Below are 125,592 nucleotides of genomic sequence, written 5' to 3' on the forward strand. Positions count from 1 at the left end.
GTTACTGCTGTGATAATCCTAATCAGCTATCTACTTAAGTTGACATTTTCTACACACATTCACACATAGATTGGTTAAAAGAGCGATTCTTCTTTTGGTTCGACTATTATTTAAAAAATATCAGTTTTGAAAACGGATCATTAAATTTCTTGGAGATTTTTATAGCCACTTCTTTCTCATTAAACATAAAATGGGTTATACTTTTCTAGAAAATGGTCATCAGAAAAATTCAAGTTAGAAATGTCTTGGATTCTTTTCCCAAGCATAACTTTCGTTAACTTTTGTTAACTTTTTTTTTGCTTGCGATTTCTGACAATCAAGGAAATAAATGCTGTTTGCTTGATTCAGAGACTTCAACTTCAGAACGACAATGGTCACACTCACTTGGGTTTGTCATTTTATCGAATCTAATTCCAATGTTGATGGAGCAATTTATTTTTGGGTAAAATGAAAGAATCTGGTTCAAAGGATTTTTTTGCAGCTTTTGTCCTAAAATACAAACTTACTTTTAAAAACTTTACGTAGAATTCTAAAAAATTTTCATTCAAATTTAAAAAAAAAAGAAGGGGGATGTCATATCCAATATCAGTTTTTAATCATCACGCAGACTTTCCTGTTTTTATCATTATTTTATTTTCTCCTTTACCTCTTCTGTATATAACTGTATCAATACATAATACAAAAACATCACCAATATCAGAAATAAAAAAAAAAGAGGAGGATATAACTAGCAGGAATAACCATGTAAGAGTTATTACATTTCGTTTTGGTGACGACATCTTTTGTTGTGATGTTCACTGCATCCCGACGACTTATGTGTTGCTCTGAATGGTACAACTCGCGTAAAAAAAAACTCTTTAAAAATATAAAACTTTTGTAATGGAAGTTTATATCATATTACAAAATATTATATTGTATCAAAATATTTCATTATACTAAAAAGTTTATATTTACTTCAAAAATTTTATAATGGAGTTTTATAGGAGCAAACAACTTTTTTCTGTAAAACTTTTTAAATGAAATTAATTTAGTGAATTGCACTTCGAAATTTTTTTAAACATTTGTAATAAAATAGTTTATGAAGAAATTATATTTGAAATTACAAATAAAATGCTATAAAAAAATGATGTTTCCTCTTTCCATCCTGAAATGTGTTCTTGTTGCAGTTTCTTGCTAAGTGTAAATTCTTCATCTTTTTGAATGAAATTAGTTTACGAGAAAACTGCATGTCTGCAGTTTCATAAAAATTGGTAAGTACAGTTCGTTAAATTATGGCGGGTAATTAACTGCTCTTAAATAGTGTAATTAATGAAAGTTTTAACACTGTTAATTTCAAATTAAGGAATTTAATTTACTCAAAAGAACTAACGAACTTTTACTATTTCAAGAAATGCCAATTTAATTAGAAATCTTTACGAAAGTGTTGCCAAATACAAGCATTGAATTGAAATTTATTGTTGTAATAAAACAGAAGATAAGTCTAGTTCCCAACGACCAACAATAGGAAAAGCAATTATTTCTGGAATCAATATATTTCACCTATCGAAATATTCGTTGGCATGTTTTTAAAACTTTGAGTTTTCGTGGCATTAAAATGAATTTAGGTAATAGAAAAGATTTAGATCAGCTGAATTTTTTTTTTTAAATTTTAAGTGTGATCCACGAAAAAAGTTCGAATTCAAACTTGACTTTTAATTTTACTTTAAAAATACATCCAAACATATCTGCTCGAGTTTTTAACTTGGTTTATTTTCTTGAAAAACATTTTTGTCCCGGTTTTCTCTTTTGCGGCTGTTACACTTCTATAGAATAAAAAAAATATTTCTGTACCTGAGACCTATTCGTCTTAAGTGTCATCTTGTGCCAAAATGACTAAATATAATCATCACCTGTTGCATTATGTTTAATACTACACAGTCTTTATATTTAAGAATTTTATAAATAAGTGATGAAATGTCTTAAATGTAGACATTTGTGTATCAAAGCATTTTTATTTGACAGTTCTGTAAAATATCACCTTCATTTGACAGTTTTTGGAGATATGACGTTCTGGCTCTCAGGTACCGATGCACAATGGGCCAGAGTTGTCCAAAAATAGCAAAAATAATTTTGACTTGAATATAGACATATGATGCATGTTTATAGGGGTTTTTGGGGCCAAGGAATTTATTTCCGGGCTCATTTTTAAGTTTGGAGTGGTCATGACCACACAGGTGGTTAATTTAGGGGTGGTCAAGGGTAGTCATGTTATGTTCCGATGGTTTTTCAATTAGATGGGGCATGTTATATGTCTAAGTATTGGTAATTGAGGTTGAAGAATTGATATCTGGGAATACTTGGTCTCTAGGAGTGGTCATTACCGCACAGATGGTTATTTCAGGGGTGGTCATGGGATGTCTTAGCAGTTTTATAATAAAAAGGGACATTTGAATGTTTATACAGGTAAATGAGGTCGGAATTTTGAAATCTGGGCTTATTCAGATGCTGCAACTAGTAGTTGCGTCAATCACTTCATTAAGAATGATGGTAACTTTTCCATCAACCATGGTCTCCTCCAGCTCGTGGTAGATCATAAGTTCATCCAACCTTGTAAGGACAGCCTGGAACTCTTTGAAAAAGTTACTCTCCTCCACCACAAAATCTTTGCTCTCCTCTATGTGTTGAAACCTGATTGGCTTACAATAGAGTGTGGAGGAGGGTTTTGGGTTTGTCCAGACATCTGTCTCCTTGTTCTGGATCTGTAGAGGAGCCAGGCACGTGAGGAACAAGGATTCTTCTATGGAACAAGGTTGGTGGTGAGCCAGGCAGGTGAGGAACAAGGATTCTTCTACTACTATGCTGGCTAGCTCAACATCCTCAGATACCATCTATTTATATACAGACTGTCCAGTGCAACCATCATACCTGACTTTAGAGATCTTGATGAAATTTTTAGCCCTCATCTCTAAGACAACAGACTCTATTATACGCTTAGCTGTATAATTGAGAAGCTCTTGCAAGTCAACTGAGGCATTATAATCCCCTGCTGTAACTCCATATAACTCTTCTCATGTTGGTGAGTCTGGTATACACTTCTTTTTCTCCTCTTGGGCATGGTTGTAGGAGGGGTACAGCTTCCTGCCCTTCCTCATGGCAACATTTCTTATAGTGTGGTAATCCAACTTTGAAAGCCTGAATATAAAAGAATCATTAAAAAAAACTAATTGAAATATCTATATTTTTTGTGCACCCTAATGCTAATGTCCACAAAAAATACTTGAATTTAAGAGGATATCAGCATGAGATTTAATATATATTTAATTTAATAATTGTTCTAATAATCGCGGGGCTTAGTTAACTGTATAATGTTCTTTCTATTTGTGTATCATTTTACACAAATAAAAAACTGTGTCCAACCTATCTACTTACCCACCGCCCAGAAGATGCGCCAAAGCTTCAATGTCAGTGAAGCAATTATGCTTAGTTGTTGAGCCATCAATCTAGAAGATTCTTATCTTCTTCAGAACTTAAGCGTTATGCTCCCTCCACCCCACCCCCCACCCCCCCACCCCCTTCCTCTTTTAATTTTTAGTAGCAGCCCATGAGGACCTTCTCCTGATTTTTTTTTGAATTGTCCTCCTCTACCCTCCTTTTTTTATTCCTGAATTTTGCCTCCCGAAATGACCTTCTCGACCTTCTTCCCTAACTCTTACCAGCATCACCTTAAGTGATTTGTCAAATATCAATTAATAGTTTAAATGATTTGTTGCAGAAATTTCTCTTAATTCCTCCTTCCCTGTGCTATATTCACAATACTTGCTATATACAGTTTTTTTAGCCAAAATTTATGATTGGTGTCATTTATAATAAAAGGCTTTGCACCTACTGCGCATAAGTGAACTTAGAAAATTTAGTATTAAAGTTTTATACATATATATGGGAGTGTTATTTAAAGTTGATCAAATATGCGCCCTAGTGCGGCCTAGTGTTTTTCTGCTTGTGTAAAGTTGAGTGTTAAAAAAAGGTTGGGGATATTAAGGAATTTTATTGAAAAACACTTTGAAAAAATGCAAGTATAAAAAATAATTTTTCATTTTTCGTCAGGTTAGAATTATTTTGTTCTATCTCCCATTTTAAACGTTGAAAGAAAGTTTTTGATTTTTTTCTATAAGTAAAAATTATTTAAAATTTTACTATTACTTTTTTAAGAAATAATAACTTATTCTTTAAATAATTTATATTTAAAAAAACTATTTAGAAAAAAAATTTTTTAAAATAAAATGTGTTTTAAAAGTAATCATTACTTAGTAAAATTAACAACTCATTTTCTCCCAGCGTTTAAAATTGGAGATAGAACAAAATAATTCTAACCTGACGATTTCTTATTATTATTTTAATATATGGTGTCTATGGACTAATATATCCCTTTATAGTATTAAAATGTTCTAAAATTGTGATTCTGGCTACATTTTTCTTTATTATATGATTTTTTCATTTTAACCAATATTTGAAAATTAACATATTGACATTTCCGTGGTAAAATTTGCATACTGAGCTTCAAAATCATAGTAGGGAAAAATTTAAATTAGTTTTAGAAAGCTAGGGGTCTCTAGATTTCATTTCAAAAAAGGAAAATACCCCAATATAGATGGTTTTGGGGGGTTTTGCTCACCCTTGGCCCATTGTGCGATGCAAATATTTAAATTCACCATTTACAAATACTAGATATTTCACAGTGTTTGTTCCTTTTACATTGTATTCCGCATATTAGGCGCACAAATGTTTAGCCTTCAATAAAAATTAATGTTCCATGACATCATTAATTTGTTTTGATATATCTGTGAATTTTTTTAAGTTGACTTTAATATTTCAAAATATCAGTTAATCAAAATCAATTGCTTTATTTCAAATCATCCCATTGTAAAAGTAAGATGAAGAAAAAAGATTTTTCACGCAAATATAAAATTGCGATTTTACAATCCATCAAACGAAAAGTTGCTGAAAGGTGTAATTTGGCTGCAAAACAATTCAAGTGCAACAAATGGATTAGATCAAGAATTTGGAAGCGTGTTTTCAAAAATAACTCTCAAAGTGAATCTTATGCCAAATTTGATTCTGTAAAAGAACAAAACACTGAACGTAAATGCAAAGCAAATGTAGAAAAACCTGAAAAGATTAGATGTTCCACTTAGCATATGAGACACCATAAGATCGGTAACACACAGCATTTTAAAATCCAAATATTTAAAAAAAGGAAAATTCATAAAAAGAGTTTCAACCATTAAACCAATTATTATAAAAAGAAAAAAAGAAATGAATAAGAAAGATAGCATAGAACTGCCAAAAGTACACTCGTAAGGAAAAGTTAAAATGCAATAACGAAGAAACCACCAGCAATATAAAATAGGGGTATTCTTTAAGAAAAGCTGAATTTTTGGCACCTGTGAGGCTGAAAGCGAAAGAGGATTTCTCCTTTCTAATATTCATAAATTTGCATTTCTGATTAAAACTAGCATTTCTCTTAACATACTCTATATTGGCTATCTTGTTACCGTATAATACATTCAGTTGAAATTAGTTGACTTATTAATAAATACTTAGAGGTAAAAGTTAAATTTCTATTGGTTAAAACAAAAAAATGAATTACTTTCTACTAGTCAGAACCTTTATAACGAAATTGCACAAAGGATACAAATTCTTTTTTGATGGAACTCGCAACGGACACTTTAAGCACAAAATGCCAATGGCATTTTGTGCATTAACTATTAAATTATACTTCTTTATGAATTCAACTTATCTTTGTGAGGAATGTAAATATTTTCTCTCCATACATAGTTTATTTGCGTGACTGAAGTTTATTTATTTGTTCATTTTTGACCGGAGCCGAAATTAAGTCTTTTACAACTTAAAAACGCTTTTTCAACAGATTCATGTTGAAGCAATTTCAATTTTTAAGCGTAGAAAGTTTTTTAAATAAGGAAATTACCTTAGTTACATTAAAGTACCTTAAATTGTGTTAAGAAACAAGATTTTGCGGTCTGGTGGTCATTTTGTCATAGTTAGGCAGATATACGAATTAATAACACAATTTATCATCCAGTAATCTTGTAAATGAAAAAAGAGTTTCTTGTTTTAAATGAAAAATTGTATTTTTCGAAACTTGTTTACGTAGTTTAAATCCTTATACAATCGAAGCCAAAAATGGAACAATTTTAGTTTGTAAAGCTCAGTTCTAAAAAATTATTTGATGATTTGAGCGCACATACCAACAATCCATATATATCTGCATGTATTAAGACCGCCATTATTACGTGAGAAGAAAAGTTTTTCACCCTCCGTTAGAGTTAACCATAATATTTAAAAATTATGTAAAAGATCACCGTTCTTTATGCGGGGTTGAACCCTTTAGCTTACATGGGAAATTGAGTCTAAAGTTGAGCTTCCACTCATCCGTTTTTGCTACGGGAAAGGGATGGGAAAATTAATCACTTGAGCATACGCAGTGATTAATTTTCAAAATAAATTACAAACTGCGCACGCTCAGGTGATTAACTTTCCCTTCCCTTTCCCTTTCCCGTAGCAGCGGATGAGTGGAAACTCACCTTAATTTATCGCCAGAATAATGTATATTGTACATGAAGAGAGGCGTTTGTTTTGCAGTAATATATTTAAGAAAGAATAAAAACATCTTTTTAGGTGGATAGAGAGAAAAAGAATTCCATTTAAAAGTAATAACGGAATCAAATTGCGCAGTAAAGAACAACTAGGTTTAGCTTCTGCATAAGAAAGTGGACCTTATTTCTATTCTAAGAAACTAACCCTTCTTCTAGTACTGAGTGATATCAAATAAGGCTGACTCCAGTGCTGGGCAGTGAGATTATTTTTTACTCACAAGAGAATCATGAAAAAAAAATGGCGCTTTATACACAAAAATGTGTTTATCAATATTTATAAACTTTTCTTTGAAATCCTAAAAAGCCAAAAAAACATGACAACATTCGTTAATTAAGCAGCTGGTGGACCATCTGTTCTTTTGTGATCAAGTGAGTAGTCTTATTCAGCAGGTCCATTAATTCAGAAACATCACGTGACCATTCGTTTAATGTGTCTGCCGCATCTTTTGGTGGTCTAAACACAACAATACCGGCAGGACGATCGATTTTTGCGAACACTGTTTTAGAGGTTACCAAATCAGATATGAACTTTTCCGACTCCTAAAGATAAATTTTAAAATTCTCATAAACGCAAGAATTAAAAAGTTCCAGTTTTTTTGTTAACATCGGTATTTGCAGTTTTGAGATTTTAAACAAGATAAAGAGGAATAAAGAGGTAGCAAAGAGGAGTAAGATAGCGAAGAGGAATAAGATAGCAAAGAGGAAGAAGATAGTAAAGAGGATTAAATCAAAGACCAATCGATCCCAAATTTTCCTAAAAAGAATTGCGCTAAAACGAGAAGGAAAATCACTGGAAACGTGTCAAAGTTGAACCGAGTAAAAGTAAAACACATGCAAGAAGTTTTAAAAAATTAAAAGTAAAACACATGCAAAGAAGTTTTAAAAAATTAAAAGTAAAACACATGCAAGAAGTTTTAAAGAATTTAGAGTCGAATTTCTTTTTTGTTACAATTCAAATTTGTTAAAATGTTCACTTTTCAAAGGTCCTTTCCTAGCCTTTAATTGACGTGAATTTTGAACGGTTCAATATGTAAAATTCTACAGATGCATAAAACAAACTAGCGAGTTTATTCTATAGGTCTATACGCAGCAATATAATTCGATCGGAGTGTCAATTTGTAGATCTTGTAACTGTTCGATTTAAAACAATAGTTAAATTATTCGAATGTAATAATTCTTAACTATATTCGATCACGTTTTCAAACTTTTCAATTTTTGTAAAGGAATTCGGTTCTATCATTCGTCGCCATAATAAAAAAATAAGTAACTTTCTGTGTTTAAAAGTAACTTGTGTATATAATAGAAATTACCAGATAAAAAGATAAAAAAGATTGCTTTTAAAAACAATTATACATACGTATTTATTATTAAAATTTGATTAAAAAAAAACAACAACAAAAAAACAACAACAAAAAAAAACACCACATTTTTGTAAAAAGATGTGGAATATTTGAAACCTACTTGAATGGTTAAGTCCAACAGTTCAGACATTCTGGTCATTGTGATTCGTGAATAATATTTCTCCATAACACGAATATTCTAGAAAAGAGCGATTATTTATTCTCCAACAAGATATTTAGAACTGGATAAAGAGGATTCGTTTAAATAGCTAATATAAACAACCAGTCATATAACTGCCAAATAAAACGGCCTCCATCGTTAGTGGATTTGTTTTTTCTCCGTGATATTCATTTATCGCCACTAGATTTATTTTAGTACATTGTTGTGTAAACACGTTAATATAAAAGTTAGAATTTTAAACCCAGCAAATTTTTTGATTAAAAAATAACATTCAATCCTGTGAACACAAAAAATTACATTCAAGCCTGTGAACACATAAACAGAAAATCATTGAGATAATTTCAACCAATTAACATTGACTTTCATGGAGGAGTTGGAAATTAAATCTTTACTCATTTGGAGATTCACATTAAACAGTATAAAAACGTAAGCAAATCTTTTACTCAACACACAAATGAGAAATTGAATGAGCTATTTTAGTAAAACCCCATAAGTTACAATTTTCAGAAATTTACTTGAAATGCACAAATCTTTTTGCAAGAGGTAGAAGTCAATTCTTCAGATACACAACTTTAACTATGCACAGCATCAGTGAGGAATGTAGATATTGGCTAAATTGATCCTTTAAGAGAGACTTTTGTTTGAAACCCCAAAAGTCAGTGTGTTTTGGGGTTTCTGCCAAAAACTTTTCGATTTTTGGAATTTTTATGTCATTTACTTTGTCGTTTGAAAACATAAAAACAAAAAGAGCTTTCAAACATCTGTTCATCTACACAGAGAATAAAAAGAGAAAAAAAAGATAAAGCATCTATTAAACCATTTCTAAATTGCAACTTTATTTGTGATTTTTTTTATTCCTTCTAGGGAATTAAATGTGCTACAGGTTGGAGACTTTGCACACTTGTTGCTGCATGTAAATCACCAGAGAAAAATCTACACCAAGAAATGCTGTATAGGGTACGTGACAGACATTATGAAATAGCATATTTCAATTTTCTAGTCTTTTAAAGCTTGATATCACTGCAATGATAAAAACTACAATGCAAAAACTTTGTTCATTTCTAAGTTTTCAGGAGTGAGAGTTTCTTCATAGAAAAAATAAACAACAGTTTAAAAAACACTAAATCTTCTTTTTATAAATTATAGAAAAATTTATAAAAAGAAGTTTTACTGTTTCCTTTGGACACCTTAGGTTGATACATGTTATACTTCTAAGAAATATGCAGTTAAAATAATTAGCAAAATTATAAATAATGTTGTTAAGTATATATTTATAGCTTGAAAAAATAGTACACTTAAAACAAGCAAAGAAGAACAAGAAATTTCTATTGAAATGACAGAAAATTCCAATAAAGTTAAAACTAATGAGACTGTTAGAGCATTAATCTTTGATTACATGCAAAGCTTGCAGCTTTAGCAAGTTCATATTCAGGAAGTATTTTATGCCAAACCAATGTGAGTGTCTTAAGAACAATAATGCTTGTTTAAACATCTACCATGAAGGAAATGAAACAAAACCACTAAATGTTATTTATTGGACCTCATTGTGGACCTTAATGGTCATTTATTTGGACCTCAAGAAAAATATCTGTCACAAAATAAAAGCAATACTTTAATTAGATTGATATCAACCTATCAACATAACAATTTTAGAGAATCAACTTAAATTTATTTTTCAAGATCCATTAAAATTCTTACCTTGCAACAGCAATTTTGGTGTTTTGAAAAGAAAATAAAAAAGAATTGAATTTATACAACTGGACAATATTCTGAACAAATAAAATGTTCCTTGGAAAGTCAAAAGTTTGCCGTATTTATAGTTGAAACTAATGCCATTAAAGACTAAAAGAACTACTAGCCTCAACATCATAAAAAAAAGGTCTTTATAGAAACTTCTGGAATTTTTATAGAAATTCTTTATAGAAATACCTCAAAAGATTAAAAAAAAAATGTGTTCAAATTTTCTCAGTTTATCAAAAGTCTATCAATAAGTTAATTTTGACTCAATGACCCATAACATGAAGCCTACTGAGGTCTCAAGTGAATTGGGTTAACCTAGTTGCTTACAATAAACAAAAATAAAACATAAAAATTGATGCACCCAGAAGTTGTTTGACTTCAGTTCAGATAAACTAAGTTATTTTTATAACAGCCTTTTAAGACATGCAATGAATTAGAAGTTGCAATATTTAGAAGTTTGATTTAAAACTTTGTAATTGACACTAATAATTTCATATTTATCTTAAAAATAAACAAAGAACCTGGGTTTTGGGTTTTGGTTGTTTTACAATTTTGACCTTACTTTTATTTTTTTTATCTTATCTTTATCTTATTGAAATAGTTATTTAAGAATTCCCATATATTCCATAAAGGTAAAGGAGTTCTGCTAAAAATAAATGAAAACATTTTGGAAGGGAAAAAGAAACTAGGTGCCCACTTTTTTAAAAAAAAACTTTTTTTTTTACAGCATTTAAAAACTTTTTTCACTCATTTGTTTGTTAAACATATTAATTGGTATTATTACATCAATGTGGTAAAGTGAGTTTGAATTCACTGATAAGAATAATTAAACCATGTTTCTCTGACATCTGCTAAATTTTCAGGGGGGTTTAATAAGAAAATAAAAAATGAAATGCTGAAGGTTTTCATCATTTAATTCTTACTATAACTCTAAAAGAAAAAAAATAGGTAGATACAGCCATCGCTGGTTGATTCAAATTTGTTAAGAATTCTTTTGAAATGGTTTTTGTAGGAAAGTTGGACCAAAGGCTTAATTACTTTTAGGGGTGTGGTGGGGGTAAGAAGTAGAGTATGTTGGAAAGTTTGTCTAGAAATAGATGGGAGAGGATGGTTTTTACAGATTGTGTGCTTTTTGCAAGATAATAAATGGGTATGCTGTTTACAATAAGGCACTTACATGTTCTACAACTCTCTTTTTCAGTTCATCCCACCTCCTTGCCCCAGCATCTATATTTCTATTAAAAACACCAGTCACAGGATTTTCTAATGTTCCAGTGCATAAGTCTTGCTCATAAAGTTGCTGAAACTTGCTCCACTGAATAAGTTCTTTAGTAGTAAAATTTTTTAAGATTTGTCTAAAAAAAATAATACAAACACATAAGTACCAACACATAAATATATATATGCATAACAAAAAAGACTATAAAGATTCATATCCACAGAAATCCACGAACTTGTACAAAGGTATAGTTTCAAGGTTTGTCTCCTCTGATATTCTTGCTAAAAAATCAGCTTGTTCATTGTTGAAAGGAGAGAGCAAAATATACAGTACCACATTGCGTAAAGCCTAAAAAAGTTCTAAAATTTTATAGTAAATATTTGTAAACCAATCATAGTGTGTTAAAGAAGATTAAATAAAAAATACAAAAAAATGACAAAAATAAATATGAAAGAAATTATGAGGAATATTAAAAAGCTTTATTTACCTCCTTCATTTTAAGGGAATCTTCTAAAATACACGGAGTCTTGTAAACTGCGTAGTAGTGTCTACATATAGACAGGTATTGAGAATCATTATGGCAAAGTTCAATCATTAATTGGTAGTACTTTAATTTAAGAGCCTGAAAAAATTTTAAAGAAAAATGTAAAACTATTACATATATGCATATCATATCAGAATATGCATATATATATATATATATATATATATATATATATATATATATACTACTGTAATCAAAAAGTAAGGTGAATTTTTTTATAAAATGAAAAATCTTTATTTATTCTTCCAAATCTGTATCGTCCCCCTCAAAATAATCCCCCCCGGCCCCAATGCACTTTTGCCAACGTTTTTTCCAGTCTTCGAAGCATGCCAAGAAGTCCTCGGTAGGGATAGCCTTCAATGCGCCTGCCGATTCACATTGGATCTCTTCAATGGACTCAAAACGATTTCCCCGGAGTGGTCTCTTGAGCTTTTGGAACAGCCAGAAGTCACACGGTGCTAAGTCGGGCGAATACGGTGGTTGTGGAGCAACATGGGTAGAGTTTTTGGCGAAAAACTCACGAAGAACCAGTGCTGTGTGCGAAGGCGCATTATCGTGGTGCAAAATCCAAGAGTTATTGGCCCATAATTCCGGTCTCTTTTTGCGAATAGCTTCACGCAAACGTCGTATAACGCTTAAATAATATTCCTTGTTGACAGTTTGGCCAGTTGGAAGGAATTCGTAGTGCACGACACCACAATAATCAAAGAAAACAGCCAACATGACCTTGATTTTTGAGCGACTTTGACGTGGTTGCTTCGGTCTCGGCTCGCCTTTTTCACGGTATTCACTCGATTGGTCGGTTGTTTCAGGGTCTTATGCGTAGACCCAAGTCTCATCACCAGTAATAATTTGTTTGTAGACGTCTTGATAGTCAGAAAGCATTGCTTCACACATTTTAACGCGACGCTCTTTTTCAAAGAAATTGAGAAATTTCGGCACCAAACGTGATTTGAGTCTTCTGAGGCCCAAATGATCCTTCAAAATCGCTTGCACCAACCCAAATGATATTCCAACCATGTCAACAAGGTCTCGAATGGTTAACCGACGATTTGCAAGCACCAATTCTTTGATTTTGTTGATGTGGCGATCATCAATCGAAGTCGATGGTCGTCTGGAGCGTTTCAAGTCATCAACACGTTCTCGGTCTTCTTTGAAGTCTTTGTACCACTTGTAAACATTTTTTTGAGACATAGTCTCTTCACCAAAGGTCTTTTGCAACATTCGAAACGTTTCAGCAGCAGAAATATCATTCCGCAAACAAAATTTATTAGCACTTCTTTGCTCAAAAAAATTAGACATCGTGAAAATCGCCGAATGCACTTTTGGTACTTCAGAAACAAGCGTAAACAAAAAAAAATAATTATGAGTTTGACATGTAATTTGGCGCAAATGTTAATGACATTCCTACCAACTTAAAAATAAAAAAGATTGGATGACTCGAATAAGGCGGGAAGTTTAAATCAAAAATTCACCTTACTTTTTGATCACAGTAGTATATATATATATATATATATATATATATATATATATATATATATATATATATATATATATATATATATATATATATATATATATAATTTAGAGAGTTAAGTGCCATACTTAACCCCCTCCCTCCCAACACAAATAAAAAACTTTTATAAAGTAAAAATGAACACACACCCAATGGTTTTCTGAATCATGCTCTGTTTTTTCCTGAAATACACCTAAGTTTTTCATGTCATGTGATTGCCCTTTGGTTTTATGTTATAGCTTATGTTGAAAGAGCAGTTAAAAATAACTGCTTAGTCAAGGCAATGGAGAAAAATACTTCATCAAAATAATACAATGTGCTCCATTTCTTGGTCAAACTACAATAAAAGTATTTTTATAATTTTTTGAATTATCATTTAACCACTAAGGTGATCAGACATGGAGCAAGCAGCATATTAGGTAAATGTCAGGCGCTGCTGTGTGGTTTAACCAAAAGCAGCTAATCATCATTAAATATTCTTAGTAAGCTTGTCAGTTAAAGAGTTTACAAACAACTACAAACTTTTAAGGTTCATAACTGTTGCCTAAATTTTTGTGCTCATAAAGTTCAATGCTAAAAGAGAGCAAACCGGATTCTTGGTTCAATAATGCAAAATAATGAGTGCTACCTTATGTAATCAAATCTTATGAAAAAGATAAAGTAAAAATTATGTGCTACGATTTTAAAATTTTGAATGTATTGATTATTCAGCAGCTTCAACTCTGGAAGAAATTTTAAATGTTGTCTTTGCAAGTTCTGTCGAAAAAGATATATAGCCAAAATAACAATAAAATTTAAAAAACAAGAAATCAAAAAAGAGAGATAATATAAATGAAAAACGTGATGACATCCAAAACAGCATTAAGATTAAGATTTAACATCAAATACCATAAAACCTTAAACTCTTTTACTATTTCTCTTTGAGTCAAAAACTTCATTCGCAAAGAGATTTTTTAAATTAATTTGTTGCCTGAAAACCTGTTTATGTTTATGAAAACCTGTTTACTATAAATTAAAAAAACAGCATCCAGATTGCAGTGCTCTCACAAAAATGTTACAAGTGTTAATGATAATGTTGAGACAGGAGAAAAGCTATGTAATACTAACGACAAAACATTTTTGGAAAATCAGTTCACTTAGGCCTTTTAAAGAAATTTGAATGAGTAAATGAGAAAAGTTTTTACATTTGTTGAAATTATAAATTTTGGAATAATGAAAAAGAATTCTAAGTCAAATTCTTAAGGTAACATTACTCTTTTTGAAACATTTTTGTTTAAAGTGGTTGCTTTGGTCTCTCTTGTTAAATTTTGTGTGGTTAATCCTGTAAATATAATAAATATAAAATTTTTTCTATCATTTATATTTACCTGTTCTTTATTATCATCAAAGAACTTTGTATTGATTTTTTTACAAATGATTTGTGTTCGAATAAAGTCTTTCTTCGCCAAGCACAGCCGCATCTGCTCCAAAATAAATTCAACTTTTTCTTGCTTTTCCATTGAGCCGTACGTTTCCACTTGTAACTCTTGAAGAATGCTGGCAGCTTCTACAATAGAAATTTGACAAAGGAAATGCAAAAAATATTTAAAAACTGCATTAAGAACATTAAACAATACTTACCTGATATATCTCCTTCAGCCTCTTTTATTTCAGACAACTTTCGGGTAATTCGCGCTCTTTCAAGCTCCAAATAAATCTTAAGATAAATGGAAAAATAAAAGAAAACAATCCACAAAATACATCAAATAAAAAACCAATAAAAAAAACAAACCTTGCCAGCTGTCACTGTTCTTAAGGTATCAATTAATTTTAATTGTTCAACTTTTGAATCTATCTGATCAACATATGTGCATGCTTCTTGAACCATTTTTGTAACAGACTTTAAAACAGCAAAATAGAAAGAAAATAATTCAAAGAAACATATATTTAAATTTATGTTCACATACAATTCAATTTATTTACAAATTATTTTAAAAAGCTGTGTTTGCTAATGATTTTTTAAAAATACCTGTTTTAACTGCCCTCTTCTCTTTGTAAGATTAATTAATTGCTCATTGAGGAGATCAAAATTTTTATTAGAAAAACAAATTTGTATAATAGCCACAAGAATTCTACTAGTTGAAAACATATCTGCAGCCTAAAAATTACAAATTACAAATGAGAAAAAATGGAAAAGTGAATAGAGCTTGACAAAAAACGATCATTTGAAAATCAAAGTTTTTCAATTTTTTTTTTTAAAAAAATAATTTAGAAATCTACCAACCGTTCTGGTTAGTTTTTCCAAAGCCATCAATGACTCTAAAGCTTCTAGCAGATTACCAGACTAAAAAACCAGGGAAAAATTTCTCATACTGACAATTCAAAGTTTAAAGTTAATTTAAACCCATACTTAAGTAAAAACACTGTATGTATGTATGTATGTATGTATGTATGTATGTATGTATGTATGTATGTATGTATGTATGTATGTATGTATGTATGTATGTATGTATGTATGTATGTATGTATGTATGTATGCATGTATGTATGTATGTAGAGTGCTGTGAATAAGTTTATTTTTGATTTTATCGTAAAAATATGAAGGACTTATGAAGTAAAAAGAAATCATGTTTACAGACACATATATAACAAACAAAAATATCTAGAAATAATTTAATAAAATATGATACAAAAAGAAATAACAATTAACAGTTTGTATGTCCGCCTTTTGCATTGATCACAGAAGCGAATCTCCTGGGAATTGATTCATATAAATTTGTAATGAAATTTTGTGGAATATTGTCCCACTCTTTTAAATATTCGGAAACATTCTTCGATATTTTTGGGGTTATATTCAGCCTTTTTTATCCAAATAATCCCAAACATGTTCAATAATGTTTAAATCTGGACTTTGAGGAGGCCAGTTCATTACTTTGAGAACTCCCTCCTCACACATGTCCTGTAAATATTTTTTGGTCACTCGGGAACAATGTTTGGGATTATTGTCTTGCTGTAGAATGAAATTATTACCAATTAGTCTCATTCCAGTTGGTATTGCATGATGTCTTAAAATTTCTATAAGTGTTCTCTATATAGTTTGCCATCAACTTGATTAAATTACTTACTCCAGATGATGAAATACAACCCCAAAATAAAACAGAACCTCCTCCATGCTTGATTGTTGGATGTAGGCAGTCAGGGGGATAAGCCTCTCCTCCCCCTTCTTCTTACATATTGTTGTCTTCTGCTACTGAACAATTCAAATTTTGATTCATCTGTGTATAGTACACGGTTTAACATTTCTTTTTAAAAATTTTTATGCTGTTTTTCATATTTAAGTCATTTTTCTTTATTACCACGATGTAATAAAGGCTTTCAAACTGCAACACACCCTCTTAACCCAGCTTTTTGCAAATGTCATCAAATGCAAGATGAGGAAACACTTGTCCCAGTTGCAGCCTGAATGTCTAGGGCTAGTTCACTGGAGGTTTTTTTCTGATTTCTTAGAGACATAATTTTTAAATACTATTATGTTTTGTAAGCTTTTTATATCATGTTTTTTGTATATCATGTTTTGTAAGCTTTGGAGGTCTTCCACTTCGAGTTTTATCCTCATGAGATCCCATATTTTAAAATTTTTTCATAACTTCTCTAATGGCTGTCCTTGAATATTTTGTTTTTTGGACAATTTGTCATTGAGAATTGCCTTCTTTATGAAGGAAATATCTTTGTAAACTGTACTATCATCTAATATACAGCCTTCACAGCAATAAATAAACAAAAATGCAAGAGCAAACTAAAAACAAACGAGCTGATACAAATTGGGTTCAGATCAGCATGTAGTAAAAATAAACACATTAGATATCTAAATACAAAAATCTATTTAAAATTTTGATAAATATTGCTTTTGTTTGTTGAAATAGTGTTTAGTATTGTTTAAAGTTAGGCATTATTTTATATAAAAAAATATTGCAGCCAAAATACTATCCAGATAATTAATATTATCAATGTATAGTATGTCCAAAAACATGGAAATATTTTTCTCCCAGAATATATTTTTCCTGCTTATAAAACAAAATTACGTTTGAGATCATTTAACCAAAATGGCAGACATGTTTGTTTAGCACTGACTTTTACAATTTTGAGTCAAACAATCAAAATTATAAAAATCAATACTATTATTATATTAGCATTATCTAAGCAAATTTTGCAAATAAATTAATAAATTGACTGTGCAATAAAAATTGTGAAATTTATTTTTTATCCACTAGTATGGTTGCATAAAATGTATCCATAAAATTCTGATTGGTTAGTTGCGGTAACAAATGGACAAAATCACAGTTCTGTCTGAAAAGTCACGTTTCAAAGTACTTACATTGAAGAAAAAACAAACAACTAAGAGGAAAATAGCAGCTGAAAATTATGTGGTGAAGTTAAATTCAACAGCAGCAGCAACAAAAATACTTTAATTGCTGACACTAATAACTGTTTCTACTGACAAAAGGAATGTTTAATTTTCTAACTGCTTCTCTTAATAGAGCAGCAACAGAAATTCTTTTAATTATTATTCAGCATATTCTCCCATTTGATGTGGCTTGGTGAAACAATAACTCAGTAGAAATTTCAGAATGATTCAGTAACAGGAAGATTCCCTCAGAGTTTTTTAAAAATTTATTCCTGTAATTTGTAATAATATAAATACTTCATTGTAATATTAAAAACTTTCCTTAAATAAAATGTTGACAAATTTTTTTAATCATAACTTTAATAATAATGTTAAACTGATGTCTAAAAATTGGATAGCTCATTTTATAAAACTGTTTACAACCCTCAATGCTGAAGTAAACTGAATCATCTCTTGTAATTGTCATTAGTGACAGAGTTCTTCTTCCTAATTTTGTTTTAGATGCTTTTTAATAGAATAGTAAAAAAAATTATGTCTTTAGATGTAATAGACATTTGCCACAGGCCGTACTGGTCAATTAATATGTTTTGCAAATAATAAAAAGGTAAAAAAAAAAAAAAAATTTAAAAATTCATAATTTACTAATTTGTTATAAAAAAGCAAATTTTTGCCTTTTCCCTGTTATCACTTACTGTTTACTATGCTTAAATTGCTTATATTATACCACTATCATCTCTCATTATTATAGCTATGCCACTGATAAATTTTGATGAAAGATTGAGTTCAGATTATCACAACGATGTTTCAGTCAACTTTAATTACTTTTAATACTTAAACTTGAAAAAAAAAGTTTTTTTTAATAATCTTAATTTTATATGAAGGTTCAAACATATGTAAACATTTAAAAATAATATTAATATTAGTTCTATGAAATAGTTTTACTAAAAAGAAACTGTGGTATTCTTTGTTATTAATAACTGTGGTATATTTTTACTCTAATAGGTAAATTACATAAAAATATGAACAACTAAATTTTTCTAACAATAAAATATAATCATGTAAACATAAAAGTATTCTATAAATACAATAGGTAACCCTTCAGTTAAGCAGTATACGATAAATTAATTTTTTCACATTTTATAGTTAAGAAATAAACTTAGTTATTTAAAAACCATCTAATAACACATAAGAACAAAAGCCTTTTTAAAGTTCAATTTTACAATCATTTATTCAGGATTAAGTTTACTTAATTTAGCACATTTTATGCTACTTAATTGAAGGATTTCCAAACAAAATATATAAATGCAAATATACAAGCATGAATAAAAATATGTAAAATGAAATGCATACCTTTGCTAATTCAAGACACTCTGGGATTTTTTTGTCACAGGTGTCACTATAATTAGCTTCCATTTTTACAATGTTTCCCTTCATATCTGTAACAGTTTCGGTAGCCATTTTATCTTTATTAGAGGGTATCTTCAGTATGTTCAACTTAGAATATATTTACTTTGGCTGGGATATCTAATTTTGTTAAAAATTTAATATACGATAAATGTATCATTTATAGCCCTAGCATGATAACATTCTAATGTTCTAATTACATCAATTTACTCTAACTTATACACGCATATTAGACAATAAAACATCAAAAGTAAAAGTTTCTCTTATTCAAAAATTATCTGAGGCAGCAGCACGTTCATTAGAGTTTAATGAGTACAGATATACATTTAATGTACCCGCCGAATAAAATAAAGTTAACCTTTTCGTTGCGACAAATTCGTGACAACATAATTCCAATAGATATAATTTCGACGGCTTTTTGCGTATATTACCTACCTCGTTTCCAAGTCTTAATATTCAAATCTTACCTTGACTGATGTTACCGTTTTTTCGAGAAATAAGATGATGGTGGCTATTTGTATGGAATTTAGGTAAAAACCACTATAAATGTTTATGGAATGAGCTGGATTAGCAAAAAATACTAAAAAGATATGTTTTTTTTGGGGGCAAACGAAGTTCATAGCAAAATAGCTGAAAAAAAATTCTCAATCTTTACTACATGCGCATACCATCGTCTTTTATCTTGCAAAAAAAGACAGTGGATGTGTCACTGATAATATTTTTAGCCGCACAAACATAACTGAAGGTTGGGTATGATTTTGGGCACCTTTTACATAACCGCTACACTGTTACCATATTCGGTTTATAGGAAGTTCCATGGCGATCCAGCAAAGTCTGTGCCGCGCAGTTTAAAATGATACTTTCTCCAGAAGAATTCGAAATAGATACCAAGTGAGCTCAACTGATCATGAGACATTCTCATGTAGACTTTATGCAGAGTTTATAAGTCTATTCAAAAGTGCACAGGTTTTAAAAGACACTATTTAGTCAGGTAATTCAAGATGGAACAACCGCGTTTTGTCGCCATTTCCCGTTTTCTTCAATTTGTCGTCTCAAGTTTATTCATTTTATGATTTCTCACGGAAGTATCACGGAGTATTGCTGATCGATAAACGACGAATTGAGACACGGCACAACGAGAAACATTGAAACGTAAATGAACTTTCAAAAATGAATTAATAACAATTTTGAAAACAAAAAAAATCACTTTTTTTTTCGAAAACTCAAATTTTCTTTATGCCGAAACTTTATTTTTTGAACCACTTGATATTGTGTGGACTCTCTTGAGCTTATTCCTAATCAACTGATAATTTACATCCATCGGTACTGAGAAGGATAAATTATAATTTAGTCGTTTTTAATTACGAACTTTTGTAAAATAAGTCGATTATAATTCAGTACCACTAATGAATAATCGGTCCTGTATGTCACTGATCATTTTAGATTATCTTAGTAAAAAGTAACAAAGAGCGAGGTTAAGCGATTGATGGTTCCTATTCGCCAACTAATAGATGGTATTCCATCCTTCTAATTACTTATGGTAATTTATCTGTGGCTCGGTAAATTACCTGTGGCTCTCGCTAAGCAATAAACGAAAGTGAAAACGAAAAATTTTACACAAAAGATAATTCGCAATACAAGCGTATTTATTACAAGATATCAGCTGGATTATTAATAATGGCCTGGAATCAACAAGTGAGTTTTTTTTTGCTTTTTTTCTTAGCGTAGTTTTTTTTGACTTTATTTACGAATGATTTTGGTTGAGTTTCTCAATTAGTTAAGATTACAATCTCCTTTAGTCAACTCCCAATTTTATTTAATAAAAGAAAAGTTTAAAAGCCATATGCTTAGACGATAACTTGGATTTAAATTTAACTTTTACAGTTAAAATTTAATTGGGAGCTTCTGCAGAGTTGTAACTAACTGTGATACTTTTTAATATTTGGAGAATACTTCTTATATTTATCCAGAATTTATTTTGAAATATTTTATCAAAACATCTGACTGAGAACAGTAGTCTTAATCATTTGTTGCTTTTTTGATTTTCAAGCTGATTAAAAGATTTTCTCAAAAAGATAATTCTCTGCTTCATCTATCATTAAGATTGTACAGATTGTTAATTCTTAATATGTGTTTTGATATATGATTTAAGATATCAATAGACTGAAGCAAAAAAGTCTATGTATAAACTTTCAGATTTCAGGAGTCTATATATAAACTTTCACATTTCAGCAGAGGCTGTAAGATCTATTTAATATCAAATGATAATAAAGTATTGATTACCATAACGTAAAAGTATTCAAACCGTTAAAATTTTAAAGAGCAATTAGAGAATGAACTTTCATAAGTTAAGTTTTTATAATTTTAATATATTTATGACTAAATGAAAATTTAATTCAAATTATTATTTATTCATAAATATATTTTTTAAAAAATATAAAAAATTGTTGAGATCATATTAAGTTTAACATTTTCATAATTACTTTAAAAAGTTTTCAAGTTTGCTCTTTCAATGCAAATAAACTGATGTTTTAATGAAATCTTTTTTCTCAAAATATTCATTTTAACGCTGATAGTTTAACATTTAAAACATCTCATCATAAAAGTATAAAAATTGTAGTTGTGCTCAAGGTATCGTGTTTCAAGAACATTCTAAGTAAAGCTGATTTTTTAATAAATTCAGGCCCCAAAATAATCTTTAATCACTGATCAAGTAATTTCCAATATTAAGAAATTAATAATTTAATGTAAATATATAAAGATAGTATGAGGTTATTGACATATTGAAATTTTTTTTGAAAGTTATATGATAATATTTGAATATTGGATTATATTTGATTGGTGGTTATATATTATTTTGAACCCTGCAAATGTAGGTATTGGTAAATAATGTATAAACTATAAAAAGATTCATTATTGGTACTAAGAGAAAACTTAATTATGGCATGTATATTTGCCTGTCTTTGTACAGATCAAATTTCAAGTGATTCTAAATTGAATCCAGTTATTTAAAATTTTGTTTCTTTTTAAATTTTTGTAAATCATCTTTTAAAAAATGTTTAGTCTAATCAATATTTACGTTTAATGACTTTATGAAACTAGTTGGTAATGAAATTATCTTTAAATTAGACTTCATATGTTGGCTACCAACAGCAGCCTCCTATCAGCTACCAGCAATCATCTTCAGGTAGTTACCAGCAACCATCTTCAGGAAGTTACCAGCAACCACCTCCAGGAGGTTACCAGCAACCACCTCCAGGAGGTTACCAGCAACCACCTCCTGGAGGTTACCAGCAACCACCTCCTGGTGGTTACCAACAGCCACCTCCTGGTAGTTACCAGCAACCACCTCCTGGTAGTTACCAACAGCCACCTCCTGGTAGTTACCAACAGCAACCTCCTGGTGGTTACCAGCAAAATTCAACAGCAAATTATCAACAACAATCTGGAGGAGGTTATCAAAGACCTAATAACCAGCAACAACCACAGCAAATGCAATATCAGCCAGGAATGGCTGGTCCAATTCAAGGGCAAAGACCTCCTCCTGTTGGAATTGATTCAAATCTTTGGGGTTGGTTTTTAGTAAGTATGTTTATTATAAGAATTTGTTTTATGCTTGAATTCAGATATGCAAACTTCAGATCTTTCAAATTTTTTACATTTTGAAGATTAAGGCTGTCCCCTCCCTTTAATTTATTTAGGGTTTATTTGTTAAGAATTTTAGAGGTTCTGTAAATTAAAGGTAATTCATCACACAATTTTGGTGGGGAGCAGTTCTATGAAATTATCTAATGCTTAAATCTCCTACCTAAAAATGTACAGACCTTGACAGATTTGTATTTGAATTCAGCCTGGTAGACGTATTTACATTCCAATCTGTATCACACTTTTTTCCTTTCTCATTTAAACTTCTTCAAGCTTTTCCCCTCTTTTTCCCTATACAGATGTTTTTTTATGTGTATAACATAAGTTAATGTACTCTTATAAAATGAAAAAAAACCTCTTAAGATTGACTAATTAGTTCAGAGGTGTGTATGTGTATGTGTGTACACTTGTGTGTAAGGCAAATGTGAAAAGAGCATGAGTATGGTTTACATTTCTTATATTTTTTACTATAGGCAGTTGATAGAGATAACTCAGGTGCAATAACTTCTGATGAGTTACAACAAGCATTACTTAATAACAATTGGTCACATTTTAATGCAGAGACATGTAGGTTAATGATTGGGATGTTTGACAAGGACCGGTGAATCTTTTCTTTTCAATTAATAATATACTTAAAAATGTGAAATTGTAAAAGTTAAGATTGATAAGTGATAATTTTAATTTTTAGATCTGGTACTATTAATGTTTATGAGTTTGCAGCATTATGGAAATACATACAAGAGTGGAAGCAGTGTTTTGACAAGTAATGTTTGCACATATTATATTTTAATATAATGGTACATATCACATACTGTATTATATTATAATATGATGCATTTTATTATATTATGTTATATTACATTAAATAATTTAAAACTACACAATATATATACACTGTTATTAAGCAATATGTGATTGTAGAACAACATGTATTTGTAAAAGATGCAAAGATGCATTTTTTTTTTTTTTTTAAATCTTTGATTTTTTTCATATTTATAGATGAGAGACTTTGTTCATATTTTCTTACTTAGACTTTAGTTTATTCGATAGTTTGGTTTTAGTTTTGATCGTGATCGCTCTGGAACAATTGATCAAAATGAATTGAATCAAGCTTTTACAACTTTTGGATATAGACTGTAAGTCCACACAGGATCCACATTCTTCCTAAAGGAAATAAATTAGAAAAAAGTAAAACACAAGTTTTATCATTTTAGGATAAAAGGACAATTCCCATAGGAAGCACTTTGCATACTAAATTCTATAAAAATCTCCGCGTTTTTTTTTATGTTTTAGCGATTTCTAGTTAAGTTTGTGTTTGCTCTGTTGATAACTTTCAACAAAAGTTAACATGTTCATATTGGTGTATATTTAGAACTCCCGGCTTTTGCCAGTTATGTATTCGTACGTTTGATCGAAGTGCTTCGAAAACAATGAAGTTCGACGACTTTATCCAGTGCTGTGTCATGTTAAAAACACTGACTGATGCTTTTCGGAAACATGATCTTCAGCAACGAGGTGTCGTTAATGTGAGCTATGAACAGGTATGGGTGTTGTATGATGCATAAAAGAAAAAGTCGTTTATTTAATATTTTCGTTTTATTCATCGCGGCTTCGACAGCACAATATTTTTTTATTTTTTTATACTTGTAGTTTTTAGAGATGGTTCTTGACAACACTTTGACTGGGATTTAATATGGCTTCAGAATTCTTGCCATGTTGTTTTTGGTTCTAAAGGTGTTGGAGTCTTCTACATTTAGATCAAAACAAATCTTTTTAATTTTGAAGTAAAATTGATGTGTTAAATATTAAAGAAAATTAATTTTGATAAATACTGTTGAAGTTTTTTAACAAATAGTTGAAGTTTTAGAGTTTGACTCGATTATAAAATAACTATAATCGAAGATTTTGGTTTCTTTGATGAGGAACACAAAATATGAATTAATCCATAAAATTTTAGGAAGGTCTTAAATAAATTATTAACAGTCCTACTATTTACGAGAAATTAAACCATGAAACAAGGTTGATGAGGAGTTGCCTTAATTGTAACAAATTACCGCTATAAAATAACTTATATTTTTACCCAACTGATACAGCAGTATATCCTGAGAACGAAGTAGTATGACCTGAGAACGAAGGACTATAGAGACTCATTTAGAATGAAATTTAATGTGTGTTACTTAAAAATATAAAAATAAAAACTCTGAGTGTTTCATGTAAAAGCATTTAAAAAAAGGTTGAAGATTATTGAAGGAAATATTTTCCCGGCTTTATTCATAGTACGGCAAGGAACAGGAACATTAATTAACTCGAAGCATGATAAGGGAGATTTGCGTTAGGAATAGGAGATTAGGAGAGGAAAAAAATTAAGCCTAATGCTTCAGTTTTTGCAGCGTTAAACTTGTCGAGCACTTCAATTTGTGTATCAAATAACTTACTAAATATTATTTTTTTTAAAAACATTTAATGCGAAGAACACAAGAGAAACAAAATAGGAAGGTTATAGGATGCGTAAAAACCTATAAGAAATTTTGTTCAAAATGCTCTATTATGATAAATCTTAGAGCTAACCGAACGAAAATTGGTGAATATCGGTTCAATCACCGCTTTTTATTTTTTTGTTTTTAATATTTTTTAAAACTTTTCTAAAAGAGTCAAAAATAATCAACAAAAAAGCAATCAAAGAACTGCTTTCCGCGATGTCAACTCAAAAGTAAAAAGCAATTCCATAAGTTTTACGAGAAAAATGACCAGGGAAGCTGAGTTAAAATGACCAGGGAAGCTGGAGTTCGTTCTCAAAATGGAAGGAATCCAAAGATCTTATTTCAGATGAGAATCTTCTTAACCTTGATTCTGTTTACAACAGTGGAAATAATCGTTATATAACCCTAAAAAGCCTAATGATGTCACAAAAAACATCAGGAATATTTTTCAAATAAAACATCTTACAGCATTTACAATTTTTGGCCTTATTGCCTCAAATGGAAAGAAAAAAAAATCCCCCCTGTGTTTTTTCATGGTGGCTTAAAATTTACAGCAGATGTCTATGAAAAAGAAGGTTTAATTCCAGGTGAAATACAACTTCAGTCCAGACACAAAGATTGTATTCCATGGCTATCAGCTAATATCTAGGTTTTAGTCAAAGGAAAATGGGCTTTTTAGCAACCCTGACCTAAATCCCTTAGATTAAGCCATTTCGGACAAAATTGAGTCCAAGGTTTGTGCTACTTCTTATTCATATTTGAAATCTCTGGAAGTTACTATATATATAACCAGTGGTCAAAAATGAACGACCACTTACATACAGAAAGTTTGCTTAAGGTTCAAAACTCACCTGGAGGCATTTGTTGCTGTTAAAGGAGGATATTAAATTATTGCCTTGCTAAAGGATAAATAAAGATATTTTATTTAAAAAAATTTGCAATTATTATGTTTAGAATCATTTATTATGTTTAGAACAGTTGGCTTTTATAAAAAAATCACACTTTTTTTACTAATGAGTTTCTACGTATCCTGTTCTTTTTAAAGTACTCTAGTTATCTTTACTCATCCATTTGACGCTTTTTGAATGGTAGTTTGTTTTAAAACAACAGGGTTCATTAAAAATTTATTATGAAAATTTTTTATAAAATATCCCTCATATAGTGAAATAAACAGCAGTTGATACCGGGAGAAAGATATATACATATGTATGTATATGTATATGTATGTATATATATATATATATATATATATATATATATATATATATATATATATATATATATATATATATATATATATACATTTATATATACTTTTTATGTCAAATTCGTTCTCTTTCATATTTAATTCCAACCTAACTATAATCAACTTTCCTTTTTCTTTCCAGATCTTCTTAAATTAATCTCTTGATTTCGCAAATAACTTCTCGAACCATCAATTTTTCACATTCTTCTCTAAATAAATTATGTGATTCGCAGAATAAGCAAAGAGTTTGTATGCATTTTTCTTTTTCTTGGTGCTTAGCAACTAGATGCAAATGAGTTTCTAAGTTTTTATTGTTGTGAGCATTCCCCTAATGGCACAACTTTTGACTGGAATCTGAATTCTTGAACTGCTCGCTAATTCTCGATATCATTTCATTTTCTAATATCTACTTTATTTTGCCTGCAGCCTCTAGACCATTGGTTTAAATTTGTAGGTCTTTGAATATTCTTGCTAAAATTTGTGTCATTACATAGAGAATTAAAAAAAAATTTTTTCTTGCTAAAATTTCTGGCATTACAAAGAGAATGTTAAAAATTTTACAATTAAGTCAGTTTTATACACTTTAAAAATGCCTTAAAAGGTCACTTTGTTATTGAAACGCAGGCCGAACAAATTGCAGGTAAGTCGAGTAGAAAAACATAACAATGCGTGCACAAGGTTTCAAACGGTTAACAAACACAGAAAGAAATATCAACCATCCCTCTTGAAATAGTTTACTTTTACGGTTTATTTTTAAAAAATATCCGCTCAACAAATTGTTTGAATAAAAAAGCGCACAAAAAAAGTTTTCTTTTTGCATTCTTCGTCTTCTTTGCCAATCAATAGTCAATAAATAAAGTTTTTTGTTTCAAATTCAAGAAGGAAGCCCTTGCAAATCTTGCAATTAATAAATTGAGTAGTAGTAAAGCGATCAGCAGCTGGTAATCACGAACTATTTTCGAATTTTTTTAAATATATCTCAAATACCCACCACTAGCCATTGAAAGATTGCACATCTATTTTAAAATTGTTTTCGACGGTTCTCTAATGCACGTCAATAAAATCAAAACCGAAAACAATAAAATAAAAGCGCTAGAAACGCATTTTTTTTTTTTTTTTTTTTTTTTTCCCCTACTAAAATGCGGTACTTACCTACGCCGCAATAGTCTAGAGCAACGAATTTAAAAAAAACGGTTTTCTGGCGCTAGATGATTGGTATCGAGTTTTGGTTTCTCGTCTGTTATCTACGATACCTTACAGTATCGATATCGAGATTGCGCGATATTGTTATTAAATGTATCGGTTATATCGGTATCGTTTTAGTACCGATGGTATCGTTTAGTATCGCAGCTCGGTTCTTCACGAATACTTCATTTTTATAAACAACTTTAAATTTGAAATAGTAGATTTATGTAATAACTGACTCGTATATAATTTACAAATAGTTTGATTGAAAATCTCAAGGGTCGTATTTTACATGGGCTTAATACAAGTTAAATTAAACAGCCTATTCTGACTAATTTCTGCAAATAAAGTAGATAATTTAAGTAAACAACTGTAATAGTTTATACATATTTTTCTATTATTGTTATAAATAAATATTGTGGTAAAAGGGGTTGCTACTAAAAACATAAACTACGAACTAATCCGAAAATAGAAATATGACCACGTGACACTACAGTAAACGATAGAGGTGAATGATTGCCCTGGGGGCAATTGTTTTTAGAAAAAATTAGGCACCTGTAGATAATTATATATTTTTAAAATTTTGAACAGAAGTAGGCAATAAATTGGGTTTTATGCTGAATCGTATGAAAAAACTGTCTATATATTTTTATATTTTTAAAATTTTGAACAGAAGTAGGCAATAAATTGGGTTTTATGTTGAATCGTATGAAAAAACTGTGACCTACTTTTAATGTGAAATTTAATTATGAATCCAACACAAAATTATTAAGTCCATTTTTTTTACTTAAGGAAAACAAATTTATTTAGAAAAATAATAACTATTAACAAGAAGAAAATATGAAAGGATCACGTGGTAACTGTGTCACTTCAGGCAGATGATAATGAACTTTCAAAGAATACTTTGAAAGTTCATTATCATCTGCCTGAAGCTTTAATAGTAGTAATGCTGGTGAGGACTCTGATGCTGGTAAGGCTCAAAATTGGGAAGAAGATGAATGTAGAATTATCTTAACGAAGGAGAAGGATAATGAAGACACTATCTTGCATTAGGCTCTCGGAAATCCGCCTATTAAGTTGGAAATACTAACACTTTGCATGGTGGAAGCAGCATACAAAAGAACTGCCTATCCTTTCAGGTGTTGCAAGATTCTGGTTGGCAATTCCACCAACTTCAGCATCATCTGAAAGGGAATTTTCTGCGTCTGGTATTGTCATCACTGATCGTAGATACAATTTTGACAGCCACAAGGCAGATAAACTTGTTTTTATAATGCAGAGCTATTCTAATCTTTAGAATCATGTCAAAAAATGGCCAATAGAATCATGTAGTGAAAGTGAATATGGAACATAAAGTAGATTATACAGGGCCAACATCAATTGAAGAAACTCCTCAAATAACAAGAAAAATTCAACAAAGGAAAAAATAACAAATAAAAGATAGCCAAAGTCTTTTAGATGGTGAAAGAAAATCGACTGAACCTAAAAAAGGACTCTTCCTTTTGTAATTTGTTCATAAAAAATTTGCTATTTCACTTTTTCATTTTTTTTTTTTTTTTAATATCAAACGTGACTATGCGACCATTTGATACCACACAATTTTTTTTATTATCGGTGTCGTGTGTTATCGAACTGATACTGATTGTATCGACATTAATATATTTGGTACCACACTAATCGAGACCATCCTACTCAGTATCGACTTACACAATACCGATTATCTTGTGCCTATCTAATATTACTTTTTAGCGTATTAACGCAAAGTTGGTTGCAACCACTAAAACCTTTTTTGTTTTCAAAATGCTAATATGCATAAAATTATGAGTTCATGTAATATTTTCACCACAAACATGTTCTTGAGTTTTATGAAAGACGGGCGTAGTTTTGAAAACAAAAACCCTCGCACAGTGGTCAATTTTACCTATAAAACAACAGCATAAAACTATCGAGCTGAAAATAAAATTTTTTCAGTTTTTTCAACTAAAAAAAAATTTGTCAACAGCTAAGCATAATTTTACTCTTTACTTTAAAAAACTTAAAAAACCCCCTCAGGACCCTTTTTTTAAAAAAAACCCTATTTAAACTGTTAAGATACTTTCCTTATTTTCTTTAAATCTTTTAATTTAGTCTCACTACATTCTACCGAATCGCTCGTCTTAAAAAAGGTGTTTTATTACTTCGAAAAAAAATAACAATAATTAATTTTCCATTTACTTTTTTAGAATCCCATGAAATATTCAGTTCTTTTGGACTCCATTCCAACGAGCTAGACTTTATTTATCGATAACGATAAAAAAGACGCAATGAGAAGAAATCTCTCAATTGAGAGTTGGGATTCACTCAAGAGAATCTGATGATGTAAACATCTTTAATAACGTCAGATTTTGAAATTTCAGTCACTCAAAATTACTAGCATCAAGTGCAAGTTACAAAAAAAAGCGAGCATCAAGTAAAACTTACGAAGCATAATTATGCAATTATACATAATTAAGCATTTGTAATGATTTTGTGAATCCATCATATCCGTAATAAAAAAAACGACAAAAATTTTTTTTTATTCAATTATCTCCTTAGACTTAAAGTAGTGATTTATCTTAACCCATTTTATTTGCCTTATTTTAAATCTGGGAAGCAGCAGTGTTTACATGAGAGACGAATATTATGATGAATATTGACTGAATTTCAGCCTTAGAAAAAAAAAAAAAAGTTTTTAGTAAAGGTAGCTTAAAATATTGCTACAAGTTTGCAAAATTTAAGAATTTAATTTTTTAGCAGGTTTTTAGAAAAAATGTGCGAATCACAACTGTCAAAAAGTTCTTTCAATTGAAACATCTAGATTCGGTCCTGAATGTAACAAATAAAATTAACAAAAATGGTCACTGAAAGTAGATATCAAATTCCAACTTGAATTAGAAAATGAATTACAACAATATACAACATATTCCCTCGTAAAAAAAATCTGCAAGAAAATATTTTAAACATTTTGCACGAAAATGTTTTTTGGTTGAGAAAATTAATTAGGGAAACAAATTTATAATGCATGCAAGGTTGGCGTTGATAATTTTTTTTTTTTTGGTTTCCTTGGTAACATGTTTTTTAGAAACAATTTTGTTAGAAAACTTATATTCAGGTATACGTTTCTTAATAACAATTTAGTTGAAATGAGTCGTGTTAAACATCGTGCTTTGCAATCAAAAGTTGTTATCGTTCGTTGTAATAGTCGCCTCTTTAGGCTAAATGAAGTTCATACGAAGACACTTAAATAATTTAGAGAGACCTGTCTCAAAAGGAATGTTTTACAACCATCCTTAATTATATTGAACATGGTTTTAAAATGAAGTTACATGATCTCCAATTCATACATCTTTTCCTAATTCCTTTAAAGGAATAGCTAATACATTTTGAACTATAGGCTTTTATTTGAAGTCTTGTGAAATTATTTATAAATTTCTCATTACATTGAAAACTAAACATTTAAACAAAGCAAATGATTAATATTTAACTTAAGTTTTTTTAGAAGAGCACACACGAATAGAAAATACGAAAAAGTTAAATAAAAAAAAAAAAAAGAAAAGAGGAAGAAAGAAGAAAAAAGAAAAGATAAAGAAAGGATTATATGAAAATATGGTATTTTATCAATCTTCTTATTTAGCTTAACGAATAACAAAAAAGTGCGCGCAATCTAAATGATAGTAGCTGGAAATTTTTTTTTTAAAAAGTCAAACTTCTTGTCGCTGAAGCTACAAAAGTTCATCGAGTGTTGTCACAACCCATTTGTTCATTTTATATAAAAATAAGAATTTTTTATGAAGTTTTACGAAAAGTTCATTTTATTAAACTTATGGCCGTTTTGAAGAGCAATTAAGAAAAGTAGTGTAAAGAGTCATTTTTTACCCTTTTTAGTAACAAGTATCCTAACAAAGAATTGACAAATCTGAGCATCGAATCAATCTATAAAAATAATCAGTCCAATGGTGTGTCAAAGCAAGAAATCAGAAAACTATTCAATGAAATCTATAAACTAGACATTCTACGTGTTTCGCCTATAACGTCTAAAGTTTGTAATCATAGAAAATCTTCAACAACTGACGACAAAAAATAAAATCACATAAAAAATTGAATTTCTAATTTATTTTGTGTTTTAAAATAACGAGATTGCAAAGAAATTACGAAACCTTTCATCCGGAACACTTTTGCGTTTAAAATGATCGTAATCGAGAAAACCCAGACGGAGAATAGCTTAGACATAAAAATGAACTCAAATCATTTAGCCAAAACAAAAATTATGCTGCTATAAATATCATTAGAATTAGAAGGATCATTTATTTTGTAACTGCACGTTGCGAAACAAAAACAGTTTCATTTATTTTCAAAAAATCTATTTGTTTTTGACGATTTTATCAAGAAGCAGAACTTTTCTTTTTTCGCGGGAATTTTTTTAAAAAAAAAAACTTACTCCGAACTTTTTCGTTTTAGAATAATGCTCTGTTACTCCTTATCTTTTACATTAAAATTCAATCAGGTATGAAAAATATTTCTTTAGGTATTTATTACCTTTATATTATGATTATGTATTACGCTTATAACTATGTTTTTTTATAGTGATCTCAGGCTGTACTAATGATACCACTACAGACTTCCAGTTAACAGCAAGTGGTTACTACGTTGAAACCAATGTTGAATGTGTCAGTGTTTGCAATTCTTATTCTCCACCAGGAGTTTTCTTCTATGCCTTTTTTCTTGAAAAAGAGATATGCTTCTGCAGAAACGCCTCACTTGAACAGTTAAACATATCTAATTTTAATGATCCTTGTGTTACAAGTACATGCTTAAGAGACAACAATGGGTCTGATTGCTTTCTAAGCAGCTATGAAGTTTTACCGCTGTCATTAGGTATTGTTGAGTGGGAAATAAATGTTAGTCCCAATGTCAAGCTTGTGGATAAAGAAGTTCAAATAAAAACTAACATATTGCGAGGTAAACTTTTCTCTTCTCTTCTTATTTATGAATTTTACAAGTCATTTGCTTATGTGTGTGCATAGTTATGTATTTAGCAAATAAAGTCTTACTTAGCAAATAAAATTCAAAGTTTATGTTGGATGAATAAAGTAGATTTAAAGTCCTGTTGGCCAAAGATGCAACCCAAAGTAATAATTTGAAGTTGATCAAAATCATGCTTAAAATTTTTATGGATTAATTTCTAGAACCTTCAACAATTTATGTTTCAACTGTGGGTTTCCATGACAATGACTTTATGATCCAGTATTTAATTTAATTTTCCAACATCTAAATAATATTTAAATGTGTATATTACTGCAAACAATTATTTTTTCAAGCTTTTATACTGTGAATTCATGATATCTTTTATAATACCTTTTCTTGTTTTATTTTTTGGGAAAATTGATTAAGCTTTGAACTGTTTTTTTTTATTTTTTTTTATTTTTTAAATATTTACTTGACACTTAAAGTTTTTTTTTTTTTTTTTGCCATTTTTAAATTTATTTCATTTAAAGAAACCCTCAAAAAGTGTTAATACTTCTGTCACAAGTTCTAATGATAATTTTAACATTTAGATGTTGCATATTTGTACATCCATGGTTTTAACCAGTTATGGAGTTGGTCAGATATAATTTAAATGCTTCCACCTTAGTACAATTATGTGATTTTTTTGAATTTTAACAAACTACAAACTGTTTCTATGTATTTAAACCCTCGAACGAGTCATTAAACACATAGTAATACTAATACTATGTGTTTAAAAAAGAGGTTCCATCACTTTGCCTGTTTTTGTTTTAACCTGTTTTTGATGGAATGAACATTTTTGTTTGTAACAGAATGGCTCAAGTACAGTTTTGAGCTGTTATGGTTGTTTGAGGTGTCATTTTTAAAATTAAAAATGATTAATCCTTAAATTTTTTTTTGCAAAGTAAACCATAACTTTTAACTCAATATCAAAAAATACAAATTTTTATATATTTTTAACAATTAATAAGCTAAAGTTTGTTTAAAAATTAATTTGTTTAAATGTATGAGTTACTAATTAATTTTAAAATTAAAAGTTGCATTCATCAGTTAAAAAGCTTGAGAGTTAAATTTTCCTATTGTTTGTTATTGTGACAATCAATATGATGATTAGGGCTATAACCAATTATAAAAAAATTTCCAAAAATATTCATATGATAGGATGCAAGTCAGGGCTATTAACAATTATAAGGAAATTACCAAAGCATTCCATTTTTTACTTAATCTAATGAGATAATAAATTGTTTGCAATCATCAATTTCCCCAGAAATGATCATGTTGTTTTAGAAGAAAAATTCATTCCACCCTTATTTAATTTGGGTAGGAGAAAGTGATCTAAGGCTATTATGTTTTCCATGATGCTGTTTTTTTATTTTTATTTTATTGAGTTTAGGTGATGCTCTAAGTGCATCTGTGAGGCCTATACCTGATGACTTACCAGCAGCAATTCAAGCTGTTAATGATTTGATAGTTAAAAGAACTTTTCATTTACCTGGCTTGCAGGAATGGTCTCAAGAAATCAGAAATAATTTTACAGTACCATTTGTTTCTACTACTTGGATACAAGTTGATGAAGAAGTTGGTGGTATAGATGTGATTTCATCGACAGTTGTGATTGATGGATTCTACAATTTTTTTTTAATTATCACGCAAGGGACAAATGTTAGTGTAACACTTTCATTACCAATGAATCAAGATTTTAGGTTTATTGCTGGTATGTTGTTATATTTATTTTATATTCAAACAAGTTATATACAAACAAATGCATAATATGATAAAATTTGTCTTTATGATAAAATTTGTTACAGTAGATTTACCATTTTTTTAAAAACTGTTTTGTTAATAAATAGGTTTTTACAAGTTTATCAACCTGTTTAATTGAAAAAAAAAAGATGATTTTATTTTAAGCAATTCTCTTTTTTAGATGTTATTCGTTTGACATATGGGCTCGACCCGCCTCTTTTTTATACAACATCATTAAAGAGTTGTAATCTTTCAGATGGTTATTTTTTAACGCAAGTTGTTTTAACATCTGGTCGCCTCACAAAAGTTAAATTGAAAGCTTCTGCTGCAGGCACTATAGAAATTGCTGTGAGTATTCATATTATTTTACAGGTCCATATTGACTTAATTGAAGTGATATGGTAATTAAAAGAATTCAAACATAATATAAACAAGTGGTTAGGTGAGGGGGGGGGGTTGGTCAGTGATAATTTTCATAAAAGTAGTATCTGTTTGGTGAAAATAATCTTAGAAATATCATATACAACAAAAAGTAAAATGCACATCAATTTTAGAGGTTAAATATAACACATTCTAACAAAATACTAAAATTGATATTGCAATCACTTAATACCCTTTCAAAGCAATTATTTAAAGTTCATGATTTGTTATTGTAAAACTAAAAGATATTTTTAGTGAGATCTTAGTGAAATATACTGCTGCACTTTCTAAGGCTCTATTTATCTTCAAGTGGTAATCTTATTTCATTACTAAAATGGTATTCCTCTTAAACTTCCTAGCTGCATAACTAGCCAAGTGAATCCCAGATGATATAAAAGTAGATGAATTAAGAAAAACATGTTTAATCACAAAATGTCACTTCACGTTTAACTCTCAAATTTTACATCTTTATCAAAATGTAAAGCAAACTAATCTCCATTTTCTTGTGCAGTGTTTACCTTATACTCATAAATTTTAAATATAGAACACTTCTGAAATTGTTTGCAGTAATGTTGATTATTTTTTCAAATTTTTTATTTCAAATAATTTATTTGGCTGAGCACTAAAAATTATTTGTAAATAACAACAACAAACTGCCTAATAAAAAAAGGTTTTAAAACCTGTTAAGTGTAATCATATATATTGAACTCTAAGTATGATAATTGGTTATAATATGTATGCATTGTTTTAACTTTTGTTATACAGATTTTGCGACCAATATGCAATATTTCTACAACTTTCTGCCCCTTTGTAATGGGTTGCACAAATAATTGCTTTGGGAAAAGTTTATTGGAAAATGAAATTGTTGTGCCAAGACCTACTGCTACAATTACAGCTTTAGTTGTAAAAAGTAAGTATTATGAAGCTGTATATGATTGATTTAAATTGCAATCAGGACTTAAAAGCTTTATTAAAAATATCAATTTAATAAATGTATGGCTTGAAAAATGAATTTTTATTACTTTGAAGTTTATGATATACTTTGATCAGAGTTGTCTCTATATGCTAATTACTTTCAAAACACTGCAAATTGATTTTTACTATCATAATCTAGTTAAAAAAATCTTTCAACAAATTTTGCTAACTTTCCAAGAGACCTTAAATAGAAATTAATTGTGTGTGTAAAAAATCAAACAAAAGATTCTATTTGAGTTTAACCAATGCAGGCATTTACTGACACTAACTTTGAAAAAATGAAAACCAAATGAAGGATATTGTTTAGATATTACAGTGCATTTGTGAAACTTTATAAAATGATTTTAATTATGCAAAAATTAGTGTCTTTTAGCAACTAAAAAACCATGAGGAAAGTTTTTCATATACTCTTGGTTTAAAAATAACATCTCTTGCTGTTCAGGCTATTACCTTACATGGTTTAGTGAGAACTTTGAAAGTATTTTTTTGTGTGTGAATTTTATTTTCTATGGGTTGTGTGTTTTTTGTGTGGGTTTTAAAACCTGAAGAAACTGAAAAACTAAGTTTTAGAGTAGTTTTAAATTTTTGTTAAAAACTATTTCCATATTTATTAAAAAACTCATCGCTAGCATTAAATATGGTTAGTCTTAGTTCCTAGAGTATAAGAGTATAAAGGCTTTGTTTTCTCCTTCGTCCTTTTTTTTTTTTTTTTTTTTTTTTATATCCCAAATAAAGGATTTTTCAAAATTTTAAACTTTTAGTATCATATTTTGCTTTAATGGCAATCACTTTTCATATGAAGCATTGTACATGCAAAGAATGCCAAGTGGATGTTGACCTTGATATATGGAAGTTATCTTGGTTTCCAGCAGTTGCTTAGCTATTGCAGAAAAAATCTTTGTTAATTGTCTGCAATTTTAGAAGTCTACTACATCAGTCTAATTTGGTTTAAAAGCTTAGTCGCCTGCCACAAAGATCACTTTAGCAATTCTTATTCTTTAGCAACAAATTTCATTTATTCCACGTCATCATAATATCTAGCATGTAACTTTGTTGTGTTTTTTTCATAATAGCAATGTTCCAAAAGCTTTTAATTTCGTCAGTATTGGCATAAGAAATTTTTTTTTTCAGCATCGGCATAAGAAATTTTTTTTGTCAGCATCGGCATAAGAAATTTCTTTCGTCAGCATTGGCATAAGAAATTTCTTTCGTCAGCATCAGCATAATTTCTTATTTGTGACACTCTTGCAAATCTTTCCCCTGCCAAAGAAAGAAGACAAGTTTCATGACCTGTCTGCAGTCAAGCAGTCTGGCTCTTGTTCTTAATGCAGATGGATGCCCCACTAATTAATAGTTCAAGTTCAAGTCTTTGCTCATACAGATTTAGACAAAGTGATATTATGGCAGTTTCTATGTGATATTAGGCAGCAATGTAGTCAAAGGCTCATTTTCAAATTTTTTTTTACACTTCTAATTAACACTTTGAATTTTTTTTCAACTAAAGCAAACAAATGTAGATTAAACAGGGTTATATTAAAGTTTTATGGAAAACACAGCATGTTAAACATGCAATATTTTTGAGCTTTTTTTTCGTTAGCAAATTTCCATGTTCTAAAATACATGGCAACCCTTACCTAAAATATGTATAAACCTAATAATTATTTCATACAGGTTCACTTAGCTATTACCTAATTTTTATTATATTCTGTCATAGGAATTTCATAATAAAAAGATCGATTAAATAGAGTTTAGGAAAGCTTTTATTTCTAGTCAGACAATAGATGGAGTTTATAGATTTTTTATATAATAGTTGTAGTGCATGGCAACAGTTCAGTTGGGGGAAAAGATCAGGATGTTGCTATCCCTAGTTTTAATAGTAAAATAACTTGTTTGCACAACGCACATAGGAGCATGAGCTTCTAAACATTTTCCAAAAATGGTAAACCTAAAACATTTGGTTTTTACTTGATAAGTTGTAACAAAGTTGCAATAAAATTCAAATAAAATTGCTTATAACAATCACTTTTAAATAAAAAAGTGATTGTTTTTTTTAAAATGTTTTATAAGCAATTTCAGTTATCTATCCACTTATTGCTGCAAGAGAACAACCTGGTTTTCACTTAGGTACATACCAACCAAGGTGTCCCATTTTCAACCCACTTAGAGTATAAGTAACCTTTTATCTTGAACATGATAAAATGGAGCAGGTATTCCTTCTGCAAACATGAATGCATGGCTTTCCCGATGCATGCATGCTTGCTCTTGTAAACTACAAAGACAAATAATTTCAACAGTTTTTTTTCCCCTTCTCTAATCAGTTAATAGTTATTCCTGTCTTGTCAAGTTTATTTACACTATCAGATATAATATTTATCTCGTTGATTTCATGATTTTGTAAAATAGGAATTGTTAAACATTTCTTGAACAAACAGATTGCTAACAAACTTGAATGCTAACATCATTAAGTATAACTAGTGTAATCATTTAGTATAAGTTAGTATAATTGTTTTTTGTCTTAACAAAAAAACTTCAGTAATCAAAATTTTCACTTAAATTTCTACATGGGACATTACTAGTCCTTATTAAATCATTAAAAATAAACCCTTGTATAAATAATGAGTCAAATTGAAGAGGCTTTAATTTTAATGGACACTGCATTGACCCACAGAGTCTTTTACTAACTTTTAACTAGAGCCACAATGGACCTTATGTTATAAGCAACAGACATTTTTTACAAGCTAAATTTTAATTGGACTTTATCTTAATAGAAACAATTTTTTTTATTTAAAACTAATAAATTATTGTTCTAATACCATTTTATAAAAACTGGTCAATTCTTTTTAGATTTCCTTAAAATTTCAAACTTAATAAAAAACTTAATAAAAGTGAAGTTTTGTCTTAATGTTATTGAATAAAAACTTGTCATTCTGAAAGGCATTCATCTGGTTTTTACAATTATTTTTAGGAAAATGTTAAAAAGATAAGAATAAAAGTTTGCTTTTTCACCCAATATTAAATATAAGACAAAAATAAGATTAAATAGAGTAAAAAAATGATAAGAAAAAGATTAATTGAACAAATGTTTTATTTACAAAAGATTTACAAATTAAAAAAATTCATAACAGAGAACTTGCTTTTTTAGTACCATATTGATACATGATGATGTCATAATTTTACAAAAAAAAACTTTTTTGCCAAAAATATTAAATGCTAAAAAAAGCATACTATTTTAAAATAATTCACACCATTTAAAGTTTTTTTTTAATGACTTTGCAATATTTTTATAGTTTTACTAAATTGTCTAGAACCAATTTTTCTTTTTAAGGCTTTTTATTCTTGCTAAATGATACTGGAATTATTGAGATACCAATCCAGAACATTAATAATGAAGTTCAAGAAAATGACATGGTTTGGATTGGAGGAAGTGCCAGTTTATTTTGTAACGGTACAGATTTTGAAAAAAAACAAGGCGTGGAACTTGGGAATACTGTTACATTCTCCACTAACAATTTAACTAACAATCGCATCTTCATATCTCTTTTTGTTACAAAACCGTTTGAGTATTTAATTCAAATCCCTGCAAATACGACAGGATTGTACAATATCACTGTTAAAGCTTCAAATCATGTTCCATCTTCTCAGCAGAGAGAATTTTCTTTTCCTTTCCAGGTTTGTTCAGTTCTAAAATTTTTTTTTTTTTTTTTTTTTTTTTTTTTTTTTGAGTGAAGGAGAATAATTTATGGCTGAAACTTTGTAACAAATTAAATGAAAAGTGTCTTATTTACATTTACTTACATATCCAATATTAATTTATCCAAATGAGATGATATCAACTGACAAAACCACAAGTCTTGTATTTACTATTTAATAACATGTTTTACTTGGTACATGGTACCAATGTTCTATAATATGGTACAAATTTGGTTCAATTACCTTAGAGTAAGTAAAAAAAATTAAAATCTAAAAATAAAAAATTAAATCAGGCTCATGAGACCAAAAAACCAAACAAAAGATCTTAGTACTAAAATCTATGAACACCATAAACTTAACAATGCAAAGAATAAATTTTATGTCCTAAAATTATTTTTTTTCTGTTTATTATTTTTGTCAGTATTTATAAAAAATCAACCAAAAGTAGCACTGAAACTTTACAACATTTTTTGGCAGAATAAATTGGTGAGTAGGGTGCTTAAATGGTGAGTAACAAGCTTAATTGTTGAGTAGGGAGCTTAATTGGTGAGTAGGGAGCTTAAAAACAACAAATTAGTAAAAAAAGCAGTATTTTTGAAAGTCAAACTCTCCTAATCTGTTTCTTACAATATAGAAACTCTATATAAAAAGTTTGAACAATAAGTTTAGTGTTTAGGGGGTACTTAAAGCTCAGGTACTTCAAGTTTATGAAAGCCATGAAAATTATCTTAGTTCTCTATTTATTTTTAACAATTCAGCTTTTATTTTTCGACACAATTACATTGCAATCTCAGTTCAGTTTTGAACAGAGTTTCATGATGTCAGTTTAGCAATATCCAAGTTTTGTTTGTTTGTTTGGTACTCCAGACATGTTCTAGAAGGAAGCTTGGCTACTTTCCTTTGAAGAAAGATCTTTTAAGTTGTAAAATAATTTCACAAAGTTAAGTAATCATGACCAAAAGCCTTGATACTCAGCCTTTATGTTTGCTAATCTTTAGACTTCTTGTTGAACTCTTTTAAATCTCTGTTTACAGCTAATCAATTTTATGCCCCCAAACTTTTGGCATTCTCTGGTATGTTGACCTTGCAATCTGAAGCTTTTGTTCAATCTAGTGTTTCCACAAGTTTAGGAATGACAATAGCTTTTTACGCCCTTTTTCTGTTTGGTGTCCTAAATGCTATACTCCCAACAGCCTCTTCATATGCGTTATTCTCAGTTTCCATCTTCTCTGTGTTGTCTGTTGAACTGGTTTCTGAACCAGATGAAACCAATTCCTTTGTAGAACCTGCAAATAGTTTCATTTTAGGGCTGCTTAGCAAGCATTTTCTTTACATTTTCAAATGCCTACTTTGCCTTGGCAGCAAGCTTTTATCTACCCCAACCATTTATTCCCTTCTTACTTTTTCTTGCTGCGCTAATAAAAATTTTTTATCTAAGAAAACTGATTTCATTTTCAGAGTATTGACATCAAAGAGATTATCCAAATAAGAAACAAAAACCAACTCTTGCAAGTTGAAGCTCGTGCTTTGTTCTTCTTAAGATGGTGCCATTCCTCAAAATACCTTCTCTAGCTTGCTTTGACAGTTTTGATGTTTTCTAAACAGGATCCTAGCTTTTAGTAAAAATATTCCCATAATGGTAATAGCCAAGTACTTTCTAATTGTTTCCTTCAGTTTGAGATAGTAATGTAGGAAAAATCAAAGAGCCATATACACTTAGAACAACTTGTTGCCTGTTAATATAATCATAGAGTCCCCTAGAAGATACAATTGGTTTTGAGATCTTATTGCTTTTGCCATTGATGTCATTTTTTATCAGAATTTTACCTTAAAAAAAAAAAAGGGTTGAAAAGTCATTTTTATCAATCTTTTGGTATTGTGAATCATGAATTTTTAAAACTTAAAACATTAAAAGCAGTTCTTTAGCACTAATAACTCAACAGTAATTGTGTAAGTTAGTTAAAGTAATGCCTCAAATAATCAAGCAAACGTTATGAATGGCCATTCTGCTGCAACAATTTTAATAATATGTGGATTTAACCAGTCATCATACACACTGCCATAGATATTTGAAACTTTTAGATAAATCTGTAACTTGTGACACTGCATTGTATAAATTTAAAATGGCTGTCAGTTTGTGAAATCTGTTGTACCATCTCTAACCTGTAAATAAGTAAACCTGCATGCATCATGGGCTAAATTTTAGTGTTGTTACGACTTTGAAATTATTTGACTGTTGACTAAATTGATTACTGTATTTTTCAAAGTCAACCAAAATTGATTAATACACTTTTAAAATTGACTACGTCAACTAAAAGTTGATTTAACGGAAATATTTGAATAAGCCATTTTGTTATAATCATTTACTTTAATGTTGCTTGACAATTTATTTTTAAGATGCTAAGAAAAAAATAGAACTTTAAGAGAGTAAACAAAAAAACTAGGTGGTATGTAATACTGTTATAATAGCACATGCTGTTGTTATATCAAGAGCATTTTCTTTGTTCGATTTTAATTCATCTAATCTATTAGATGAAATAAAATCAAATAAACAAACAAAATAAAACAAAAATTACAATCAAAAAGTAAAGAAAAAAAACACAGACGGGCATTTTATATTATTTTTCACAATAGTTAAAGCAAAAAATTAATAAAAAATTTAATTAATGAAAAACAGTGGCGTAGATGCATCCTTAACTGAGTACCATAACACATTGCTTAACATTTTGTTTTAAAAAGCATCACTATGATGAGAAAAAGAAAACATTAATGAAGTCTTGCTACATACAGTAAGCTAAGAGTTAAGTTTATGTGATGCATTAAATTAAGTTCAATATTCAGATATTTTGGTTGAATTAAAAAACCAAATGATATTCTTACGGATGGCTCAATCTTTATAAGTAATTTATCTTTACAAGATAAATTACTTATAAAGATATCTCTTTACTCATTGGTCAACATCATAGCAATATTAAAGATTGTTAAAGTTAAATCAAGTAAAAAAATAGAAATAAGGATGTTAGGATGAATACCCAACTAAATCAATTTTTAGTTGATTAGTAGGAAACCCATAGTCAATTAAATCAGCTGTTCGATTTTTCAAAGTTGACTAATTTCAACTTTCAACTAGTCGACTTTTAGTTGATTTAGTCGAAATTAATAACAACACTACTAAATTTAGTTAATTTTATTAGAAAATAAAAAACAAAACTGGTGAAAAAATATTATGAAGTTAATGAAACTTATGCAATGTTGTAAGTTTAGTTTAATTTTGTTTGAATGAGTAAGTCCAGCTATTATTGACTGTTATGATGTAAGGAATAAAATCTTACCACAGGGCTTTTAAAATAAGTTTTACACTGAAAGAATATTATTAGGAATCCATCCGAGTCTGACAGCCAGAATTCCGGAAACTTCATCATGATTTATCCCTAAGTAGAGTTTAATTGTGCTCACATGTTGTCTGAATTATTATTTCATAAGTAGGAACAGAATTAGGGGGGTAAGATGATACTCATATTTCAAAAGTTAAAAAATAAACTCCACCCTATTAGTGAGTTTATTAAGTTTGTTTTTATATAGAATAAAAAAAAAAAAGAATAGAAGAATGAATAAAAAGAATAGAAAAAATAAATAAAAAGAATAAGGAAATAAATATCTTTTTTTTCCTTTTTTAGATTCCTGTTTCTGGTTTACGATTTGCTGAAATGAATCCATATCCAAAAGATATAAGAGGATACAAGCTTAATACCTGGATGACACTAAAAGCTGTAATAGATAATGGGTCAGATGTTATGTATATGTTTGATATTCCGAAGTTAAATTTTTCTAAAAATATCTCCAATGGTGATACAGTTGATTACAAGGTCACTTCTTTAGGTACACAGTTCAGCTCAATTGAATTTTTAAAATAATTTGCGCATAATGATAAATGGCATCTTAATACAAAGTTAGTGCCCTCATTTCTGATAGATTTAAACTCTCTTGAAAATAGTGATGAATTTATTCACATAATTCTTTGAGTTGCCTAAAAATAATAGAATGCTACTTACCAAAAGATTAAACTTTTGGTTAACATAGATCAATATATATATAAATATATATATATATATATATATATATATATATATATATATATATATATATATATATATATATATATATATATATATATATATAATTATATAGGTATGTTAAATGAATTTTGCAATTATGTATATTACTTACTCTTGTCTTATTTTTCATTGTTATCAGTTAAAAGTGAGCTGCACTTAGTCTTTAGACTCATTTTTAATTCTACTAAAGCCATCAAACATTCTCTTCAAAAGCTGTGAAACGTTCCTATCAATATTCACATTGGTCAATGCATTTGAAGCTTCAAACAGCTAAATCTAATTATAGATAAATTACATTTATAAAAAACACTGTACATGTTTGTTAAAATAATATTAACTTACAACTTTCTCAAGCTTGAGACAAGGAAATTTATCCAAAACATCTTTCACAGTGCTGTTTTGACATTTCTTCTTAAGAGTGCCAATGATTAGACCAACCTGGTTTTTTAAAAAGGGGACATCAGGGTGCAGCTTATTTCATTCTTCTGATATTAAGGCTAGTAGATCCTCAGTGACTTTGTGTTCTATCTGTAAATAATAACTTTTTATATTTATAAAATGGTTATCTGAAACTGTGTACTTGTGGAACTGAATATGTACTTTATTTTTTAAATGATTTTTGAAACTTATTTTATATAAAAAAATTATAAAGCATGGCAATAAATAGAATGTGTCCCTAATCTTCTGATATATAGATCTCTCACTTTCTGTCTCTCTCTCTCTTGCTAATTTTAGAATATGAATATAAAACAAATAAACTAATATAAAACAAATAATAACCTACATATAAGTTAGTATAACTTACTTCATTAACCTATTTTAATACGAAAATAAAAATTACAAACTATACATGTGTTATAGTGTGGCAGAGTCTCTTTGCAGACAATAACTAAGTCATTGATTAATTGATGCTTTTGGATTTTCTTTTGCAGTATCCATTGGCATGCCCATACTTTTTTCTGTATTGCTGCATCATTAACCAGAGGTTGTCAAACACATTTTGGCTTTTCCTTAAAAGTATGCGTATTTATATGTGTGTGTGTATATATTTTAAATGACATTCTACTTGCTGCCATTTCCAAGTGTTGGCTTAAGATTTGAATAAGTTAAATATTACTGCACCATTTCCATGACTTAACATATTTTACCTTAACATGTGCTATGTCATATAACTGTGCACTACTTGGGTACCTAAAATAAATAGATATTTTAATACAACTTATAATTATACAAATTAATAATAGAACAATAAAAAAAGATGTTTAGAAACAATCAATGGAATTACTAATCAGAAGTAATAACCAATGGCGCAATCAGTGTATATCCAATTAAAAAAAAAAAATGACATAATATAAATTTAGGATTTAAAGTCTTTTACCAATTCAATTAAAAATACTAAAAATGAATATTAAGTTTTATAATAATATTATTATTTCACTCTTAAATTTGAACAACATAAATGTCTCAAAAGGCCAAATAAACACAGCATTCTTAGATAATTCAAAAGCTAATGCATTTTTAGAGTTACTCTTTCTGGGTATTCAATATGAGATATGATAAATATGTAAATAATCATGTTTAATTGTAAAAGAAACAAGATTTTTGATATTTGATGGAACGGCAAAAAGACTTCCCAAAATGATGGAAAATTATTGCCACAGATAGAAAGATAGTCAACAATAATTATTGGAAGATTTCTAAAGAGGCAGCAATTTTCTGAAGCCTTTTCCAGAAAGATGACAATTTGTAGGAATTACTAGATTAGGAATTATTTGATTGGCTGCATATTTCACACGACACATTTCTTGAATCATGAAATCCAAATGAAAAGGTTTTTATCTTAAAGTTCAAATGGCTTAATTTGCAGCATAACTTTTAACTGCTTGTAGATTAGTGCTGTAATTGGCCACAGTTCTTAATGAACAGGAATCAAATAAGAAAAATCAACAAATTCTACCTGAACTCAAACTGCAACTAAAACCAGCAAGAGTATGCCCCCCCCCCCTTCCTTAAATTGTCTGCAGACACTCTAGCAATACAAACATGAAGATTGTGTTCAGTAAATTTGCAATTGTGTACACCACTAAGTTTTTTTTCCCCTTTTTTAGAGCCTAAAGGTTAACAGTTTAAATTCATCAATGAACAAATGGATTGGAATAGCAGTAGGGTGTTTTGTAAAAAAAGAATGTCTTTTGGTAAATTTTCCCATCACAATATTTAAACATAATGCCAGAAGGACTCTCAGTCTAATGTATGTGACTAAACTCAATAAATATATCTTCTATACCCAAAACTCTTCCCAGATTATTTTCTATACTAACATAATGATATTTATAAGTGACTCCATCTGAACCTGTAACAGTTTTTTCTTGTGGCTCCACCATTTTTCAATTAGACTTACAAAAAGTAATCAACTGATATTGATGAATAAAAGAAGAGAATACATCAAAGAGATAGTCATTATCTGATATGTGGACTAAACTGGTGGTAACATTTTGTTGAATAAATTGTTTTATTAAACTATTGTATGACAAAAAGAATATAGTGAGAACTTCTCTTATGTCACTTTCCAAATCAGCATGAACCTGGCTAGTAACTACATGCTTCACTTAGTGGATTTTCACTTAGTGGATTTTCACTTAGTGAAACATGACCAGTTATAAAGTTATAAAGTAAATTATAAAGTATATTATTAAAGTAAGTTATAAAGTAAATTAGATTTAAAAAATTAAGAATTAAACTAACAATTTAAAAAGAAAATGTTAAGTATAAACACCGCACACTTTTGTTTTATTTGTTTTTCTTCATTTACTTTTAACTTTTCTTCATTAAATTTATTGAAAATAATAAGATTTTGATGTTTACTGGCAAAACGTTGACAACAGCCATTTTCGTTATGTTTTTAAAAAAACCTTACAAAAAGTTATCGGTTTTTTAAAAAACCATGACACATCAAACATTTAGCATAAAACCGATTGGAATTTCAAAAAACCAAAAAAATGTAATCGTTTTTTAAAAAGCCAAGGAGTTGTTCAAAAAACGCTACTGAAAAACTATTGAAAAACCGATTCATTTTACAGTGTTTTTGTTGATAAAATAAAATTTTTATATACAAATTATTAGCTGATTGTGGTGTTTTAAATGGTGGTCACACTAACAAAAATTGATGCTACATTTGAATCTGTGTACAGTAGGTACTGCTACGCACATTTGTAAAAAAAAAAAAAGCAACTATAACCAACATAACATTTGAGTTAATTGCACTTCCATCAATCTGATTTATTGTTATTTTGAAAAATAGAGTCAGGAGTTTTATTTGACTCCTGACTCTTGACTGACTCCAGTTCTCCATCCCAAGTAAAAGTGCAATGTTTTGACCATTTCAATGCACATCAATCATAATCAATCATCAATCATATATTATATCTAACTATAACAATTACAATAAGCAAAGTTATTGTGTCTTTAAACAGGAAATCTAAATGAAAGGCTGACTAATGGATTTTCATAGTTACTCTTATATTGCTGTTATATCTTATATTGCTGTTGTAACAGGATACTTCATGCCAATGTGATAAACACACAGAATGTGTCCCTAATGGGACACATTGCACTCTTAATTAAAAGAACTTCCATCAAAAGAAATATTAAAAAAAAAAAATTTGACAGAATTATTTTAAGCACTACAGTTTAACGTTAAATTAGTAAAAACAAAAAGTAAAATAAAAAGCAATTCTAAAGCAAAGTATTGCAATTTTATTTCTATCTTTCAAGTTTAGTGGCTTTTTTTACCCTCAAAAGTTTTCTTTTAAAACACTTTTTTCATTGACAGACTATTTATAAAAACATAGAAGTTTTAAAATATTATTTACAAATATTTTTGATAAGTATTAAAATATTGTGTTGTTTGATGAATTAATAATTAGTTAATAATTAGGAACATGTATTGATGTTAGATTAAATATTTTCAGGTGTTTTCACTGTGTATCTGACAGCAGCCAACAAATTCAGCTCTCTTAACACCTCTATTGATATTGTGGTTTTGTCAGAAATAAAAGAGTTATCTGTGAATGTTCAAAAAAATCAATTAATAGATCGTAGTTTTAACACATCTGTGAAGATCACTAATGGCACCAATATACAGTTGATAGTAGACTTTGGTGATGGAACGCCTGTTAAAAATGAAACAATAGATGATGCCAATGGTGTGAATGGATTCACTTACACTTTATCTCATAAGTATTTCATTTTTCTTACTAAATCAAATGAATATGCTACACAAATAGCATTTTTTGTAAAAGTATTTTGATGATGTGTTTGTTTTATAATATATTCCATATCAAGTTGTTTCTTTGCTGCTGTTATATTACATGTATTCCTTTGAAAAAAGTATGCAGTTATTTTATTAATGCCTCTAAAGTGTATTTTAAAGTGAAAAGCACTCAGTAAAAAGTTTGAGTTAACTTTCTAATTAGTTTTTCTATTGTTGTTGGTGTTTTATCCTTTTTGATTCCAATGTTTGTAAATTTTTTTTACTCACTTTTGTTGTTATAGGTATTCTGTTTGCAAAGCTTATACAATCCTTACTTCTGTAGACAACGTTCCTTCAATCATAGGTGCAACATCCAAACCGTCTTTCTTCAGTTCTACAAATGTAACAGTTTTCTGTATTTTATCACCATTAAAAGTTGTAACAAATCCAAGTGCTTCACTTAGTGGATTTGTTATGCTGTCCCTTAACAAAGTTCTAGAAATAGATGTAAATCAAGATACAGGATCTTTTGTGAGCTTCTCTGTTGATTGGGGAGATGGCTTTTTTTCATCAAATGATCAGTCACTTAACTTGAAGCCAGTTCCATTTCAAGTTTCGCACCAGTATAAAAATGAAAACAACTACACTGTTTCCATAACATCCAAGAACTTATTGGAGATACAGAGCTCTTTAGTTCAGGTGCAGGTAAAAAACTGTTCTGTGCCAGAAATTAGTTTTTATTACGGATCTCTTTCAAGTCCATTAACTGTTATTCGCAGTGTTGGTAAGTTGTTAACTGCAGTTGTTGCAAAAGTTGATCAATTTTGTAAAATGGAAAGTTCCAGTTTTCAATGGAACCTCACAAGTTCTACTTCAAAACCAAAAATTTCTCAAGATACTCTAATTAATGAAAAGATTAATTACAAAATTGAAGCAAATTCCCTTGATTTTGGTCTATACAACTTGTCGCTGACTTTTATCTATGGTGCTGTAACAAATGTATATTTTGCGTACTTAGATGTAACATTTTCACCATTATTTATGGACATTGAAAATGGTGTCCTTGCTACTATTGCATACAGGAAGCAGATGGGTAATGATAGCTTTTACCAAAACTTTACAGTAAGTGCAAAAAGCAGTTACGACCCAGATGATCCTAGTACTGGAATTGAAAATATTGACTTTATGTGGAGATGTAAACTTACTTATGCGGTTAATAAGACGAATATGACAAATGCTGGTGACATTTGCTTTAATCAAACCTGGATAAATCTTAATTTCACTACCCCAGAAGTTCATTTTAGTACAGAACAGTTCTTAGAAAATGTAAGTTATCAAATTGAAGTGTGTGGCACAAAGCCTTTAAAAAGCATCAAGGACAAAAAGAAAGCAGGTTGTTTCACTCAAGAGCTTCAAATCCTTCCTGGGAATCTTCCAACTGTTGCAATAAAGTGGGTTTGAATGCAATTTAGTTTATCACTTTATAATAAGTTCATACTTAATTACTTTTTAATTAGTTGTTAATCAAGTAATATAACTATAATGACTGTAATTAACAATTACTTTTCTATTGTCTTTTTAATCTAGACTCATGAATTTCTTAAAAAAAGATAGAAAAATTAATTTTTTTTATTAACTTAAGTTTATATCACATCATGATTTGATTAGTTTAACTAAACATGAACTTTAACATTACTTTTTAGTTTTCAAAAATGTTTTTGAGATTGCTTGAAAAAATATTTTTTAAATTATGATTAAATATATTTTTTGAATGCGAGAATGTGTTTTTGCTATAAGCTGGTTGTGTAAAATTTTTCTTGTGTAAATGGTGGCTCAAAGTATGATGTGGTATGGCTTATAATTGATCCCATTGGTCAGAGACCTTTTGAAAAAATCAGATTTTGTTGCATCATTTGCTCAAGTGGCTGAGAGATGACTAAACAAATTTGAATCAGTGAAGGCTATATCGTTTATAATCTAAATGATATTTGGATTTTTTAAGTTCAGTAAAATAGTTAAAAAATAATTTTTTTGATTTTTTTCTTGTTTTATTTTATTGGTTTTCTTCAAAATATTTTCCTAATTAGTTTTCCTAATTTTTTTAAGTTATTTTGTTTAAAATATTTTACTGATTTTTTAAATGATTCTTTCTCATTGCTTTAGATGCATATCCAACTGCGATACAAAGCTGAATTTTAAAGAACGGGTTATATATTCATATGAATGTGCAGATTGTAATACACAAAAGTGAGGATTTAAATCAATTGAAATAACCTTAAGTATAACAGGATATGTAAGTTCCTCCACAAATAAAACAGGGTATATAGGTATATAGTTCCTCCACAAGTATAACAGGATATATAACTTCAGGTTTAAATTATTTTTTGCAAGGGTTTTCAAGTTTATCATCTTTTATTAAATTTAAAGTTCTCAAAATTTTTATTTTTCAGATTAGTTGCACAGTGGAGTATCACGGATGATGATGAAAAAGAGCCTCCTGAAATTTATTCTCAAAATGCTACAACGACAGGCTTTTCGACTCCTAGTCTTGTAATCAAAAATGATGTTCTAGTTGAAATGAAAAACTACACATTTCGTTTAGAAGTTGGTTTTGCAAGCTCCTCGTATAAAGTTAAATTTGTATTTAAAAAGTCCACATGTTCACAGCCAACTCCAGGATCTTGTAAAGTAAAGTGAGTAATAGCTTTTTTTTTTTGTTGTTGTTTTTACGATGGTTATTTAAAAGATCGGATTTTTTTTTATTACTTAGAGCAAAATGATAATAATAATAATTAATGAAGGCTTTTTCTTTCCATAATTAATCACTTGTTAAACTGCAAGATAAACTTCAAACTAAAAAATGTGTTTTATGTTGTTTTTTTTTTATCCTTTTTTTTGGTAGATTCTGACTAGTAGTTTCTGACTGTTTTTGATTTGTATACTTGACTTTTTGATAATATTTTTACAATTTTTTTTCTTAAAGTACACGGTTTAAAAACAAACTTATGTTTGTAAATAAAATTTTTAAAATGGTTTCTGAATTAAATTATGAAATGCGAATAAAACATTTGTGTAAAGTTTTTTAGTGATTAATTTCACATTAATTTTATTATTATTACTTAGTTTTCCTTTTATTTTTATAGTCCAACTGAAGGTTTTGCATTAGATACAAAGTTTAAACTTGTTTGTAAAGATTGGACAGATTCTGAAGATATACTGAACTACAGATTTTATTATGACAATGGCCTACCTCAAAGAATGATGTTGAGCAGTACAACAAATAATGATTTCCCCCTATTAAATGCAGCAACTACTGATCAACCAAGTTTAATTGATTTTATGATGGGTCCAGGTGAAAAAGAAAATAATTATAAAATAAAAATCCTCATAAAAGTGAGTGGGAAATACAAAGCATATAGAGAATATAACAACCTTACTATAAAGGTAGTATATTTAGAAATAATGTTTGTGAGAAAATGTTTCTTTTGTTAAACATTTATAATAGCAAAAAAATTGTTATGTCAGTTATTGCTTCTTATCCAGGAAATTTATTTTAAGATTAAGAAAAGTGATGGTTAATCAGCTTTGATAAATCCATTTTAGTCAATTTTTTGTTACATAAATCTGAAACTACTAAATATTTTGAATGGTTTCCAATTACTTAGAATGACTCTTGCCCATGGATGCATGAAAACTGAGAGAGCTATTCAGTTTGTTATCAAAATTAGCCTAAATTCAAAAAAGAAGTTGTTGAAACAAACACTTCCAGTGCTATTGTATGAAAAGAGGCTAGCTCCATTCACATGTATCTTAGTATTTGTGATGTTTTTTTAATAAACACATAAGATGAGTAGTGCTTACATCAATGTAACTGAAGGAGATTAGATTTAACAGGAACAGATAGTGAACCACAATTAGTTCCTGAGATTGCTGCAAGTGTAGTTAATCCCCAAAAGATTTTCAAAGAATTCAAGATGTTCTGTGTCAAGAATGTTGGTCATCTTTAACCTTAAAACATCAAGTCATTATCTATGAAACTACTTTGTTTTAATCTGTTAAAAACATGTCTAAAAAAACAAAATCTACACCACACAGCTTATTTAATATCATAATTTTGTAAAATTGTTAATTAAAAATAATTGATCAATTACCGAAAATTAATTATATCAGTATATTCTCATTACTTAAATTTTTTATATGTAAAAAACAGTTTAAAAAACTGTTTCTGAATTGATTTTAGGTATTTCCTAAAACCAATCCTGTCAATACAACAGATCTGTTTACTGGAGTCAGTTTGAATGATACGCAAACTGTTGCAAATCTTGTTCAAGCAGTTAGTTCTACTGCAAACAGCGATTCAAAAACAATATTTGTTAGCACATCACCATCTGTAAATGTGTTAACTGGTATGGTTGATAATGATGCTCTAAACCAGCAAAAGCAGCAGGCACTAACTCGTCTGCAAGAGGTAAATTTTTGCTTTTTATTTAACATGATAAATTGTATTTTATTGCTTTTTCTAATTTGTTTAAATTTCTAGTTCATCAAATCCAAATTATTCTGTTCTTGTTGGATATAATTTTAGTTTTCAATAGTATTTCATTTTTTGACCAATATTAAAAAGTATTGTAATAAGGTCATTTAACAAGCCGCTGAAAATAGAATTATAGAAAATCACAAAGAGAACAAGAGGAAACTTTTAAAATCAAATTCAAGGATCACATGGAGCTCATGATGCAAAATAAAGTTTATTACTTTAACTTTTATACTCTTAAAAATTTAATTGCAAAAAAGAAAAAAATTTGATCACAAATTTAATTGCAAACAATAAAACTTTTAACTAACAAAAAAAACTTTCAGATGGTTTTAAAAGTCATTGAAGAATTAGATATTTACATTATGCCTATCACTATATGTATCTATATGGCTGCACATTGAATGACAGTCAATAGCCCTTCCATAGTGTTACTAAAGTTGTTCAGTCTGAATTACCACATGAGCTTCTGAGCTTTTTAGCCAAATTCTATTAAAATGTCATTAAAAATAAATAATTGTTTTTAAAAGAAACTAAGCATTTAAAAGGAACAAAAGTATGAGAAATAATTGCACAGAATGCAGTCATTGGGTACAAAGGGTGCAATTTATACAGTCCTCATGTGCCTAAAGATTAATTAAAAGTTAAGCCTTAAAAAAAAAAAATTGGGATTTAACCATCAATTAACCATGAAAATAAGTTAGTAGCGTTCAGTTTTACAAACATAATGAAAGTTTTATTACTTGAGGATTGCAAAATCGCACAATTACCTCGCTGGAACTTGCTTACCATCAAAATCATCTTCTGTCAAACCAAGGCCAAGCTCAAAAACTTCTTTTTTTAATGGTTTTTTTGTGTTAACTCAACTTCCAGTCCTTTTGTTGTTATAGTGGCAATAATATTTGTTATCAGCTTCAGCTTCTCCAAGTAGCCTAGAAGACAATTTTGTTTTCTGACAACAATGTTAAACAGGAATTTCCAACAACAGGAACTTTTTTCTATTCCTTAGGGGAACTTGAAAAGGTTTAAAATTTTTTTCCAAGTTGTAGCAGAGGTCTAAGACAAAGTTCTTGGTTTGCTGAAATCTTTTTAAAAAAGTAAAATTAATTTCTTTTGAGTGTTATTTTTGTTTTAATGTTGTAGCCCAGTCTTAAAAAAAACTCCTGTAGATTTCACTGCAAATGAATATCTTTACATAGTCAATGTAAACAATGAGTGTTTGAAAGAGGGGAGAGAATAAACATCTTGTTTTATCAAGGACAATAATTATGGTATAGTAAAGGATACAAGTGATTCAAAAAATGATCTAAAGTAATCACTTCAAGTAATTATCACTTCAAGTAATTATCACTTCAAGTAATTTTCACAAATATCATTTCAAGTAAAAAATTTATTGCCTCAATTAAGCAATGACAGATATTTTCCGATATTGTTTGATCATGAAAACAAATAAGTTTCTTGATGAAGGAGACTTGGTTGTTAATTCTGGTAACCAAATCACCTTCATCAAGAAACTCAATATCACAGATATGTCACAGTCAGCTAATGGTAAATTCTTATTCAAGGCTATGTTGATCAGATCTTATAGAAGCTACAAGGCAACTGCAAAAGATGATGCTCTATCATTACATTTCAGTTTTTATCAGAGGTCTTTATATGAAATCCACATCTATCACATCTCCAACAATCATCTGCTGCCTCAACACTTCTTATCACCCACATTAATTTAAACTATATACAACTTTTTTTTTTGTACCCATAATGATTCCTCCTCTAATTTCAATGATGAATTTCCCTTAAGTTATGACAAGTTAGCATTTTGATTTATACTTTAGTTATTTTGAAAGTTTGGTAATTTAGCAAATTTTCAGTCAATTTAGTTTTTTAGTATGTTTTTAAAAAACTAAGTTGAATGAAAAATTAGCTTAATTAGTTTATTCTTTAGATTTTGTTGTCATCTGAAAAAAGTAGAGCAAAAAGCATGTTTAGAGCTCTTATTTATTTTCAAATTTATTTTCCAATTTCAAAGAAGGTGCATCAGTTTAACATTCAGGTGTGCTAATGGGGAACATGAATCATACATTTAACAATCTCTTTTACATTCACGAAATAATATGAACATTTTTAAATTTATTTTATTTTTTTGTATTTTTGTTTTAGCTTAATATATGTTTTTTATTCATCTATAATGTATATTTCCTTATAGTCACGCACAGAAATGATTGGTTATCTTAACAAGGCCCCTATCAAAGATTTGAACTCTTTCAAGGCTGTAGGTGATGCTTTGGAAGTGTCCTCTCAGAATCCACTGGAGTTAGTTCCACAGACTCAAGTAATAATGTTGATATTAAATTTTGTTTTATTTATCTTACAATTATAGCAATAGTAATAGGTTAATAAACTTAATAGTAAATTGTATTTATAATAAATAATATTAATAAAAAATAAATAGTAAATGAAAATATCTTTTGTAAACTACCAATGTTAGATGTTCGTACTGAAGCAAATTTTCTTGATGTATTAGTAGATTATTCCTAACCTTTTGTTGACCCTAAATTGTCAGTAAACTTAGAACTACACCTGGCCAAAAAATTTAAAAACAACAAAGTTAAATTGAATATAAATTTTTTTAATAAATTTATAAATTTTTTTTTTAATAAAAACTTTCATAACAAAAATTCAGACTTCTAATGAAAATAATCTAATGAAAAAAGTGTCAATTCGTTTTACACTTTTCAGAATAACGCAGCAACTATTGTTGTTAAATTGGCTGGCCTTCTAACAAAAGAAAACTTGAAAGGTGTCGGAGCAGACAGCTTTGATACCATGACTAAACCATTTGTAAATTCCATATCGAATTTATTTGGGGCAAGTGTGAACAATAACAATAAAGGTATTGTTTTTTTTTTTTCTTTTTGATATAAAGTTTAATCCAAACATTGTAATTACAATGCATGTATGTATAGCTTTGTGAGCTAAAATGTATGTAAAGTATATCATTTGTAAGTTCATAAGTAATTATTAAAATATATGTTTAAATTATAGATACTGTTGTTCCTGCTTTGCAAACGACCCCATCTTCATCGAGTGTTTCAGAAGTAATAAGTTTACAAATGATTTTTTTTACTAAAGTATATAATTATTTTCCAAACTAAAGTAATTGATTATATCTTTCACTAAGGATACAAAACAATAATTAAAAAATTTTATTTTTATTTTTGAATAATGGATGCTCAGTGCTTTTTTTTTTTTTTTTTTTTTTAAATGTAAGTACCTTAAAATGTACGTTAGGTGAAGTTCTTCAAAAAAAAAAAAAAAAGAAGTTTAGAGAGTCTTGTTGCAAGCTTTATTGTTTTATAAAAAAAAAAGGACTGAAAAAAAAAAAAGAGAAGTTTGAAAACAAGAGGATGAAACTATAAATCAATGATTCCAAGTTTGATTGATAGTTCATCATCAAATAGTGAGCTATCAATCAAACTTGGTAAGAAGTGAAGTTTTAAAATTTAACTATTTTTTTCAAAGTTTTCAATTCATTAAGTTTTTTTTATGAACAAACTCGGTATCCCTGATTTTCATCTTTCTAAAGAAGAAAAATAGGTAGAACAATAGAAGTAAACCCAGAATTACAGTTTAATAAGTCAAATTTTGTTTATGATTGCTAATTTAAACCAACTTAATGATTTTGGTCAGTGCTAAAACTAAGCTTTTTTTCAACAAGTGTGTTTTTGTTACCTATCTTGTCTAAGAAGTGTTTCTGCGTGTTGCTAAAATCTACAACTTTCTATGATTTTTTTTTTCAATAGAAAAAAAGAGGTTCTTTTGTTCTTGTTTTATTGACAGACAGTATAAATTTGATAATTATCACATAGAAAGCTTATTGGCCCAGAGGAAAGGAAAAAAAAAAGAATATTCTTTAAAAATTCTAGTGCTTTTGTGACTTTTTAAAAACAATACAGAAATGTGTTGATGTTATATGCTATACCTAGAACCACTAATAATAGTATAAATACTTGTGGATTTCTTGACTAGATGACAATCAAATAAAAAGGTGCCTAAAAAGAAAGAAAGTAGTAATGATCTTAAAACTTTCGTAATTTAGCACTATTAGAACGGTGGTTCTCAACAGGAAATTGCTGCTAAGGCTATACTTCCTTGAGAGACAGTACGTTACTTTATTAAGAAATACAAACAGACAAAATGTGTCTGTAATTTATTCAGACTTGGTCAAAAAAGAAAAACAACCTAAACATTCGATGGATTGATAGTACGCAAATTTAAGTCTGATTTATTTTTGTGATATCTTAGAGCAGAGTTAGTTACCATCAACCCAAAAATTTAGTTTTGGACAAGAGTTTTTCTTTATTCAAAACAGTGATTCCAAGCATACATCAGGTAAAGTCAAGGATTGGCTCAAGCAAAACAATATACAAACATTAGCTTGGCCTTTATTCTTGCCTGATCTCAATCCCACAGAACATATATGGTATGAGATCAAACAGAAGATGAAGTAGCACAAGCCAAAAAATATCCATGAGTATGAGAACCTCTTGAAGAACAAATGGAATAACATCAAGTTGTCTGTTCTTCAGAAACTTGGTGATTCAGTCCTAAGTAGATAACAAGAATTCATCAAAAACAAAGGTTACCCAACATTATACTAGATTTGATGAAATGCATTTTTTGCAACAAACAAAATTTTTTATTTCCACTGGCCTGATAATTTTTGTACGTGAGATTTGAACAAAATTATGCTGTTTTGTCAAAAAAAGTAATTTAAAGCTGTTTTGATTTACAAAATTAATTATTCCATTAATTTAGCTTACCCTTACATAAAAAAGTTTGTATGTTAGGTTTTTCCCAAATGCTTTTGTTTAGGCAGAAATTAAATTTGACACTTAAGGGCTATTTTATTAAAAGCTTTTTTAAAATATAATTCTGTTTATTACATAGGGTTAATCATGATTATGATTACAGGGTTGATGATGATTATCATTATAATTGTAGGGTTGACAATGATTATCATAAAACTTAATTAAAGACTTTTTGAAAAAAGCTAAACCAAAATCCTTTGATTGGCAACAAAAATTTTCTTTGAGTAAAAATAATAAAAAATAATAAACAATTCTCTACTGTTATCAGTGTTGTTAGAAGTATACCATTTAACACCATAAACAAGTTGTCAAAGTCAAAACAAAAACAGAGCTGTTGGTCAAAATCTTGGTTCTTTTGATCTCTCGCCTGTCTCAGTGTGTCTAATTCTTTTATCAAACTAATTTTAATTTTGTTGTTTCATGTAATTTTCATCAAATTGAAGCTGTTGGCAATTTAATTTTGTGATTTTCATTAAAGTTGTTTTTTTTTTTTGTTTTGTTCTTAGAAAACTGTCTTTAAAATTATTGACATTTAATGTGTACATTTGAAATAATGTTGTTTTGCTTAGAAAAATGCAGAGTTGATGTCAAAGCTGTTCAAATCTATGGATGATTATTTCTTTGCAGCACAATCTTATAAAGTTCCAAGTGAAAATGCAACAGTGGGGCAAACAAGCCAGTTTAGCTTTGTATTAAAAAAAGAATATTCAAGTAGTTTGAGCAACAGCTCTATTGGTTTATCAGAAAAAGGTGAAAGTGATGAATATGGTTTTACTCTTCCTGATTCAAATGATATGTTTAACAACTCTATGATAAATTCACAAATCTTAGTCAATGTAAGTTTGAAATACTGTACTTTTAGTAAGTATAAACCATAATATATTATAAAGTGTAAGTTTCATATTGTAATTATGTTTTGTAAAAAATATTGTTTTTTTCTTTGTTTTTTAGAATGTGAGAATGAAAGTTATGCCATACATATGGGACACTAATAGATCACAAAACATTCTCTCTGAATCTCAGAGCCTTTCATTTCAATCTCCAGATGGACGTCCAATAAAAGTGAAAGACAGCTTGCAACCAATTCATATTGCCATTAAAAATATTCCTGAAAAAATGAATGGGAAAAATATATCTTTGTCAATGCCTGAAGATATATATCAAGTTAGGCTCCCAATAACATTAAAATGTAACATGCTCTTAAAGTTTGTGCATAGAAACGATCAGAAAAATTTAACAAACCTTATTGTTTACATTCAGTTTGGAAAAGTTGCTTCAAAAGATGATTATGACATCAAGCTCAACATTTCTGCTAAAGATGGTGTTATAATGACAAAGAATTATGGTTTCTTTAACTCTAGTTTAAAACAAAAGTCCAATCTAACTGTTGCTAATTCTGTTTTGCAAACAAATGGAAACTCCTCTGAACTTTTACAAAGAAATCAAGATGCCCGTCTTCTTACAGATGGCACACTAGTACTATGGAATTTCCACAACTCAACCTATGCTTTCTTGAACAAGAGTGAACTGCATTTATCATTTTCGTATATTGGGCCAATGCCTGATAAAAAATTAGATTCAAATCCGTATACTTTTGATGAGCCAGAGTATGCAGGAACATTTGACTATGAGATGAAGTCATTTTGCACAGAATGTAATTACTGGGATGAAAATACAAACAAATGGATGTCTGATGGGTGTGAGGTATGTGCGGTTTGTTGCTTAGTTGGAGTTCTAAGTCTAGCTCGTCTGAGATTACTGCTAAGAGATCATAAATGCTGATCTTGTCTTGATCATAAATAGGTCTTGTTCTGTCTTTTTTACCATAATTGTTTTTCCTTAACATTTTATAAAATGGACATTTGCTTTGATGGATATAAATTTCGTTGTTGTTTAAAAGTGGTTCATACTTGCTGCATTCTTGCAGTGAAAAAAAGTTGCAATTAAAAATCTTTTCTTTCATAAAAACTCTCCTTTCCAAATTGTCAGCTTAATTTATACTGAATTACGTAGAAGCATTCTACGTAATTCAGTTTTAATAATCTACATAAATTACATAGCAATTGGAATTATTTTTTCATATTCAATCCTATTTTATTTTGAAGAAGATATTGAATAAAAAAAGTAATAGTTGTCATGAGTTATGGTTCAAACCAAATAATTTGTTTTAAAGTTGCATTGGAAATCACAAGAAATGCAGATTACATGAGGTGCCCACACTTTATCCTGCTCACTAGATTTGCATCAAAAATTATTATTTTTATTAAAAATTGGAATAATGTAGACACTATTTGAGGATTATTTGTGATTAGGAAAACTCATAATTGGATATGTATTTTCCTTATCACAAATCCTCCTCTTTATAATAACAACTATATCTGAAGAAAATGAAATAAATGGAAAATTCAATTGATAGCTTAAAAACTAGATATGCTACAAGTATAATTTTTGAAATCTTAAAAAAATCTGTTTTTAGAAGTAGCATATAAAGTATGTAAGAGAAATTTTAAATTGAAAGCAAAAATGCTTTTGGAAAGTATTTGTTGTTAATCTTTACCTAAGTTATTCACAGTTATTTATAATGACAATTTATATTGTCTTGATATTTATAAGCATTGTTTTAGCTCGATGTTCAGACCACAAGTTTTGCTGTGACAAAATGCAAATGCAATCATTTAACTGCTTTTGGTGGGTTTTTTGTTGCCCCAAATCCGCTTCCTACACCCTCTTTAGCTTTGTTAAAATCAGGATATGCTCTACTTGTGACAGTTGCAATAATCATTCTGCTGTGGATACTTGGATTAATAGTGGCCAGGAGAATAGATAAAAAAGATACTTCAAAGGTGAGCTAAAAGAATTTGTTATCTCTTCTTGTACTTCCTTAAAGCTCTAATACATTTTTACATGTTTGCATAAAGTGTTTTATTTAATGAATTTGGGGTTCCAACAAACAAAGACTGCAAAAAAAGTAACCAAATTTCTTTAATTTTCAATACTTACTGTACTAGTTGATTGTAGCACATCCTGTGTAGAATTCATTCGAGTTAGCTTGAGTTTGGAACAAAGTTAGTTTATACCAGTCTACGTTTGTTTGTTTGAGAACAGTGATTTAATTTATGGTAAAAGATAATGCAGGCTTACTGATTTTTAAATCTACAACAAGTTGATTGTTTTTGTAGTTTTGTTTAGATCGTGAAACTTCTATTTCTGTTTTGATTATTTATCTCTTTAAATACTAAAATCAAGTTTAGAATTTAATTGTTTACATTGTAATGTCCTTACCACTCCTAATGCTATTGATTTATGGTTAAATTTAACCATCAAAAATCCTTAAAGCTCTTGAAAGTGCATTTTTATATAGCAAGCGTACAGAAATAGTTAAATCAAATTATGTTATTTATAAAATTTAGATTGATAAATTCTATAAAAGTAGTTTATTAATAGTATAATTTTATCAAGCTTGTAATATTTATAAAATTTAGATTGGTGTTTGCCCCCTTCTTGATAACCTAGCAGAAGATAGTTATTTGTACCAAATAACAGTAAATACTGGTAGTCAAAGAAATGCTGGCACAAAATCAAACATTTTCTTCACTATTGCTGGTAAGAAAAGTTTTATGTTTAAAATATATTCATACATAGGAGAGTGGGTAAAATTCTGTTTGAAAAAAATCAAATTTTTTAGTTTTAAGTTCAAAGAACTAAACTGAAATCTTTTTAATGTAGTGGAGTGTAAACAATCTAATACAATGTAATATAAAAATATTTTTCTGTAAAAAAAAAAGGGAAGGTGTAGTACATCTAGGGTAAAAGATTTATTTTTTGCCGTATTTCTGTTCTTAGAATCTTTGAGCAATTGTAACTTTTGAGTCATGTGCTCTTTTTAAATGAAACCAAAATGTAAAGAAAAGAAAATATTACACGTTGCTTTTCCCCATTTTAATTGCACCTTAACTGTCATAACAAAAAAATTAACTAACCAATTTTTTTTTTTACAGTATGAAATCTTTTTTTTTTGCAGTATGAAATTTGTTTTTTACAGTATAAAATCAGTTTTTTTGCAGTATGAAATCTGTTTTTTACAGTGTAAAATCTGTTTTTTTGCTGGAAAAAAAAGTTTTTTGTGGTATTTAAAAAAATGGCTATTATAAAAATCCTATGAGAAAAAATCCAATAAATTTAAAAAGAAACATTAAGATTATGTATTTAGAAATTGCATTTTGTAAGAATGAATGATGTTCTTAAAGTTTAATCTCTAAAAATATTCAAAATTTCACTAAAAGCATAAAGTACATATTGGTTAATGTTTTTAACTGGTATTCTTTAGATGATTCTGTTCTCACTTTTTCCTTCTTTATTTGTTTGATCTGCTCTTGTATTATTCTTCCCTCTTAGGGAACTCTTTTCATTTTCTTTTATTTGTCCTCTTTTTCATACATTTCAAATTTCAATCGTTCAAATTTAAATTTAAAAATTTTTGTTCAGAATGGTTTGCAAGCAAAAACATTAAAATATCCATCTTTTATACACATTCTTACACATTTTGCAAGCAAAAATATTAAAATATCGATATTTTATCGAAATTTAAACAGTGAAGATAAAATTTGGCCACACAGTTACAAATTCCTGGACTGGCAATCATCAACCAAAATACATAATGAAAAAAAACGTTACAAAAAGAAAACGAAAAAACCGGTAAAAACGTCGTTAAAAAAGAATTGTTCTTATTAATGATTTCAAATTAGTTCTTACTGTCAAATGACGCAAGCATGTATACAAAGGTAGTCAAAACATGTCTATTACTCTAAATCATTTTTATCCACAAAAAAAAGTGAATACCACATTTTTATCCACAAAAAAATAAGTATGTTACCCTTGCTTGATAAATTTTTTAGTTGGTATTAAGTTTAATATTGCATTCTAAAACATAGTTTATGGGCCCCCCTGTAATGTAAATAATTTCTGTTTGTGCAAAAAACTCATTAAGACTCATATTTTACTCATTAGGGCTGCATTTTTCAAAAAATCATTTTTGTAAATTTAACATATTTCTTATGAATTTTAACAGGTGATCTAAATGATAGTGGAGTGAGACGTTTGAAAGATTCACAGAGAGAATGTTTTCAAAGATCAAGCTGTGATGTGTTTATAATGACTACAAATAGTTCACTTGGTGACCTAGATTTCATTCGGCTATGGCATGATAATAGTGGTGGAGGTTGGTACATAAGGTATAAGTACTTTCTGTAATAAGTTTTTAATCTGTGTATGTACTCTTTTCAAATGCTCTAATTCATTTCTTGTTCAAGATTGTCATTGATAACTTTGCAATCTGATGAAAATTTTCAATCCAAATGAGTTTGTATAGTTTTTTTTTTTTTTTTTTAATTTATTATTTTTTTCTAATCAGAAACATTGAGGTAATTGATTTACAAACTGACAAACAGTTTCTTTTTATTGGTCATCGTTGGATTGCTGTAGATCGTGACTCTTGCTTGTTAGATTGTGTTATACCAGTTGCAGCACCTGAAGAAGTTTCAAATTTTAACTATCTTTTTACTACTAAAGCGCAGCGTGATCTTGCTGAGAATCATTTATGGTATTCAATTTTTGCTCGCCCACCTAGAAGTAATTTTACTAGATGCCAAAGGCTGTCTGTTGCAGTATCCTTGCTAATGACAGCTATGACAGCTAGCACAATGTTCTATCAACGTATTCCCCCAGGTGAACCATCAACTGAAAACAAGATTGCCAATTTTTCTTTCACATGGGGACAGGTTAGTGGAAAACTTAATTAAAACTTTAGTGTAACGATTAACTTAGTTAAAAGAAACTGTTTAAGTTTTTAATAAACTATTAAAAGGGGGTTATTCAAAATATGTATGAAGTATGGTTTTTGTACAGACTCATATTTTATTCAATGTATTGTATGACTCATAAATTATTGAAGTTTTATGTGTTGCTTTGTAGAAGGTTACATAAACATTTTCAAATTATTATTAGCTGTACTTAATGTGGCATTGAAAAAAAAATTTTAACTTAAATTTTATTTGTTCACAATTTGTTTCATGCAATCACCTGTACTTAAAATTTGATGATGTATTGATTTTGTATTATGCTTATTATGCTAATTTAATGATGCTAGAAAAATGTTGTTTGGTATCTTTGACCACTACTTTCAATAAGATTTTTTTAAATTATGTTGATAACTTTTGCTTTTTGCACAAAGTCTAAATTGAGTTTAATTTTTACTTGCACAAGGTCTAAATTGAGTTTTTCAAGTCTAAGATAATACCAAAAGCATTTTTAAAGCTTTTGTTTGTTCATTGCATGTTATAATATTGTTATATACTTAAACTGGGTCTGACAATAATGCATTCTCAAACTTTATAAAGTCTACAGCATTATTTAAGATTATTAGGACATTCAAAAGATTGACTTGTTTTCCAGCTTTCTGTTTCATATTGTAGCTGTAATTGTAGATTTTTTGCTGTTGTAAATAATTGCTTTTTATTTAAACATTAATCAGTTGTTTTATATTTTCTATCATTTACTACTATAATTAAAAAACATGCTGAGAAAGTTCTTGATGATGGGAGAGAGGTTTATTTACCTCCTTTTTTTGGTGATGTGATAAGGAAAGTAAACTCTATATTTTACAATGTTATGTTCAGGTTTATGTGGCATTGATCAGTGCTTGCATCACCATACCTGTGAACTTGATACTTGTAGGGCTGTTCCGATCGATTAGACCATTCCAAATCCCAACAAAAAGCAAATCAGAAAGTACCTCCTCTGTAAACGAAAGTAAAGAAGTACAAAGAAGATCATCCTCTCCTGTACATTTACTTAAAAACAGTGGTAAGCAACCTTGCTTGCATTTTTTTTTGAGACCCTAAATAGATATAAACAGAAAACACCTCTTACAATTACAATTATTTTAGTTTTGTTGTTTATTTTTACTATTATTATATATTATTATTATTATTATATTTGAAATATTGGAAAATTTCTTAACATTAGTTTGTATTTTAGTTTGAATGACAAAAATCTGAGAAATTTAATTGACAAAACTCTTACTTTACATATAATATTTTAATCATCGAAAAAAAAAAAAAAATTTTTAGATGAATTTTTTTATAAGTAGATCCAAATTTGGCTTTATAAATGTTGAAAGATGTCAGTAAAAACTGTTTTCAAACGAAAAAAGAAAGAGAAAAAAAAAAGAAAGCATCTTTTTATTGTGTAAAGTTTTTCATGTTATAAGATAAAAACTAAGAGAGATTTTTTTTTTTTTGGGAGAAAAAAACTTTTGGGAACAAATTTATAGTTTCTTTGTGAAAAAATTTATGTTTAAATCTTTTAAATAGAACTTTGCTTTTCCTATTTATTTTCCTATTTTATGATTTAAAGTTACTCTTGTCACTGAAAATGACATGCTTCCACTTTTTCATAGACCAAGCAATACTCTCGCCATCATTCGCTTTCATAAAAGCATTTTTCCTAAGTAAAAAATTTCTAAGTATATTTGAAGAAATATTTATGGCTTTTTGTTGGAGGTTTTGGTAAGTGCATAATAACTGAATCATGGATTGGTTCTTACTTGACTAAATTTAAGATTTCATTTTTTTTTTTTTGACCTTTTAGGTTGAGGATAACATTGGGTTGCACCTGTCGTTTTAAATGTTTTCAGAATATTAGCTGAACACAATGAAATTCAGCACCCTTAAATATTAATTGCTCAAAAACTACTTACCAAATTTTTCTATCTCTTTTACATAACAAAGCTAACTAAATTATTTGTTTGTTAGATTTTTAACAGGATGCTTAGATAGAAACCAAATATTTTTGCAAATATTTTATTATCATCTCCTGGATCTAGATTTATTATCATGTCCTGGATCTTGATTTATTATTGTTGAAGCTGCTATCCACTTTCTCTTAAAATCTTCTTCATTCTGATTTCTTACTTTTCAATAGGAATCCTTTTATAATTGACCAATAGTTTTTAACGATTCACTGCTCAGGACAATTTGTAAGATTTGCTTCCTTTGGTACTGATTTGATGTCATTTTGTTTATACCATTCTAGTGATTTTTTGGAGTAATGAATTCTATCCAAATCAGACCAAAATGCTGCCTGCCATGCTTTTTAATGAATGCCAAAAGATGTTTCTTTAAGAATTATTCCATATAAAAATGCAAGTTCAAAATCTTACAAATAATATGGTACACTTTTAAAACCATAGGAGCAAATTGTTTGCCATACAAAGAACTAGGGAACAAATCTTTTATTTTGAATATCCTTGAAATTTTTGTCAATATATCTAGCTTTTGGCTGATAAAAATATTGCTGACCTGGCAATTGTGAAAAATATTTTTTTCAATAGGTTTTGTCGTCTTCAAATACTCAGAAGTTTTCTCAGCTTAAAATTTTATATTGCTTTTTTGAAAGATTTAATTTTGAAAGATCAAAAATTGCTTTAATTTCTCTGTCAATGGTTCACTTTGAAGTTTTCTTTTTATGATATGCTTTATATTCTTGATATAATAGATGTTTTTCCTATCAAAACTTGGCTGCATTTAAATTTTATCACAAAATCTCTCTGTAACTGACATAAATTTGTCTTTATGGAGCAATTGATTGATTTTGCTTTATATTTATTTATAAATCTTTCTACTTTTCTTTTGATAGTCTTTCTATGTTGCAGCAAAATAAATCCAACTGAAGATTGTGCAGCACTGGCTTTGAAATATCTTATGACAAATAACTTATGACTAAGAAAGATTTTAAATAATAATTTTGAAACCCTTTTCTAGATTCCTTTACTCATTTTAACCTAACAATAATGATAACCAATGTTTCACACTCAGCAATCAAACAACAATAAAGAATCTGAATTTCATGGTGAATTTCTAAATTTCATTCTGAATTTGATTGTGTTCAACCAATATTTCTGGCAAAATATTCTAATTTTTTACAATTTCTATTCTAATCCTAGACCCCACCATTCATAACTTACATAGTCCAAAAAAAGGTATACTGTAAAAACTTTTTAAACCAAATGCTGCTGAAACCATATCTGGTATCAGCTTTTTATATCACCTATAGTTATCTCAAAATATGACCTTAATTTTATTTTAAAATGGGGAAAATCATTAAACATGTAAAAAATAAAAAAAAAAACCTAGCTGATACTGTACTTTTGTTTCACTACAGATTTAATTTAACATGCTTACACCATTTCAAGTTTAAGTTTTTTTTTTCTGTTAATCCTGTCTTCGTCAAATATATGATTACATTGTGTGTGTGTGTGTTTATATATATATATCCTCATTAGGTCTCAAAACAGCGTAAATCATTTAGTTTATTTTACAGATCTGGTTTCAAACCAAAATACAACATGCATTGTTATTGAACAACATGACCCATCAGCAAAAATCCGGAAAGAATTTTATCTGCCGCATTGGTGTTTGTACATAGCATGGTTTATTTGTATTGGAAATATATTTGGCTGCAGCTATATTGTTTTGTTATATGGGATGAGTTTTGGAAATGCTAAATCTTTAAATTGGTTATCTAGTGTAACTATTTGTTTGGTACATTTTACTTTATCTTATTTTTCTTTTCATGTTTTTTATATTACATCATATGGATTATGATAGGTATTTATTATTCACTTTTTTTTCTCTTTCAGCAGATGTGGTTAATTATTCTATTTAGAAAATTTTAAATATTTAAATCTAGAGAAAATCATTATCTTAAGTGTTTTTGAGTCAATCCATTTTTTGTAAAAAAAAGATAACTATTTTGTTTTACCCTTCCACTTAACCCTTCTTCAAATCAAATTCTATATAAGTTTAAATATGGTAAACAGCTCCAAGATTTTTGTCTTGAAGGCATTTAATGTGTATAATAATCTACTTTCTGTTTAGGTAAAAGACGTATTATTAATTCAACCGATGAAGATTTTCTTAGTAGCAATTTTTGTGGCTCTTATTGTAAAAAATGTTGAAGAAGAAAAAAGTGAAGTGGAGAAGCAAGGTTTAATTTAGATGATTAATTTTACAATGTTTACTTTATTTACATCCGTCCACCTCTTTTCACCTAAATTCACTCCAATCTTTTCACCTAATCATACCTTTAACCTATCTTTAGCAATACAGTCTAACAAGTAGAGCACTGAGACACAGAAGTTTAAAACCTAATTATTTTTAGTTTCTATAGTTCAAATTGGTGTTTTGCATTATTCCAATAGATGAAACAGATCCTCTGTTGACAGCAGTATAAATATTCATTACAAAGCCTAATTTTTCAGTACTACCCCTTTGTAATTTTTTTTGTAATTACTTTTTGACTTTAAAGGGAAAGTGTTGGCTCGTGATGAAACTTGGCTCCACAAACCAAAAAATGAACAAACAATTTTTGATAGAGTTGATATTGATGCACAACCACTTGATTCTACTTCATTGGCAGGAATGAGAGAAATGAGGTTAAAAAAACTAAAGATGTATGCTATCACGCAAGAGCTTGCTTTATACACTTTTTACGCTTTTTTGGTGTTCTTCATTGGTTATATGACACGAGAAAATTTCACCTTTTACCAAACTCGAAATGTAGAGGAACTTTTTAATCTGAGAATGAGGACTACTAAAACTAACCCTAAAGATAGCTACAAAATTTTCAATAAGGTATCAAAAATAAAGCTAAGTTATTTTTCTTTTCTTTTTTAAAATGCATGTTTGTATCATAAACACACTTACGTACAAAGTGTTTTATAACCAAACACTAAACTGTTGTTTTGAAGAATTTAAGAAATTTCTAAGAACATGGTACTTAAACATAAGTGAAGCGTGTTAAAATAGATTAAAAAAAAACCTTGATTGTGGTCACACTCCCTATCTTACTTGCATTTTGAATAATCAGACTGCTTTTGATATTCAATTTATTTACAAGTAAAATTTTGAAGTGATGTTTTTTTCTTTTGGAAAAGTTTTTATATAACATTACTTTAAAATAACTGCCCCATTTTCAACATTCTTGATTTTCCATATCAGTTTCATTAAAGCTCCCTTCTAAACCTTAATTGGTGTTTAATATAGATCTATTATAAGTTGCATATTTACACATCATTGAGTGTTAAATTGGAATGCCTCAGAATGTTTTTTACATGCCATAGTGTTATTACAAGAATTAGGTATCTTCTAAAGTTGGTCTATCTTCTCTTGCTTTAAAGCAAACATTAAAATGATTTCTTAACAAGGCCTTTTGTCTTTTGTATGTCACAAATCTATTGAGATTAATTTTCCAGTATACCTTTTTGGAAAACACCCTTGTTGGTATTTTGCACCAAAGAGTTTTAACTTTACAAGAAATGTTATTCATCTTATGTGTTAAAGTTTACAAGTTTTCTTTAGGTTTATTTTATGACATTTTTCAAAACCAACCAGTATTGTAAAAGAATCTAAAATTCACACTGACTTTCTTTTTACCAAAAATCAAATAATGTAAGCTTAATTATTTTCTTCATTTTTAGGCCGTTTTTTAGTGGCATCTAAAAATGGTATTAGACTGTAAACCAATTGTGATGATTATAAGTTGAAAAAAAGAAATATTTGTTTATATATTTACACGTTAATACTGAGATATGTTTAATCTATTGATAAAGAAGAAGAAATTTTAAAATATGTAATCCTTTTGGTTCAAAAAAAAAAACCATACTATGCTCCACCATCTAAACTGTTAATTCCCTGATATGATTTATAGTTTTACTCTACTTACATCAGTTTGTACATAGCAGCAATATAATATGCAACAAATTTGGCCAGAATTTCAGAATTTTTGTTTTAATATTTTTCAGTCTTACAAAATCTCAAGAAAAGGAAAACATTTTGTGACTAATAAAATTTGAGAAATTTTGTAAGCATCAGAGAAATATAATTATCTTCTGGTAAGTTTTTCAAAACAGTAACTTGTATCAATGTTTGGTAAAAAGCATTCAAAAAGAATCCAAACAACAGTTTTACAATAGATTTTGAGTTTTTAAAAAGCTTATCAAAAACCTGAAAAAGATATGTCAGCCAAGAACCTATAAGCTTTAGTTATTACTTTGAATATATTTTATAATTTTTTGTTGTTTCATTGGGATTTAATAAAGTGCCAATAAGTTGTTCTTTTTTTCCTGAGAGTCCTGAGTCATTCTCCTGAGTCATTTTCCTAAGATTTATCAGTTATTAGCTTTAGTTTGCGATTTTTCATGAAAAATCTTTATGCATAATTTGCTAAAAGCAAATACTAAGAGCTCGATTAAAAGATAAAACATGTAGATATTTACCAATGATTTCTTTACACAAAACAATGTAAAACAATTTCTAATCATAACATTTAAGAATTACCTTAGTTCTGAAATTTAGTTCACAATCTATTTTTCTGATCTCCTTATGCGATATAAATTAATTTTAATTAGATAATTAATTTGGCCCTCTAATATTCATTACTAAAGCAGGTTACCAAAAGGTTTTTCAAAGTCTTTTTAAAATTAGTCTGTAGTTTGGATCTTTTCACTCAATTAAACCTCAAACAGCACTTGCTCCATAAGCCTGAACCAGTTCTAGCTATTCATCAACAATTTACAATTATCTAAAGAAACTTTTTAATTTTTTTTTTTTTTGCAATGACTTAATTTTCAACACCTAGAAATGAAAATAAATCACAGAGGCTGAATAATTTTAATTGTGATAATTCCTTTAACAATCATTGCTATCAGTTGCATTAAAATGTAAATAAATATTTTTCATTAAAATGTAAAAAAATATTTATCTCTGATTGTAAATGGTGGCTGTATAATAACTTTTAAGAATATTTAACTGTATTTTTGACTTTGATTAATCCCTGGTTTGTCATATTTATCATATGCATAAAATTTGGGCTTAATAGAATATATAAATAGTTCTCAATATGTAAATTTTAAACGAATTCCTAACCCTATATAAAAAGATGTTGTTAATATGTGTGTATGTTTGTTATATGTATTCTGTTTTTTTTATCTTTATTTTCCATATAACTTAAAGCTTCAATCTTCACAAGATTTCTGGCCTTGGATGGATAAGTTTTTTCTTCCTCAAGTTTACCCTGAACCCTGGTATAATTTGAGTGACTTCTACAGAAATACAGATAAGAAAGACTTCCCCGGAAAACTGTTTTTAAATGACCTTACTTCAAAAATTGTAAATGGAATAAGAATTAGACAAGTTCGTGTGCAACCACGTAAGCCTTGCATCATAAATTTTGTTAAAAGCATTAACCATGGTTAACTATTTAAAAGCTATTTATTAACTATTTATTTTTTATAAACATTAAATACTGTTATAGATTGTAGTAACTAAAGTAAAAATATCAATTTACTGTGTAATTTTTCTTAAAATTAAATAGATCTTTTTAATTTGATATACATTAAGCGTTATAGACTTTTTGTGTTCATTTACTATAGGCTCATGCATGAAAGCTGCGTCAGTTTCTGAGTTTTTCCAAATGGACTGTTTATCTTCATATAAAGTGACACTTGAAGAAACAAGAGATTTTGATTTTAATTGGACGATTCCAAAGAAGTTTAGCTCACCCATCAATCCTTCAACAATGCCTTGGAGGTACCAAACCTGGCAAGAACTTGATGGGTATCCTTATGCAGCTGATTTAGAAACTTACTATGGTGGAGGCTATGTCATTGAAATATTCCCCAAATGGAAAAACCAGATGATACTGGAGCAAGCAAAGAAGTTCAGATGGATTGACAGGCAAACGCGAGCTGTAATAATTGAGTTTGCCCTGTTTAACTCTGCCACTAATCATTTCAACATGGTCACCATGATCTTTGAGTTCCCTGCTTCTGGTGGAATTATACCTAACTTTTCTGTGATTACTTTCAAGATGTATACAACAACATCAGGAGCAGAAATTGCTATGCTTGGTTCTCAGGTGTTGTTTATATTGATGATGCTAGTGTTTAGCATTCGAGAATGTCGCTTTTTATATCGGACTGGTTGGGTTTACTTTAAAGAGTTTTGGAACTTGGTTGAAGTTGCATTGATAGTGTTTTCAATAGTAGCTGTTGGTTTTTTCTTTTACAAAGGTAGCCATCAGATCATAATTCACTTTTCTTGTTCTGTTTTTTCGTTTTCACATTTTGTTTAGGTAACTCAAATATTTTAGAATGTGTTAGAATGTTAACTTGAAGCTGGTCCTCAATTCTAAAGAGTTTTTGAGTTCTCTTATTTCATTTTTTTTTTTTTTTTTTTTTTTTTTTTTTTTTTTATAAAGGCTTACAGTTCTAAGAAGTTATTATTTTTTTCTAAGATGTTCTGGCCAAAGAACTGTTAAAACGGCTGCCAACAAAGAAACCACAAGCATTTATCAACTTCCAGTTTGCATCGTACTGGGACTTAACGTACACATACATCGTGTCGCTGATTGTTTTCTTCGTGACTTTGAAGTTTATTAAACTTCTGCGTTTCAATCGTCGGGTTTCGATGCTATCCTCTACTCTAAAAGCAGCATGGTATCCTCTATCTATGTTTGGAATCGTCTTTTTCATCATTCTGTGTTCGATCGTGTTTTCTTCCAGTATTGTGTTTGGTAAGATTACGTGAGATATTATCTTTAAATTTGTGTAACTAATTATTTCAATTACAAGTTTAATACAGAAGTATTTTAAAGTTTAAATAATTGGTGATTGGCGATGATGGCGCTGAAAAAAAGTTTGCCATATTGGGATTTTTTAACAAATTATTGAAAATATTATATCTTAAATATTTTAAAGACTGAGTGTGATTTTAAGATATTTATTCGATTTTGTTATGTAATAGTGACATAAATTAAGTATGAATGCTCTAGGTGTGTTGTTGGATGGGTATCAGAACTATTTCAAAACAATAGCTTCCATCATTTCATTATTGTTGGGGAAGTTTAGTTACAGCCAATTTGAAAACACTAATGCTGTTCTCGGACCAATATTTTTCTTCGGGTTTAACATCATGGTGAATTGGATCATTATGAATATGTTCATTTCGATCTTGAACGATGTATTTGCTGTAGTTCGTGCCAACCTGGAGTTCCAGAACAATGACTACGAGATGGTTGATTTTATGATAGAGAATTTTAAAGGTTTTTTTTTTTTGTTTTGTTTTATGTTTGTTTTGCATTCGAGTGTTTTTTGCAGATTTTTATCCTGATTAGCCTGATGAATCATAGTTGATGATTGATAAATATTTCTTTTATTTTGCTCTAAAACAGTTAGCAGCTGTAAAGTACATATTTTTTACATAAAGGTTGTGAATAGTTTTGCAAAAAGCAACTTCAAGCAAGCGTTAGGTTGTCGCTGTTTTTATCCTTGTATTCTTACTGCAGTATAGTAATTCTCTTTTTTTAACTTACGAATTTTAATGCGAGCTCTTCTGAAGTTTTTGCGATTTCTTACCTATATGAAAACTTTACGACTGTTTCAATTTTATTTATATAACTTATAATTATATTTACGTAATATTTAATTTTTGAATTATAATTGCTTAAAATTATTTAACAAATACTGTGTCAAAAGCTTGACTTAGTATATCAAAATAGCGTCTCAGAAACACTTATGCTTTGCATAAAAATAAACTTAGTTTGGTCGGAGTGACCAACAAACATAAATTTTGTAATGATGTAAAACAAAAAGATGTCTACTTATTTGAAACGGGAAGATCACTGATCAGAAGAGGCTGTAACACTCCATAAATTTGTTTTCTAAAACTTCTTCTTTAGTTAACAGAACAAAAATGGTGAAATCTGCCTCCTTAGTTTCAAATTTAGGTTTAAAATGACTTTTAATCCGTTTAATTTATTTTAGTTCATGTTTATTATATTTATGCGGGTTTTTATGTTGATTTTAATGACGCAGTTCATTTATGATTGTATATTAGATTGGCTCGGATGGAGTTCTTCGAAACAAGTCGAACTTGAGGCGCCCGATCAAAAGCAAAACCTTTTTGAATCCATTATCAATGATCGCTCATCTCAAACCTCCTTAAGAGAGTCAATAAAGTTGAAGAATACGCAGCCGTTTCATGTGAATTTCTATGAGAAGGATTTAACTGATGGTAAAAAAAATGAATTTAATTTTTAAAAATTGCAAACCCAATTCACTGTCCACTTTCTTGAAATCCGTTCTTTAAAAGTATATTTAAAAAAAGTGACATCCTGGAAAAGTTATGTTTAGAAAACTTTAAATAGGTCCTTTATTTTTAGGTGAAAATCAAACATTTTATGCAGTTGAATCAAAAGATACGTTGATCGACGAGAAACTTTCCAAATACGATTTTTTATTGAAAGAACAAGAACACAATACTGACATGAACGAAACGCTGGATAAGTTTATCAATTGCATGAACCTCCTCTATTTTGACGACGCAATTGTAGCTAATAAAATGAACGAAGTTGTAAAAATGGAAATCGGAAAGATGTGACGAGTTAGAATGAGTACAAGAAAACGTTTCTTGTTTTAATCGCATTTACATAATTCACAGAGAAATCCCTGATTTCAATATCGAGCTAAAATCAGCGAAGAAAAATTCCGTAAAATCCCGTATCGCTTAAGTTTTGTATTTCGGATTTTGCGTAACTCTTTAATGATTAAAAAATCATCGTCATTTTTTTTGCACGAAACAATGTTTGGAACTTAAACCTCTGCTCTTGACTTTTCCATTTGAAACGTTTGATAATAATATTTTACAATATTTTAATCAGAAATTTTAGTTGAATTAATAAATATTTATGGAAAAAAAAAAAATTCTCAGCTAGTAGCAATAAAATTAATCATAAAGTAGATATCAGTATTTAACGAATTACTGCAAAGTATTTAATACAAATAATATGACAGAAGGATTTTAAATCATTCATGTGCACCGATTGTCATTGGCGTTTCGTTTGTTTTAACATCGTTTTTTAAATATTTAAAAAGAAAAGTTCGAAGACATGTTTTTTTATTTTTTTCCCTCTCAAGTTACCGCCATTTTGGGATAAATGATAACCGAAAAAGTTTTCAAAATCAAAATTTTATTTTTATCAAAGTACAATTTTCAAACTTATAAATTATATATCATTTATCAACAATAAAAACTTACAAAAATAAATTATAATCATAAATACAATCTTACATACATACATACATACATACATACATACATACATACATACATACATACATACATACATACATACATACATACATACATACATACATACATACACACATACATACACACATACATACACACATACATACATACACGCATACATGCATGCATACCGTGAGGGCGGGGTTTTTTTAATGAATGTTTTATTTATATGTTGAAGCTCTTAAGATGAAGGGATTTAGCGAGGTTCGGTTTCTAGGGTTATGTGGAAGATAACTGGAGGTTAGGATTGAGGTTGAGGGTCTGGGGACAACTTGGTTAGGAAACGGGAAGGTTTGGAGATTGTTTGGACAGGGCTGGACAAAGGGTAAGGTTTGCGTTTATCGTCCTCAGCATATTCTATTATACAATATAACTCAACAACCGTTCTATCAGTGTATAATGGTTAGCACTCTTTTATTCATAACGTTTATAAAATGCAGATGATACTCTCTTACTCTACTTATAGTGTTCAAAATTGTTTTTTATCAATTATTTCTCTTTTTGTTGTTCTTTTTTTTTTTTTATATACGAGTATCTCTTCTTTATTTGAAACTGTCAAAACCTCTGGGTTAATCTTCTTTAATCAATATTTCTTCTAACTTTATTTAATTCTTTACTTCTTCTGTTTATCAAAAATTTCTTCTTTTTCTCTTATTCACTCAAAACTTCTTCTTTATCCAAACATTTTTCAATCACAAAATTTTTTCTCTATAAATTCTTCTTAACACTTTCTTAAAGAATTCTCTCTTATTTTTCTTTAAAACTCTGTCTTCTTCTCCTACCCTTCTATCCTGCCCCTACTAGTTTTTTTTAGCTTTTTATAGATTTTGGTTGTTTTCGGTTGTGATACCTAATCATCATTTATTTACTTGGCAGGTTGATGAATCTCCGTATTTATGTCTTTTCCCAGTTATTTTTAACTTTTATTCTTTTCGCTCTATCATTTATTTATAAGGCAGGTCAATAAGTCTCCGTGTGTACGTCTTTTCTCAGTTATTTTTAACTTAATTCTTACATACCTACCTACCTATATAGCTAGGTAGGTATGTATGTATTTACATGATTTATAGTTTATTAAAACTTCTTCACTCAAGAGTGCACAATTTTCTGGAGCAATTGATTACTTTGCGTAGAATGACAACTTTGTTGGTACTTGAAGTTTCATACCGGCATGCTGGCAATCTTTAGCCGAATTGCGTAATGAAAAAACTGCTACAGAATAAAACGTTAAAGAAAAAAAACCCTGTTAAGAAACAAAGGAAGCACAATTCAACCCTTACTATCAACTTGTTTATATGTCTTGACCAATTCTTTTTTTTTTTTTTTTATTTAAAAAATTACTGCCCTTTTACATACAAATTTCTTTTTTTTTTTCTTTTAAGTTTAAGTCGTATCTTCTTCAGGTTGATTGTTAAAGTCGACATTTCCTGATGACACTCCATTTAATTGGTGGTTTTCTGTTGTTTTTTTTTTTACACGTCACACTTCCTTGGATGACTCGCTATGGTTTTTTTACCTCGTTGTGTTAAACAATATGGAGGTGGTTTGCAAAACGCAACTTAAACAGTCGGAAGGTCAGGAGAAAAACCGGCAATGTGTAGAGTGCTTTCAATTATACAAAGTTAGTTGAGGAGGAGGGATTGCTGAAAATAAATGCAATTGTTGGAGTTCTTACTTGGATCTGCATCTTCCTCGATGATTTTACTAACATTTTTGTTAAATAGTGGGTTGAACCACATAAAATTTCATTTGCAGTTTTACTTTTTGCCGTTATTATTATATTTATTTCTATTATATTATATTTCATTATTATTACTTCTAAATTCATTATTACATATTATTTAATTATGGCTTGATTTAGTTAACGCTTCGCCAGAAAATGTAAACCCTTCGTTGAAAACTTGCTCATTACAAGGAAATCTCAATAATCTAAACTCTAACGTTTGCTTAATGATGCTTAGAAGGTGGTTTGACTCTTTTTGTATGCAGATCATTTGAATGCCTGGCTGCAAAAAAATAAATACTGAAGAGCTGGTCAGTAGAATTGTTTAATCCACTGAAAAAAAATTATCGAGGTAATTAACGATTTTTGTGTTGCATTGAATAGTGTAAGCCTTTGAACATTTTTGTAATTGTTTGATTTTTTTACTTTTTCCGATTCTGGAATACTAAGATTCTTGAAAACAGTTAAACCACCGTCTGGACTGGTGATTTGGCCGGTCCTACAAAACTGTGAGAAATTAGATCAAACTGTTTACAGCCTGTTGGGCTGGTCCAACAGGTCTAAAAAGTTTAAACTTAGTCATTTTGGGTCAAAACTGCAAAAACAATTATAGTTTTTTTTTTTTTTTTACACTCAAAGGCTATATACTATTTAGTAAAAATTGCCCTTCTATATTTATTTATGAAATAAATAAATAATAAAAAAAAAAAAAAAATGATAATAAATTAACGAGTGCAGAGATGTTTCATTTAGAGTCCAGTCTCTAAATGAAAGTCTCGGCAGCAATATGTAAAAAGCAAACAAAAACAGCGAATAGAAGAATTTTTTGTAACTGATGATTTAAGTTAATTTTTGTTTCAACAAATCTCAATTTAAATATGGAATACAAATTCGTTGAGAGAGACTTTGATCAGTTTGGCAACTACGCAGTTTTGCTGCATTTTGAATGCATGTTTCGAAAATAATGAATACTCGATCATCAATTTGCTTTATTAAAAATTCGTTTTTAAAGAATTGCTCATATCATACCTGTTGATTATTTTTTACCGAGTGGTATGTCACACTATTAATTATTTCTCATTGCATTGTTAAGTTAAAAGTTTAAACAGAACAAAATGTTAATATTTAATCTTTAAGGTTTTTTTTTTATCATAGGACACACAAGGAAGTAAAATACAGAAAATAAAGAAGATAAAAAAGTAAAGACAAAAGTTTTGGTAAAAAAAAGAAAAAGAAATTGTGACGAACTAAAAATGGTATTTTAACGTTGATATTAATAATATTTATATAAATAAAAATAATATAAATGTAAATAAAAATAATGCAGGCGAGAGAAAGAATTTCATTAAGCTTGATTTTAAGACAGACAAGCTATATGATATAATTTCCTTTTCAATTGGATGTTAAAAGTTCTTTCAATTCTTGAAAGAATTTTTAGTATCCAAGTCACATTCGAATTTGTTTGTTTCGTATAAAAATCAACTATTCAATTAAAGAGGATAAAAAATAGTTAATTGCTTCAGTCAAAGACAGTTTTCAATTATGTCCGCTTGTTGAAAATGTTAGGAAAGAAGGAGTCAAAGGGAATCAGTTTGTTTACATTTCACGTTAAAAGTGATTTTGTAAATAAATTTTAAAAACATGTGCTCTTACTCCTTTTTCTTTATCCAATCCTTTTTTCCAATTCGGTGATTGCCAATGAAATTGTAAGAAGTTTTGTCAAGATTCATGTAACCGATGTTTCCCAAGTATTTTTATGAAAAGATATTATCATAATGATAATAATTATCATAATTATAACTAACAAACATCAGCATTTCCATTTACAGCTGGAACCTGTGCAACAGTAAGCACATTTAACTGGGTCTGAAAATAATTGTACAAAGATAAGAAATCAAAACCTGTATCTTTATTAAGAATGTTTTTGTTATTTAACGGTAAAAGAAAAATATTCGGAATATTTGTGGAAATGAAAACTAATTGATATTTAAAACACATTTTCAGAATGTTGTAACAAACGTTGTAACAAACCATGTTGTACAAAATGTTGTAACAAAATGTTGTAACAAACCATGTTTACGCGAGTGTTTGAATGAAAAGAAAAATATTTAACGAAATAATGATTCACGTTTTAATTAGAATAATTATAAACTTGTAGTTCCTTTGCGATAATTGCTTGAATGTTACGGAATTGACAATATTGATAGTCACATGATAGGGATATAGTCTGGTATTAAAAAAACACGAAAATTTGTGAAGATAAATTTTTGTTTGAAGAGAATATTGTTCAATATATATAGTTAAAAACTATAGAGAAAAAATTCTGTAGTTACTTTATTTAACTTAAAAGAAAAATCATACAGAAAAAAAATTCAATTCAACAGACAAAATAAAATTCCTTAACTTTTGTTAACTATGTTTGAAATGTAATAATTTGAATAATCTATTACTATTGCAAGCCCAGCAAGCACACAACGTTGAAACAACGTTGAAATAACGTTGATCAACGTCAATCAACGTTATTTCAACGTTGCTTCAACGTTGTGTGCTTGCTGGGAGAAGATTATCAAAGTCTTAGTATAAAACTTACTATAACCTGAGGGCTACAGCTGTAAAATTATAGCGCGATCTCTCCTGTAGGGACCAGCATTTATGTTCATATGCTAATTGTATGCTCCACATTGACAAACCAAATTAGCATATACACTCGTCATCAGAATTAATCCTGCTATAGAAATATCTTATTAGTTTCAAATTTTGGCTAAAAATGAGATCTGGGCAAGTTTAAATCTCCGTAACTTCGGCTATAATATAGATTAAATATTATTTCTTTTTGGCAGTGAAAGTACAAGTATAAAACTTTGTATAAATGGAATACTGGTGTATACTAGTTGTATAAACATCATGCCTTTTTAGGGGAAAAAGTTGCAATTTTCCATGTCGGAGGCCTCTAACTTATTTTCATCATGAATAACTTACTTTTAAATATTGAAACTTTATAAAATCAAATTTGTAGAAAATAGTTTTTTAACTGGTTGTAAAATATTCACTCTTTTTTATGGGTTAATAACATTAACATTTGATACAATGTTCAGTATTTTTTAAATAGACTTTTACAGCAAGATAAAAAGTTGCCAAATTTGTTTTTAAAGATTTTTCTTGCGTCAATTTTTTACCGCGAACAAATTTGACAACCGTGTGAAAACAACTGTACAATTTTGTGCGGGAATAAAATTTAGTAAAACAATAACAAATCCATATGGTAATCGCTATTTTTACCTTTTAGAAAGATGTGCTGGCACTATTTATCCTTTACATTACTTTTAAGTCAGGTATGAAAGAGATTCTCCTAAATTTATTTGTATATAAAAAAAGTCTTATAAATCTATTTTGTCTCATTTTTATATAGAGTTCTTTTTTACATACGTTATGTGTTAAATTTATAACCTTTTTATGTGAATTTCTATTATTTTTTCAAAGTGATCTCAGGCTGTACTAATGATACCACTACAGACTTCCAGTTAACAGCAAGTGGTTACTACGTTGAAACCAATGTTGAATGTGTCAGTGTTTGCAATTCTTATTCTCCACCTGGAGTTTTCTTCTATGCCTTTTTTCTTGAAAAAGAGATATGCTTCTGCAGAAACGCCTCACTTGCACAGTTAAACATATCTAGCTTTAATGATCCTTGTGTTACAAGTACATGCTTAAGAGACAACAATGGGTCTGATTGCTTTCTAAGCAGCTATGAAGTTTTACCGCTGTCATTAGGTATTGTTGAGTGGGAAATAAATGTTAGTCCCAATGTCAAGCTTGTGGATAAAGAAGTTCTAGTACAAACTAACATATTGAGAGGTAAACTTTTCTCTTCTCTTATAATTTATTATAATTTTTTATAAACTTTTCTCTTCTCTTATAATTTATACAAGTCATTTGCTTATGTGTGTGCAAAGTTATATATTGAAGCATATTTAGCAAATAAAAGTTAAAGTTTATGTTGGTTGAATTAAGTAGATTTAATGTCCTGTTGACCAAGTCATCTAGCATAATCATTGGTCTCTACAAACCATTGTAGAAACCTGCTGACTCTTGTATGAGAAACTCCAAATCTTCTGCCAAATTTGCTGTCCAAATTGTTAATCCAATTTAAGTTGTGATAAATATTCTGCAACTGTTACTAGTCCAATTAAACAAAGTAAAAGCTGCAAAATATTTATCACAACATAAATTTTGTCTAGAATGATGCATTGTGAACAGATATGTTGCTAAAATGACAGTTATTTTTTCTACTGTTAAAACAATTTAAAACCCATATATACTTTTCTTTTAGAAGTGAGATTTAGTTACAGCAAAGTATGCTACTTATGAAAAGCTGCTATAATTTTGAAATTAATGGAAGCAGAAAAAAACCTATAAAAGGCATAACAATAAACATTATTATCATCTTTGCAATTGATAAATCTGGGAAATACATATTTTTCAAAATAAGTTGGAATTTTTGTGGTGCATTAATATATATATATATATATATATATATATATATATATATATATATATATATATATATATATATATATATATATATATATATATATATATATATATATATATATATATATATATATATATATATATATATATATATATATATATATATATATATATATATATATATATATATATATATATATATATATATATATATATATATATATATATATAGAGGTATATATTAGGGTGGGTCAAATTATTACAAATGTTTGGATCCAGTAATAAAATACTGTTAAAAAGTTGTTACATGATGTAATATTTAAAAATAATATTACTTCAATTTAAATGTTTTCTCTTGCCAACTTTTAGTCATAGAAAAATATTATTGTTAAATAAACCTAAGAATGAAAAAAAACAAAAAAATGTTTCTGACAGTCAATGCACATGTCAACACCTTTTTTCAATAGCAATTAGCTAAGAACACTGCATAGATAAGCTATTTAAATAATAAGCTAGATGGGCTTGTTATTTTATACAAAACCATGACATGTTGAGGTTAAATCCATACACTTTTGAATTAGATATTGAGACATCTTTAATTGTCCATTCAACAAACAACAAATGTGAAATGGAATTGTTAGTAGAATAAGTTACTGATATGTGTTAAGTTCATTGCTGGACACTTGAAAGCAGATGAGCTGGCGTTACCTGGTAGTTGTCCCGATTGTTTCAAAAAATATGTTTCAACAGAGAAGTTCTGCTTAATGTCTTTTCTTGATTATAGTTTCAACTGTTTACCTAATCCTAATCATCATCACAACAGCTATCAACACATAATCAGAATGAGAAAAATAACTGTTGTTATGTAGTACTAAAAAAATCATACCTTAATGGGTTATTGAGTTACTGACACTGCTTTGTAACGAAAAAGAATTTCTCTGACCTATCTTGATGTCTATTATGACCTTTTATGTGAAACTATGTAGGGCCATAGATAATAAATATGAAATTAAGTAGTCTCCACAATGATTTTGATGCAACTTTTGGTGATATATACAAATGTAAAGCTCGGCTAGCTTTCATGAGTCGCCTAGCATTATTGTATTACCTAGTTGGCTACACTCTAAAGATTGCATGTACTGACTTGTGTCACATCTTACCTGCACAGTTAAATATAATTCTGAAGATATCTTTGATTGTGAAGAAATCTTTAGGGACCTAATCAGGAGCATCAACAAACTTTCCAGAAATGGGAAAGAAGTCAACAATTCAGATGTCTTTTAGATTAAACATAATTGCTATAGCAACAACACCAAATAATGTTACAAGTCTTGTCCTTTGTCCACCATTCACATTTGAAAAATATCTTCTAAATGTTAATTCATCCATGTGTAATTGATAAACTAGTGATTGTAGTGCTCTTCCTAACTGTCTTCATTTTTTCTCAATATGCAGTTGTTTGTTCCATCACATACTGTTGTTTGAAGAGTGTCTTTAGACTCTGTTTTTTTAGGACTGACATAGTCTCAATGGCAGCATCAGTAGCTTGATTATTTTTTGTAACTACATGATCAATATATTTGTTTTCTGGAAAGAAAATATAACAATTCTCATCTTTTATACTACTGCATTTGGTATCTAGAGTCATATCCTGTTTTACATCAAATCCAATACACACCAGTTTCTTTGTGTCATCACTATGCAACTTAATCTCTTGTTCTCTCGAAAACCTCCTTTTTCTCTCCAAAACTTCCTTTTTCTCTTTATTTTACTATGATTGATTATAGTCTCTGATGTTAGCAAATTTAGATCTTTCAATTTTGTGATTACAAGCCTCTCTTTACTAATCTTGCATTTATCAAAAGCCTTACATAGTTCTGGATACTTGTATATATTTTGTAGAGAAAGCAAAACATCAATTGAATAGTTTTCAGAACATGGTATCATTATTGTTCAACATGTCGCTGTGATCTTCTTTTTCTTTTGTTTTTTCATCATCATCACCATTGTAATTATAAGTATCAGCCATTTCTGGTTGAGCAGAAAATTTTATTCTGATCAACCCAAAAATCCCATTCCACTGCTTGTATTTTACATGAAAACTTACACCCACACTGATTTGTATAAGAAATTCAGTAAAATTTAAGTTAAATTTAAGTTAAATTTGGCAAAAGTAAAAAACTTTTTTTTTTACATTTCTTTTACATATCATTAATAGAAAAACCAAAATGCAACTTAATTTCCATGTTTCATAGAAAAAACAAACTCGATCCACCCTAATATATATATATATATGTATATATATATATATATATATGTATATATATATGTATATATATATATATATATATATATATATATATATATATATATATATATATATATATATATATATATATATATATATATATATATATATATATATATAAATATGCTGATTAATGTTTTACTGTAAAGTGAAAAAATAAAGCATTTTGAATTAAGGTGATGCTTCAACTGCAGTTGTGACACCAATACCCAATGACTTACCCTCAGCTGTTCAAACAGTCACACCTTTGGCAGTTAAAAGGTTTTTTTATTTACCTGGTTTGCAAGAATGGTCTCAAGAAATAAGAAATAATTTTACAGTACCATTTAATGCAACTACTTGGATACAAATTGATGAAGAAGTTGGTGGTATAGATGTGGTTTCATCAACAGTTGTGGTTGATGGATTCTACAATTTCTTTTTGATTATCACACAAGGGACAAATGTTAGTGTAACTCTTTCACTTCCATCAAATCAGCATCTGAACTTTACTGCTGGTATGTTATATTTATCCTATTGAAAAAACTGACAAAACTATAAAATTTGGTATTTCTACAATAATAGTGGTTTTGACAACTTTATGATATCAATTTGTTTAGTTTAAAACAAAGAAAGCAAAGTTCACTTAAAGTAAAAAAATTCCTTCTTAGATGTTATTCGCTTGACTTATGGGTTTGATCCATCCCTTTTTTATACAACATCCTTAGAGGTTTGCAATGTTAATGGTGGTTTCATTTTGCGAGCTTTTTTAACATCTGGTCGCTTCACAAACCTCAAGTTGAAAGTAAATGCTACAGGGGCTTTAAAAATTGCTGTGAGTTTTTTTTCTTTAGGTAATTTGTTTGGTGATCACTCGGTGATCCGCATAGCACAAATTCAAAATTTTCTCAGGGCAAGTGTATGCATAACAATATTTATGCTGGTACTTGAAAAATATTTTAAGACTGGTTTTATGGTGTTTAATTTATCAAGTTTTTTTATATAGTTTTTGCGACCAATATGCAGTAGTTCTACAACTTTCTGCCCCTCTCTAATGAATTGCACAAGTACTTGTTTCACAAAAGATTTGGTGGGAAACAAATCCATTGAGCAAAAATCTTCTACAGTAATTAAAGCATTAGTTGTAAAAAGTAATGTAGATTTTTTTATTTTTTTATTAGCAACTAGTATGATTTGATTTTTTTCATTAACTTAACAATTAACTTGTAAAAAGCAAATAAATGAAAATATGAAAGAAAGTCAGAAAGTTGGCTTTTTTTGTTCTTATTTTTTTCATATTTAAACATGATTTTAATTCAACTGATTGTTTTTTTATTTATAAAAAAAAAGGATTGAATTAGTCGACTGAAAATTGTCATTGTTTATGAATCATAAAAGTAATTATCAAATAAACTGACAATTACAGCTAGCACAAAAATTTTGTGGACATTTGACTTAATTTTTTTTTTTTTTTCAAAAAATCCAGAATAAAAAGGCAACTAAACTACAAATGTTAATTTTTAAGATTTATTTAACCTTTAAAAAACTATAATTGTACTGCGCACTAAAATTTTAACGTTAAAGGTTTTCTGCGCTCATTATTATTTCACAATATTAAAGGTTGTGAGAGGGGCGGATAAAAATATACATGTTTTATAAAATTAAGGGTACTTCAGTTTTACAAATAATTTATCTAAATTTGATTAATTTTTAAATTTAAACTTTAATTTTTAAAATTCAAATATACTTTAATAGAAAAGAATTTTAAAAAATGTTTAGGAACTTTATCAATTGATATATAATATTTAATCTTATATATTATGCATATTGCAAAGATAAACAAAATAAAATTTAGTGATAGGACAAACAATACGTTTAACATTATAACAACAGATAAGCTTATTTTAAATTGCACTTACAATAAATAACAAAACGTTTCACTCAGATTTTTAAGAAATCTGAGTGAAACTTTTTTTTATTTATTGTAAGTGCAATTTAAAATAAACCCAGAAAATGAGGGAAATGTTTGTCATTTATTGTAATTGTTAATACTATGTCTCTGCAGCAGTATGAATTGATACTCCAGACAACTCCACAGAGATGTTCTTTGACATAACCATTGTTTTTATCAACAACATTTTGTTGTTTATCTTTAGTTAAGTCTGTAGCTTCACTGTTTATATTAAAAATTGCCTCTATAGAATCTGTAACTACTTTGATTTGCCGATCAAGTGATTCTAGTTTTGTAACTGTTGCCCTAAAAAAATCCAAAAATAAGTAAGTTAACTTCTATTGATGTGTCTCATAGAGAATCTTTTGATATTGAATCTTCCTCATCATCTACTACATGAAATACTCATTTAATTTTCTCAAACTTGGTTGCATAGTTATTGACAGCTTCTAACCAGGTTTCCAATGTCTTATTAGTAGCTGTGGTGGTAGAGCAAAGCCTGGTTCCAAATTTCTAAAAATGACCACTCTTCACTAATATTAGAATAGATGCTTTGCATTTGGTTGCATACATCTTCTACTGGGTGGTTTTCCTGAAAAATAACAGTTTGTTGCGCTGGATTAAATGCTAAACAAGTAGCTAGTAGTCATACTTTAGGGGTCCTGCTAAACCAGACGTTCTGATTAGATTGTTCTGTTTTTTGAGTGATCACAATGAACATGATATAATGCTTTGTGTAAGAAAAGAAAATGTTTACAAAAGAAAATTGTGGATTATCTAAAAGGAAATTTAACAATAAATCCATCAGAGGATGAAATATTCAAAAGAACTAAAATAAATTCATTTGTTACATTGTTTTGCATGCAGTTTGTGAAATACCATGATAAAAAGTACAGAAAATAAAATCAATAAGCAATATTAAAACCTACCCACTATTAAATTCAATCAGGTTTTAATTATAAAATTTAAAGTTTCAAAGCAAATTTGAAAAAAAATTGGTTTTTTTAATTACTTTTTTGCTCTGTAACTTCAGTTGCAAAATCTTTTTCGGAGCTAATCTATTTTTAATATTTTAAAAATGCAAAGCATTATTGAATAAAAAAATTTGACTTATCTTTCAACCTTGTATTTGACAAGTCTCTTACTATTCTGTAATCTCTGGCCACCAGCTTTAGGTTTTACTTCAAATCCTCAGCATCAAAAAATCTTGATCAATTTAATGTTCTTTTTTGTGCACTCACTGGTACACTCAGTACTTTGTCTGACTTTCCCAAAGACTGGAATTTTCAGAATTAGCCACTTTTGTAATCCAACTAAATCAGAGAGTGAAGTAGTTACCATGGCTCTGATAACTGTAAAAACTATTTTCCTAATGCTAAGTTGGTTCGGAATTGTAGTTTGAAGCAACTTGTTCCAAATCACTTCAACTTCTACACCATATCCTGAAGCTAATAATTAAAGTTGTTCAATAAGGAGCCAAACATATACTCACAAAAATTTTTAATGTTTCAAAGATTGTCCTAAATGTGTATTGCAGGCATAAAGTCGACACTTGTTCCAATCTCAAAACATGAGATTAGTTCATCAAAAAATCTTTTTAAGTATTTGGTGAGCTTCTCAAAAGTTCTACCCAGAATAAATTATCATAAATTGTAATAAATTGAAAATTAGATAAGATTGCTCTGATTGCTTAAAACTTTCTTTTTACACTAATAAAAAATATTACCAGTTTTTTTAAAGTGAAAGTCAAATTTTTTTTGACATTTCAGATTTTGACGTTTTTTTACGTTTTTTGCTTCAACTAAATTTGATTAAATTTTAAAAAAATGAAGACAATCAAAAGGACCTCATTCAAACTAATTTTATTGACTCTATATAATTTAAAATAAAATCAATAAATATATTACTACAGTATTGCACTTATTGACAACATTTAAATTTGAATCTTACAGATTTTTTCCAGAAACCATTCTAAGCTTTCCCAAGATTGTTTTTAAGGCAACAATCAAAATTTTTTTTGTTAAATCTTTGAAACTTTTTTAAAAGTATTTCTCAAAAAAAAAATTGCAGCTGCCAGTTTTTTGATTCTGTTTTCATGCAGAATTTTTTTTTTTTTCAAAAAATCAAATAAGAAAATATATCCAAATTATACTACTATTAGGATGTCCACCTTGGGTTTTTGTGATTCTAAAACCTGGGTTTTTCCCCTAATTTTCTAGACCTGAATTCCGAGTTTGAGAAGAAGACTTCTATTGCATCACTGGTTCTAAGGCTGTTTAGTCCTTAGTTTAGTCCCAATTGTTTGAAGCAACTAAACAACTTTACAATCTTCAAAAGGGTCTTCAATTACTTAGGCTTATCTCAGTTGATTCTGAAAGAGCAATGGGCCTATTGGTGACCAGTTTAAATGATGACACAGTAAAAATGATCACTTTATGATAAAATTTCAAGTATGAGAAATTGATTGTTTTAAAAACACAAAGTGAAATTTCATTCTTTATTTTCATGTGCCTGTTATAAAAAAACTTTTCTCTCAATAAAAGAAAAAATTGTAATTTCACTTATGTAAACTTTTGTAACCCCAATGAACTCAAGAAAACCTGGCAAACTTTGTAAAACCTAGTTAAAAATTGTCAACTGACAGGTACCTCAAAATTAAACTTGAATTTATGGAAATCCATAAAAATGAAAGTTAGTTTTCAATTAATACGGAGTCCTATCGAACAAGGAGTTTAATAAGGAGTCCTATAGAACAGGAGATATTGGCAAAAATAGTACTCCATGTTGTTTTAGTTTAGAAAAATAGTTTTGCTAATAAAATATTTACCTTATTTTCATTAGCAGTTTTTCTAAATGGGAGACGTTTTTGCCAATATCTCCTGTTCTAAAAGACTCCTTGACCTGGTGAAACCCAGTCAAATCTGGCCAATCCCAGTCAATCACAGGTTTTGAAATGCTAAACCCAGCTAATCTCAAATCCTGAGTTTGAAAAGTTAGACCCGAAAAAGACACTACTATAAAGTAGGCTAGACCATATAGTTGTTGTATTATATTAGCTTTTTATAATTTGAGTTTGGTGGTTTAAATAGTTAATAGCTCTACTTTTTAATGCTAATTTTTTTAAGGCTTTATGTTCCAGTTAAATAATGTTGGAATTATTGAGATACCAGTCCAGAACATTGACAATGAAGTTCAAGAAAATGATATGGTTTGGGTTGGAGGATCTGGCAGTTTATTTTGTAGGAAAGATTTTACTAAATTAGGTAAAGCCACAGATGTTGGCACAACAATTACCTTCTCATCTGAAGATATTCAACCAAACGATGTTTATATAACATTTTTTATAACGAAACCATTTGAGTATTTGATTCAAATACCTGCAAGTACAGTGGGATTGTACAATATTAGTGTTGAAGCTTCAAATCATGTTCCATCTTCTCAGCAGCGTAATTATTCTTTTCTTTTTCAGGTTTGCTGAATTATTAATTTTTTTTTTTTTTCTTGTACTAAAAAAAGTGTGAAGGTGAATAGATTAACATTAATGCTAAAACTTTACCACTTTACAATATTTCTGTTTATCTTAAAGTTGCTTTTAAAAAGTCAGAGTCAGAGTAAAAAATCAAATTGAAGATCTCAGTACAACAAATAAATCAGCTAAATTTTTGTCAAACTGAAACTAAAGTATGCTTTAAACTGCGTAGCTAATTGTACTTTCTTTTGTTGCTTTTTCTCTATAAGCTGAATAAGAATAAAAATATAAAAAATTGTCTTTTATAACTCTTTTTAAGAATTTTTTTCTGCTAAGTAGTTTTATACTTTTGTCTCATTGCTCAGTGATTGTCTCAGTTGTTCTGTGATTAAAGTACTTTAGACTTTAATGTCTGTTTTTATTGTTTTGTAGAATGAAATTATGCAAGGAAATGAATGTATTTTATTCTTGCTTTTTTAATGATTGCAATAATAGATTCCTGTTTCTGGTTTACGATTTGCTGAAATGAATCCATATCCAAAAAATATTGGAGGATACAAACTTAATACCTGGATGACACTAAAAGCTGTAATAGATAATGGGTCAGATGTTATGTATATGTTTGATATTCCGAAACTGAATTTTTCTAAAAATATCTCCAATGGTGATACAATTGATTGCAAGGTCACTTCTTTAGGTACGCAGTCTAGTTCAATTGAATTTTTAAAATAGTTTATGCATGATGATAAATGTCATCTTAATACAAAGTTAGTGCCCTTATTTCTGATAGAAATAAATTCTCTTGAAAATAATAATGTCACTTAGAATTATTTTATTTGACTAACAGCTGCTCTAAGTTAAAGCATAATAGTTTAGATACATTAAACCTGTTTCATATGAAAACTGAAGTTTTTACTTTAATATTTTGACTTGATGTTATTTTAAAGTTTTTATTTTTGGTGAAATATGTTTATTAAATTCCTCTTAAAATAAAGGTGTTCTGAAGCAGCAAAACCAAATAATGAAATAGGGCTAAAAACACATTTAAATGACTGAGTCTTCTCTTATTATTGTCAAGTTTTTTTTACTCTTTTATCTAATTATTTTTTTATTTTCTAAATCACATAAGATGGTTTCAAAACATATCTTTTTGAATAATTAGGCAAATATATTGCTGTTAGATTAAATATTTTCAGGTGTTTGATTAATTAATTTCAGGTGTTTTCACTGTGTATCTGACAGCAGCCAACAAGTTCAGCTCTCTTAACACCTCTATTGATGTTGTGGTTTTGTCAGAAATAAAAGGGTTATCTGTGAATGTTCAAAAAAATCAATTAATAGATCGTAGTTTTAACACATCTGTGAAGATCACTAATGGCACCAGTATACAGTTGATAGTAGACTTTGGTGATGGAACGCCTGTTAAAAATGAAACTATAGATGATGCCAATGGTGTGAATGGATTCACTTACACTTTATCTCATAAGTATTTCATTTTTCTTACTAAATCAAATGAATATGCTACACAAATAGCATTTTTTGTAAAAGTATTTTGATGATGTATTTGTTTTATAATATATTCCATATCGAATTGTTTCTTTGTTGCTGTTATATTATATGTATTCCTTTGAAAAAAGTATGCAATTATTTTATTAATGCCTCTAAAGTGTATTTTAAAGTGAAAAGCACTCAGTAAAAAGTTTGAATTAACTTTCTAATTAGTTTTTCTATTGTTGTTGGTGTTTTATCGTTTTTGATTCCAGTGTTTGTAATTTTTTTTACTCACTTTTGTTTTTATAGGTATTCTGTTTGCAAAACATATACAATCCTTACTTCTGTAGACAACGTTCCTTCAATCATAGGTGCAATATCCAAACCGTCTTTCTTCAGTTCTACAAATGTAACAGTTTTCTGTATTTTATCACCATTAAAAGTTGTAACAAATCCAAGTGCTTCACTTAGTGGATTTGTAATGCTGTCCCTTAACAAAATGCTAATAGTTGATGTAAATCAAGATACAGGATCTTTTATGAACTACTCTGTTGATTGGGGAGATGGCTTTTTTTCATCAAATGATCAGTCACTCAACTTGAAGCCAGTTTCATTTCCAGTTTCACACCTATATAACAATGAAAGGAACTACACTGTCTCCATAACATCCAAGAACTTATTGGAGATACAGAGCTATTTAATTCAGGTGCAGGTAAAAAACTGTTCTGTGCCAGAAATTAGTTTTTATTACGGATCTCTTTCAAGTCCATTTACTGTTATTCTCAGTATTGGTAAAGAATTAACAGCTGTTGTTGCAAAAGTTGATCAATTTTGTGAAATGGAAAGTTCCAGTTTTCAATGGAACCTCACAAGTTCTACTTCAAAACCACAAATTTCTCAAGGTACTCAAATTAATCAAAAGGTTGCTTACACAATTGAAGCAAATTCCCTTGATGTTGGTCTATACAACTTGTCGCTGACTTTTTTCTATGGTGCTGTTACAAACATTTTTTTTGCGTACTTAGATGTAACATTTTCACCATTGTATATGGATATTGAAAGTGGTAGTATGGCTATTGTTGCATACAAGAAACAAAATGGGAATCATAGCTCTCACCAAAACTTTACAGTAAGTGCAAAAAGCAGTTATGACCCAGATGATCCTAGTATTGGTATTGAAAAAATTAACTTTGCGTGGCAATGTAAAGTTGCTTCAAATTTTTCATATGCCCAAGATGTTATGATGCAATTTAAAAACTTGAATATGACATATGCAGGTGACACTTGCTTTAATCAAACCTGGATAAATCTTAATCTTAATACCCCAGAAGTTCGTTTTGGTACACAACAGTTCTTAGAAGGTGTAAGCTATCACATAGAAGTGTGTGGCACAAAGTTTATAAAAAAAGGCCAAAGCAAAACAGGTTGCTTCACCCAAGAACTTCAAGTTGTTGCTGGGAACCTTCCAACTGTAGCTGTAAGGTAGGTTTAAATACAATTTAATTATTTTAGTTTTCTATTTAATTAGTTCATTATCTTATTAATACAAGTAAATTTTAGATAATAAAGAAAAAACATCTCAAAAATCTTGTTTAATGTTAAGTTTAACTATGTCGATTTCCATTAAAGACATAAAGCATCAAAGTTATAGCTTTATTTTGTGAATTAAAAAAAGTTGTTTGTTGCGCATTTCAAACTGTGACCTCTGCTTTGGTTTCTAAAATAAAAGAAAATGTGACTTTGTTAATAGCGCTTTTTTTAAAAATTTTATTTATAGTAATAAAGTTTATTCAATGGTTTTTATTCCAAATATTGGATATCATTCTCTTTCCATGAAGTTTCAGAAGCCTATTGCTTTAAAACAGATTTAAAAAAAAAAATAAGAAAATAAAAATTAAACTTGTATTATTTTAGGTTTCTAATGTTGCTTTTTGTTGAAAAAATGTATTGGTAAACAGGCTTTAAGATTTAAATTTTAGTTACCAGGCTATTTTATATGCGTTCTCCATATTCTTATTATCAAGTATTTTTACAAAAGATTGGTATTTAATGAGTATTTATAACATTTATTGGTGAAGTTTGTTTATGATATTTCTTATCCATTGATTTTATAGTAACTCTCATTCAATATTTAGATGCATATCGAACTGTGATATAAAGTTAAACTTTAAAGATCGCGTTATATATTCATATGAATGTGCAGATTGTGGTGCACAAAGGTGAGGGTTATAATTCAATGGGAGGTAAAAAAGACAGTAAAGAATTTAAAGTTAATTTTAAGTTAACAATGAGAGGTGAACAAGAGGTTTTTTGAGTTTGACAACTTTTATAATATTTAAGTTAAACTTTTTTCAGCATCTCTTTTTCAGATTAAATGCGAAATGGAGTGATGGTGAAAGATTTTGAGAGTGAATGTTCCTCTTGAAATTAACTCTCAAAATTTTTATTTTTCAGATTAGTTGCAGAGTGGAGTATCACGGATGATGATGGAAAAAAGCCTCCTGAAATTTATTCTCAAAATGCTACAACGACAGGTTTTTCGACTCCCAGCCTTGTTATCAATAATGATATTCTCATTGAAATGAAAAGTTACACATTTCGTTTAGAAGTTGGTTTTGCAGACTCAATCAAGAAAGTTAAGTTTTTATTTAAAAAGTCCACATGCTCTCAACCAGTCCCAGGAGTTTGTTACATAAAGTAAGTAATGGATTCTTTTAATGGTTATCACAATTTTTAATTACACTACAGTTATTATTGTAAATCATTTATCTAAAGAAATAGTCTTTCTTTCACAAAAAAAAATTAGTGCTTTTTTTAACCATGAATCTAACTGGATTATGAACTGTACAGTTTGCAAGTATCAATGCTAAAAGTTTAAAGTTTGAAAAAATATTGAAAAAGAAAAAACTTCTGCTTTGCTTTGATGAAAAAACTGACAATAAATTATCAAGAAATCATAGCATAATTAAGCTATAATTCCTATTATTGACCATAATCAAATGCAACAGCAAATCAACATTAGTAGGTCAAACAAGTTAAGGTATTAAAATGCAGGATTGTGTCACAAGGAATTTTAAAATAATTTGTTTGGTTTAGCAATTCAATAATGTGATTAACTTTCTCATTTTTTTTTTGTTTACATAAAATTTTATTTGGTAATTTTTATAAATTTTCTTTCTTTTTAAAAGTCCAACTGAAGGTTTTGCCCTAGAGACCAAGTTTAAACTTGTTTGTAAAGACTGGACAGATTCTGAAGGCATGCTAAGCTACAGATTTTACTATGACAATGGCCAACCTCAAAGAATGAAGTTAAGCAGTACTACAAATATTGATTTTCCCATATTAAATGCAGCAACTACTGATCAACCAAGTTTAATTGACTTCATGATGGGTCCAGGTGACAAAGAAAATGATTATAAAATAAATATACTCATAAAAGTGAGCGGGAAATATAAAGCGTACACCGAATTCAACAGTCTTTATATTAAGGTATTTTCATGGAATAAAAAGCTTTAAAAATATATTTTTTTTTACTTAGGATTAAAAATAACAGTTGCTTTTAACTAACCAATTATATTCCAGTATTTTCGGAGCGATTTAAGAAAATTTTGATGAATGTTTATGAAAAGATGAAGCATGGTCAGGATTTAAGCATGTGATATTCAGCTCTTACATTCTAAACCATTAAATTAAAATTTTATTTTTCAATCTCAACTCATAACAGGTTTTATAATCATAATCAGTTTGAAGTCAAAAAAGGGTGAAGATGACACTTAGAAAATTATTCATTTTTTGTTAAGCAATAAACATTATCAAAATTATGCTAACATTGGTAAATTTAAGCACTCAGAGAATTCAGGTTCACAATTTATACCCATAATTATGAAAGTGGTTAAAGTTGTATATTTTTGGTTTCAATGTATTTAATGAATTACATTTGAATAAATTAAGACATATTTTTTTAATCTGTAACATTTTAATTTAGAATTTTATTTGTCTTGATGATAAATTTTGTTATGAATGTGAAATTCATGTAAATCTCATAAAAAAAATGTTGTTTTTCAGAGTTTGAATTGACTTAGACCATTTACAAAGTTAACTAAATGACTCAAAGAAATGAAAAACTTAAAGTTTAATTGAAGGAATACTTTTAATAAAAAAGCTCATGCAGATTCACAAAGTTTTTTTGAAATCCGTTTTTATCACTTGAAGACTTTAATATTATGAGTTTGAGATTCTTGAAATATTCTTGAAAAAAAAAGGAGGAAGATAGGGTTGTAATCAAATAACTTTATGTTTTTATACTCCATTTTATGCAACTTCTTGACCATTACTAGTCAAGTAGTTGCATGAAATGGAAATGATTTGATGTTTCCATATATTTTTGGTCTAAAAGATCTAAAATGTGGAATTCATGTGAATTTCAGTCTAAAGAAGTTTTATAAATCATCCTATAAGGTTCATTTTTCATCCATTAAGTTTGCAGCTAAGCAGCAGTTCCACATGCAGTATTTTCTAATCTTCTTGTCATTGACTCTTCTAGTAATTTTTGTTGAAATAAAATTGTCCTGCAACATTCGTTGTATCAAAAATATATTTCTTCTACACTGTTCGATCAATTCATAACAATGTAAAGGGTTGTATAAGTAATTTGTTATTTTTATTTCTACTAACTCAAAATCACAGTAATTTGGCAGAAAGGAAAAATTTGGCAAAAAGAAACCAGATACCAAAAACCTGTGGTCTATTTACCAGATACCAAAAACCTGTGGTCTATTGTTTCAATATTATTATTTGAAGACTTAGCAATTTTCATCCATGTCAATGCTACTTCAATGTTACAATTTTGGGCTGAACAAGCATCATTGTAAGCTATTATGTGTTTTAGAGTAATTACATCATTCATATGCTTTAAAATGCATGATGCTGCTTCTTATGAAACTCTTGAAGCTTTAACTTCATCACATACATACATCTTGACATCATCATCATGGAAATTATGGACGTTTAAGCTATATGCATACAGATTTCATGTATAATATGCTAGCGAAACAGAAAGTTTTGAATATGAAAAAGCTTTTTGTAAATCAAATCCATAATATTCCTTGGGATTCTCTTTCTTTTTGCTTGACTTCTGGTTTCTCTGATCTTGACCTCTGGCTTCTCTGATCTTGACCTCTGGTTCCTAACTTGTTTGGCACTTTGCAAATGTAAATCATAACTTTGTCTAAGATTTAACTCCTCTCCCTCATCATTATATGTTTGCCTTTATCTTAATTTCATTAACTTTTTGCAAAGATCCATTTCCCACTATGTTCAGTTCCAGGTGTAGGAGCGTTCAGTGCATGAATGAATTGCCCTACAGAAATTCTAAAGATATTTAGAACCTTTCTGCAAACAGGCTGCAAACTTCTTAATTACTATTACTTGTTAAAAAATGTTCTGAGTAGCCTTTGTATTATTAATCTTTTATTAACTGTAGTACAAAAATATAGATTCTGGGTTTTAAAAATTATCCAAATTTGATTTTCCATAATTATACTCTATACAATCAGCATAAAAATAGGGGGGGGGGGGGGGGGCGGGGGGAGAACTTGTAGTATCTCAGAATTCAATTTAGATAAGTTATTTATTAGAATTATAGAATATGACAAAATTATTTGTTGACAAAGTTATTGTTCATCAATTCTATGCATTTTTTTTGGGCAAAGTAGTTCTTATTTTTGAAATTTCAACAAAAAAAGTTTTGATTTTTTTGTCATGCATTCTTTGCCAAAACTGTGATAACTATTTGACTATAAATAATTAATGAATGAAATAATGCAATGAATTGGTGTTTCTTGGTAAAAAGAATGCGTTACTATATTAAACAAGAATGCTTCTACATGGTACTGATATTTGTGTTAACTGAAGAAGATCAAGAACAACGCCACTTTCAACACAAACACTAGTGAATGTTTAAAAACCTGTTAATTCAAAACTTAAAAAAACTAATGTGGTAAATGTAAAAAAATTGGAAAAATAAAAAAAGTGTTTTTTTTTTTTATGGTTTTGACTTTTAAAAGTTGGACTTTTCCAAAATGCTAAATATCATTTTTGAAAAAGAGCTAAGCTTCTCACATTTTTGAAAAGTTAAGCTTTTTTAAAGCTCTGTCTCTCAAAGATTCTGAATTTTCACAAGTCTGACTGCTATTCTTTTTTCACATTTTATGACTATTTTAAAAAGTCCAATTGACATCTTTTGAAAATGTTTAATTTTTTTTTTACCTTCAACATTATAAAATTTACACTTTTTGAATATTTTTGCCTCTTTTTTAAAAACCTTCTTTCTTTTTTTTTTTTTTTTTTTTTTTTAAATAGTATACATGTATTTTTATTGAAATTTACAAATCATTTTATTTGACAGAAAAAAACAATAACAAACAAAATTATTTTTAAAGTTTTAAGTTATTTAAATTTCTTTTTCTAATTTTATACTTCTTAAATATCCATAGGTTTCTGCTTTTCCAACTCTGTAGTAATGTTTACTTACTTAAGCCACATTTTAATGAGTTTTTAATTGAATTATGTCCTTAGAACTGATAAATATAAAAATAGCCTTGATAGACCACCTAAACCTAGTTTAGACCATTCAGAATCTAATTTAGGCTAGCAGATTTTTACTGCTTATAATTAGGTCATCCTGGTTACCTTAGTTTATGTTTTATGTATTTATAATTCATAAAATATTTATCATGTTATTTAAATAAACACTATGCTAAAAATATCTACAATCATATAAATAGATGTTTGATGATTGAGGTTACAAATTGCCTACACTTTAAATTCAGGCATCAGAACTCTCTGGAAGTTTTAGAATTTCATATAACTTATGAAATAACTTAGAATGTATTTATTTTGTAAATTTTGACTGGTTCTTGAGTTTTACACTTCTACATAATTCACTTTGTGTTGTTCCAGCATCAAAAAACTTTTTTAATTTGAAAACACGATTATATTTTACGGACCTTCGTTACAGAATGTCTTTTTTGAGTAGGTACAAACGGCAGGGCGGAGCGGATCAGCGGGGTGGATCATTTAAACAATACAAACGGCGGGGCGGATCATTTAAACGTTACTAAAGCGAGTTATATTTCATTAATATAATAATTATATTATATTGTAATCATCAATTTTTATTTAATTGTAATAATTCGTAAGAAAATCGAAAAACCAAAGTCCGGTGTCTACAAAACAAATCAGAAATTCAAAACTCGTTTCCAAGAAGAAATGTCTGATACAAGACTCTATCTTTAAAGTTAAGTTTCAGAACATTTTTCATGTTCTGATAAATGTTTTTGTTTCATAAGAAAGAAACACACATAATGTTTAACATCATTTTTTAATTTGAAAACACTATTATATTTACTATGTGCCATTCTGTTGTCTTTCAGTTGTTTTACTGTAAGTTTCAAGTTAACAACATTTGTAGTGTTTTATGTAGAACAAAAAGCTGTTTTAAAAACTATGTCTTCTTTATCTATGACTAAGTTACATTGCTGTTCTACAATTTCATGGTATTAAGGCAAAAGTTCCCTTTGTTTTGAAATGTTACTGTTTTGTACCGTTTTGTATTCATACAAAAAAAAACGGCTTAAAGAGAGTCATAAAGAAGTGAAAACAAAGCAAGAATATATTCTACATTTATTTGCAAATTAATATAAAAAATGATAAAAAATTGTAATAAAGGTTTATAAGATAAAATTGTTTTAAAATCATTTAAAATGCTTTTATTTTCTGAACAAACATTTTACTTTAGAGTTCCCTTAGTTTTAAAGGATAGTGTATCTATTTTAGAAAAGTTTAGCACGATCATTAAAGTATAGTTAGGCGGAAATAGATGTTTGTTTTTTGGTCTTTATTTTTCTTAATTGTGGAAACCCTTATAACAAAAAATGTTTCAAATCACAAAAAAGCTTAAAGGGACACCACATGCTGAAGTTCTGATTGAATATTTTTGATTGTTGTGGCTTTATTATATGTTAAAATGCAAAAGAAATACTTGGGTGAAAAATTCAGATAAAGTAGACCAGAAAAGTGCTATTGTGTTTACTCATTTTAAGCATAACCTGTGTGATGGTAGTTAATGATAAGGACCTATAAATCTAATAAAAACTTTTGCGCTGGAAAAAATCTTTTTAAATTTTTTTTTATAAATTTTTTTTTAAACAACTGTGCAATTAAATTTTGACCATGCTTTAAAACATCATTTTCACAAATAGTTCAATCTATTTTATAAACAAGTTTTTAATTAAATACAGGTATTTCCAAATGTTAAGGCTGTCAATGTTACAGATTTGCTTACTGGAATCAGTTTGAATGATACACAAAGCGTTGCAAATCTTGTTCAAGCAGTTAGTTCCACTACAAACAAAGAATCTAGTAAGTTTTTTAACAGCACACCACCTCCTGTAAATAGGTTAACTGGTATGATTGATAATGAAGAATTAAACCAAGAAAAGCAGCAAGCACTAACTCGTCTGCAAGATGTAAGCTATTCAGGTTTCTTGTTTTTTTTTTTGTTTTTTTTTAACATGATAATTTGTATTTTATAGTTTATTCTAATTCACCTAAGCTGAAAATCTCTCATACATACATATACATGCATATGCATACATTTACATGTATACATATGTGTTTATATGTATGAATATGCATGTATAAGTATGTTTATGTACATATATGTATGTAAATGTATGTAAATGTATGTATGTATATGTATGTGTATGTATGTATATGTATATGTATGATGTATGTATATATATGTAAATGTATGTATATGTATGCATATGTATGAATACATATATGGTACTTTACTTATATGATACTGAAAACCAATTCTTTTTATTTTGCTTTAAAATGTTTAAAATGTTTTGAGTCTCAAAATATTAGTTTTATCTAAAAATAAAAATTATTTTACACAAAAACTTTTTCTTTAATACAAAAACATTTTGTTTACAACTTTATAACTTTTTGTTTGCTGTTCTGATCATCCTAAATCAGCATATATTGATTGATTGTGTTCAATTACCCCTAGATAGATTCTTGGCAATTTATAATTGGACCATAAATAAAAGTTTTATACATTTTATTTTTGTTTTTGTTAATTTTGCAGATATATTGTTGACACGTAGTATTATGTTAAAATATTTGTTAAAACATTTTTAGCATATCTTTTTTCGAATGGCACGAAGGCATTTTATAGTTATAATGACTCATGTTTCTCTGAGTCATTATGCCTATGGTTTATAGTTTATAACAAACTTCACCTCCAGTAGATGGCCTGATGCCAAAAGGTGAAAGGCACCACGCCTTTCACCTAGAACAACAGCAATATCATGGCAGGCATTTCAATGGCAACGACTGCTACAAACTTCTCCAAAATACTAATATTTTGGACACTATGACCAGAACAAGTTTGGCTTATCAAGCAACTCTGTTTATCAAAACACTACAAAGTTTTAGAAATGTTGTGTCAGCATATTTTGGAATTTTACTTGAGTAAGAATTTGAACAAAAAATACAAATATTCAAATCATATTTTTCATTACACATCACAGTTACACCCAAAGTGTATGCTGTCTTTTTTCACGTAAACCAATATATTTTGTTAAAGAATATTCCACTTGGAGTAGTAAGTGAGAAAATACTGGAAGCTACATACTCAGATTTCAGAACTTCTACTCATCCTGATTATGGAAATCAAGTCTTTGAATCAAGTTTTTCAAGTTTTTCAATCAAGTTTTTGATTATAACAGTAAGCATTTATAGAAGACTCAGAATGTGAACAACTTTGGTTTCTTTGAATAAAATATTTATAGCAGGATTCTTACATGCTTTACAAGAGTGAATAAATAATATTTTTACAAAATGTATTTTATTTGTGTATTTTTGTACTGGAGGTATTTATTTTGGTTTAGAGTCAAGAAATTTATCAACTAAAGGCAATTTTATATAAGTACATGACAGACAATTTCTGCATGTCTAACTAAAAACATAAAAAATTGAAAATCTTTTACAGATGACAGCTTCAAGATATATTAGCTCTACAACAATCAAGTTTTTTGTAAGGTCTTTTCTTGCATTGAGCATCAGAGATTGTGTATCTTTGGTTTCCTTATCATACTTTTCTTCACAGGTTTTCAATTTTTTTATGACCCAGAGCTAGGTTTTAATCCACAAAATTATCCTTGAAAAACCCTGCATCCTTGACTGCTCTTAATGCAGAAGCACCTAATTATGATAGCTATTACTTACACTAAATCTTAATGTTGACAAACTAGTATGATCTACAGTTAGGGTCTTTAGTTTAAAATTTTTTGTATGTTTGGTGAATAATTTTTTGTATGTTTGGTGAATAATTATTGTGTTTATCATTGTCAACATTGTCTGACTACAACAATATCTCATGAGATAATACAAACGAGCCTGTAGTATGTATGTATGTATGTATGTATGTATGTATGTATGTATGTATGTATGTATGTATGTATGTATGTATGTATGTATGTATGTATGTATGTATGTATGTATGTATGTATGTATGTATGTATGTATGTATGTATGTATGTATGTATGTATGTGTGAATGTATGTGTGTATGTATGTATGTATGTATGTATGTATGTATGTATGTATGTATGTATGTATGTATGTATGTATGTATGTATGTATGTATGTATGTATGTATGTATGTATGTATGTATGTATGTATGTATGTATGTATGTATATCCTTGTTTATGGTTTAGTTTAATAACCATTTTTTATGGTCATTTATGGTCCAATTTTGATGTGTCAAGGGTCAGATCAGACCCTTGGGGATTGATTTTGACTAGTTTTAAGATGATCAGATTAGTAAAAGTTTAAAAACTCTTCTCTGTAAATTTTACATGTTTAATTTATACTTGCTCATAATACATAAAAAAGCCCTCAAATGCTGTTATAAAAAAAATGCTCAAATTATATTTAGGATTTCTGGTTAAAATCCTTTAATTTTGTCCTATAGGGAAATTAGGCAACCATTTTCCATGTTTCTGTGCCATGCAATTATAAAAAACATATTTATCATTATCTATTTCCTCATAGTCACGCACACAAGTGGTTCGTTTACTTGACCAGGTTCCTTTAAAAGATTTGAATTCTTTCAAAATTGTAGGTGATGCTTTGGGTTTATCATCCCAAAATCCACATGAGTTAGTTCCACAGGCTCAGGTAATAGTAGTGCTAGTATGAAATTTTTTCACAAAATTGACATTAAAACTTAAAAACTAATTTCATTAAACTAAGTCTTAGTTATTTTGCGCTATTCAGAGTATGGCAACAAATGTTATTGTTAAAATGGCTGGCCTTCTTACAAAAGAAAACCTTAAAACTATTGGAGCGGACCACTTTGATACCATGACTCAACCGTTTGTTAATACAATATCAAATTTGTTCATGGCAAGTGTAAACAACACTGAAAAAGGTATTAAATGTAACTACATGTCTTTGTGTGCAAGTGAGACTTAATGCAAGAGTTGAATGATTTTAAAGTAAAGCTGTATTTTTTTAGTCGAGCAAATAAAATAGTAAGTAAATGCAAAAAAGATTTATTGTTGATAATTCTTTTTAATTACAGGTTTTGTTAATCCCACTGTTCAAACGACACCATCGTCAAATGTTGTCAAAGTAATTGTTAAATTTATTTCTAAAGTTATTTTTCTTTAACACTTGCTAAAGGTTATTGTCATTACAGTTGTTTTTTTTTAGGTAAAATTTGTGTCACTACAAAAAATATTTTCTTTTTACTTCTTTTCACAGAATTTAAAAAAAAGTTTGAACATTTTGTACTGAAGTCATCTAAAAAATGAACAATAGACCCTTTTTTTTAACTGCAGATGGTTAGAAATTGATTTTAAATTTAAGCTCTGTTATGTAATAAAATATTAGTACAGTGCTTATTACAACAAATGTGAACTTGATTAAGAAATACGATTTAAATGGCTTTACTTACAACCAAAGGAGCATGAGTTGCTGTTTTAAAAACCAGAGTTTACTGCAAGAGATTTTTCCTTTTAATTTTTCTTTCTAGTGTGAAAATTTCTATTTTACTTTTAAGTCTAGAGTGAGGTAATAGTAAAGGAAGTGTCAGATATTTTTTTAATCGTCACTCTTACAGGAGATATTGGCCTGTGATTCTAGCATTTAGAAACTTTTTTTAAATCTTAGTTTTTAAAGCTACACCAACAGGTTTAAAAACAAGGGCCACAAACCAGACAAGTTATTCTAATGGGGACAAGCCTAAAATAATTTAACAGCTCAAGAAGTATACTAAGGTGAAATTCAGAATATTAGAAAGCCCTTAAATCTAACGCTTTAAGGGCTTTCTTTGAAAATACCCAATAAAGAATAATAATAAGTGCATTCATAATATTTAATTTCAAAGTTTGCATAGAATGTGTGTAAAATGTTTTAAATCCAAGAGTTTGAACCAATAAAAAATAACAAGAGTTTGAACCAATCAAATAATAAATGAAGAATTTCTCTATTTTGACTATCAATTGTTAGACCATAAAACCATTACAAATGCATAAAATTAGTTTATCTAAAGAAAGACAACCAAGTTCTGTGGATAATAAAAATCAGTCTGAACCTGATCCAAAACCAACCTTGAAAAAGGGAGAACTAAGGTGAACACAAACTAAACCAGGGCATGTTTTAAAAATGCTATCTTGAGAAACTACCCAGTAAGAAAAAAGCTAACTTTTGAGAAAATTGATAAAACACACACAATATAATACCCATTCAAAATCTCAGGCATAATTGCTGGTATTGTATGTGATGCTACTATATGGAAGTTTGACCCATTTTATGTATCTATGTAGTTCTTGTTCATTACCTTAGCCATAAATCTATGATAACATTCCTGTAAGAAAAAATATAGAAGCTTTCCTGGTTTGAAAAATGTGACAAAATGATTTGGTTACCTAACTTCTGTTGTTAATATTTTATTCGGCTGATGCATAATTGCAAGATATAAATTTTTTATGTTCATGAACAGATATTTCATAATAGATTTAAGTAATCTGCATTCTTCCTAAGAAGAATTGTACTTTTTTTTAGAAAGATATTTCATCCTAAAGATTTTATTTGCGCTCAGTGGTCTTTAGTCTAACTGGTTTTATTTATCATATGTTGGTTTTTATTTTTCATATGTTGGTTTATGCAGCAGTTTTTTCTTTACATTCTTTTTATTTATTTTAAAAGTATTCTAATTAAGATGTTTAATGACAATTTTATGTTTATGTTTAATGACAATTTTACAAAAGAATATGTAATTAAATTTTGATTTAGAATAAATTTACCCTTGTTTTATAAAAGAAGCATTTTAGTGACTTTGATTAAAATGCTGCTTTTATATTTTTAAACTAAATTAAAAACAGTGATTAAGAAAAGACGTACACGCAGTTACTTATTTACTTGTTAAGTAAATCAATGATAACTAGGTATAGCAGCAAAAAAAAAGCAATAATAAAAAACTATAAAACCTCAAAAAATAAAAATAAAACAGGTATTCATTTGAAATAATCTTGTTTCCTTAGGAAAATGCAGAGTTGATGTCAAAGCTGTTCAAATCTATGGATGATTATTTCTTTGCAGCACAATCTTATAAAGTTCCAAGTGAAAATGCAACAGTTGGTCAAACAAACCATTTTAATTTTGTGTTAAGAAAAGAATATCCAAGTAGTTTGAGCAATGATTCTATTGGCTCATCAGAAAAAGGTGAAAGTGATGAATATGGTTTTACACTTCCTGATTCAAATAATTTGTTTAACAAGACTATACTTGATTCACAAATCTTAATCAGTGTAAGTTTGTAATTGATTTATTTTAGTAAATTTGACACTGTAATCATACTTCATAAAAAAGATTGCTTTTTCTTTGCATTTTTTTGTCTTTTAGAATGTGAGAATGAAAGTTATGGCTTACACATGGGACACTAATAGATCACAGAATATCCTCTCTGAATCTCAGAGCCTTTCATTTCAATCTCCAGATAGACGCACAATAAAAGTAAATGACAGCTTGAAACCAATTCATATTGCCATTAAGAATATTCCTGAAAAAATGAATGGGAAAAATATATCTTTGTCAATGCCTGAAGATGTATATCAAGTTAGGCTCCCAATAACATTAAAATGTAACATGCTCTTAAAGTTTGTGCATAGAAACGATCAGAAAAATTTAACAAACCTTATTGTTTACATTCAGTTTGGAAAAGTTGCTTCAAAAGATGATTATGACATCAAGCTCAACATTTCTGCTAAAGATGGTGTTATAATGACAAAGAATTATGGTTTCTTTAACTCTAGTTTAAAACAAAAGTCCAATCTAAATGTTGCTAATTCTGTTTTGCAAACAAGTGGAAACTCCTCTGAACTTTTACAAAGAATTCAAGATGCCCGTCTTCTTACAGATGGCACACTAGTACTATGGAATTTCCACAACTCCACCTATGCTTTCTCGAACAAGAGTGAACTGCATTTATCATTTTCGTATTTTGGACCAATGCCTGATAAAAAATTAGATTCAAATCCATATACTTTTGATGAGCCAGAATATGCAGGAACATTTGACTATGAGATGAAGTCATTTTGCACAGAATGTAATTACTGGGATGAAGATGCAAACAAATGGATGTCTGATGGATGTGAAGTAAGTTCAGTTAATTGCTAATTTAAAAATTTCGATTTTTTTGGCCATGAATAAAGTTAGAATCTCACTTTATCTCTACTTATTTTACTTACAGTTTATTTATATCTCATTTATGCTTACATACGTAATAAGCTAAATCCTGATACATGAGTATTGTTTTAGCTTGATGTTCAGACCACAAGTTTTGCTGTGACAAAATGCAAATGCAATCATTTAACTGCTTTTGGTGGGTTTTTTGTTGCCCCAAATCCGCTTCCTACACCCTCTTTAGCTTTGTTAAAATCAGGATACGCTCTACTTGTGACGGTTGCAATAATCATTCTGCTGTGGATACTTGGATTAATAGTGGCCAGGAGAATAGATAAAAAAGATTTTTCTAAGGTGAGCTTTGAAGAGTTTGTTTTTCTTACTTAAACTCTAATATACTTTTAACATGTTGCAGAACATATTGCATTTGATCAATTTGGGCTCTCATCAAAGATCCAAAGCAGCTACTTTAGTACTTCTAAGTGTCAATCAATCCTCAGATTGATAAACAGTTGATTATAGCAAATGTTTTGAATTAGGCATAGTAGTTAGTATAAGTTTGAAGCAGCCTTTTTTTTTTGCCAGTCAACAACAGTTAAACTGTGAATACTGAATTAAGTTGCATCATCATCATCATCATCATCATCATCATCATCATCATCATCATCATCATCATCATCATCATCATCATCATCATCATCATCATCATCATCATCATCATCATCATCGTTTATAAGGAAATGTTGCAGATTCCAATACTTTTATCTACAATTAAAAATTTTTAAAAATTTTACAAAATAAAAAAGAAGCATTGAGTTTATCAGCATCGTTTATCAGTGTATATATACATATATATATGTACAGTACTGTGCAAAAGATAGTAGCACCTAAGAAAATTTAAAAAAAATGTATGTTTAAATAAATATTAGTAAACAATATTGAGTTTTTGTTAAATTAAACTACGATATTTTTTAAAATAAAGCTATATTTATTTATTTTAGTTAATAATTATGTTTATGTTTCTTTTGTAAATATTTATTAGATGGTTTCAACTTGTATTGTTTTTCACCCACTTATAATGTTTGTTTATTTATTACAGAAAAGGATCAACACCTGAAATTAATTACATCAACCACTGTACTATTTATTTATTTTGTTTAAATTTATTATTGTTAAATATTTTTTGATAAATAAGAGTGTGGAGAAGAATATTTAGTTACTGTTGAGTTATCGTGTTAGTTAGAGATTTTTTCGTTTTAAAAAATTTTTTTACTTCAAAAGTTTTGTTTTTTAATAAAGTTACTTTTCAATACAAATAAAATTCCATAAATATCGATAAATGACAGAAATTACATCATTGTTTTACTTGAAGAGGGGCTATAGTTAAGTTAAAATAACCAAACGTGAGAATTGTTTGCGAGCGTCAGTTCACAAAATAGTTAAAAAATATATTAAAGCTGGTGATGTAGTGGATAAAAAGAAATCTGGTCTTCCCAAGAAGTTTAGCCCACATGATAAACAGTTTTTAAAAATAACAGCGCTACAAAATCCCAAGAAAGTAAGCGCAGAACTCGTTCAAGATCTTAAAAGAGCTAGAGGAACTTTAGTACATGCATCTACTGTGCAACAATCTTTATTAAAACCTGGATTAAAAGGTTGTGTAACAATTAAAAAACCATTACTATGCAAAGGTAATAAAGAAAAAAAAGATTAAAGTTCTCCAGAGAGCACAAAGAGTGGCAGAAAAATCAATGGGATAAGGTATTGTTTACAGACGAATCTAAATTTCAAATATTTGGGACAAATAGACATCAGTAATTTAGGCAAATAAAGGGAGAGGGATTGAAGGAGCCATATCTAGCATCAACTATCAAACATGGTAGAGGGAATATTCAAGTTTGGGGGTGTATTTCAAAAAAAGGGGTAGAGGATATTGTTAGAATAACAGAAAAGCTGACAGGTAAAAAATATAAAAATATTTTACATAACCATACTGTGCCTTCTGGACGACAACTTATCAGGGATTATTTTATCCTACAACAGGATAATGACCCCAAACATACTTACAAATTAGTTAAAAATTATTTTTCAAATCTGGATGAAGAAGGAGTGCTTCAAAACATGCCTTGGCCTCCTCAGAGCCCTGATTTGAACCCTGAATCGAACATGTTAGGGACTACTTAGACAGAAAGAAGATGGAAAGGTTGCCAAAGAATGTTAATGAGCTTTGAATGTTCTAAAAGAAGAATGGTATAATATCCGTATCACATTTAGTGAAAATCTGTATAAAAGCATAAATAAAAGGCTCCAAGATGTTATTGTAAATAAAGTTAGTCACACTAAATATTAGTAAAGTCTCTATGTATAGTTATAAATTTAAATGTTTTTAATAAAACTTGCATTATTTTACACAATTTAATAAAAAATATGTCTGTACCTGTATTTAGTTTTAATTTTCTTTTGTTTGAATTTTTATCCTGAATATTCTAAAATTCTCTTAGGTGCAACTTTCTTTTGCACAGTACTGTGTGTATATATATATATATATATATAGACACACACATGCCATTCTATAGAAGTAGTTTATTAATAGTATAATTTTATCAAGCTTGTAATATTTACAAAATTATGTTATTTATAAAATTGTTAAATCAAATTATGTTATTTATAAAATTTAGATTGGTGTTTGCCCCCTTCTTGATAACCTAGCAGGAGATAGTTATTTATACCAAATAACAGTAAATACTGGTAGTCAAAGAAATGCTGGCACAAAATCTAACATTTTCTTCACTATCACTGGTAAGAAATGTTTTATGTTTGAAATATATTCATGTTATAGGAAAGGGGGGGGGGGGGGAAACATCCATTAAAGCTTGACTTTTACTGTTAGGAGTTACAAATGTTTGTTTTTTTGTAAAGTATCAAAACTTTTGTTTTAAATTTAAAGAATATTTTTAATGCACAGGGAAACCTGCAAGCTCAATTGGCCCCCCCCCTGAAATTAAAACAATTTTTTGCCTGTGCAAAGAAATTTTTTTTTTTTTTTACTTGTTTTGGGAACTTTTTTTGTGAATTTAACAAATTTCTTATGAATTTTACACATTTCTTATGAATTTTACACATTTCTTATGAATTTCAACAGGTAATCTAGATGACAGTGGTGTAAGACGGTTGAAAGGTTCTCAAAGAGAATGTTTTCAAAGATCAAGCTGTGATGTGTTTATAATGACTACAAGTAGTTCACTTGGTGACCTAGATTTCATTCGGCTATGGCATGATAATAGTGGTGGAGGTTGGTACATAAGGTATAAGTACTTTCTTGTAATAAAGTTTCTAAAAGTTTTTGTTGTCCTGTTATTTGTTTGCATCTTGTGAAAAATTACCAATGATAAATTTTCAAAAGAACATTTTAAATCTAAAAAGGTTTGTTTAGATTTTTATATTTTGAGTTTTTTTTTTTAATCAGAAACATTGAAGTGATTGATCTGCAAACTGAGAAGCAGTTTCTTTTTATTGGTCATCGTTGGATTGCTGTAGATCGTGACTCGTGCTTGTTAGATTGCGTTATACCAGTTGCAGCATCTGAAGAAAAATCAAATTTTAACTATGTTTTTGCTACAAAAGTGTCAACTGATCTTTCAGATCAACATATATGGTATTCAATCTTTGCTCGCCCACCTAAAAGTAATTTTACCAGATGCCAAAGGCTGTCTGTTGCAGTATCCTTGCTAATGACAGCTATGACAGCTAGCACAATGTTCTATCAGCGTATGCCACCTCCAGACCCAAAAGTTGACAATAAGATTGCAAGTTTTTCTTTTACATGGGGACAGGTGTGTTTGCATATCTTTAGTTATTTGTTTCAAAGGTGAAAGTTGATTACATTTGCCTTAATTTTTAATTCTGGCAGAAAGTCAAAGCTGAGTTTTTAAGTCATTTGAGTGACTTCTACAGTAATACAGATAAGAAAGACTTCCCTGTAAAACTGTTTTTAAATGACCTTACTTCAAAAGTTGTAACTTTTTAAGATGAAAAGACAAAAACATGTTTAAAGCATAACTTGTTCACATATTTTATAATTACTTAAAGTGGCAGACTTAAAGTTGTTAAACATTAAATTAGACTTGCTCATAATAATGACTTTGTATCTGGACTTTGTAACTGCAAAGAAAGATCTTTGTTTAGAATTGTTTTTTTTTTTTTTTTTTTTTGTAATCTTTAATCATAATTTAACAATTATGCATTCTCGAACTTTATAAAATCTTGATTAAAAATTTAAAGATGGTTAAAATTGTTTAGATTATTAGAACCTTCAAAAGTAAGATTGACTTGTTCTCCAACGTTTTGTTTCACATTGTAGCTGCACTTGTTGATTTTTGGTGTTGTGCATAACTTAGTGCTTTTGATTTAAACATTAATTAGTTGTTTTGTATTTTTTATCATTTGCTACTATAATTAAAAAAACATTCTGAGAAAGTTCTTGGTGATGGGAGAGAAGTTTTTATTTACCTCCTTCTTTTGGTGATGTGATAAGGAAAGTAAACTCTATATTTTGCAACATTATATTCAGGCTTATGTGGCATTGATCAGTGCTTGCATCACCATACCTGTGAACTTGATACTTGTAGGGCTGTTCCGATCAATTAGACCATTCCAAAATCCAAAAAAAAGCAAATCAGAAAGTATCTCCTCTGTGAATGAAAGTAGTGAAGTACAAGGACGATCGTCCTCTCCTGTACATTTACTTAAAAACAGTGGTAAGCAATCTTGGTTGCATTTTTAGTTCTAGACCTTAAATAGATGTAAACAGAAGAACTTATATGTACTTAAAATATTAAACAACTTCTTGACATTAGTTTGTAATTTAATTTAACTGACAAAACTGTTACTTTGCATTAATTTTTGAAAAAATTTTAAGTTTATTTGATATATTTATTTATTAGCAGATCCGAACCAAAAGGCAACTCATATTTTAATTGATCATCATGATAATTCCAAAGACCCATCAGCAATTAAAACAACAAAGTGTTTTAATTTACCACATTGGTGTTTGTACATAACTTGGTTTATTTGCGTAGGAATTATTTTTGGTTGTGGCTATATTGTTTTGTTGTACGGGATGAGTTTTGGAAATGCCAAATCATTGAGTTGGTTATCCAGCATTTCTCTTTGTTTGGTGTGTGTTTGTGGTTTTTTTTTCATGTTTACTTTGCTTTTAAACTTAATTTTTTGTTTAGCATATTTGCTGTGTTATATTTGACATTTAATCAATTTACAACATCAATTTTGCAGCAAAATATAAAAATAGTTTGTAAATGAATATTATGTCATATAATGAGTAGGCTTTCTCATTTTTCTATTGGAAGGGATTTGCATAATATGATAATTTTTTTCTTTCCAGATAAAAGACATACTACTAATCCAGCCAATAAAAATTTTCTTCTTGGCAATTTTTGTGGCTCTTATTATAAAAAATGTTGATGAAGAAAAAAGTGAAGTGGAGAAGCAAGGTATTTTAGTCCTTTTAACTTATCACTAAATGTCAAAAATCATCCATTTTGTGCATTGTGGTGTTAATCAATTCAATTTTGTGCATTTTGATATTGCGGTTTAACACATAAGTTTTTTTATATGTAAATTTAATAATTAACACTTAAAATTGAGTTAAAAAATGAAAGCTTTATACTGCTACTATCTTAATTTTTTCAGATTGAAGTTGTGTCAGGATGATTAATAAACATAAAAAGCTGAATTTTCAAATTTTTGTGATTGCTCAAAGTGTTTTTTTGTATGACTTTTTACTGTGATTGCTCTAAGTGTTTTTTTTTCTATAACTGTTTTTACAAAAAAAAGGGAAAGTGTTGGCTCGTGATGAAACTTGGCTCCACAAACCAAAAGATGAACTGACAATTTTTGATCGAGTTGACATCGATTTACAGCCGCCTGATTCTACTTCTTTAACAGGGATGAGAGAGTTGAGATTAAAGAAACTGAAAATGCATGCTATCATACAAGAGCTTGCTTTATACACTTTTTATGCTTTCTTGGTGTTCTTCATTGGTTACATGACACGAGAAGATTTCACCTTTTACCAAACTCGCAATGTAGAGGAACTTTTCAATCTGAGGTTGAGGACAGATAAAACAAAACCTGATGATAACTACAAAATTTTCAGCAAGGTATCAGTCAAACAGAACTAATTTTTTGTTTGTCTTTTCAAATTATGTATGTGTATATAATGTATATGTGTATGATGTATATGTGTATGATTTATAAGTATATGATGTATATATGTGTACCATTTATATGTTTATATAATGTATATATGTGAATGATGTATATGTATGTATCATGTATATGTGTGTATAATGCATATGTGTGAATGTATAGATTATTTGCAACATAAAGTACCTTTAACAGAATAGAGGCATTTGCAATACCTAAAACAGATATACTGAAAGTAAAAGTGGAAACTTTATCTTTGGTCACACTTACAATATGAATTGTGTTTCAGATATTTAGACTATTTTTGATGTTCAATTTATTTGCAAGTCAAACTTATTTAATTTACATTCTAATTTTATTCTTTGGGAAAAGCTTATAAATGGGAAAGCTATTTTAAAGTAGCTATACCATTTTCAACATTATTGATTGTCCTCATCAATTTCACTATCCCCCACCCCCTAAACCTAATTTTGGCATTAAAGAATCATCTATGAGAGTCTTAACTCTCATAGATTTATCAGACAGAACACATAGTGGAAAAGATGATATGAAAAATATGCGGGAAGTGGAATTCTAGTATTTTGCTAAGTTTAATGAAAAAATTATATTTTTTATAGCTAAACCTTTTGAAATTGACTTTAGTATTTATTTTCACTCAAAGTTTCATCAGAAATTCTTAAAAAGTTGTTTTTTTTATTTGTCCGCAGATTAAAAAGCAAACATGGGTTGGATTTTCCAGCAAAACAGCAATCCAAAGCACTGTGCAAATTCTATGAAAACCTTTTTTCCATTAAAAAGAAGTTCTACTTTTGGACTGGCCTTCTCAAAGCCCAAATTTAAATCCAGTAAAATATTTTTGGGAGTATATTGTAATTTAATTAAAAAAAGTAAATCAATCAAAAATCTGCAATAAATCAAAATTTGTGCGTCAACAATAAACATCACAAGTATTTAAACTATACATTTCTTTTGCATTGATGTATGAGTGTCAATTGTTGATTAAAAGGCAAAAAAACCAACCAACAAAAATGATTTATTCAAGATGCTTTTAGATTCTGGGTGAAATGTTCACATAGATACCCTTATCAAGTTAGTTGACTATGCCTCATTGTTATCATGTAATATTAAAACCTAGAGGCTATCCAACAAAATACTAATGTGCTGTGATGAGAGATTTTGAAGAAATTATTTTTGAATTTTTTTCATTTGTTTGTAAACTTTTGCATGATTGTGTTTAATATTATTTAAATTTCTTTCTTCTGTTACAAGGTATCATTTTTTGGAGTAATTTGTACTATGTAGTTTAAATTAAGATTGTAAGAACAATTGCTAAAAGTTTCATTCATTTTCAGTGAAAACGTAAATGTGGTCAGAAATTATCTTCTCTAGCAAGCATGTTACACTACTTGCAAGGTCATTTCTTGCACAACCTAAAAGTTCTTTGTGCCATAGCATACAATAACCTTTTTTAATAAGGGGGCAATGCCCAGTTAAATTATAAGCTGAGAGTATCCTTAAGTTTGGAGTCTTTATCACGCTCTGCTAAATTTTCATTCCTTGACATTACATGTGTGGAAAATTTTTGAGTATCCTCCTCACTTAGGTTTACTACATTGTGGTATTCATAACATGTATAACCTAAATCAGTTTTTGGCTTTTGAAATGTTAAACTCATGCTCAAATATGAATCTATACATATGCTTCTTAACAGGAGCAATATTCTTTTCTTCGCAATAACTAGAGTAAAGTTCATACATTTTATTAGGATTTAAAAAAAAGCTTCAAAATATTCCTTTTTTGTTCTTTTATGACAGTAGTCGATGATGACAGATGACAGTAGTTGATGATGGTATTTGTAGAAATTGATTGATATGATCTTTAACACTTTGTTTTGATGTTTGATCAACACCCTTTTTGGTGTTTTTCCCTCATTTTCAAAAGGCTGGGCTTCCACTAGCGTCATTCTTGTTTGTATGATGATAATAAGCTTTTTTGCTATTATATTTAAAGTAGTAAGGTAAAAATCTTTAGAAACTTAAGTTTACAATACAACAACAAAAAATCTGTAATAAAATGAATTTGCTTTTTGCAAATTTTTATTCTGGAGTCGTTCAGTAGTTCAATTTTAGCTATTTTGTTTTTGGGTGTCATCTATTTTAAGTTATGTTAATACTATATTATTTATTATTTTATCAATTTAAATCCTTTTTTATCTTAAGAAATCAAAAAAAATTTTTTTGATATAAATATGTACTAAACTACTTCTTTTTGTGTAGAGAACACCAAATTTAACACCAAATTTTTTGTAGAGGACACCGACTTTTAATAATTTGAAAACTAGTTATTTTACAAGGACAGTGTCAAAACAGACATTGATAGTTAAAGATATAAATAAAGATATATAAAGATAAATAATTTGAAAGTTAGCAGCTGGTATGGATTTATGATTAAATTTTAAAAATAATAAAAATTACTTCTTTTTTAGCTACAATCTTCACAAGATTTCTGGCCTTGGATGGATCAGTTTTTTCTTCCTCAAGTTTACCCTGAACCCTGGTATAATTTGAGTGACTTCTACAGTAATACAGATAAGAAAGACTTCCCTGGAAAACTGTTTTTAAATGACCTTACTTCAAAAATTGTAAATGGAATAAGAATTAGACAAGTTCGGGTGCAGCCACGTAAGGCTTGTATCATAAATATTATTAACAGCACTAACGATGATTTGTAGTAAAGTTTTAATCGATTGCATGACATTAGGTGTTTAATTTTTTTTGTCATAATAAAAATTTATTTTAAATTTTATAGATTTTTTTCTTTAAATACTTTAGATTCATGTGTGAAAGCTGAGTCAGTTGCTAAATATTTCAAAATAGACTGTTTATCTCCATATGAAATGACACTTGAAGAAACAAGAGATTTTGATTTTAATTGGACGATTCCAAAGAAGTATAGCTCACCCATCAATCCTTCAACAATGCCTTGGAGATACCAAACCTGGCAAGAACTTGATGGGTATCCATATACAGCTGATTTAGATTCATACTATGGTGGAGGCTATGTCATTGAAATATTCCCCAAATGGAAAAACCAGATGATACTGGAGCAAGCAAAGAAGTTTAGATGGATTGACAGGCAAACACGAGCTGTAATAATTGAGTTTGCCCTGTTTAACTCTGCCACTAATCATTTCAACATGGTCACCATGATCTTTGAGTTCCCTGCTTCTGGTGGAATTATACCTAACTTTTCTGTGATTACTTTCAAGATGTATACAACAACATCAGGAACAGAAATTGCTATGCTTGGTTCTCAGGTGTTGTTTATATTGATGATGCTAGTGTTTAGCATTCGAGAATGTCGCTTTTTATATCGGACTGGTTGGGTTTACTTTAAAGAGTTTTGGAACTTGGTTGAAGTTGCATTGATAGTGTTTTCAATAGTAGCTGTTGGTTTTTTCTTTTACAAAAGTGGGTATCAAATCATAGTTCACCTGTCTTGTTCTGTTTTTTGTTTTCACATTTTCGGGTTTTTAGTTATTTGGTATTTTACTTATTATAGAATATATTAGAATGTTAATTTGAAGCTGGTCCTCAATTCTAAAGAGTTTCTGAGTTCTCTTATTTCATTTTTTTATTTTTTTGATAAAGACTTACAGTTTTAAGAAGTTATAAATTTTTTTCTAAGATGTTCTGGCCAAAGAGCTGTTAAAACGGCTGCCAACAAAGAAACCACAAGGATTTATCAACTTCCAGTTTGCATCGTACTGGGACTTAACGTACACATACATCGTGTCGCTGATTGTTTTCTTCGTGACTTTGAAGTTTATTAAACTTCTGCGTTTCAATCGTCGGATTTCGATGTTATCCTCTACTCTAAAAGCAGCATGGTATCCTCTATCTATGTTTGGAATCGTCTTTTTCATCATTCTGTGTTCGATCGTGTTCTCTTCCAGTATTGTGTTTGGTAAGATTATGTGAGATATTATCTTTAAATTTGTGTAACTACTTATTTCAATTACAAGTTTAATACAGAAGTATTTTAAAGTTTAAATAATTGGTGATTGGCGATGATGGCGCTGAAAAAAAGTTTGCCATATTGGGATTTTTTAACAAATTATTGAAAATATATCTTAAATATTTTAAAGACTGAATGTGATTTTAACATATTTGTTATGTAATAGTACAATAAATTAAGTATGAATGCTCTAGGTGTGTTGTTGGATGGGTATCAGAACTATTTCAAAACAATAGCTTCTATCATTTCGTTATTATTGGGGAAGTTCAGTTATAGCCAATTTGAGAATACTAATCGTTTTCTCGGACCAATATTTTTCTTCGGGTTTAACATCATGGTGAATTGGATCGTTATGAATATGTTCATTTCGATCTTGAACGATGTATTTGCTGTAGTTCGTGCCAACCTGGAGTTCCAGGACAATGACTACGAGATGGTTGATTTTATGATGGAAAGTTTCAAAGGTTTATTTTTCTCCGTGTTTCTTTTTTATTGTTTTGTGTTGTTTTGGATTTAAACTTTTTTTTTGCAGATTTTTGTCTTAATCAATCTAATGAGCCCTAGTTAATTTGTAATCAAACTTTACTTTACATTTTCTAAAACAGCTACCAGCTGATAAATCCTGGTGGTTTTGTTTGAAAAAAAACCAAACGAGTCCTCATTTCTGCTTGATAAATTTTTAATTTACTCTAAAACAGCTCTTTAGTGTTGTAGTGTGGACAGTTATGCAAAGCATGGTTTTTAACAACCATTGGGGTTCCTTTTTTTTTTTTACCCCAAGCTTTCTTTTTCACTTTTTAATTCATATATTTTGATACGAAGTTAAAGTTTTGTGGGTTTCTTACTTATTAAGAAAGGATTGCATATATAAAGTTTTTGACATTTATTAATATATTTATATATTAATGTCATTCAAGCAGAACCGTTTATGATAACAGTTCTCTTGATTCGGAAAAGCCAATAAAAATCTTTCATAACCATATGGAAAGTGAACCGGATCCCTACTTTTCAGACTTTTTTTTCTTAAAGTTGGCAGCAAAAAAATTGTTGAATATCTAAAAATTCTTAGTTTTAAATTCGTTTTATGATCACTTAACTTGTAATTAGATTGGATCGGATTGAGTTCTCCGAAACAAATTGAAGTCCAGCTACCGAATCAAAATCGAAGTTCAATCGATTCAAAATCCAATAGCAATGATCGCCCTTCACTCACCTTTTTAAGGAAGACAAATCTGAGGAAAAATGAGAGAGAAAAAGAGCGGTTTTTTACAGAGTTCAACGAAAAGCAAGTCGCGGGTAAACGTATTTCTAAAAAAAAAATGTGCTGTTTATTTTAACTTCATATTTGAAAAAAATGATTCGAAAAGTAATATAAATATATAAATTAATATAAATATAATAAATATAAATAATATAAAAAACAGATAAGTGATTTATTTTTAGGTGAAAATCAAACTCTTTATACGCTCGAATCGAAAGATACGTTGATCGATAAAAAATTTTCCAAATATGACTATTTATTGAAGGAACAAGAACTCAGTACTGGCATAAACGAAACGCTTGATAAATTTATCGAGTGCATGAACCTACTTTACTTTGATGACGTAACTGTGGCTAAGAGAATGAATGAAGTCGTAAAAAAGGAAATCGAAAAAGTATGACTATTTAAAACGGAAACATCGTTTTTTGTTAATCTTATAACTGGCAAGCTCAAGAATAAAGCCGCGAAAAAATTACATTATCTATAACTTAGCTAAGCATTATTTTACTTTAATGGACAATTGCGATTGTTATAGGCATCCATTTTTGAGCTTTGAATAAAAATGTTCAAATATTTAAATATAAAATATCGGTTACATATAAAAAAAAAAAAAAAATTTTTTTATAGGGAAAATTCTCAGTTTAAGATCAAGTTTATTATCAAAAGGTATTTTGATATTGAACGAATAAACTGGCGCATTGCATCATTAATGTTTGTCATGACAACTTTATAGTTTATCAGCCAATTATGAGCGCACCGGAAATTCATTTGCTTCAGCATGAACTATTTATTTTCTTTATTTAGTTTACTCGTCTTAAATTTTTTTTTTATATATATAGTTGTGTTAACTTTAATCGTTTTACTGACAAATCAACTTAAATTCTGAGACAAATAGAAGGAGGAAGAAATTTATCATTACCAATGAGGAAGGGAATGAAACTAAAAGTCTTTTTTTTTGATTTACAAGTTTTTCTTAAGATTTAAACTTTGAATTTAGTTGAAGTGCGATCTTTTAAAAAGTGTTCTGGAATCGCAGTAGTATTCTTGTAAGTAAACGGCTTATTTTATTGTAGAAAGTTTGAACACGTGTTCAAAAAAAGGTAAAATTATATTCAAATGAGTATGACTACGAGGAAAGCAATACAAAAACGCAAACGTTTTTTTTTTTTTCAATTCAATAAATTTCGTGTTAAGGATGTTACAAAAAACACAGGTCATTGCAAATAGTAATTCACTAATAAAACGCAATGACCTAAGTAATATAAAGAAAAGACAAGAGAAAATCATAAGAAATAAACTAGTCACATAGTTAAAGTAGAACTTTACAAAAATTTATAAGTAACACTTATAAAACAGACTTTTAAAAGAGTTAAAATATTGGTCAAATAGTTATTATAATGTATTCACATATACATACATATATACACATAAACACAGATAAGAAATTATAAAATGTACATAAACATAAAGAAAAAAGTTATAGAGGTAATGAATAAAGTTAAGCGTAACTTTTTAGGTAGAAATTATGGAGTGACTTTAAGAACAGATTCTTGGATGTAAGGATAAAATCTGTTTTTAGGATGTACGGAAGGGTTTTCCAAGAAAGCATACACTGATATGTAATGGATTTTATTCCATGTTTAGTTGTCTGTTTTTGTGGGATGGTTAAGTTGTTAAAAGTGACTGATCTTAGGTTATGCCCCACGTTGTCCTACTATTAAAGTAGTTACGAAGTATGGAAAGAAGGAGACCGTGTTGTTGATCTCAGACAAATGAACAATTTAGAAACTGGATTAAATCATAGAAACGAAGAACTTTGGATATAAGATACAGGATGTCAGTAGGGAAGTTTTTTGACAAATTAATTATTCGTATCGCTCTATTTTCAAGCGAAACGATTTTAGAAAGACAGACGGTTTTAGATTGTCCCCAAACTTGGCATGCATATTGTAAATGTGAAACAAAAATTGAGTGATATATAGATAGTAATGTTTCAAAATTAACGTAGTGTCGTGTTTTTGCTAACATGCCGTTGGAACGGCTTAATTTGTGAGTAAGGTTATTTATGTGTGTTTTAAAAAAAAACTTCTCATCTATCATAACACCAAGATAAGTTATGTTACTAGACAAAGACAGCTTTTGGCCACTTATGCTAAAGTTCAAGTATTTTGGAAAATTTTTGTTAGTTTTTTTAGAAAAGTTAGTATATTGCGTCTTAAATATTACTATTTCTGTTTTTTTAGTATTCAATGAGATTTTATTTGCTCGGAGCCATTGAACAAGACTGGTCATATACTCATTAATATATTTATTTAGTTTTTTGAGGGAGTTTGTCGTTAATTGAAGATTTGTATCATTGTAACGGTTTTAGCATAAACTAAAAGGCTACACCATCCTCAATTTTTAAATTTGATAAACCTATGGCTATAACTTTAAGTACGCTGTAAGCAATCTGTCTGCCTATACTTGATATAGCTACCATATTTTAAAAAATAAACTTTTTCATTTGTTCATTATCTGTCATACAATCATTATACATAAAAAAATTTGAATATAAACCAGATTAACCGGACTTTAATTTGCGTCGCACTGTTGTGTAACCACTATGGACCAACCAAATTTACTGCAAAAAAAATAAAGAAAGAAACCACAAAAAGCACACCAGATGAATTCCATCGTGACGGAATCACCGATTTGAGCTTATTTTCCACATTTACGTTATAAAAATAAAAAAACTGTAATGTGCATATTGTTATTCTATATGAATATAGAGTAACAATATGCACATTACAGTTTTTTTATTTTGATAACATAAATGTGGAAAATAAGCTCAAATCGGTGATTCTGTCACGATGGAATTCACCAGCAACAAAATTATTACGCAACCTTATTAAGACTTCTTGTTAAGAAGTCTTAAACGCCATTCACACAAAAATAAAACTTGTTTTAACTGTGGTTATTTAAACTAGTGACACATTTTTTCGTTTACACAAAGCCAAATAAGACAACACATATATATGTGTGAATATATATATATATACACACACACACACACACACACACACACACACACACACACACACACACACACACACACACACACACACACACACACACACACACACACACACACACACACACACACACATTAATAAGAAAACATCAAATAATACGTATTCTCTAAATACAAAGATTAATTTGTTACAAGAAATTTTTCGCTGGATTATGGTTCCCTGCATCATCAGGTCGTAAAATTATTCAAGCTTCAAAAAACAGCTTAAAATTAACTGACGTCAGCAGTTGAATGGCTTCTTTCTTTTTTATCCTTACATAAAAACGTGAATAATAGGTGTCCAAACTTCAGTTTTTACAAATTCGGCCATTATCAAGATTAATACCACCATTTAGAGAGGAACATTGGTGCCTCTGCATCTTAAGAGCCCCACGGACCTTCCGATCAAACTTTTTTGTTTCTAAGAGTTTTAGTTTTCTCCCAGTTCATTTCTTCTGAACATGGTTTTTTATGTGTGGCTATTGCAGGGTGATGATGTTTGCACTCGTTTAAGCTTTTTTGATGTTGTTGGGCTCGAGTTCTAATTAGAAACTTCGTTTCGCTAACGTATTTTTTTAAACAGTTAGATTCAATTAAGTAAGTTCCAGGTTAACTATTGCGTGGTAATTTAGTTTTGTTTTTACGCGTTAGCAGTGGTTTTAAATTAGGATTAGATTTAAAAACAACTCTATATCCAACTTTTCTGAATATTTTTCTTAATTTTGCAAACAGTGATGATATCCACGGTGATGATACTGTATGGAGGGTGTCATACTCAGATTGAATTTTACTTTTCTTTATAGACCGTTTTTTGCTAATTTGGTTTGCAACACTTACCAGTTGGCTTTTGTCCTAACCATTTTCGTTAAATATTTGAGCTAAAAAAATTTCATTTTGTAAATGTAAATCACTGCATATAGAGTAAACTCTTTGAATGTAACCTTTAAATATTGCGCTAAAACTTTTTGGGTCGTGATTTGAGTGAGGTTTATTTTGAATATTCATAATGGCTTCTTTCCTGTAAACTTTAAACTCTTAACTACCTTTGGTGTTATTTATCACCGTTTCATGAGGGAGTTTAAAGTTTTATTTTCGCTTTCAATTTCGATTGTGTATTGTATTGCATGGAGTTAATTGTTCAAAATAAGTTGGAATTGCTCTGCTTCCTGAAGTTTTGAAAATCTAGCATGATTATCATCAACATATCTTAGATAGGATTTTAAATCAAGAGGAGGGTTTAATGTTTTTGCAATTTTAAAAACGTTTTCTTCGTGGTATTGTAGAAAAGATTCCGCCAGTATGACCATGAACGAAAGACCAATGGGACCAGAGTTCTCCAACTCATGAACTTCTTCGTTCCACAAGAAATAACACCGATGTAGACAAAACTTTATCAGCTTTTTAGTTTCTGATATAGTAAGCTTGGTAGAACATTTGTAAGAATCATCTTTATTAAATTGATCTAAAAGAATTAAAGTAGCTTCTTTAAGTGGAATTGACGGATAGAGGTTTACTCCATCAAATGAAACTTGAACCTCATTTTTTCTATATTCGATGAGTTTGCTTTGTTAATAAAATCAAAAGAATTTTTCAACAGTGTTTTGTTTTTGTTTAAGAAAGGTTGCATTTTCTTCACTAAGTAGTTAGATATTCCATAGTTAGGGGTGCCAATAGTTGACAGTGCTATCCTCATAGGATAGGATTTTTCAGGTTTGTGAGCTTTAATTAGACCATACATTCGAGGTGGAATGTGTTCACTTGGATATATGTTATTGTACTCAGTTTTTGAAAATCAGTGGTTTTTAAGCCACACACACACACACACACACACACACACACACACACACACACACACACACACACACACACACACACACACACACACACACACACACACACACACACACACACACACACACACACACACACACACACACACACACACACACACATATATATACATATATATACAATATATACAATTATAGATATGTAATGTCTTATTTATTTTATGCTGTCTGAATAAAATTTGACTTATAAATTCCAAATGAAATTACTTCGCTGGCGTCGTCTTCTGTAATGTGTGTGTGTGTGTGCGTGCGTGTGCGTGTGCGTGCGTATGTGTGTGTTTCGTCTTCTGTAATACTTCAGAACATTAACTTTAGTTAAGAAAATCGATATTTCTTCATTTCGTAAATTTTCCATTTTGTTTTTGTCTTTGAAAAATACTTTAAAGTAGACATGACCGGAGTATTATATAAAAGAATTTTTACTTGAGTTAACCAATGATATATTATATATACTAGATGTCTAACTTTGATCCGAAAAGTGAAGCCGTAGAAGCCATTTCTAATTCGGGCTAAAACATGCATTTTTAACTTTTATTTCGCACGTCGGACATAGCTTTTGCCCTTATTACAAATGGCGGATTAAATTTGTAAACAAAAAAAGCGGCTTCACTTTTCGTCCCATAAAATCCCGCAAGTTAGACATCAAGTATATATAATATATCATTGGAGTTAATAAATTAAAGTTCGATTCGGTCTCGTAAAAATAAATCTGTTTTATTCTGGTTGTGACACGGTTAATAGTTAAAATTTTTTTTTAACTGAACAACGTTCTAAAAGCTAGTGTTGTTATCAATAACACTCGCTAACATACTCAGTTTTGTTAGTGTGAATGGGGAATTGTTAAGACTTTTAGTTAAGAACTCTTACTAAGACTTCTTTTTAGGAAGTTTTATTAAGACCTCTTGTTAAGAAATCTTAATAAGATTGTGGCATTTTGTTGCTGCGCTTTTTGTGGTTTTTATTTTTTGCCGTAAATTTGGTTGGTCCATAGTAATTACTTTAAAACATTTCGAATGAAAGGCTCAAAAGGAAAGCTGTTTTTATTTTTGTTTTATTTTATTATGTTTAAGTATTTACACATTCACTATAAACTTTTTCAGCTTAAAATTTTCAATTTATAATCATTAAGAAAAGTTAAAAAAGTTACTTATTTGAAAAATCACCAATTTAAAATAAAAAATTACGGTTATATAAAACAAAATGCCATCAGCAATCTCTCTCTGTGGATGTAAACAATTCTGGCAAGTAATGGAGTACGTAAGTGAGTTTTCAGAACAAAATTATGTTAATTTATAACTTTCTAAAACTGTGAACTTAGTAAAACATAATAACTAATAAAGAGAAAGTGAAACCAACGAGATTTTATTGAAAAACATGCAACCAGGGAAAAATTTGTTAGAGATGATTTATTTTAGGGACGACATTAGTTAGGAACTCTATTAGAATGTTAGATAATGCCAAGTAACCATTAAAAAACAAAGGGAAATGCCAACAACGATTTATATATTTTTAGAAACGCAAATCGTACATCTATATAAAAATAAATTACGAAGAAAACGTCTCTTAAATGATAAATCAGAAAAAGTGCAGCTACTTAAATATAAACAAAGATTTGGGCAGACCATGCTTCTATTCCAAACTCACTTGTTGGCTACGGTGAAGCCTATTTATACAAAACTTTCTTCATAGAGATAGCAAACCACTTAAATCACCAAGGATTTATGGAAATATCTCACATATTTGGTTAGGCTCAATACAGGATAGCTGATAAAGTATTTTTTTGTAAAATCTATAATTGACAATAATAAGTTTTAACATGTTCCTCTGGAAAGTATTATTCGCAATTTATTAAGATTTTTTCATAGTTTCACTCAACTAAATGCAAACGCATGTTTTTAACATGATTTCATTTTTGAATTAAACTTCAGTTTAGTCAGGTGACATTTAAAAATCCCATATGAACCCGGAAACCTTCATTTTAGTCATTATTTATGTTTGAGTGGCTGCAATATATATTAATTTGCAAATATGTGTCTATACGTTCACATAACATTCTTAGTTTTAAACTATTGGTTCGCAGGAAAGTTCTGTCGGTTTGATGTATGCTACTTTTGTCAGTTAACTTTCTAAATAAGTAGTTTCTCATCAATCACTTATTGTATTCAATGCAAAATTGAACGGTCTTTCTGATGATGCTGTTCCTTTTTTATCTGAGGTAAAATTTTCTCGGTTATTTAGCCAATTACTATACATTACCATGGGGAAGGGGGGGGGGGGATTTCAGCCAATTTTCTTGTACGAGTTCAAATTGAGACAAAGTGTCTCCGGGACGACTAGAAAAATTAACAGGGCTTTGCGGTTAATAGTGTCAGTGAACGCACCATTCAACTTTGATTCACGAAATTTCTTACTGGAGATTTTAGCCTCCATGATCAGCCCTGTAGTGGTCAACCTAAAGTAATCCAGGACGAGGTTCTGAGAACACTTGTTGAATCCAACCCATCCCAAATGGTTTGGCGGATCGCGATGGTACTGAGAGTCAGTGACCAAGCTATTCTGAATAGCTTGAAACCCTTTGATAAAGTGAAAAAGCTCGAAAAGTGTGTGCCTCACGATTTGAACGACCGACAGAAGTTGTCACTTTTAAGGTTTGTTCCTTGCTTTTGCATAACCAAAACAATCCGTTCTTAAGTCGAATTGTGACGTTTAATATAAAGTTGATTTTGGACAATAATCAGAATTGTTCGGGACTATGCTTGGACGCCAATGAGCATTTTCCAGGCATTTCCCAAATACAAAAACCCACCAAAAAAAGGCTATGGTTGCAGTATAGTGGTCTGGAGAAGATGTGAATCACTATAACTTCTTGAAACCAGGTCAAACCATCACTGCGGAGTCCTATTGTACAAAAGCAACTTTCATCAGCTTCATTAAATCCCGAGCGCCGAACTTTTTTGCTGACGGAATAAATCAACTGGCTTCTTGTTGACAAAATAAGCGGATTCAACTGGTTCTTATTTCGATTGATTTGAATAAGTGATGCTACAGTTATTCAATAACAAAGTTTATCGACTAAAACCGACAAGAAATTCGTGACAGTTTAATACATTTTAACAAAGCAAAGGCCCTTGATTTTTTATAACCCGAAAAGAGCCGAAATCTCGGTGAAGACCATTCAAATGATCTCATTCGGAAACTTTTCTAATAAAATTGATTAATCGAAAAGAGCTGCTCAAATAAATTCTGTGATAGCAGAATCAGAAGAATTTTTATTTCCATTAAATCAAATATTAAAATTTTTATTAAATGTGAATAAATTTAGTTAATTAACATCTAACGCTATTTATATCCTTAATCAAATAAACTCGAATGATTGCAAAGTTTATTTCGTAAAATCATTTAATGAAAAAGTACAACAATTTTACACCAAGGCCATCACAAAACAAAGATTAACAAGTACCACATGATTTAAGTAAACTCAATCATTTCATCTTTCATTGAAAAAAAAAGAATAACTGTATTGTTCTCAACAAGTTTCTTTTTGCTTGCCGACTCTGTAAATTTTTGAAAATCAAAACTAAGATTTCATTGGTTTTCAAGACAAAAAAAAGGGTCGAATCTCTGAATTGTAATTTAATTTTAAAAATTAATCACTGCGCATGCTCACAAGATTAATTTTCTCATCCCTTTCCCTTTCTCGTAGCTAAAACGGAAGAGTGGAACTCACCTTTAAACCAGTGATATTTTCATTAACGTGAAGTAAAATTCGAAGTAAAAATAATTGCTTTCGTTAATGTGAATAAAAGTTTAAAATTAGGATATATCTGAAGAACGAAAACTGAAATAGAATTAAATATAAGCATCAAAAAACGAAAATAGGAATAGAATTAGGAATTATTACCAAACGAAAATTATTGAATATTAAAAAAATTTTGATCACTAATTAGTTTTTTTTGACAATTAATTTACAAATTTTGCATACTTGCTTTAAAATTGGCGCACATGTTTGACCATAACGATGATATTTGGAATGATTATAGAATGTATCAATGGACTACAAAACGTGCTTGTCATTACGTTAAGTATAAATTCAATGCGTTCAATCTTTTGTTGTTAAATAAAATAAACATCTAAAGGTTCTTAAGAGTTGCAAATTAATAACAGAATAATGAGTTTATCAAGGTTGTTGGCTGGTAGGAAGCGTGACAGTCCTGTATGGAAATTCTTCGTTTACGATGAAAAAAATGGCCAATCCACATGTCTAGTACAGGACATAAATAATGAGAGCGTATGTGGCGCATCTCTTGCCGGAAAAAATTCCAGTAACTTGGTGGCGCACATTCAGAGAATACATAAAGACACGCACAAATGTTACGCGGATGAAAAGAAAAAACGAAATGCAGAAAAAATACTTTTGAAACGTAAAATTGATGACAGCAATTCTATATCTTCCCGAAATAGTGGAAAGACAAAAACTCAGACAATAAGAGAGTGCTTTGAACACCGAATCACCGCGTGGCCAACGGAATCAAGTGAATATCAATTGCGTCAGGATAGCGTGATTGAAATGATTGTTAATACCAGCTATCCAACGGTATTGCTAGATCAGCCGTCGTTTTGAAAGATGATAAAAACGCTTGACCCAAAAT

The 125,592-nt window shown here is 29.0% G+C and overlaps 4 protein-coding genes across 5 annotated transcripts; 3 read left to right on the top strand and 1 right to left on the bottom strand.

The window, feature by feature from the left end:
- Nucleotides 1-6,898: 6,898 nt before the first annotated feature.
- On the bottom strand, nt 6,899-19,127 carry LOC145193095 (26S proteasome non-ATPase regulatory subunit 12-like). The gene is made up of 11 exons (XM_090073005.1): nt 18,928-19,127; nt 15,457-15,516; nt 15,202-15,330; nt 14,965-15,072; nt 14,814-14,889; nt 14,561-14,739; nt 11,621-11,755; nt 11,369-11,481; nt 11,092-11,269; nt 8,115-8,192; nt 6,899-7,193 (listed from the first exon to the last, which is right to left on the bottom strand). Exons 1-11 carry the CDS (start codon nt 19,033-19,035, stop codon nt 6,981-6,983), a joined length of 1,377 nt encoding a protein of 458 aa, XP_089929131.1. The 5' UTR covers nt 19,036-19,127; the 3' UTR covers nt 6,899-6,980.
- A 1,416-nt stretch (nt 19,128-20,543) lies between these two features.
- Nucleotides 20,544-24,455, top strand: LOC149878024 (programmed cell death protein 6-like). Its single transcript, XM_090073006.1, has 7 exons — nt 20,544-20,676; nt 22,111-22,563; nt 23,100-23,227; nt 23,315-23,389; nt 23,688-23,762; nt 23,999-24,167; nt 24,277-24,455. Exons 1-7 carry the CDS (start codon nt 20,659-20,661, stop codon nt 24,316-24,318), a joined length of 960 nt encoding a protein of 319 aa, XP_089929132.1. The 5' UTR covers nt 20,544-20,658; the 3' UTR covers nt 24,319-24,455.
- A 6,576-nt stretch (nt 24,456-31,031) lies between these two features.
- Nucleotides 31,032-74,160, top strand: LOC149878025 (uncharacterized). The gene is made up of 33 exons (XM_090072432.1): nt 31,032-31,164; nt 32,014-32,059; nt 32,140-32,514; nt 33,953-34,273; nt 34,484-34,650; nt 35,488-35,632; nt 39,023-39,366; nt 43,065-43,266; nt 47,474-47,741; nt 48,057-49,205; nt 49,918-50,001; nt 50,205-50,447; nt 50,898-51,198; nt 51,995-52,222; nt 54,495-54,620; nt 55,028-55,181; nt 55,334-55,386; nt 57,729-57,995; nt 58,111-58,863; nt 59,784-60,002; nt 60,642-60,762; nt 62,228-62,390; nt 62,570-62,936; nt 63,834-64,020; nt 66,538-66,758; nt 67,095-67,203; nt 67,525-67,850; nt 70,230-70,425; nt 70,649-71,287; nt 71,512-71,790; nt 72,049-72,318; nt 73,113-73,289; nt 73,438-74,160. The coding sequence occupies exons 1-33, from the start codon at nt 31,162-31,164 to the stop codon at nt 73,653-73,655; spliced, it is 8,721 nt and encodes a 2,906-aa protein (XP_089928558.1). The 5' UTR covers nt 31,032-31,161; the 3' UTR covers nt 73,656-74,160.
- A 2,087-nt stretch (nt 74,161-76,247) lies between these two features.
- On the top strand, nt 76,248-116,980 carry LOC145192859 (polycystin family receptor for egg jelly-like). Of its 2 annotated transcripts, XM_090072431.1 has the most exons (35): nt 76,248-76,441; nt 77,245-77,345; nt 79,376-79,421; nt 79,570-79,944; nt 83,065-83,385; nt 83,539-83,702; nt 83,874-84,018; nt 87,944-88,287; nt 88,783-88,984; nt 89,506-89,773; nt 90,088-91,260; nt 91,914-91,997; nt 92,233-92,475; nt 92,967-93,267; nt 98,079-98,306; nt 100,903-101,028; nt 101,128-101,281; nt 101,435-101,484; nt 103,398-103,664; nt 103,759-104,511; nt 104,674-104,892; nt 107,217-107,337; nt 107,681-107,843; nt 108,005-108,371; nt 109,109-109,295; nt 109,482-109,714; nt 109,940-110,048; nt 110,392-110,717; nt 113,249-113,444; nt 113,595-114,233; nt 114,451-114,729; nt 114,975-115,244; nt 115,888-116,076; nt 116,224-116,435; nt 116,669-116,980. In XM_090072431.1, exons 2-35 carry the CDS (start codon nt 77,343-77,345, stop codon nt 116,684-116,686), a joined length of 8,775 nt encoding a protein of 2,924 aa, XP_089928557.1. In that variant the 5' UTR covers nt 76,248-76,441; nt 77,245-77,342; the 3' UTR covers nt 116,687-116,980. The 2 variants fall into 2 exon arrangements, with proteins under 2 accessions (XP_089928557.1, XP_089928556.1); XM_090072430.1 differs by lacking the exon at nt 76,248-76,441 and having other exon boundaries at nt 77,217-77,345.
- The last annotated feature ends 8,612 nt before the right edge of the window (nt 116,981-125,592 follow it).

This window comes from Hydra viridissima, unplaced genomic scaffold, assembly GCF_058129835.1.
Source record: "Hydra viridissima isolate aposymbiotic clone 2 unplaced genomic scaffold, HvirCarnegie_v1 scaffold_15, whole genome shotgun sequence".
NCBI classification, from domain to species: Eukaryota; Metazoa; Cnidaria; class Hydrozoa; order Anthoathecata; family Hydridae; genus Hydra; species Hydra viridissima.

Coding starts and splice junctions, on each gene's coding strand:
- LOC145193095 (XM_090073005.1), bottom strand. CDS start 19,035: ATGGCTACCGAAACTGTTACAGATATGAAGGGAAACATTGTAAAAATG. Junction 14,890..14,964: donor GAACAGTGACAGCTGGCAAG/GTTTGTTTTTTT, acceptor ATTTATCTTAAG/ATTTATTTGGAGCTTGAAAG. Junction 11,482..11,620: donor ATTCCCTTAAAATGAAGGAG/GTAAATAAAGCT, acceptor GAACTTTTTTAG/GCTTTACGCAATGTGGTACT.
- LOC149878024 (XM_090073006.1), top strand. Junction 23,763..23,998: donor ACAACTTTTGGATATAGACT/GTAAGTCCACAC, acceptor GTGTATATTTAG/AACTCCCGGCTTTTGCCAGT. Junction 24,168..24,276: donor TTAATGTGAGCTATGAACAG/GTATGGGTGTTG, acceptor TTATACTTGTAG/TTTTTAGAGATGGTTCTTGA.
- LOC149878025 (XM_090072432.1), top strand. Junction 32,515..33,952: donor AAAAACTAACATATTGCGAG/GTAAACTTTTCT, acceptor TATTGAGTTTAG/GTGATGCTCTAAGTGCATCT. Junction 70,426..70,648: donor ACAAGTTCGTGTGCAACCAC/GTAAGCCTTGCA, acceptor CATTTACTATAG/GCTCATGCATGAAAGCTGCG.
- LOC145192859 (XM_090072431.1), top strand. Junction 88,288..88,782: donor ATTATTCTTTTCTTTTTCAG/GTTTGCTGAATT, acceptor TTGCAATAATAG/ATTCCTGTTTCTGGTTTACG. Junction 104,893..107,216: donor ATAAAAAAGATTTTTCTAAG/GTGAGCTTTGAA, acceptor TATAAAATTTAG/ATTGGTGTTTGCCCCCTTCT.